This window comes from Buteo buteo, chromosome 6 (assembly GCF_964188355.1).
Source record: "Buteo buteo chromosome 6, bButBut1.hap1.1, whole genome shotgun sequence".
Taxonomy (NCBI): Eukaryota; Metazoa; Chordata; class Aves; order Accipitriformes; family Accipitridae; genus Buteo; species Buteo buteo.
The window spans coordinates 51321160-51465338 of NC_134176.1; positions in this window are offsets into that span (position 1 = coordinate 51321160).

Sequence of the window (144179 nt, forward strand, 5' to 3'; positions counted from 1 at the left end):
AAAAGAGGAGCATTTAGTTCCCAGTCAGTTGCTAACCAGCTGAAACAAGATATCTAAATTTATTGCCATGCTTTGCCATTTAATAAGTATCATTTTAAAAGAGCTCTGTCAGTTCCTTTATGAATATGGAATATAAACTGTAATATGAAACTACTGACCACAGTGATGCGCCATGTCAACAATACTAATTTCATGAAGAGAAATTATTTTTCATATACTCTATTGTAATCTACTGATTTAAGCACAAAAAGAAAGACAAGAGTTCCTGATCTAGCATTCTTTCTTTTCATTTCAGTCTTGGACAAACCACTTAATTGTATGGTCTCTACTTCTGTACTACTTGCAAAAGCTAAAATTATTTGGAGAGTAAAGCCCTATGGTGTTGAATTTCATCCATTTTGAACACCTGTAATAGAAATCTTAAAATACCTCCAAGAAAAAAAAAAAAAAAAGAAGAACATTTGCCCTCACTAGATACTCACAGTACTGATAATAAGGCAGGGACTATGACAGTAGTTAACTATCTGTCCATTGCCAGAGTAGAATTAATCTTTTTCAGGTTTTTCAGAATCTTTTTGCTACCTTACCTGTTACCAGTTCATATTCTGATGCCTCAATACATTCTCCTAATTAAGTAGCTTCACCTTTATTTCTTACTCAGGACACCTGAATCATATGTTACATTGTTGACTACAGATCATTTTTTATTCTATGATTTTTACAAGCTGCTACAGCTTTTTGCACTGCTGAGGCTCAAGAACTACCTTGCTTTCCTTACTGAGCCATTAAATGCCCTGCATTTCTGGACCGATGACACTGCAGTGCATTTGTGCCGCATCAGTTCTGACAGATTTACAAGTGCTTGAGCTTTTCAGTTGAGACAAAACCTTCCATTTCTGAACGCTTCTGCACACACGTTCATTTCAGATTCTGTTTCTTAACAGAATCTAAAATTACGCATGACAGAAACTAATGACATTAGCAATATTGGGTTGGTACCAGATGAAATCTAGACCCTAATTAACTGTACATATAGAGTATGATACATGAAAAAGAAAGTCAGAAAAAAGCACCGTCTCATGCTTTCTGGACAAAATTTTAAAAAGGCCCCTGAGTAAATGTGACTGGGAATTATACTGTGAATATATCTGAGAAACATGTCACTTTGTTTTTATGATGAATACACAAAACAGCCTTCACGATTGCAAATGCATTTGACATGTAAATATTCTCCAAAAGGCTTGGATAAGCAATTGTTGGTCTGTGAAACATTTACACACTGTTTAGTGCAACGATTTTCTGCTGGGTTTTTTTGGCATGAGTGTGCAGACATGTCAGAGGGTGTATGCTTATTCTCCCTCATCTGGATTTGTTTTAAAGGCAGAATTACAAATGACAAAATGATCTCAAAGGGATATTTTTTTGTTCCCAACTGCACACAAGGAATTCACACAATTTCTGCAGGAAGCTTTAGTATTTGGGCCCTGTATTTTGAGGTGTAGAATGTGCATGGAAGGTAAAATACATATCCCTGATTAAACTCAACACTGAACACAGCCTCTGGGTTGCTAGCAGTGTTACAGAGAGGGGCAAGCAGAAAGGGTGCTGAGGCAAAATGCTGGAAACCCTCAAACTGCTTCTGCTGCAGCCGCTGTTGTCATCCACAAAGAGGAGCTGGAGACCCATGACAGTGGGGTGCATAAGGCGGTGTCTACTGCAAGGAGCCCAAAGAAAAAGAGGGGGATAGTATTGTGGATATTAAAGTATCTTCTGCAGCTCTTTTTGTAACTGCGGTAACGTTAATAGCACATTATCAAAGTACAGATTGTCCTCTCATCCATAGGACCTAAAACCTTTCAAGGGATTCAGACCTGACTGCACTGGCAATACACCCACTCACTCTGGTAACCTGAGTGAGAGAGTGTTGACAGGAGCATGTTGGTATAGAAAGAACATTACAGCATGGCTGTGCTTCAAAACTGGAGTACAAAAAAAAGTGTTTCATATAGTTGCCCTGTCTTCCATCACAGCTAAATCAGCTCTAGGGGTGGGAGTAATTTTCTCTCTGTTCCTGCACTGGGGTCTGAATTTCTTATATGAAATAAAAATAATACTGTGAAAATGTTTTAGTGAAGAGATAGCTCCTTTTTCGGTAGGTGAATAGATTTTTTCCTATTCTCTTTCCTTTTTCTTTTTTTTTTTCTTTCCTGACAAAAGGTGAAGGAGGTCTCTCACATCATATGAGACCTAATAAAATGACATCAGGTTTACAGCTGCTTAGCTGGATCCTCTGATTTTTGTCCTGCTTTCATATTCCATGTGTATGTCTGTGTGGTAACCCCTGAGACACAGATTTTTGATGAGTAGGACAGTGGACTCTCATTAGTAAGAACACTTTTTCCCCCTTCAAAATCATCCCTTTTCCTTCTAATAAAAATTCATGTTATATTGACGTTCATATTATGATGATTTTATCTCCAATAATATCAGTTTCTAAATAGTTAGAGGTGACAAGTTTTTGAAAGTTTTGGACAGTTTGGGAAAGTGCTGTCACACACTCTTATTTCCTTTCATTTCAGTGTCATTGTTATTCCCAGCTTTTTGTTGTTAGGACCAGAAAACATTGAAAATAAGGAAATGTTCCTAAGCACAATCACACAGACTCCTATCTTAATAACAGTAATAACTTACTTTTAAGATAACTATATAGTTCATGAACCAAAATTGTTTAGTCAACAATATATTAATAATAAATACTGCAAAACTTGCAATTTATGAGACCTAAAAACTTTTCAGTAAAATCTACTAGTATGCTGAGCACTATTTGCTTTTCAGTATTGCTGTATGTTAAGCTTGTAAATAACTTGCAAACAATACTGAGTAATTCTATTCCAGAAATGTGAGCTAAAACAGCAGTTAAAATCAATTATAAATGATAAAATTCAGAAAAATTGTAGGCATTCTTAAAAACAGCTGTCAGAATATTCTTTGTGTCTTTTGGTTATCCATTTGTCGAAAAGAAAATCAGAAATTGGAGGTGGTCTATTTGTTTATATTAAATATGAAATTATTTCATATATGTATAAGAAATTAACTGCATCTGAAAAAAAAATTGTTTCTAGAAATGGATGGCAGATAATTCACACCAGTATCTCTGTGAATAATGTACCTATTTCCTATTGCCTCCAGAAGAAAAGAATATTTTAGTTTTATGACATAACATTCATGACTTGTCTTTCCTACATACCTTATCTGTGAGCTACTACCAGATGCTTAATCTTTCCATTCTGTTGCAACTATGTGAGAGTTTGTTTTGAATGAATTCCATTGCTGCAGATATTATAATGCTCTTTTCTTATAAAAAAAAGTCTTAATTAAGTTCTTTAGTTATAATTTTATCTCAGGCAGGTGCTTCCTTTATTAGAAAAAAAAAAAGGTTTGTTTCTTAAAGATTCCAAATGTATGGGAAAATTTACAGTGCCTATGTAATAGCTACAGAGGGAGAAGAAAGAGAAGAGAAGCAAAAAATGGAAGGGAGCAGACGGGAGGAGAAGAGACTGGAAGGATGAGAAGAGGAGAGGGGGATGCTGTGGAGAGGCAAGAGTGGAAGGTCAAGAGGAGGTGAGGACGGGAAGGTTAAGGAAAGGAGTGGAGAGAGGAATGATAAGGAGAAGAGAGGGGAAGGGGAAGGAAAAGAGATAGAGGGAAAAGGAAAAATAAAATGAAAAAGGAAAAGGCAACATTTAATTAGCAATCACATCTCTGGAAAAATAGATTTCATGCTCATAGGTATAGATGTAAAAGTCAATGATTGTGCAGACTACAACAATACTTCTCATTTTTTTTCTGTTCATGGGTCATTGCTGAATTTGAGTTGCATATAAGTCCAGATACTGACTTTTTAACAGCTCAGTGCTGGCTTTCTAAAAAGTTTGACACGCCCCTAGTTTGATTCTAGCAATCTAAAAGTATTAAAAATGATTGTGAAATTCAGGTAGTACACACTTGAGAAATAAGCATACTGGCATTTTAAAAGTTGCAAATAATCTTATTTTGGGGGACTTCTAGCTAGAATTTTACCTATCTAAAATACATATAGCATGAAGACCTATTTGTGAAACTTAACCTTGTCTGTCTGGGAGCTGGACATGCTACAAAACTGCTTGATTTAAGATACAAGGTGAAATATTTTATAATATTGGCTGAAAAAAAATTAAGATAACATTCATAGTCTGGAGTTTCTCAAAGGAATCATATGAGCAGCATCCACTCTCCAAACAGGCAAGACTCATCTACAGAAGCTGGAATGGACCATCACTTGCAAGGTAACACCTGCACAAGGCAGAACCTATGAAAAGGGGGACCAGACTGGTCTCAGTTCATGGAGTAGTTGCATATAAACACCAAGGATACGGAGTGGAGCCTGGGGGAGAAAGAAGAAAGCACTTTGGTTTCCTCCTTTGAAGATGAATTGGGCCATCACCATCACAGAGTCTAAAAACATCAACGACTGTGTGTATCGGAGCCTGTTGGTAGCAAAAAACTCATGGTATCATTTACTCAAGGCTCAGCTACTATGTTGGACTTACGTAGGCTTTGTAATTGCTGATAGAGTACCTAGTAGTTAAACATAAATAAAGACTTGCCTGAAGTTTTAAAATTTGCTTGGTGTTTCAGTCTCAAAATACTCCCATCACAGGAGTCCCCAATTCATGGCAGTACGATCTGGTTGTCTGCTGTGTTTCATTGCAGAGGCAGCTGCATTCACCAGTTGCTGCTCTACACAATTATATACTTTAAAAGTCATGTACAATACCGATTGGAAAACATCCAGGAAAAACTGATTCAATAATATGGAAAAAAATCACATAGCAAAGTTAACACCATATTTTTCTCTTTTATCCTTTTCTTCTCATTTCCCATAGCTATTAAAGCTTATGAGGAATTACTCACAAAACAAAGAAATGCTTCCTTCCTTTTATTAAAAACACATAAATTAATTTCATTAGAAGTACAAAGTTGCTATTCACAGACAATTTTACATTATGGGCTGCTTGGGAAAAAAAAAACAAACCAAACCAACAACCTTGCTGAGATAACACAGTAGATGATCTAGAAGCAATTAGGAAAAAAAAAAAAAAGTTAATTAAATCTGTCCTGAGACTCCCAACACAGATGAGCAGCTGTTGCCTGTTCAACCATTCTGGCTGACCAAACACAGGCCTGAATTCTTATTAATTGTTTGGACATTGTAAATTTTTACTATTCTTCTTTTATCCCCCACTAGTTCTCAGTTAAAAGACCCAAGCATAAGATGAGTCACTACAAAAAAATGCAAACAAAAATTATTTCCTCACCAACATTTAAAAATTCTATTAGGTTGTTTGGCTGACAGCCAAATGAGTAATTAATAAGGTAATCCAAACTAGTCTTTTAATCAGTAGTGAATATCAGCTGCACAGTAGTTTCTAGCTTTTATCTGCAAAACAAATCTGTTTGTCTCCTCTCCAGCCGTACTGGCACCTAATCATCTCTGTCAGTGAGCGCTGCAAAACTCAAAATACCTCTGCATACCCAATGCTGCCTCATTCTGTCCATTACAGAAACAATGGCAAGGTGGAAAGGCTCTCTGGGGACTCTACCAAATTTAGATCCAATTATCTGATCCCAGCAGTTCCAGATTACCATTAATTAGACTGAAGCAAAAACTGTATTGAGGGTCATGGCATATGTGTCTTATTTAACATACCTTCCCCAACAAAGCTGAAAAGGCTGGGAAAGGTGCAGAATGAAGAAAAAGGTTTTATCTTTAAGACAGGTAAGTTCAAAAAACAGTGCTACAGAGCTGGACATTTGTTGAATATTGACTGACAGGAGCCAAATTGCTTGAAAAGCAGAACACTGCAACAGCAAAATGGTCTCCAAATTGATTTAATATTGAGCTAACATTGGGAAAAAATTTTTATTCTCATATGGCTCGTATCCCAAATGCTCTCATCACTTAATAAGATAAAAGTTAATGGCAGTAGGTTGTAAAATGACAGATTTTAGACAAATTCATGGCTGGGTAGCAGTTGGCAGGAAATTGTGTCCTTTTTGTCTAGGCTTCAAATACAGCCCGCTTGGTTAAAACCTGAAGTTGCCATGGATGGTATTTCACACACTGGAGAGCAAAGTTGCCAAACTCACTCAGCTTCCCATCTGAGTTTGTATTGGAGACAAATAGTCCCAGTTGGTACTAACTGGCATCCTTACTGGCAGTGTAAGGAAAAACTAAAACTATGCTGGTGTTTTGGGTTTGTGTGGTGGGGTTTTGGTAGCAGGGTAGGGGCTGCAGGGCCGGCTCCTGTGAGAAGCTTCTAGAACTTTCCCCGGCCCCAAGCCGGACCCGCCGCTGGCCCAGGCTGAGCCCCTCAGCGACGGCGGTAGCGCCTCTGGGAGAAGAGATTTAAGGGGGGAAACCTGCAGTGAGGGAGGAGATTGGGATGGGAGGGGAACCCCTGTGCAGATACCGAGGTCGGTGAGGAAGGAGGAGGAGGAGGAGGGGATGCCCCTGCAGCCCGCGGGGAGGCGGCAGGCTGTCCCCCCCAGCCCGTGGAGGGGAGCGGGGGAGCAGATGCCCACCTGCAGCCCGGGGAGAGAGGAGCCCACGGCGGAGCAGGGGGATGGATGCCCCCCAAGATGGCCGCCGCTCTGTGGGGAAGCCCGCGCTGGAGCAGGCTGGGCCTGAAGGACTGCAGCCCAGGGAAGGACCCACGCTGGAGCAGTTCATGAAGAACTGCAGCCCGTGGGAAGGAGTCATGTTGGAGAAGTTCATGGAGGACTTTCTCCCACAGGAGACACCCCACGGCAGAGCAGGGGCCGAGCGCGGAGTCCTCCTCCCCCTGAGGAGGAAGGAGCGGCAGAGACAAGGGGTGAGGAACCGACCCCAACCCCCATTCCCCATCCCCCCGTGCCGCCGGGGGGGGAGGGAGAGAGAACCAGGAGTGGAGTTGAGCCAGGAAGGAAGGAGGCATGGGGGGAAGGTGTTCTAAGGTTTGTGTTTACTTCCCATTATCCTTGTTTTGATTTGATTGCTAGTAAATTAAATTGATTTTGTTTCTTCCCCAAGCTGAGCCTGTCTTTTGCCCGTGACCATAAGTGGGGTGGGATCCCTCCCTGTCCTTGTCTCGACCCACAAACTTTTCTTTATATTTTCTCCCCATCCCACCATGTCCGGGGGGGAGGAGTGAGCGAGCGGCTGCGTGGTACTTTGTTACTGGCTGGGCTGAAACCACCACAACTGGCTGCAGAGACAGCAAAACTACCTTGAAGATAGAATTCCACTGAACAAGCCTAGGACGAGGGTAGGAGTAGGTAACAGTGCAAAGGCTTATTCTGGAGTTGCTTAAGTAGATCCATGAGACCTAACTCGGTGTTGGACTAATATAGGGCAAAGATTATCCAAATAATATTTATGGTTAATTATTTTGTTTGAACTTCATGACACGTACCAGTGTCTACAACCCAAAAGACTAATCAAATGATACAGAGGGCTGAAAGTGCTATTTGACATTTATTCTGCCCTTCCAACAAAGTAAAACTAAAAGAAGAACTATAGGTTTCATGATCTGTAAAATGATCCATGTCTCAAAAATAGAGCAAAATGCAACAACTTGTAAAATATCTCTATTGATTTGATGAAGTAGTTTAATGCTTATTTTTGCCAATCCAGTGTGTTTTAGCAGCGGTGTGTTCACTTGATTGCTGGGAGGGTAATGAGTTAATCTGTATTAAACATTCCACTTGCAAATCCATTTCCTAGTTTGCACTCAATGAAAGATGCTTTCTTCTGTGGCAAATCTCAGAACAGACAGCTGAGCACACTAGAAGCTATTTCCTTTTAATACATGTGTATAACTGTATTAGTTTCAGATGGCTAAACAGGTAGTACAGTATTTTGAGCAGTCATTTGTGCATCTATGCATATGCTAAATTCTGTGTCCAACATAACATAAAATAGTGGGTACATTTTTGAGCTGTCAGACATCTTGCTTCCTGGTGCTTTACTATATCTTTTAAATAGGAACTGCTGATTAAGAAGAAAATGATGCTTGCTTTTTTCAAGTGGTTCTGAAGGAATTATAGTATATTCTGGCAGTGGCAAATGATGTAAGAAGAGAATCTAGTATAAATTACAGATAAATTTGACAAGTTCCACAGTTTGTTCATGGCAGAGCTACAAAATCTCTTTCTTCATGAAGGACTAGATGGATTTTTTTTTTTTAAAATGTGTTGTGAAAATTAATTCTATTTTGTATTTAACAAAGATTTTCATGTGGTAAAGGCTACGAGTCATTATGTAGCCAAATTTGTAATATGCTGCATAAATTTATATTTTATTAATAAAATATGCACATGAGGAAAAAAGCTACAGCTGGTGCAGATGAGCTCTTCTATATACTCTTTTTACTAGTCACTCATGCAGCAATGACTTACAATTGGGCTCAATGTGCTCAGTGATGTGTTGTTTTGCCACCAACACATGGTTGCAGGAATGCCAAATGTATTTTGTCCAAGAAGTACATTGAGCAAAGTTGTTGTTTTGCAGAAAACTAATAGAAAACACATCCATATGCTTGTGGTAGTCTGTATAGTAAGGATTTTTCAGCTTGTCCCAAAGATAAGGAAATGCATACAGTTCCTAAATTCTTAGCTTAGTGTATTATGTTGTTAGACTATACATGTTCATCTCTTCTTTTACAAGTGGCAGAACATTTTTTTTTTCTCAGAAAGCTAGTAGCTATGATACAACTTAAATCAGAAAAAATACTTACACCATTTAACACTTCCTAGAGCTTTAATGTCAAGCATAATTAGACACTTCCCACAAAACTAGCAAGCTTTTGTTTTCAGAGCTGCTGTTGTCCACTACAAGTGCAAGAAGAAGCTATTGCACGCATATCAGTGGTCCCCTTGCTCTAAATAATGATAAATGTTTGATTTTCCATGCAAAGAATCCCAGGAAGTCATATGTCAAAAAAAAAAAAAAAAGTGTACTGCTGTATACAAATGACAGAGTTGGTTCTTGGAGAGTGTCGTTTGTATGTATTTCTACTATTTCAAGGTTCCTGTCTGGAGCTTTCTCAACCATGACATATGGCTGTTGAGGAATTCTGTCACCACTCCCAAATCAAGGACTATAGCGCAGGAGCGTTGTACTTTCTTTTCTGCGGTTACAGTGCCTTGCTGCGCCAAAGTCTAATGCTTATTGCAAAGAAAATGACTCACTGGGTTTGGACTCATGTTCCCAGTGCAAGAGCTGCTCCGCGTATGGCCGTACCAGCCTGGGTCAGCACTTGCTCAGGGATCTTTGTACAGTGCAGTCATGTCCTAGTTATGATCCTGTTCTAATTTTAAGCAAGCAACATTAATGGCTAATGAGGATTGTTATAATGTAGATTGTTAAAATGTTAAAGCTTCAAGGCCAAGCTGTCACTCCCACTCAGCTTTCAATTTTTACTACATGAGATAGGTGATATAAAGGATTGGTTATGGACATATAATCCTTTAGATATAAAACATTGACCAAGTCTGGGGCTAGGAGCGGATCCAGCCACATCTAGACTCCTCTCTGAGAAGGAGTTCAGAAAGCAAAGGGGTCTGCTCTGAACCTCATGACTCGATGGGAGGGTCTCCCTGACAGTTCTGTCTGACCCCATCTTTTACACAGTAAATAATCAAGTGTGCCATGCCACTGAATCTTGTTAAACCACTGTCACATTTACCTTTGAACTTTGTCAACTCACTACTTTGCATCAATAAAGTACATTGTTGCTTCTCTCTTACAAGTGAAGTGCTTTATTCCACCCATGACAGAAGTTTGAAAACCTTTCAAACGAAAAAGAGTCACAATTTATAGTAATTTAGACATCTTGTGAATCAAGCAGAATGTCTTTCATTATAATTTACCAGGACAAATAAATTATGGGGTGTCAGAACACTATTATAAAAACCTGTTTTTCTGGGAAGAATGTACCCTGAGAGCAAAGTTTCAGATTCATCATGCTACTAGTTTTTGCTGTAAAGATATTGATTCTTAATGTCATGTGTATTCAATGCTATTTAACTTCAGTGAGGTGACGATGAAGTATAGCACTTCTAGGAAATTCCTTACCCAAGGACTACTTAATAATCTGTGTGTTGGGGTCCTAACCTTTTATTATAAAATCCTGTGGTGCTTTTATTACCTTTCTGAAAGTGCCGTTTTTGAGGCAACATCACTGGTAACATTAATACAAAGATATTTTCTTTATAAACTTCAGTTTGTCATGTTTAAGAGCAAGGAACAAGACCACAGGCAAGCACCTTAAAGCAGCATCATTTATCATAACAGCATGAACGCTAGGAAGGAGAAGAAAGATTTATTCCCCCAAACTGGAAGAATGTTTGGAAATGAGAATCAATTCTGTGTTTAATTATGAGTAGAATATATTAGTTCTATGAAACTGATGACTGTTTCTGACTAGCATGTGATTCTAACAAGCAATTTAAGCCTTTCATGGTTTGGTTCTTCACTTAGAAGCAGTTTTCTTGTTTAAGAACGATTTTTAAACTCTTCTTGAAAGTTATATTGGAATGGACTATATTCTGATCGTTACCCTAATAAGTGGATATCTATTCCGTATAACAGCATAGCTGAATATTACATTACTTAATCCTACTGTTATCCTCTTTCGTATGGATGTTTAGTTCTTCCAAGAGGCTGTTACTATTCACTACGAAAGTTCTAATTACTAAATCGGCCATCTTTGGTTAATAGAGGCTCTCCATGTTGAGAATTAAGTGCCTATGTAGTTTGTTCTATATGGATATTACCTTAATTTAAAATAGTGTTACTAAATTAGTTTATAAAATGTGTGTAATCTATAATAACAATTAGGATTTTCCAGAAGTAAAATCACTTCTTTTCAGAGATGAAAGAATCATTCCAGATTTACACATAGTCCACAGGACAACTATCAGGTTTGTAGCTTCTACAAATACTAAGTGCAGATCTGATAGTATTAATGCCTGTATTGATAGTAATTAATGAAAGTGGAAATTTGTGACCTAGCATTGAATCTATCAAATAGAGTTGGGACAGCAGACCCATGCTTTTGGGAAGGCCCTGAGCTCATCTCCCTCCCTCTTAGGGATTTGGTCACCTGCACCCAGAGCCAGATTTCGGTGCAGCTCTATGGAAAGAGCTATGTGAGAAGAAGCTGTGAGAAGTGAAGATGTGGGAGATTTCATGGAAAATGGGGACATTTCTTTGAGCCTGATTATTTAGAGTTAGCATAAGTAGGCTGCAGTTAGCATGAGTGGGCCGGAGTACGTGACAGCTGCAGTATGAACGGACTTTTGAACCACCAGAAAAACAACGGACATGAGGAACTTGGACAGTGGAGCAATTAATAAACAAGATAACAAAACTGCAGAGGCAAGAAGGAGCTGCAAGAGCTTTAACGCAATTGGGAAAGCTGTCATTTCGGCTTAGAGCATTTAGCTGCAGGATGGGGACTTAGGAGTTGGTTTGTATCTTTGTTAAAAATCAGGCTTTCTTTTATTCTTATGTATTTTATTAGATATAATGTTGCTTTTACTGTGTTTAATTGTGTTCATAGATCTTTGCAAAGGGCAATACAGCAGGTGTTAATTGATGAAAAAACAAAAAAACGGGGAATTGTGGACACATGTTTAGCTAACAGTCACAAAAGCATTCCAGACGCCTTTAGAAGACCTTGAACAGAATAAACAAGAAGACAAAAAAGGAAAGATGCCAATTGGAAGAATAGAGGCGCGCATTCCACGATAAAGTGAACTTGGCACAAAGAACCTCAATTTGGCAGTTTATCTTTACCAATTAGACTGAGACAAGTTTCGCATGTTTTAGTTGGTATCACCAATTATGTCCTATGCTTATGAGCATGTACAGAGTTGGTATAACCAATTATGTCTTATGTTTATGTGCGTGTACAGAGTTGATATAACCAATCGTATTTTATGTTTGTGGGCGCGTACAGTGACTTTGCAGAATATGTGATTATAAATATGTGTGTGTTTAGCAATAAACGTCATCTGCTTTCAACTTTACAGGCGTCTGCTTATTTCTACCTCCTGCATGCAAACCTGGCTTCCTGGCTTACCTTGAACCTGCCTTACTACTATAGATGTGTCTGGTGACCTAGATTGAAGCTGACCCTTGTTAAGGTGAGTCGCTGGACCTGCTCTTAGCTTGGGTGCTGTGGGACTGTGCCCTTGTCAGTGAGAGCACTGCCTTGATGCCACCCTTGGCACCCAGCTTGCTTTCCCTTGGGAAGCAGCCTGCTCCTCCTGCTCCCTAGTGCCCTTGGAGGCAGGCCTATGTATGTGCTATGAGGTCTTCTATACTATGACTGGAAACTTAATCAGAGGGTAGAGACCCAGTTTCAGGGGTTTGGTCCTTATAAAACTATTTCCTTATTTATCACGAGTCAGACAAAAGAATTCTTCTCAGCCAGAATAACTTTCAATATCAGATGCTAGCACTGAGGAATCTCAAAGTCATGAGGCACACATCAGGATACTACGCTTAAGATCATTAAGAAAGAGGTTGCTTGTTGTTAATTCTGAGTCCCTGCCTCAAAACTAGTATGGTATACCACAGACCTGTTATAAGATCCTGTTAACACTGAAGTTTTTGGGAGTTTTGTCATAGATTTCAGTGTCATTAAGTTTTAGTCCTGAAATGCTGAATTTATACTTGTCATATGGATTCCCTTCCTCTCAGGATAAATTCCACCAAATGACATCATTGATTTTTTGTTACAATGCAGCCCCTTTTCTGAATGCTAAATTACTTTTAAGGTTTAAGAACTGATGTGGGGAATACTGCATGAAAATTGTTAAACTTAGTTTCTGAATATCTGATAATCCATTCCCTGAAGGCAGGGAGTCACCTTCCGAACATTATTTATTAAAATTTGTGTTTATGCTAATCATTGATGAACAGACATACAGCAGACAAATAGTATGTTTAGACACAAAATTACACAAAATGAGAAAGAGCATTCTTTTTTAAAAATTAAAATATTTTGCAATTATTTTTAGATCAAAGGTCTACCTTACCTTATAATAGTGGTCATTAGTGGATTCTTGGGGAACACTTCTTTTGAACAGGATGTATTTAATGTGATCCTTCCTCTGATGTACTATCCCTGGTTGGAGTCATCATCTTGATCTGTAAATGAACTGATATTTTTAATAGTCAATAGAGAACCATAGAGAAAATTTATTCTGTGAATTTGCTAATCCCATTTTGAACTCTCTTATAGTTCTGGCCTGTATAACTTCCTGAAGCAATGAATTCTACAAATAATTATCTGTAGTATAAAACAAAATTCTTTGCTCTATAATGAATTGAGTTCAAATACATGCCAGGTCCATGGATTCAGCTAATTAACTTCAATTTAGATATGAAATCAAATATTCAAAAGCACAAAAAAGCAGAGTAATTCAGGAATGCAATTCATAGCCCTTCCAATACCTCCCCTCTGCCTGTTTGGAATCTGTATCTTGTCAAGTCTTCAGGAATAGTGGCTGCCTTTGAAAGATTTCCTGAGTCTTGCAGTCATGCTGATTTGTTTAATAGCCTTAGGGCCTGGCTCAATATTAAAGGTGAGACTCATCATCATCATACCCTCAGGCATAAGACCTTTATCATGCAAGGACTCAAGCAGATCAAAAATTATATGTACAGAAATAGGAATTGGCAGGAATGGAATCTAATTTTTTTGTAAATCATGAGAATGTTAGTTTATGTGAATATCATAGGTCGTGTTATTCACAAAGATAGTTAAACATTAAGTAAACTTGATGTGAAAAATTGGATCATGTTTAGATTGATTTTAGAAAATGCATTTTTGTCTGTAGTTTATGTGCAGTACACAATGTTGTTGATAGCAGTATTGCTGCATTACATGTTTTCTTCAACAAACATTTACTCAAACTTTAACAGCTCAGTTATTAGATACAGAGAAGCAGTATCCACGGCTGTTAAATCCTTTCTCTATAGGTGCTGTAGTTTTCCCTAAAGTCTTAAAAATTTGTCTATCTGGCAACATCCATAGAGGTTCTTCAAATCAGTGTCAAGAATGTCAGTAAGCTGCAAAATACAAGAAAGAATAATATATATCGTCTGAAATGATCTTTTCATCTAAGAAAACATAGCACTACAGCATTGGATAATGGAATTACATTTCAATGCAAGCAAATTAAGATACAGCTCTCAAACTCCTGTTAAAAAAGCTGAATGCTTTCTAAGTTCATCAGTTGTAACTGGAATCAGATGGAACTTTTTTTCTCACTTGTCATCATTTTGTTTTGTTGTTTCCATCATCTCCTTTGCCAACTGGCTACTTTATGAAACAAAATGTGCAGTCAAAGGATTGCTTTTTACTCAGAATATTATTGTAAGAGATTCAGAGTTTTGGCTTGTTCAAATAAGCATCTGTTACTCAAAATTCTAAAAAATTCAAAACAATGAAATTATTCACAAATCCAGGGTTAGATGCTTGGCCCTGATACAGTCATCTTGAGATACACCTTCTTAGAGATGTCTAAGCTGCTTTAATTGTGAAACCTTTCTTCTGGTTCTTATAAAGTCTTGAGAGCTATCGAGAGGTATATAGAACTATAGAGAGAACCACCGTAGCTCTGTATTACCTCCCCCATTAGACCCACCATCTGGAAAGTGGCTGGTGAAAGGTACTTATCAAGAACACTCCTTTGCTCGGAGAATAGCCGGTCACTAAACTGGTGCATAGGCGATATTATCGATATCATGCAGTAGACACGGCAGGCAGTAGTGCATGTCTACCATCTTAAATATATGCTGACCAAATGCACTGCAGCAAGGGGCATTCGTGATTAAGTGTAAAATTTTCAGAAGTGCCTAAATACAGCCTAATAATCATTTTCAGAAATGTGGTAAGACATTGGGTTTCCTCATTTTTAAGAAAGACCTAAGTTATTCTCACTCCTTATATTTTGTGCAGTGAAATATTGGTTGCACTCATGTTCTGAGCTACCAGGAAAGGACCTAAGCCAGCAGCACCAGCACAGTCCTCAACATAACCTGATATATTTGTCTGTCACTGGCCCTATTAGTACAGTTTCATTGACACACTTGTACACCTGATTTGTTCAGAGTGGTTTGAAAGAAATTTCATCTACTCATAAATATAGCAGGTAGATGCAGTCTCCCTTCTGAGAATGAGCTTTAGCTTCTTGAGCACATAAATGAGTTTGAGAGATTTAGACTAATCTCAAAAATACGGTTCTGTTTCAGACTTTTCCCATTTCTGATTAGACTGGAAATACTGTGAGATTATACTTTTGTTCAATGGTAATCTTTTGAGTGACAGTAAATGAAAATGCAGTCACATAACATTCATTATATGTATTCTAAAAAGACTTCCTCACCAAGTTCTCAGACCCTAAGAAACAGTAAAGGATGGTAACTTTTCAGTGAAGCCCTTGGGAAAACTGGGGTTTCCATGTGATTAATGTGCAACAATTTCTCTGGAGTTACAGTTCAACAAATAATCTTCTCTGCTTCCTTTATTATTTGATTTTGTTTTAAAAAGTAAACCACCAGTACTAACCTTATTAGCAGGATATCTGTAACAGTTTATTATGTCTCCAAGGAAGATCACTTTTGCGACCCACAAATCTTCTCACTATCTTTGATAACAATGTCATTCATTGTCAAGAATTCTTATCTTCTGCTTCATCCTGAATGCCAAAGAGCAGATTATTAGTCATGCAGTTCAAGAAATGAACAGAAAAGGGGAGAGGGAAGAGGAGGGGAGGAGAGGAAAGACCATTTAGTGTCTGGCTTTCCTAATTCTGCTTAAAACTTTTTCAGTTTCACAACCAGATATGCAAGCCATTATTCAGCTTTCTTTCACCTGCAGTCTGGCCATAGTACAGCTTTTAAAAAACAGTCTAAGCAGTTACTGACACGATTGATTTTAAATGTGATTTTTATCTGTGCACAGCTTGTTGAGATCTGTGCAATTAACCGTATTTTCTCGCTGTCACGCTGATGACATACACAAACTAGAAATTGCTATTTCTGCATGTTGTACTTTTGTACGCTTTTTTTCCTTGATTGTGAGAATGGAAACCCACCGGTTTATGTGCAACTGATGTGCACCTAAAAGTGTGAGGCTTCATGGGCAGAATTGTTGTAGTATACCTCTCCAAGCATGATCTGTGTATGACATACCCTTCATACGGAAAGCGGTCGCTGTGCAGAGTTTTTCAGAGAACATAGCAGAATTAAAAACACCAGGTTGAAAACACATAAAAATTGTTGAAATGATGAGAGAATTCCTGCTGGTGGAGCACAGATTTAATGCTTTTACTGTTACTCAGTTAAAACTTACAGTTTAAAATATATATTCATTTGAATAATGTGTCACTGAGCTCGTTTCCAGGGTATTGGATAGCAACATCTTATGGTCACTAATCGCATCTTGTGCCACTTTTACACTAAACAAGAAAGGGATAAAATAATCTTATATGTTCTCTTTTAGTTACAAAGCAAACACACACCTGCTTTTGATATTGCGCAAGTACAGCTGTTAAAAAAAAAAAAACAACAACAAAACATATTTGTGCAAAAATATTTGACTCTAATACTGCATTGATGGAATTAATGGACACTGGAGGTTTTATCAGGACAAATGGTATTTTTTAATGCAAAATGGAGACATTTTCCTGAATGTAGTATGACATGATAAACAGTAACTTCTAAAGAACATGACTCAGTGTTCAGTTCATCCTGACCAATAAAACATGTCAGATTTTAATAGTGTAGAATAGAAAGGCGTTGAAATTCATGAAACAACACTGTGGACTGTAAACATGATAGTTCTGCCAAAATGAAGGATCATATATTCTTCCTTTAGTGAAGAGAAAGCCTTTTTCAGTATGGTGTGGAAAATGAGGGAGATGCACAGTTTTTAAGAATATCCATTAAGCCACGGCATGCCCATTGGTGGATGAAAGTGGTGTTTTTCCTTCTTTATTTATATGAATATCCTAGTGCCTACGGTGAGAGTAATAAATCAACATTTACAATTTCATGCAGCCATATGGTGGCTTCTTTGTTTTCAGAATTCACAGCAATGATAAGATTTCAGATCATGTCCAAAGTGATAAAAATGAGCCATGATTCTGTGGTTGTTTCTAAGTACCCTTTTCAGTTTCAAGTCTTTTTTCTATCATCTGATTCATCCATGAACTTTTCTCTGACCCAAACGGTGGCAAACCCTGCAGAGTGACTTCACATATAGAAGCAACCATAAATTCCTTGACCAGCAGTAATAATAAAATGAAAATATTTGATCTGTTGTCTTACCTATGCTAAGCAACCCCAGACCAGTTTGTCCTACAGACCAGGGGCTGAGAAGAAGCAAAAATCTCTTTTCACAAGTAGTTAAAATCACACCAGAGAGGAAGCCTCAAATAAAGTCTACTTATAGATAAAAGTAGGAGTGAAGATATGTGTGATCTATGTGTAAGACTAATTTTCACTGATGATCTACAAAATGCTGAAAAGTATAGAACAAGAATTTTTTTTTTTTTACGTACATAGCTTCCATGTTTCTTTAATCCAATCCAAGATCATGAGCAATGGAAAGATGACTTAAAGAAATCTTTTCTTCCCATCATCAAGGATAATTTGTTAACCTGAAATCCTATATTTAAGAATTTAAGCTTCAATATATCCAAATATAATGAGTACTGTAAAAAAATATGAATCTGTATTGTTTTAATTGACCATACTTTTTCCAGTCTAAAAACCATTTCAGATATATTTTCTGATTGCTTTAATGCCATAACTGCCCATAGCCAACCGAACTTGTCATCATTCTAACTCTGTATCTAATTATATTTTATTCTTCTGTACAAGTGCAAGTATAAAGTGCATCATGTAGGGGGCTTTAAAATAAAAAATTATATAGAAAATAAGTATTTGATAAAAATGTATTAGATTACTAATATATATATAATATATCCGATAATATATTAGCTAACTATAATGCAATATACAAGAGATAAACAGCATCAAATACAGGATATTTGTAATTTGGATTAACAACCTTAATTTATTTTCTTTACTAAAATTCTCATGTGTTTAAAAGCCACCAGTGCATTTAGATGGAGCTGACTGAAATAAAAAAAAATAAAGAAAAAAACCCCCAGACATTTTAAAAAGATTGGTGTGTTAAAAACTGAGTTAAAATACACTGCATTACTGTATGTTCCTTGCTTTTCTGTATGTCAAATGCAGTTACTCAAAGTACCTGGCTTATCTGGGTGCTTGTAACATTTTAAGCTGTAAGAAACCTGTCAGGATGATTATGTTTCTTATAGAGTCTCTAATTTTTTTCGTTTGACATATAGGAATTACTATACTGATCACATAATAGTCCACTAATCCTAACCTGAACCACATCTTATCAAAGGTGGCAAATTGCCCCTGGAAGAAAAGTGATGGTTATGAAACAATCATGCAAACTACATAAAAGCCATTAAAGATTTTTGAACATGTTAATCTAACACAAATTGGATGCAAATGTAACTTTTAGGACAAGAGAAAAAAAGCACATAATCTTTTAATTCTTCCGGAGTACAGTTTCTGAAGTGCTGTATGCTAACTGCTTAGATTAATGTCAATTAGAATTAGTAAATTAGAGTATTTAATACTGTTTTAAAACATCCTATCTACAACAAAATATGATTATCAGGAATAGATCAGTAGGGTTGGGCTATCACTAATGGTTGACAACCCATGCTGTATCTTATCTGCACTGTGTTTTATTAGGTGCTGGTTTTAATATTAATATAGCCATTACGCTCTAGAACATCTGAGAGATTGGCCTCATATTGGTTTATGCATAAAAACTCCAATATACTGTGTGAATAAGATTAATAGTGTTTGTGACCTGCTCATGGACTGAGATCTTTTAACATATTAAGCGGGAATAGGAAATGGAAGTATTAGAATATGAGAATTAATCATTACAGATGGGATGAAAAGTCTGTCTGGATATCCTGTCTCAGACATTTATCAGTAGCAGATAAGCAAGGAATAAGGTAAGAAAAGGTGAAGAAGAGAGAGAGAGAGATGTGAGTGATCTTCTGTTGGAATACTCACCCAGTTTCCTGGAATTCATGGTGTACAAATTTTCTCATCTGGAAATTGCATCCACACTCTCATGTTTAATGGCCAACTATAGAGATATCCTTCAAACTCATTCCTATTATTAAGCTTTTGTAACAAAGTGCTCTGCAAATATTACTTGCCATAAAGTGTGAAGCACGAAAAAGTATTTTCTTTGAAGTCCTTCCTTTGAAACTGCTATCAGATCATTTCCTAGAACACTCTTCTTTTTTCATTATAAAATAAATAAGTGCTTATTTTCTTTCACCTTCTCCAAACTCTTTATTAATAGATTTTTATTTTATCATTTAAATAAACAGCAATAGTCTATTTTATTTATTTCTAGAGTTGTATACAACCATGATAATAAAGCAATGAGAATTTGCTCTTTCAGGCAATAACCATGCGATGCTCCATCTTGAGTCAACACTAAATTCCATAGGACACTTTCACTTTGGGTAGGCTTGGTGTAGGTCACGAAATGCATGTTCTGTGTTGAAGATGGCAACACTGTATTGTCAGGGAAAGAATTACATTTTTGTGGAGAGTTTTGGGAGCTTTCAGAATGAACATATGTATATAATTACCTGCATATTTTAGAGTAAATGCATACATACTTTTGCAGTGTAGCCCTCAATGGATGAAATCACCAGTAGCAGTTGCCCAATGTCCAAAAAAAAAGTACATTTATGGTTTCTAGAGCCATTTCTTGGTAAGCTCAGTGTTATATATTTCTAATGTACCCATGGCTATCACTTTCTCATTTTAATTCACATTATTATGGCTTGGTCCTACAAAGATGTATAACACATGTAAGCGTAGCGCTGAAGTCACTAATTTGATGGTGCTATTCACGTGTATAAAGGTGAACTTATATATAAATCTTTGCAAGGCTGGGCCAGAGAGAAGAGGCAACATCAGTAATTATGCAAAGTGGCTTCAAAAGGACACAAAGTTCTGAGCTGAATTTGAACGTTTACTTTCTTCCTTTCTGGATGTCTGCTGAGATTTAATGCAGCTGTGAAATTACCTTTGGCCATAAGCAAAAGTCACACATAGAAAGAAATGAAATGGCAGATTTTTCTCCTTTCCACAAAACTAAAAAGTTTAGCTTTCACTTTACTTAAGGTGGTTTTCACACACATGACTATAATTAGTGAGTTGATGCTGGTGTACAATACCCTCAGCCAACAAATCATCTAGATGTGGTTGTAGATGTCAGGAAGGAAAACGTACTAGTTTACATTTGAAAATAGAAAAGGTTTTAAGCGTTTCAGTGTTTAGTTTGTAAAGTCACAGGATCAGGGACACAAGTTTGGATACTGTGGGCTCAGGATACTAAGGTATGAAAGAAGCATCTATTCTCTGACAGGCTCTGTGGCTATTGAACTGACAGCTCAAAAGTTCCTTCTGGATCTATTTCTTGTTCAACTACTGACCCTCCTGAGCACTTTTTTTTTATTTTGCATACCTTGGTCTTAGAGGAATTTAGATTCTTCTGCTTGTTGAAGATTATGCTCCTAGTCAGGTCTTTAATGAAAGTTAAATCCAATCTCCCACTTTTCCCCCATTCAAAAGAAGGAAAATTCTTCTATTCTCAAGTATCATTCACTTTTATGTAAATAAATATTACATAGTCTTTCTTATAGTGAATAGGGTCTGATTTGGATATACAGAACTGTAAATTCAATGTATAGCTATAGTTATATACACATTCTTTATATAAATTAATATTGCATCTCACACAGTGTGACTTACAGCTTCATTGTCATCAGTCTGAAGTATATAAAGCATAAGAAATAAAATACACAAGTGATACTGTCTTTAAGTGATGTTTGTCTCTACTGCAGTGAAAGGACATTCCACTGCCCTCTTCAGTATTCTGACACTGATATTTCTCTTGGGCTGTAAAATATGAATTACTAAATGGTTTTTGATGAAGACTGGTTAAATAGCTGTTTAATTAGCTTGCTTTGCAGTTAAGAGGATTATAGTTGGTTACTAAGGAGAAACTTAGTAACTGCAAGAGTAGTTAAGCTAAAACATGCTGCCAAAGAGTAGAATATATTTCACTGGAAGTTGGTAAAGAAGAGATTGCACAGTTACCTCTCCATACATTATCTGACCTCAAGGACTGGAACCAGGTAGGGCTGGGAAGTCTTTAGGAAGCACAGAGTACTTTGGAAGAAGATATAGTTCAGTCTGTTAGTTACCAAGAAGTATGTCTGTCGCATGATCCATTGCTGGTATACCTCCTTACTAATTTGTTGAAGTCAGACTGACAGGGGTGCTTGGAAGGAAACTGAAAGCTGATACAGTTAATAGAAGTTTGCATTAAGCATTTATAATTTTCAGAGATAAAAGTAAGTTTGGTTCAACTTGTGGCAGAAGATGAGAATTTAAGGGCTCACTTCCTTGTAGTGAGTGACATGGTATATATTACATATATTCTATGCCAAATTGTTTGAGAAAGTTATATTTTCTAAAGCACAAAATTCTGCTCTTCTTAATATATTAAAAGTTATCAATTTACTTTTTGTGGAGACAAATGTCACCTGTTCTGCAATCAGAAATAGCTTAGACCATATAGTAGGATATACTTAACACATGATAAAAGCCCTATATAAATTTAAGAGACTAATGCAGTGACTCTAGCAAGTTCTAAATGGTATGCAAAAATAGTGGTTATGCACTAATCCCACGAACATGGGAACAGTTGCACACAGTAGCTGAATGGCATGCATAGTTTTGGCGGTCATTAATTGAATTTTCAGTTATATCAAAACCTGTGCAGTGAAATTGGAACTATTTTGCATACCTTGGCCCTAGATTCTTCTTAGTGGACGGTTTGCACAGTTTTAGGCTTGTGTAACACACCAGTTTTTCCTGATTTTCACCATAGGCAATGGATAGAAACAAAAATAGTTTTGTTTAGAATTCATTTTTTATATTTTCTCTTTGGTGTTTTTTATCACAGTGCTGTGTATTTTCCACATACATGCTCTAAAGCTTTTCTTCTGTCCATAAGAACAACCAAAACATACAAATATGCACAATGCTCTCTAATTCTGAAACTCTGTTACCTTAACATAGTTGGTGCTCATTCTGCCTTGATCCATAATCTAAATTTTCAGATAAGGCACAGTATACAGCCTAAGGAAGAATGAGAGAAGAGGCTGAGAAGAAAATAAATATCCTCCAGACCAAAAAAGATTGTTTCATCTTCAAACCTCCTCCAGACATCTTTTTAACCCACTTAGCTTTCTTGTAGCTTCTGGAAAAACTTAGAAAGAATTAGCAGATATGGCTAATTCAGCTGAAATGAAAACCAAAGAGAACTCCACCCCTTGGGAATGGCAGTGAGTCTGGCTTGGCAGGAGATGATTTTTCTTGGCAGTAGGATCTCAGAGAGACATATGTTGCATGGGAGGATGGGCTAGCTTTGCCATATTTTCTGTCTCAAAAATCTTCCTATGCAGATTTCCAAGGAAAAGAATTAAAAAAGGGATGTATTCATTATATTTGCAACTTTTTAAGCAAAGGATGGGAATGAAAAAGCAAGGTTTGAGAAAATGCAGGGTGGCCTAAATATCTGAAATCTTTTAACCTTAAATGGAACGGAAAAGGTACTTTCTTCAGGCCAAAAATTAAAATACAAGCCCTGGGAAATGTTTTGGCTGCTAACATTCATCTGAGGCTGAAGAAAGCGCCAAACTGTGGAGAACTGTGAATCTTTTATAAGGCCTGGAGCTGCATTAAGTTCTGGCAAAGTTTTTAACCATTAACATGTTGACCGGTTTGGTGGAGTGGTTCAGGTTACGTATAAACAATAGCACTGTTTTCATTGAAGGATCTCAAAGCACATTATGGATATTCACTATCTGAGACTGAAAATATTGGGAGTTCAAAAAGCAGTATTCACTATCCTGAGGAATAAGCTTTTACTTCTGTATATAAAGACTTCCTTCAGTTCCCATGTCTGTGTACTTCACCTGCACAACTGGATCATACATCTCTAAATTCATCCCCGTAAACCTTTTTGCTTCCCATTGTTTTATAATTATACAATGCAGAAGTCCTATTTTGGCAGCAGGGGAGATTAATGAAGGGGTCTGGAGGATGGCTCTTATCTGTAGTCCTTTTAAATTTCCTAAGTTGTGTTGGTTTTATCTCATCAGGTGTGAATTTTATCCACAGAACCATATTGCTCATAATACAAAATCAGGATAGTGATAAAGGATTATATGGTAAAATGAAAAATGTCATCATATTAGAGGAAAAGAAAATCAAATAGGAATCTCCCTGCATTCCGTACTATATATATACATAGAGCTGACACAGGTTAATTCATGCTTATTTATATATTTGGATGAGTTTTCTTCAGAGACTGTCTGAAGCTCTAATTGAACAATGGAATTTTGATTTTGACAAAGCAGCATAATAAAACAAAACAATGTCCTTCAGAGAGTCTTGATAGTCTTCACATGATGTTATAACAATGTCTTGAAGATACTTGCCCTCTTGCCTTGATTCTTGGCATATTCTTCTCTTGCTAAGTTTTGATATATTATTTATATTGGTGGCCCCAAGTCTTTGTCTATGCAAGAGAGAGTGATGAGCTTTCAGAGAAGCCTCTGGAGACTAAAGTGCTTAAGAGGTTTGACAGTGACAGAGCACCCCAGGATCCCTACAATTCTGCCACAATAAAAAGCCTGCTTTTGAAATCAGTGAGTGGTTCCATAGTTATCTGTTCATTACACAGAAAAGAAAGATAGTATATGTGTGTACTCATTTCTTCTTTGCTTGAGCCTAAGAAACTACTCAAATATGTGGGAGTGATTTTTTCTGACTTTACTCTCTTGAGATTTGAAAGGCATGAACAGAGGCTTTTTTTTTTTCCCTGTCCTCCATTTTTCCACTCTTCCCTCATCTTTCCTGTTAAAATGCTTTTATAAATGAGATTCTGAATATTTTTAAAAGAGAAAAATACATTCTTTCAGTGCTCCTCTATGGACATGTGTTGTGACTGGGATGCTAATTACTATGCAGCATTTATTGTGAAAGACCTTAAATAACACTAAAGTTCAGAGATAGCAACAGTTGGTAGGGGAAAGAAAGACACAGAGACAGTCTTTTTAAGCCTCTAGATCCATGAAGGCGTCTCATGAGGTATGGTCAATCCTCTGGGAGATGAAGAAAATAAGCTCTGAAATGAGAGAAATGTCCTATAAATAGCAGCAGCACTGAACCTGCTAAGGATGGGGGGGGGAGGAAAATTCTCTTTAGTACCGGTAGTAGGACCCAGCGTCAATAAATCTGTAAAGGACAGGACTCAATTTGTACAAAAAAAATGGCAGAGAAATCGTAAAATACACATGAAGAACAATTCAGTAGTAAGGTCAGTAGTCTGCTTAAAAAGAAGAAAGAGAGATATAGCATGTAGCACACAAAGATATAGCTTCCAGATTCAAGCTATGAAAGTATTTACTAGATTGAAGTCTACTACCTGTGCGGCATCTGTGTTGCAAGGCTGTGTGGATTTTTGTTTCTGCAAGAAAAAGGAAATAAAACATTTTTGAAAATTTGATGATTTGTGACTCAGTTTTGTTCCTTTCTATAACCTATGAAGCCCTAGATTGCTAAATTTGTCCTGTACCAGAATTTCCTAAATACAAACAGAAAAGCTTCCAGATTAAGACTCATGACTTATGTTTCAAATTTTGATCCTGCTTATAGCAATACTACTTAACACCAGCTCATGTGTCTGAAGCTGCTGCTCTAGCTCACGGAGGAAATCCTTTGCATCTCGAAGGCTTGGTATGAAAAGTGCAATAGTGTTAAAAACCTATTAAGTGACTGTGATACTCATTAGGAAGCCACAAAAATGCTTTAATTTTAGAGAATTAGGTAGACTTTTCAGAATTCAGTTGTGCATTCATACCTGTGCTTTGTCAAAAGCCAGACATTAATATTGTTAAAACAGTGAACATCAGCAAGATAAAGTGCAAGTACAACCTGAGAAAACTCCTCCCTAAGTCTGTACATTGGGTGGACAAAACATATGGAGCACGAAATTAGTAAAAACCTGATAGTTCTTGACCACGTACAAACAGCAGACCCACAAGTAAGTCTCATGGTACCCACACAAAACATCTTTAATCAAACTGTTTTGGTTTATATTTCAGCTTCTAAGTAATTTTCTTCTTTTTCCTCCCTCCACCCTCTGTTTTACTCTTCATTCTTATGGTAATTGAATATTCAGTGGAAATGTGTAATTTGGTAATAACTATTAGATGAAGAAATGGCTATAATTTCTGGTAAGGCCTTGTACTGTAGATGCCTTAAATCAAGTGAAAAGGGAAACAAATCAGCGTGTCTAACTGTTCTCCATCTCTTTTCAGTTGGCAATGTTAAGTGTTTCGCAAATCAAAATAGATATTCACACATACTTTGAAAGACAGTAACAACTTTACTGTCTGTACTTTATTGAAATTTGTATATCAAATGTCTATTCATGATGAAGTACTATGCTGTGAAGATTACTTAACAGATGGAATTCATGAACATTTTTCTTTAAAGAAAAACAAGTGGAAACTTGTCCTACCAATTGTATCTGACCAATTTTATATGCATTTATATAAGTAGATGTTACAGAGTGTATCTCATTAATTATTCTGATATGACCATCTAGCTCATTTCTGCAAGCTGCTTGCAATCTTTCATGATAGTAATATAATACTTAAGCATTGCTATTTAAATCCTTAGTCAGTCCAGGGTACTTCAGGAAAAGGTTTGCTGCTAAATTTCTTTTCCCATAAACACAATGTGCTGACTGTCTGTCTGTCTGTGTGTGTCTGTTATATTGGTTTTTCATTAATCAGCAGAGTAGAGTTGAAGAAACTCTCATGTAAACAGATTTTAGTATGCAAAAGCAACAAGAAGCATACAACTTTGGAGAACACTGAACATTCAAATATAAGAAATCATCCTTAGAGCACTTGAAAAAAAATTGCAAATTTAAAATATTCTTTATAGAACAAGTGCTGCTTGTACAGTTTTTTGCAATATATTTGGCAAACTAAACAATGATTTCAAAACATAAGATCCTCAAGTACATGCCCAAATATCAGTACATTCTTTACAGGGAATAAGAAGCTCAAAATTGAAATACATCTCCACATCAGCAAAATTTCTCTATATAGAGGTTTCACTTCCACGGCATTCTCCACTGAGTGGTGAATAATTCAGTGTGGAAACAAGATTTTTCTTTGCAGCTGGTAAGAAATTAATACAGTGTCTCCAAACAGCCTCCACCCTTTATAGGTGATATATATTAAATGCACTTTGACCTAGAACCGTGGCGGCAAGGATAAAAGCCTTCTCTGTATTTCATGTAGCATCTCTACACTATAGCGTTTCGCTACCAAATTCAAGCTCTTTGTAAATGGGGAAAAGAATGATGATTACCCTTCAATTCATATAAAAGTATACATGCTGACTAAACTCACTGCTGGCAATTAATCCAATTAATGACAGGATGAGGGGTCAAACTAGTCAAGATCAAAACAAGACAGACCACCAGGACTTATCACTAGTTGACTGTTCTGTTTCTTGTTGCCCAATGCTATCAATGCTTTCCTCTACTTGCTCCATTTGACTTTGTTGTCCACCTCCTGAATAGAATATTTAACAGAGCTCAGTAAGTGGAACTTAAATGTGATAAGGCATTCCAATTTGTTGATCAAAGTTGATGTGAGAAACACAGTCTTTGATTATGTTTACCTTTGTATTTATCCATTCTTTTCCTCTATGGCAATTATGTCTACAATAACTGCACATCCCTAGACATATCTATCTTTAGGTTTTAAAATGTCCTAATAAAAAATTGTTTTGTATCTGAAATACAGGAAGTCTCATTAAAAGAACATACTGTAGTAGTCCCAGTTAAGACAAAAAGACAATTATCTCCAGATCATAAACAAGGCTTTTCTGGAAACAAACTGCCAAAAGAAAGGGAGAGCTTGCTGAACGTAAACTGCACATCTAAAATTGTACTTGAGTCTTCTGTCAACATTTTTAGATCTGCGAGTGTTTTCTACACTTCCAGGAATACTTCTGGGCTTGTTGTGCCCCATGTCCTTTTAAAAGATACACATATGTATTTTGTCTGTTTCTCTTGTTTTACCCTTTCAAGGTTCTTGTGGCAATTAGTGATTCTCTCTTTCTGGCATTATTTCATCCAAAATAAGAGATTTTTGTGCCCTTTGATTTGGCTTCTCTAAGACTTTAAGTGTTGATAGCATTTTCTGGTGAAACATAACTGAATTGGATGCTTCTCTGTTCACAAATAGGATTTTTTTTTTCTTCAAATTGTTTATGTTTACAATTTCAATGTGATTGACATAGTTTTAAAATAAAGTGAAAAACATACTGCTATGGAATTAATAAGACATTTTCTGCTTTAAACTCTGAATATAGCTTACAGGAAGAACAGGAGTGGGTAAATTACTGTGGAATGGTTTGGTTTATGATCACTTACAGAAAAAGGTACCTGGAAATGACAGATGGGTTTCTGATTGGATTTTGCAAATGAAATGCTGCAAGAGAAGAATGCCTTACATAAGGGACAAGATGAATTTTCACCTTCCACACAATCACAGCTGAGAGAAGATACATAAGTATTTTTTTAATCAAGCAGGACGTGATCTAATGGTTAGAGCAGAAGGCCCACTTAGTGAAGGCTCCCAGAGAAGTCCTGTTCAACTGCAATCTGTGGAAATTTTGCCATCCAGTTCAGTAAGATAAAGATTTCATTCTAGGAACCAGAAGTCCTACAATACCTTCTGTTTTATGTGATTTCTTGTGGCTGCGTAGACCCCAAAGTCACAGGCACATATCCTATCACAAGAATATTTTCTTGGCTTAAAAATTATAGTTATGAACCCTTTACATTCTCCCACTGCAGAAGCAGAAATAACAGCAATTTTATTTGGAAACTGCAATCATCAAGAACCTGAACCCCAAGTGGTTGCATGTTCACCTATGGAAACCGGGGCACTGAACTCAAAGAAAAAGTTTGTACAGTTCTCTCTCAACAGGAAATCCAAATATGACAAGGCATGTGGGACCTTTTCCAGGTCTCACATATGCATAAACAAGGGACATACACGTCCTCTGTTTGCTTCCATCACTGACATTGAAAAATGAAAGTCCATAACCTGTCCAGAGATATTTAAAAGATGCACTCACAAGAAATGCAGGATTATTTTCAATATTCAGTTACCCATAATGAGCTAAGAGTTCTAGGATTGGCTTTTTAGAAAATCTGAAAACCAAGAAAAATTATGAATAAACTGATTAGCACTTACCTAAGAATATAATAATCTAGAAAAATTACATAATTCAGTCTTTTTGCAAGTTATAAACATCTGTTGTACTCATAATTCCTATGAATTTCTGAATGTAGGAATATGCAACTGTCCTGGTTTCAGCTGGGATAGAATTAATTGTCTTCCTAGTAGCTGGTACAGTGCTGTGTTTTTGAGTTAGGTATGGGAAGAATGTTGATAACACTGATGTTTTCAGTTGTTGCTAAGTCACGTTTAGTCTAAAGTCAAGGATTTTTCAGCTTCTGATGCCCAACCAACAAGAAGGCTGGAGGGGCACAAGAAGTTGGGAGGGGACACAGCCAGGGCAGCTGACCCCAGCTGACCAAAGGGCTATGCCATACCATGTGATGTCATGTCCAGTATATAAACTGGGAGGGAGTGGGGGTGGGGGGATCACCACTTGGGGACTAACTAGGCATCAGTCGGCAGGTGGTGAGTAATTGCACTGTGCATCATTTGTACATTCCAATCCTTTTATTACTACTATTGTCATTTTATTAGTGTTATCATTATCATTACTAATTTCTTCTTTTCTGTTCTATTAAACCATTCTTATCTCAACCCCTGCGTTTTACTTCTTTTCACAATTTTCTCCCCCATCCCACTGGGTATTGGGGGGGAGTGAGTGAGCGGCTGCGTGGTGCTTAGTTGCTGGCTGGGGTTAAACCACAACAGCAACGCTGAGCAACACTATCAGAATGGGTTTATATTTCAAATGATGGTAAATTTGGGTGTAAACTGTTTACCAGACTAGAGTTATAATGAGATATATTTTGGAAAGATGCATACAGTCCTAGCACTAATAAATTCTATTTTCAGGCTTCCTATGCCAAAGAACAAACAAAACAACTGCTGTCCTGCAGTGATGGAAATAAGAAGCTTTCTGCTCTATATGAGGCCATTTTCCAAAGTCACGATGTTCTTTAGCTTATGATACAGAAAATATTTATCAGTTATATGCACATACATAAGCCTGCCATGAAAAATGGAAGGTAAAAAAACCCCTACATTAGTTACCCATACAGTCTAGACAGTGAAGAACTGCAAGCACTTCACCCTAGGTAAGTAAAATATAGAAATTTGCTGAGCAGGAGGAAAACTGACAACTGTGAAAAAGATGGAAACAAAGACGTCAAGTCATCAAGATAGATAGATAACTGATAGCATGAGCAGCAAACAAGCAAACAAACTGTACATATTATTATTATTCAATAAGAAGTACTATTACCCTCAAGAACAACCAAGATATAGAAGCCAGACACTATATCACAATAAGAAAGTAAGGGATTCACTTACATGGTTTAAAGTGAGTTATTACCAACTGCATGTCAGGTTACTACGCCTGTTCACTGTAAAGCACTGCTAAGCAAGAAAGGAAGCTTGAAGGTTTTGTGGAGGGTAGATTTGTGACTTGATTAAGGCTGTAGCTGACTGAAAATCTACTAGAATCAGAACTGCAATACAGTAGTCTGCCTCATCATAAGGAGGAAGACCTGGCCCTTTGGTGAAATGAGGAAAGGGGGCCTTCAGAAAGGCAAGTTTTGTACATGGAAATGGAGTATGACAAAAAAGTTTTGTTGAGTTTCAGGGTTTCTGTGGTGTAAATCTATACAGGTGAATGGTTTTCTGTCTCTCTGGGAGTCCGCAGTGATCTATTTATATCTCAGGGAGAGAAAAGCTCTTTGAAGTCAAAGAGGAGGATTGGGAGCTTAGTCTCGGAAAAAAGTCTCTGAGGGGGAAATGCTGCCCAGTAGGTGAAATAGTTAAAGGCCCTTGCTTCTTATGGTTATACTTTTAGTTAAAACTTTTATGCAGAAGTGTTTGAATTTCCTCACAGGCTTTACTAACTTGGCAACTGGAGTAAGAAGGAAGGTGAGAATTCCCTTCCATTAGAGGTAATTGAGGCAGATTGATTCACACATCCTGGGGTAGCATGTTCTGGAAGGCATTCTTCTAAGGCTCCTGTGGAAATTTAGTTAATTTAGGAGCAGCAGAAGCAAGCAGGTTATTATTTTTTTAAAAGTTCTTTAGAAGTAAACATTTCCAGATAGAGCTAAGGGCAAAGAAGAAAATATGTATTTTGACTGGTCACTTCCAAACTGCACATTGCCACCAGATCTTGTGGTAGTTGCTTGCATTTTGATTGCTTCTCTGAGCTGTGTGATAGCGATGTGCTAACTCAAAGATGACCAATTCCTACAAATAGTTAAAACCAATCATACACTGTGATAATTAAAATCCACATCTTCAGTACCTGCATGTTATTGTAAACATCTAACAACAATTCTTGCTTTCTCTTTGCTAAAATTTCATCTATGAAATAAAGGATGAGGAAAGAAAAGTAACTGATGGCTATTAACTGAATAGTGGCTGATGCTCCTAAGCTGTCTCAGCTACTTTCATAGAATTTAGCTGGCTCTTTAAGGAAAACCTGATTACTGTTTTCCTGTCACAGATGAATAACGTGGCTGGCCAAATGCACATAGCTGAAAACAGAAGATTCACGATTCTCAAATCTGTTGTCCAGGTAGTAAATTAAAACAAAAACGCTCTTTTTATTTTTTCATTTGCCCTATAACCATATAGCATAGTGACTACAGGAAACAAATGTGTTACTTTTGAGCTGGTAAGTTTTCTAAAGCAGAGCTGGACCCTAAAGTTCACTACAATGCAACAATACTAATCACAGATAAATTATACAGCACAAGCAGAAAAACGGTAAACTGACTGAAGGGGCAGTGAGCCATGCTGGGATCCAGGGATGAGTTACTAGAACATCAGCTCATCTCTGTTGATGATGTGTGGATAAAATTGTGGAATAATGCTAAATCTAACACACCTACTGTTGTAAAGTTTGCACTCAGTAGAATAGAAAAAAATCTATTTTCACTGACTCTATACAAACACTCCTTTCATGCTAAGTAAATGGCAAAAGGATTAGTTGTGTTATTAAAAAGTTATTCATCTTGTAGTAACTACTGCTCATTTTTTTTTATTTTCTTTGTTAATTTCCAGTGGTCAAACAATAAGAGATACTTTCTCCAGCACATTATTAAGCATATTTCTTGTAGATTTTAGAGTATGTGCCTGATTTAAAAGAAAAAGTGCATATTTGTTTACCTAAACCATATGTGGTCTAAAGACTTCTCATGGGAATGTGTCTAGGAGAGTGAATAAGACTAATTACACATGCAACTACTTTTGCAATGCTAAGGGAAGGGTTTTCTCCTGCACCCCTACCTGCAGAATAGCCAGAGACCTTCAGAATACAGTATGTGAGCTACTGTGACTTGTAGTGATGAGCCAAGGTACTCTGGTGACTCCCATTCTCTCATTCAAGCACTTAAAGAGACCCAAGCTAACAATGGAGAAACTTATATTCACACAAGTACCATTCAGTTAACAGACCAGTGTAAAAGCTTATTCTTTTATTTTCAGGACCTATAGGCCAAGATTCAAATTTGACAATGGTACTGTATTTGAAGTCACTGAAACAGTGAACCTGTGTTAAAGACAGACTTTACAAAGACCAAACAGTGTGAAAACAGAAGGACAACAGCGTGGCTAGTAGCAGAAAGGCAAGAAGAAATGGTGGAAGAAAGTAGTAAGCAGTATTTGAAGTATTGTAATATATAACTATGTACTGTATAATAAGAACCAAAGGAAAACAAAGTGGTATAATGATAAGAAGAAAGTAAGACTTTAAGAACACTAATGTGAAAGAAGTTTGAATAAGGAAAGTCTCAGAACTAATTGCTATTGCAGGCTCAAAATAAGCAGATGAACTTTTCATCCGCAAGAGGATGTAATTGGAAAAAGTATTTTGAAAGGGCAAGAACTTTCTCTTTACCTGAAAAATTTTAAACCTTCTTATCTACAGTATTGTATGAGTGTCAGCACCTACAATAAAAAATCTTGAATACCCTATTACATAGTGCAATACTTAAAATATTGCAATCAATACAAGTTTTCATTATTGGGTGGCTATTTGCTATCACTGCAGACTTCTGTGGATTTTCTTAGGAAAAGTCACTCACCAAATTTTTACAAAATTATTTCATTTTATTTATAAATTTGAGAAGCACTCAATGCACAGACTAGCTACTTTGACTTGGAGAAATACCAGTGGGTCCTGAATTACTAGTTTAAATAGTATAGAAAAAAGTCCATGTGTTCATAGTTATTTGAGTAATTTGGCTTAAAAGAAAAATATGATTAAAAATACTTGATCAGATACTACATTAAGATTAATTTTTTTAATAACAGAAAATTATTCTTTTTAAGCTCTTTGCAGGCTGTTTTTTACTCATTAAGTCTAACCTTTAGATTTTTTTAGCTGGGTGGCAATACAAAGCTGATTAAGAAACTCTACTAGAGAGCCCCCATCAACATAGCACTTTACAAAGAATAATTAACCTTGTGACTATCATGCCTAAATCACATACATTTGGAGGTCTTCAGAGTTTAAGAAGCTGTCTTTGACAGAATTGGGGAGTAAAACCCTAATATCTGAAGCACTATACTAGTAATGGAAGGGGATCCTTCCTTAGTCAACAAGAGAATGTTTTTGCTAAGTGTGGATTGACTGGCATTTTTAACAGTGAAAAGGAAAGATTTGTCACAGCCCAAAGGCTCTCTTTTTTTAGTTATGCCCAGACAGCATGTTCATTTTCTAAGCTACTTTTTCTCATTCCATTGTCATCCTCTTCTAAATCAGGATATCTAATCAGATGTACCAGGACCCCTACTTTCTAAGATAAATTTTACTAATGGTAGATTTTTAAGGGCTGAATTAAGAATAGTAAGGCCTTAGTGATATTTTTTTTCCCTAGTACATTGCTGAAACAAAGAAACCACTAAGCTCATGAGTGTGCTGAACAGTAAACTGGTTACTTATCTTTGGGGAATCCATTGTTTACCTGGGGAATCACCAGAATGGACATAATGGTTCTGCGTAAGAATTGAAAATAACTGTTGATTTCCTTATGTTTGTTCACTTTTATTATCATTGTTGTGATTTTTGACTGGCATCAGCATGACATGAAGAGAAATCAAAGACACACTACTATCTGCAATAGTGTATTAAACTGAAGATGTTGGAGCATGAAGACTCAGATTACTTATATGCTTTCTACCTTATAATTTGTCTTGCAATGTCCACCTTCTGTACAGAACAGCGCCCAAGTTTCAGTCCTACATCTTCTTTTTCAACTAGTTAAGCCTTTGAAACTAGTTTGTGTCATTAAACTGGATCAGGAATATGCCCACTCAGTTAAGCGTATGCTGAGTTACACCGTCTGAATGGGAAACACAGTAGCTGAGCTGTTAGGAAGCTGTTCATACTCATCTTTCAGTTACTAATTGCTCTAGTTTAGCTGATACAGGAATGTTTTCCCCAATAATAGAATAAAGGAGGAGAGTAAGTTTGAAATAAGCTCCAGCCTCAGCTAAAGCTTGCACTTGCCTGTAAACAGACTGGCAAAGCTTGAGACTTCTTGGGTTAAAATTCAAGCTGCAAGTTATTCTTCTACAATTCATTTGAAACTCCATGAAGATGAAGGACGTGATTCTTTAAGTTCCACCATCTAGCCACAGGCTCTTTGTTTTTTGAAGGTCCAGAGAAATAAGCCATCTGAAAAAGAATTGACTTGCTTGTTTCCAAAGCCCAGCGAAATGAAATATCGGTTGCTAGGTCATGTAAGTTGTGGGATCAAAACTGGAAGCTGAATACTTAACTGTTGGGGTTTTTTAATGGAATAAGGTGGTGGGAGGCAGAGAGATTAAGCATGCTGAAAATGGGTTTTTAAAAATCTTCCTGCCTGGTTTAGAGAGGACTTGCTCAATATAAAGGTCCTAGAACAACAGATGTGTTTCTAATTGCATTCTTAAAATGAAATGCTTTTACTCAGAGTCTGCAGCAAAGGAAATATCCTTGAGCAAAGGGCACCAGCTGCAAAACAATAAGAGGAGCTTTAAACATTTATCCAGCGACTGGCAGGGTTTTTTTACCTCCTTAGACCTTATAAAGTTTGTATTTATTCATGTAAAATGTAAAAGAGGAATTTTAGCTGGTTCAAATCCTAAAATAGAGTAAACTAAACCATTTTGACCATTCATATAGTAAGTGGCCTAAAATTAAAGACTGTGGATACCTGTAGTACAAGCTGCTGTGATTTAAATGAGTAGTGTAGTCCCAGTAATTAATGTTTCAATCACCTAAATACTACTGAAAACAGTGGTATGCTGACATTACTTACCTGAACAGAATAATTGTTTACAGTGTTGGAAAATTCTACACTCAGACTGGCATTTCACTACAAATTATCTATTTATTTGAAATTTCTTAGTAGGAGCATTTTTTAAAAAGCTCGCTAAATAAAGATGGGGTTCCACTGACTAGTCTAACACAAGTCTTGAGAAACAAGTACAGAAGGGATTATACGGCTGATATTTATAATGCTTAATTTTAATCATGCTAGTGGTCAGCATGTTGACTTCAGAGTCAGAGTATCTGTTATAAACTATTTTCTTCCACTGACCAGCTTGAACATATCACTTCACTTATTAGTGCCTCAGTTTCTCTTTTCTCACTCACCTGTCTCACCTATTTAAATCCTCAGCTGCAAATTTAAAATGAAACGTCTAAACATTGTTGCATTTAACAGAAAGATGCCTGTTCATTAACTGAAAATCACTCTCATTTAGACAAAAGGAATGAAAAAGAATCTTCTGCTGGCACAAAAAAACCAACCCAACCCAACCCAACCCAAACCAAACCACCAAAGAAAAAAGAGAGAGAATGTGATATGATGACAATATGGTCCTGAAGATAATATTTAACTGGTAGAATAGGACTAAAGGGAAGCTACTGAGTCTGGAGGAGAAAGAAATCATAGGACAATTAAAAAAAGGAAGTTATATCTGATCTGAGATAATTCTTGGAAGAGAATTTCAGTTCAAAAATTCAAATAATTCTATGCTAACAGCCTTATATATCCTGTGCCCACTTTCTATGGCCACCAGACACCATGTTAATTAATTTTGGGTTAGTTTGAGCAAAAAAACCACAGAAAGATGGGTTTCCTTCCCTTTTTTAGTATGAAAAGGAAAGACATTGTTTTGAAAAAAAAACATTGGTAGAGGATCTTTAGAAAAAGAAAAAATAAGGCCTCAACAATTTAAAAAAAAACACTAGATGGCTGAAACACAGAGAGCCAAAAGAGCTATCATGAGTGGGGAAATTCACTTTTTATTGGAAGACAACAGCCACCTTCTGTATTTTTTTTCCTTTGAGAGAAAAAAAAAATTGAAAACATGAGAAACATTGAAATACATACTATGACTCAAATAATTTTTTCTTTTGTTAAGGTGGGAGTTTGTGTGGATAGAACAGGGACTGAGAGTCAATATTCCTGCTTGCTGTTCCCAGTTCTACAGCTGATTAACTGTGTAACACAGGTAAACAAAACCCCAGACATTAGCTGGATGTAATCTTGCTCAAGATCCTAAGGGAAGTCATAGGCAGAGCAAGTAATTAAATTTAGCATGATACTGTGACACTTGACTGATTATTTAAACTAGTCTACATGTCTCCCTATTTAGACAGTGGTCAGAGTCTAACTTTTTAAATACATCCATAGTTCTTACTGACTTTGAACAAAAGTGGCAAAAATATTAGTAGAACTAGAGATTCTAGAAAAAAATTTAGGCCCAGCAAATTTACTTTTGTGACCAGTTATGTAACTGAGAGAATATCTTTCACGCAGGTTCTCGGTCTTGGTCGTTGTAATAAATACTCCCCTCCAGTTTGAGAAAAGAAAGGATTCTCTGTAGCAGACAAAACACAAGTTTTCCATTTGGCCAGGATTTCTGCTCCACAGCTTCATGCTCTTTGTTTTACTTTTAGCTTTTTCTGTGTTTTATGAATCTGAAAAACCGTATGTGTTTGAAGCAAACATTCTTTTTTCCTATTGCTATTACTGTTTGTACTAGATGCTGAATTAATTCCCACAAGAAGCAGCTTCTCACTTGTGTTTTGTGGAATGCCGTACAAGATTCGTTAAGTGACTATTTGTTCTTACTTGGGAAAGTTAAGTATTATGAACCCAGGCCATGGTTATAATCTAGTCTGTTGAAACACAGATAATGTAACATCCAATATAATTTCTAATATTATTTCAGTGAAGTTCTGTGGCAGAAAACGTACTGGCATTATAAGAGCTTTCATTCATTTTATTGAAGCAGATTACTTCTTTTTATGGCATCATAAACTCTTCTCTCGCCCAGCCTTGTTGTCACAGAACTCAGAAGAAAGGAAGTTTTATGAGGCTGTGGTAAGCCAGAAAGTGCTAAGGCACAGAAGCTGTATTTTCATTATTTGCAAAACTGATATTCTGCCAAAAAGTTAGGATGAAATTTAGTTACATATATGTTTTATAGACACAAATTGAATAGCAGAAATTACATAATAGCAGTATCTAGTCTTAAAATATTTCCATATGAACGGCTTATTAAGTTTCTTATACACACATGTGTAACATATACTTCCTAGATTTTCTCTAAATACATACCCATAGAGGATTCAATGGTTAGGAGGGACAGAGATATCACATAGTTCTTCTCACACATTTGTTCCAACAGGAATGGGCTACCTTAATATCCTCTGAAAATTTGCCATTTCTTCACCTGTACAGAATTCCTACCCCTTGCAACTTTTTTTTTGTGTTTTCTGTCATCAGGGGATTAGAAACTTTGGATTCATTCAAAAAATTAGATAAGAGATTTGTGATTTCTGACTCACTGACCTAAAATGATGCATTACAAAATCCGTTTTTTGTGAAGCAGATAAAGAATATCAACTCAATCTTATTGTTGGGAAAAAAATAGAGAGAGATCAAGTGACATACAGAAACGATTAATTCCTTTTTAAAAGTTAGAATACTGTATCCGAATATCAAAAAAAACAAAACAAAACAAAACAAAGAAAACCCCACTTTTTAAAAGAAACCTGAGGAATAGATATTATCACAGAAATCAGAAGAATCATAAGAAAAAGGAAGAGACTCGGTCAAAAATAGTGCTGAGCACCACATCAACTGAGTATAAGATTCCAGGTCAAATAATACAAAATCTTTGTACTGCTGGAGCAGCAAGGTTGAATATTTCCCCCAAACCAGGCACGAACACTCAATTACAGAGCAAACAGTGAGCAGTTTTGTGACACATACACAGTCCCAATAGTCAGAGGAATCAAGTATGCATGCTCCTCTGTAAATCTCAGAACAAAAAAAAAAACTTTCTCAGTAGCTAATTTCAACATTTCATTTTCTGACTGTATATGATTATCTTGGCACTAAATTATGGAAGAGCATGGCAGACAAATGCATGAGACTGAGGAAAGAACGAATAAAATCTACTATGTCCAAAGAAAATCTTGATGCCAGTGACATCTTGCACGATATGTTCAGGATAGTCACTGGTGAATAACTAGACTGTACACAAACTATAACCCAAAGTAATGGTCTCCTCCTGTGACTAGTTTAAAAAAATCAACACAATATTGAATTTTCTAGAAAATATAACCACATTTTATTAATTTAAATTACTTTCTGCATGGGATTTTGTTATTCTCAAGGGTGAAGCTGGTCTCGTTCAGATACTTCATGGAACCTAATTCACAAGTGTGAAAGAAACTGCACACACATCCCTGCAGGCACAAAGTTGGTACTGTACTTCAGACTATGTTCTGTCTAACAAAAGATGACATTTTTCTTTCAATAAATAGAATCCTGTGAACAGCATAGGATAACTTATATCTGCCATCAGAAATTGCTGTTGATTGATAAAAATACTAATATTGTTTTTATAGTTGCTACAGTACTTGCTTTCATGAAGCAGCAGTCTACAATCCTGCCTAACTTAGGTAGGAGTCTGCTATGCTGGAGTTGTTAATTAATGCAACAAGATCCTACCTAGATTTTGAAATATTATTTTTCCTCCACAGTTTCATGTAATTCTAAGTGGAATTTCATTTTCTTTAGTGTTATGCACTGAAAGCAAGTGGAGCTTTCAAATTACTGTAAAAGAAGATTCTATTGGTACTGTCTTCTGTGTAATGAATGCACTGTCTAGCCAAAACCACAGTTCCTTGGTATAGGCGACATACCAAGTATGAGAATGAAGTGGAAATGGAAAAGGTGGATGAAAAAGTGTATGGAAATACAGAAAAAAAGAAGAGCAATTATTGAAAAATAAACACAAAGAAATACATATTCAGATTCTGTATCCATGGGCAAAATGCTCCACTCAAACTGAAGTCAGGCTAATCAGACTCTGTGTGATGGCAGAAAATTGTGCGTGTTTGGGGCTTAGAGGTGAAAGGGAAAAAAATCAGTTATACTTACGATTCGGTGTCGACAAAAGCGAACGTATTCTTCTTGTTATTTGTAAGACACTGCCATCATTTTTGTACTCCCTCAAAATTGGTGTACTTACACTTGGAGGAATAGAGAGCTCATGTCTTTAGCTAGAAGTCATCACTCAGGAGGCCCCAGGCACAGGAGATTTCTGCTTTGCCATACAGACCAAGAGACGACCTAAAAGAGGGAGGCAGCTTGGGCACAACTGTCAAGCACATGGTTGCAAAACAATAACTGTCATGTAGGACTCTGGCGTAAGGCCGTTTAAACTACAGTGCAAAAATGTCTGCTAACTCAAATTCACTTTCCAAATCTTGTGCGCTTAGAGCAAAGATTATAGGATTTGATGAAGCTTTCTTAGCATTAGAAATTACAAGGATATTGTCTAATACATTCTGCATTATTACTTTTCAGTTACCATGTTAGCTTTAAATCAATGGTGCTTACACCAGTTTAGAATTGGTTCTTGGTTTATTTCCAGCAGCTGTACTTATAATAATTCATATTTATAGTTGCAATATTTAATTTCCAGTTTTTATGAGTGAAGGGAAAATTAGATTTGCTTTTAGCTTTCACAGTCCTTTACAGGAATCTATACTTCTATGATTTCCTACAGGAGTATTTCTGAGTATTTTATGAACAAGAAAAAGTTCAAATAATGTTTATTCTGTAGCTACATTTAGTTACTTTTGTGATCTGGATCAGGTTTCATTTCAGCACTTGTCAATTCTCTTTTTCAGTAATGTTTCTTTGTGTCTTCCCCCACCCCGCCATAAGTTTCAGTCTTCTATTGTGACTTTTGCAGTTGTTATTTTTCCTTCACTGTCCCAACTCTTTTTGCCTCACTACATCCTCTTGTTCTTTCTTTGCTTCAACTATCTCTTTTTTTTTGTTGAGCTTTTAGTTCCCCTTTAATTTTTTTAGTTGCCTTTTAGTTTAAATGTGTTTTATTTGCAGAATAATCAAATGGATTACATTCCACATGCTATATCATATATTCTAGGATAGATAGTTTTGCTCTGCTAATTATTTCTACTGTCAGATGAAATGGACTTATTTAGTATTAACATATAAAATGATTTGAATCACTGCCTTAAGAAAAGCATGTAAAGGCAAGATTAAAAAGACCTTTATTATTTGGGAGTTGGAATTTGAGCATTTATTTGTGTCTGCTAACACACTGTATTTCGCTTTCACTAAAATGAAAAATAAAATTTAGGAAGTCAGGTTCTACTCACTCCAATAAAGTACAGCAATAGAAAAGCAACCCCCAGAAATGAATTTGTTTCGACCAAATTCTATGTGGTTTGCAGTGGTACAAGCAGGAGCTCAGTGTTACCCATCAGATGTCCAGAACAATTCTTAAATCTCATTTGCAGCATTTTCAGCCTAATTCTTTTCCCATTGTTTTTTGTCTCTTGTTCTCCCATTCTTTGTACGTTATCTAATTACTAGGCAAAAGAAACCTTTAATGTAAGCCTTTTGAAAAGTTTCCAGAATACAGTATTTTTACATGGTCCATAAAAATCTAAAATGTTCATTGAAAGTTTCAGATAAATAAAGTTTTGTGGGTTTTTTTTTAATATTTCTTGACATTTTCATTATTTTTCCAATAGTAATTTGCCTAGTTTGGGGACCACCTATATACCGAATCCTTGGCAGTAGTACCTAAACACATCCTGGGTTTCTTAGTTCTTTAAAAAGCACTTTGTCTTCATTCATCACCCAATTTGCTGTACTGCAACATTTTCTTACGTACCTTTCTTTCATCTGTCAATAATTATAAAGAATTTAGAGAGTTATACAAAAAGCCTGCAAATTAACATCAAATGCATGTTAGCATTACCTTATTTATGTGTGTTCATGTTGGAGAAGATACCTTCATTATTATGTTCTCAGTGCAAAGCAAGAGCCTTCTGTTTAAATTCAATTTCAGAACAAAATAGATTTCTGGTTTTAATATTACAGTCAGGGATGTGGTTGAAACAATTGAGAAAGGGAGGATGCAGGGAATCAGAATATCTTAAATCTAACCAAAGACATAGGTAGAATGGCCTTTTGGTTTTAATTGTTATAGTGTGGAAATGTCCATAATTTAGGCCACAGTAATAATAGTATTTTTATTAATCTTGTTGCATACACAGAAAATAGAGGGAGTGCTGGGGAAATTCCTGATAATGACGTGCAGAAAGAGGACTCTAGAACAAAAGGTAGAAGCTGGCCTTGTGGTGTTTCGTTATCAAAAAGAACTGCTTAGCATGCAGCTTAATTAAACTTCTCACTTGGTAATGGAGGTCCTAGTTGAAACCAGAGTAGGAATCAGAATTTGTTGTCTAAATGGAATGAAAACCATTCTCAGCTTCACTGATTTTTACAGTATTTATGATTAGTCTCAGCTGCAAGTAAAGCTGAAAAGGTCTTAAAAACACATCTGAGATATGTGATCCAAAATTACATGTATATATCTGTTATAATTTTACTGAGTGTTCCTAAATACATTTATGCCTGTCTTGCATCTTCTGTACCAGTATATAAACCATTTGTCCATCCACTCTATACTGGTCTGCATGCACCATAGGAAGTGCAGGGGAGTACATTTGTTTGTATGTTGTATTATGCAACAAGGCTTTCAAACATAATACTTGGTTGAAAAAATTGTAGCTTTTCGTAAGAGCTCTAGTAGGGTAAAGGCTATCAAAATGCAAATTGGGTTTCTTAGGCCTGAGAGACACTGAAATTTTTTATCTTGTTGTCCAACTAAAAATATTCTTTAGAATGACCTGAGCATTCCTGGGATATCTTCATTTATTATCGTACCTGTGCTGGCTGATACTCTTGTGGACTAGCAGTTAGCACCAACTTGAAAAACTAAGTGATTCCTTTCCCTCAGAGCTACTTTCAGCTTCCCAGAAATGTAATTTTCTTCACTAAGGTAATCACCTCAGTTGTGAGTTCTGTATCTAAACCATGCTTAACACAAGACTACAAAGCTGTTCTGGCTACGTACCTTTTCTTAGGTAGCAATGACACTTGTTCCTGTTTCCGCGTGTCGACTTCAACTACGCAAGCATAACCTGCATGCCCTATGTTGGGCACATAGTCAAGCAAATTAGTGAAGTGCCAGATTTAAAATAACACTTTGTTTTTTTAAAACACCAACGTTTCACTGATGTGCACTGTCACGGAACTACAAACTCCTGTGCTGACTCATCTTTAAGGTCAACATAGGCCTAGAAATAAATAGCTGTAGGCAGGCAAAAGGGAAGGCTTTAAAACAGCACTATCACCAAGAAAACAGTTTGTAGAATTGCACCCTTGGTTCCCTCACAAGGCTTCAGACTTTTATGGATCAATGTATCATAGGTGAAAATTAGTACCTAGCTTTGAAGGTAGTGACACACAATACTTGTTTGGGAATATCTCCCCTCTTTTCAACATATGTAATATTATTAAGTATATAAAATCAGAGCCACTATAAGCTGCATATAGTCTTCCCATGCTATTGACTCTTTCTTTAAAAGTCACTTTAAAATATAAGGATCAGTATTAAATTAAGTCTGGTGTTTCCTTATTAAATGCCACAACTTCCTGTAATGTTTTGCAGGGATGATTTATAGGTATTAAATCAAACAAAATGCTCTTTTCAGCCTAGGAATCTGGTAGTTTGGTTTGACAGTTTACATCCCACCAAAAATAAAACTCTCTCACAGTTATTATAGGACCAGATCTGTCCAAAGACTTTCACATCATGTTGATGTAGAGGAACTGTTGCTTTAGAGAAGATTCTGACTGTGGACTTATTTATACCAGGGAGAATGATAGGTGCATCAAATATTTTCACATAGGAATGAAAAAGACCTATCTGTTTGCTAAGCTAAAGGACACTTTGTGATATAGTCTGTTTGGTCAATGCCCATAAATGTTTGTTTTGTTACACTCACCAGAAGCTCATACTTTTTCCAGATGTCACCAACTGCCATTTATACTCAAGACCTTTTTTTCCACCTATTTCTTTGTCCTCAAAGAGAAGTGCTAGTGCAAAGAAATCATCAGTGAATATCATTGTTGTATGTGTTGTCTTGTGAAAATTCAGCTCAGATCTCCTCCGATCAGCTGAAATATCGACAGTCATCTCAATAGCACATTCCATACAAGCAGCCAGCCAGGGTCCTGTCTGTCCTGGAATTCTTGCAATAATAATTCATCATGTAGCAGATGAATTATTTTGGTGAGAAAGGGCAAAACTATTGGGTGCAACTACCCTCATTTGGGGCTATTTTAAAGGGGTAACTACAAATAATTTTGCAAATTGTGTTTGTTTTCTTAAAGAAAAAGATTCTTTAGAAGATCTGAGCTAAGACGCTTTTAAAGCTTTTGTTCACATGTTTGTCCAAAAAGGGAGTTTTATGAAAATTTGTGCCTTTATACACTGTAGAACAAAAATATTTCCCAGTTGTACTGCAAATCCAAATAAAAAAATCATGCCTTTGTGTAAAGAATGAGAAACTGATGATAAACAAAAAGATAAACCAAATAATAAACAAAAGGAAGAGGCATGTCCTCTTCCATTGTCTCATCCATGTGAATTCTGAAGTGGGGGGGTGGGGGTGGAGGAAGAGAAGAACAGAAGGAGAGTATTAAACATCAGTATTAAAAGTGTGATGAGACTGTAAGTATTGCCTCAGTCAACACTGTTAGAGTATCATTAGTTAAAATACATACAGGTATACGTAATGTGACATTGAATCTTGAGATATTAATGTAAGCAAAATTGCCAGAGTAATGATGATCTCACACGTGATTTATAAAGCATGTTTCATCCCCATACTTCCTGTATTGTTTGTTTTTATGAGGAAAAGAACAAATATATAATCTGCAAATGACATATTGCAAAAGGATACAAAACAGTAGTAGCAAAAAATAGTAGCTATAGATCTTACAGTCCATGAGCATACTTTTTTCTTTAAAAGAGAAAATTAGAAGTTGCAAAAAGAAACTTATATTAAACTTGTGATAAGTACTGGTCCTATATTTCCCCAGACTTTTCTGAAGTGCATCTACATTTTCTTTACTTGTCTTTATTCTGCAAGTATTTAGGAGTCAATGTTTCTTCCACTTGCTTTTTTAATGAAGTTATGCTTACTGTGCCAATATATATTCTTAGGTCTTGCACCAGCTCTAATTGAACTTGGTGGAAATAAATCCCATAAGTTTAAACAGGCTCATGACCTTTTCAGCCAATATGGCAATCAGTGCAATTGCGAATGTAGTATAACAGAACTGACCTATCATATTTTCCTTAGATTCAATGGCTCAGAAAATCTTCTAATTCATGGATGGCTGGGACATCGAAATTATGGAGAAAATAAAAAGTGGTCCCTAGTTGCAGACAAAGGCAAAAAAACCCTCTTTTTTTCCAAGGTGGGACGTGCGCTTCCCACCTTACACTTTGGAATTAATACCTATTCAGTCTCCATTTTATCTCATTCAATTGCACATAGAATCCAGATAGGTGTCCATTATTATAGCTATATTCTAGTAGCCTGGAAGAGTACAGTCTTTATTTTTTCTATTTTTTCTTAAAGTTTTTATAGTATAATTCAACATAATTTATTTGGGGTCTCCATGCCATTAATCAGTCTGTGTGGGAAAAGTAGAGAATTCCAAGGCTTAGTAATCTCTTTGTACTGTCCTCTATAGTTAAGGTTCCCTTAACAAGCCCAAGTCACTAATTGCTATTTTGTCCTACATTTTCAAAAAAGTAATTAGCTGGTTTGGAGTCCTAAATTTTTGATGCCAAACTTGACATGCCTTCTATAGATATGACATTCATAAAATGATTAAGAGTTGGATCTTTTAAAATGGCTTCCCTACCAGCACCTTGATACTGAACAGTGTTAATCATTTTTATTCACTTGGCATTCCAGATCTACTTTTCTTGTGTTCCTATATTTTAGTTTTTTATTTTCAAGCTCAATGTAGTTATATATTAGAAATCCTAGGTAAAATCCTCTCTTCCTTTAACTTCCTTTAGCTTCCAGTGTATCTACAAGGGATCTGTACATTAAATATTTAGAGTAGGAACTTCTTTCAATGTGAAATAAGAAATTTGAAGTGTTTACACAGTATCTATGGTTCAAGGGTGTGCATTTTAACTAACGATTCTTTCAAATCTCTTGGGACGGTGATAACATTCTAGAAATGTCTCAGAAGCAACCTCTTTCACCATCTACTCTAATTTGTCCTATTATGCTTCTCAGTGGTTAAGATTTATTTGGACAATGCCCTTAATAATATGCTTTAGCTTTTATTCAGCCCTGATGTGGTCAGGCAGTTAGAATTAGAATTAGAATATTTCAGTTGGACAGGCAATTGAACTAGATGATTGTTGTAGGTCTCTTCCGACTGAACTGTTCTATTCTTCTATATAAAAAATAAACAAAACAGAAATCACCATTAATTATTTTAAAACATAAACTGAATCCTTTTCAGCAAGTGAAAATCATTCAGATTTGGTTTGATTTAGCTTTTATGTAAAAATAGGCTTTTCTTTGGGTTTTTGTGAAGAACTATACCTATCCTTATCAGAAGCTTAAAAGGATATATATGAGGCAGCTGGTAAATTCTGCATATAGATCTGTATACACTTCTATGAATATGCCTGCATATGTCTATTGTTGTCATTTTCCTGAAGGAGAGTCAATCATCTGTTAATATTTGATATTAACTAATTATTACAGCATTCAGTGAAAACTGAATCTGTGAGAAATCTCATTCCTATTGCCTCGTTGTCCTGTCTTGAAGTTTTTATGAGTAGGATGGAAAAGAGAAGATGGTCATAGTTAATATTAATTATAAGTAGCCCACAATTAATTCAAATACTATTGTGTGTCTGCATGCACAGAGATTTTTAAAGACACTTTCTTACTTTTGGAGATTATAACCCATGGGAAAACGTGTTACCTAACTAGAAGCAGTATGCCTGATTTTTCATTATAGCCTTTGATCCTACAAATAATGTCTCAGCTCTCTCCAGTCATGGGAGATAATCTTTAGTTTGTTGCTGAGCTTTGTGGAACTGAGGTGTGAGGGTTCTAGCCTACAGTCTCTGAGCATTTGCCCAATTTAAATGATAACTAAATCTGTTTTCTGAAAGGTATAGATTCATTGCAATATTTTCACATCTCCACTGTTCTTGTTGATGTCGATGCTTGTACTAGTCATTAAGATGAAACCTCTAGGAACAGAAAAAAATCAGACATACTTAAACTCACCTAGTGTGTATTCCCAAGTGTGAGGTAGTGTCAAATTGCTAGAGCAGTTCATTTACTTAAAATGAAATGCTTTGGCTATTGATACTTTAATGGCACATATGTCCTAGGGAAAAAAAAAAAATCTGCTATCATTCAAAGTTTAGGTGAATACAAGCAAACACCAGTATTCAATGGTTTATATGGAAAAACACTAGACAAATGTCTACCTTGTATAAATTTAAAATAAACTCCACTACATTATGTTAAATAACCAAGACAGTACACGAAGGTTCATACTAAAGACTTACATTAAGGTCTCTCAATGTAAATTTCTTCTACAGAGACCTTAATGTCAGACACAATTTTATTTCCCACTTTGAGAGAATTCTAGATGAGTTTTGAATTGGTTTTGGGCAACAACAGTCAGTGTTTTGTTGCTGCTGGTGCTGCAAAACAGACTGAAAGCCTGGATTTAGTCTGCTATTTCTGCATGTGTCTCATCTCATTAAATCCTCAAGGGCTTTCTGCATATCTGATTTTAAAATACCCAGCATTTATAAAATATATGAAATATAATGCAAAAGGAATAATAATATTTAAGATAAAGCTTCATAGCTAAATTCAAGAGATGAAATTTCACAACAGGGGTTTGGAGGAGTAGCCTAACATATGGTAATTATATAGAATCATAGAATCATTTAGGTTGGAAAAGACCTTCAACAGCATTGAGTCCAACCATCAACCGTGCCCACTAAACCATGTCCTGAAGTGCCTGTCTACGCTCTTTTTGAATACCTCCAGGGGTGGTGACTCCACCACTTCCCTGGACAGCCTGTTCCAATGCCTGACAACCCTTTCAGTAAAGAAATTTTTCCTCATATCCAATCTAAACCACCCCTGCCACAACTTGAGGCCATTTTCTCTCATCCTATCACTTGTTACTTGGGAAAAGAGACCAGCACCCACCTCGCTACAACCCCCTTTCAGGTAGTTGTAGAGAGCGATCAGGTCTCCCCTCAGCTTCCTCTTCTCCAGACTGAACAACCGCAGTTCCCTCAGCTGCTCCTCACAAGACTTGTGCTCCAGGCCCCTCACTTTACCTTTGGGTCATTAGAAGAGTTTTTAAATATTTTACCTCATAAATCAGAAACTATACTTGAATTTCTACACATACTGAACATATCCATTATCATATTATTCTGCTTTTCACGTAAATCTTCTGTATAATGTGCAGAGTTGATGGAAACAAACTGATGATGATTGCCTTTTCTATATAATCACTTTCTCAATCCTTCTTTTCCTACTACTCTATTTTGTCTGTTTTTCAGACTTGAGTCTTATAGTTGCTATACCAATACACCTGCCTCAGTTTTTACAACACTTCTAAAATCTTTAAGAAAACAATATTATTTCAGTTTCCTCTGTACAAAGGGCACAGGACAAATAATCTGTTCCTCTCAAAATGGTAAATTCGCTCTTACTCAAATTAGGTGTGAGCAGAGATATATAGCAGAGGTATAATTGAGAATTATGCTTTTGCATTTTGCTTTTGTAAGCATTTAAATATCTTTTCATAGGCAATGTAACAATCTAAATGAATGAACACATATGAGATGATGCCAAGTATAAGACAGTTGTACTTGTCTCTGAATTACAAAGTTCTGTTTAGTGATGAATGAAGACCCATACTTTCTGAATCATTGTTTTTATTTGAAGTATATATTTTGAGTTCAGTTGCTAAGCAATTTAATACACGGATTCAAACTTTGGCTGGTAGGATTGATTATTTTTATGTAACTTCTGTTTAGACTTTTTTTTCTGGTCTGTGAAAAAAATGCAAGTGCTCTGAATAGAGAAAGAAAACTTCATAAAATTCCTTAATGAATGTAGTGTGTATTTCATTGAAATGTACTGCTGTACTTATTAAGTGCTCTAGTAAGTGAGTGAAATATTACACTGATGGCACTCACACTTTAATTTTAGTTACTTGGGTTTATAAAACCTGTGGAAACAAATTACTATGTGCAAAAACATGATGCGGTTTATTTAAGTGCTTTCTGAATTTCTGACTTTTAGGTTTTTATGGACTCATGATTGATACTGCTGCATTGTGACTGATTCTAAAGCCCCAATAGCACCTTGGCAAGAAATAAACTATGTTCCCTGTGCCCGAGATACTAACAGCTAGAAGCTCTTTCCTCCTCTTAGTAAAGCTGGGCTAATATTAAAGCAGCTCTAAGTGTATAATATTGAAGGAAAGCTGTTATACCTAAATCTTAAATTGTTAATATGTTTTCTTAGGATGCAAGTGCTCTCACACACTCTTTGCTGTCAGGCCTTGTGTTAGGCTCTGTCCTGAGGCAGAACACCTATCATGGTCAGTAGGTCACAGTAGGGCTCGAGAAATGAGAACAGAAATGAAAATAAGGAACTTTTCTAAATATCAATTCAGAGCAGAGGAAGGTCATTATATTGCCACTTTTGGTTTTATTACTCGATTATACTTTCAGCAGTGAAATTAATTTTTTTTTCTCTTGTTAAGATTAAGGACAGTTTGTGGCTTAGTCTGTCTGAAAACAAATTTTCCTTTCTATCCTGAATGCACACTGTCCAGTACATTTCCTGTGACACTTACATTTAGAGGTATGATTTATTGACTGTGAATAACTCAAATTTTCTGGCTATGAAGTAATTCAAGAATGGTACTCTCATGTGATTAGTATGTATAATAAAAACATAGCTGGACAAGTAACATTATTACTGGTGTTGCAAAGGGACCTGTACAAATGGAAAACAGACAAATCTCTCTTTAAAGCTGGGGATTTATATATCATTCATGTGCCCTTACTGTCTGAATTAAAATCCTATGGATCTTGGTTTTCTGAATGGATTCCACACAGTTAGTTCTGCCCAGTCAGCAGCCACGCTGTGGCATGAGAGAGTGGCGAGTGCAATGAACAGAGCCAAAACTGCTCATCTCTGCAGGGTGTCTCTCCTTTCCATGTGGCTTTTTGAGACAAAAAAAAAAAAAAAAAAGCCCATTGAAGTTCTGTCTCTGTTCATATGTAACATACTTTCACATGTTCTAAGTCAGCTCCCAGACAGGGCAATTACCTCGAACAAAGCCTGCTGTTTCCAGCCATCAGTAGGAGGAAGAACAAGTTACATTTAAAATCAATGCTCTCTTTGGAAAACCTGATAAATATATTTGAAACAGATTAGAAGAAAATAATAAAACTCTCTGGTTGTCAGGAAAAGTAAGCAGTTTGACAGTGAGGTTTTTATGGCCAGGTGGGTAGCCGACTTTCAAACCCTACTGCCATAAATTATGAATTATTTGAATACTTAACCATAATGCCTCAAGAGAAAGATTGCAACTGTGAATATGTTTTTATAAACATTGAAGAATTGCCTTTTGTTAGCTCAGTAGCTCCACTAAACTGGTGATTGTGAAACTGGAGTTACTTGCTTACTCATTTACTAACAAATGTATCAATTTAATAGTTATGATGTTTTTCCATAAGTAAAAGGCTGCTCACTTAAATAACTCATTTACATACTTTTCAAATCTTGATTCTGCTAAACCCATAATCAGTCTGTTATAAAAACTGTTGTGAGGCCCAAATTACATTAAGGAGTTTGTCATAGGAGAGACATATGTCATGAGCTGTATACGTGGTAGCATTTCTAATGAACCTTCAGTGATGAACATGTAGACATCATCAGCACACTGCTGAAAAAAAATAAAATCTAGAGCAGCATTTATGATTACTCAATAATTTAAAGACTGAGGGTTTGGGGTTTTTTTCTTCTTCTTTGCTTTTGGAAAATGGGGGGTTGGTGCATTTTAGTGTGATTCTTTTTAAAGGAAATGAGTTTTTATGACTAAGTGAAAGAGGCAAAAAGCATGGTCTTCTTTTCTCCCCCTATACTGCAGTGATGAAAGAGGCTTTTGGGGTGACGACGAGTTGGTTTCGAAGCAACGGCAAAAAGACGTCTTTATTATCTCTTACAGCATATTTATACGTTACTAAAACAGAAGCGCATATCTGGCTCAGCTGGGATGTTTGCCAGTCCACAGAACACTTAAAGATAAACACACACTCCACATGCATATTCCTGACTGTCTTCAGCCACCTCCTCCCAGGCACACACCAAGCAGTCCTCCGACCTGACCTTGTAAAACGAATTCTTCAAAGGCTTGGCAAACATGCAGCACACCAACTTCTAACGTTCACTCTTGATTCAAATGCCAGGTGTTCCGAGTTGCTGCCACACTTCACCACTGTGGCACCCACAAAAAAATTATTGAATCTGTTGGTGAGTGTTGACCATGTTTGTCAAAGAAACAGGAGTCAAAAGTTTTTGTGCCTTCAGGTATGGTTAAGCTGATAGCTAGATATAAGACGGATATGATGGCCAGTTCATAAGTTCATATATAACTCTTAAGTTAGCTAAAGAATATAGTTCATACTTGCTTATCAAGATGATTATGTCTGGTACAGGAAGAGATGAGGAAAAACTTGGCAAGTGTATATATAGAAGTGAACTGGGAGGAAAATGCTTAGAAGAATATGGGGACACAAACCTACTGTAAGACCAAGTTTTGTTCATTCTGCTAATGCAGAAGAATAACTTCCGTGTCTTTTTTTGGCAATGAAGAAGTATGAATAGCCTTTCAAAATATGTATTCAGAAATGCCAGAGATGAGCCAAGTATGCATGATGCTGCTTCTAGAAGAAGGTATTATGGGCAAGATTTATTTAATTTTGAGTCCAAGGTTCTTTCAACAAAATGTTACTGTGCATACAATGTTTTAATATCAATGTCAATAAATGGATCAAATTTGAGCATTTTTCTTAATATGCAGGTATTTTGAGACAGTTTTTAATAGTGCACCTTAGATGCATAAGTCTATCACTTAATCGAAAAAAACTCTTGTCTCATTACATACACTCACAGATCTATGGGACCCAATGGGATCCATCCAAGAGTACTGAGGGAGCTGGCGGAGGAGCTTGCCAAGTCACTCTCCATCATTTATCAGCAATCCTGGTCAATGGGAGAGGTCCCAGAAGACTGAAGGCTTGCCAGTGTGATGCCCATTTACAAGAAGGGTCAGAGGTATGATCCGGGGAACTACAGGCCTGTCTGCCTGACCTCGGTACCGGGGAAGATTATGGAACGGTTTGTCTTGAGAGCACTCACATGGCATGTGCAGGACAAGCAGGGGATCAGGCCCAGCCAGCGTGGGTTCATGAAAGGCATGTCCTGCTTGACCAACCTGATCTCCTTCTATGACTGGGTGACCCACCTAGTGGATGAGGGGAAGGTTGTAGGTGTTGTCTACCTGGATTTCAGCAAGGCCTTTGACACTCTTTCATGGCATACTTCTTGAGAAGCTGGTGGCTCATGGCTTAGACAAGTGTACTCTTCGCTGGGTAAAAAACTGGCTGGATGGATGAGCCCAGAGGGTTGTGGTGAATGGAGGTAAATCCACTTGGCAGCTGGTCACAAGTGGTGTTCCCCAGGGCTTGGTGTTGGGCCGCATTCTGTTTAATATCTTTATCGATGATCTGGATGAGGGGATCGAGTGCACCCTCAGTAAGTTTGCGGATGACACCAAGTTGGGAGGGAGGGTTGATCTGCTTGTGGGAAAGCTCTACAGAGAGATCCGAACAGGCTGGATCGATGGGCCGAGGTCAATCATATGAGGTTCGACAAGGCTGACTGCCGGGTCCTACATTTGGGTCACAACAACCCCACGCAGCGCTACAGGCTTGGGGAAGAGTGGCTGGAAAGCTGCCTGGCAGAGAAAGACCTGGGGGTGCTGGTCGACAGCCGGCTGAATATGAGCCAGCAGTGTGCCCAGGCGGCCAAGGAGGCCAACGGCATCCTGGTCTGTGTCAGAACTAGTGTGGCCAGCAGGAGCAGGGAGGTGATCGTCCCCCTGTACTGGGCACTGGTGAGGCCGCACCTCGAGTCCTGTGTTCAGTTTTGGGCCCCTCACTGCAGGAAAGACATGGAGGTGCTGGAGCGTGTCCAGAGAAGGGCAACCGAGTTGGTGAGGGGCCTGGAGCACAAGTCTTGTGAGGAGCGGCTGAGGGAACTGGGGTTGTTTAGTCTGGAGAAGAGGAGGCTGAGGGGAGACCTGATCGCTCTCTACAACTACCTGAAAGGAGGGTGTAGTGAGGTGGGTGCTGGTCTCTTCTGTCAGGTGGCTGGAGATAGGACGAGAGGAAATGGCCTCAAGTTGCACCAGGGGAGGTTTAGGTTGGATATTAGGAAAAATTTCTTTACTGAGAGGGTTGTCAAACATTGGAACAGGCTGCCCAGGGAAGTGGTGGAGTCACCATGCCTGGAGGTATTCAAAAAGCGCATTGACAAGGCACTTCAGGACATTTTTTAGTGGGCATGGTTGACAGTTGACTCGATGATCTTAAAGGTCTTTTCCAACCTAAATGATTCTATGATGCTATGATTCTATGACATTTCCTCTGGTTTCTGAGTTGTTTTAAGTCTGTCTTGTGCATTCAGAAAGATTTTAAAGAGCCTCTTGTTGCAAAAGAGAATAGTGACAAGGGTATACATATCCAACATCTTATTACAAATCCTAGACTTTGTGGGTATTACCTGTGGGATGCGAGTGCCTTTCCATTTTATTTTTTTAAAATATGTACCCATGTTACTACACAAAGGCATTCCTCCATCTTTAACAACCTAATAAATCAAGGAAGTCTGGTTGTGTTTGTTCCAAGTATAAAGTGAATTTGACCTCATGGTAAGGTAGCTTATAAATTAGTCTGCATTAATCTGTGTTAATTTTCACTTTCCTGTTTTTTCTATGTAAGGTAAGTGAATCTCAGGCAAGTGAATATAGTAGGGTATAAATCATAGAGTGTTTGCTTCCCATGTACACTTATCTTGGTAGAGCTATAATGGTATTGGAAAAAGAGATTGTGACAGGCGAAATACCAATGGAGCTGGCAGAAGAGAAGAATTTAATATGGCGTGAAACAAGTACCTCCTCCTCCATTCTCTATCCTTTAGAAGCCTTTCCTTCTTCAGTATTACTGTCAGTTCCTTTTTCTATTTGAGCAAGTAGGAGTATCTTGCCCTTTACATAGAATGACTCTAAACAGGACCATCTATTTTGTCAGATAGTACAGTACAGGCTTTATGTGGAAAAGAATAGCTCAAGCACCTTTAAATGTAGTGAGGCTCTTTGTTGCTTGTCTAGAATTTTTGAGCCATTGGCAGAAGCCTCATACTGGCCCTTGTTTCAACAATAAGTCACGTTCTAGTCTATCTTTCCCTCAGGCAGTACGAGAGCCTTTTCGTCTGATACAGGAGTATGGCTCATGGATGGGTATCCTTATATCTGTGCCACCACCCCCTGGTTCACTGAGAATCAGGATAAGATTTGGCATTAGGTTTTTAGCTCTCATGAGAGGAAGGTAAATATTTCTTTAGACAAATGTTACAGGCACCAAGAAGTCTGATTTACTATGGGAGATGAGAATTTAGCCAATGGCTATTTAAAAGTGGAGGTGGGAGGAAAGAGGATTGCTTTCCTGTCATCAGTGATAAAGAAAAATGTAGCACCAAAAGACTAGGAAAAGTGAAGCATAAAACTCAGAAGATTACAGTCTAAACTCAAGCCCCTTTTATTTCTAAGTTCTCTGTAAGAAAAAGGAAAACCTTTTGGAAATGGAGAGCTATGATGAAACAACAAATCCTTGATTATTTTTCTGCTAGTAATAACCCAGTTGTTTTAAGAAATAATGGAAATATGCTCACTAGGTCTATTGGGCTAATCCATGGCTTAATCCATACATGAATTTTTAGATGGATGTGTAGTCATGGATTTAAAAAATCGTTTGAAACAATATGTCTTTATAAACATAATTATTTACAGAACTATCATAATATTTACCATTATTAATCTCGATTTTTAAAGTGGATTTTTTCTTTTTGGTAATGCAGAAAAAGTGAGTGAGAAAATAGTTAAGAAACATAATCAAGCTTATTTTGGTTTCTTTGTGCTTAGGCGGGCACAAGATCCCCTTTAAAAAAATGCATAGAGACCTATTGACTCCTGAAGACAAATTTGTTTGAGATAACCTTTCATGTCGTGGGGGCTAAAACAAACAGTACTAAGACTTCAGTCATAAGAAAAGCTTTAAAAATATTAGCTTTTGGCTCAATGCCACATCTACTATGAAAAGGTGAAATCTCTCCCAGTGCAGAGCCACCATCACTTGCTGTAGTATACCATATATATAGGCCAAAATGACCGTTAAATCACATAGTCTCAATGGACTTTGTATAGCTCTAGCCAGTTCTTTCTATATTACTGTGTTCAATTAGAACATCTTTGGAGGACATCTGTCATCAACTTGAAATTTCAAGAACAGATAACTTACCTTAGAAGTTAGTTTCGATGGTAATTTCATATCTATTTATTCTTATAGCATGAGGTCATGACAGAACTACCTTCATCTTTACAGAGTTTTAAGATGTTTATTACCTTGGGTTTCAGACAATGCAGCGACAGATACTTGGGTTTGCTTTCTTATTGTATTACAGGGTTCAGGGTGAATTGGAAATAAAAATAATCCAGAATATTTCTGGGTTTTGTCAGTCAGGGACAAAGTGAAAGCACATTTACCTATAGAATATACAACTATATTTATACAATATCTGAAAGTCTTATAACATATTAGAAAAAGTAAGCCTTCCATTTTGCCTTAACTAATTTTTTAAGCTTAATGTTAAAAATGTATCTTTGTCTCAGCTATTTATATTTGTCTTAGTTTTGGGGATTTAACTGTCTTAATGGGTTCCTTTTGCAAGGAAAGCTTAGAAAGCTAAGAACAATTTGCTCTGAGCTCAAAATAACCAGCAAGAACTCTCTTTAAAAACAAATTCTAATCAGTAAGATAACCACACATTTAAAGACTTAATATTTAATATGAAAATGAGCTGAATGACAGTTGGATGGTGTCACATTTGGAAAGTGCAGTTCTTTAGACCTTTTTAAAGCAGATATTAATTTTCTGTTAAACTCTCATGAATCTAGAAAATACTGTTTCAGAAAACAGGGGTTTTTTTAGTTGGTTTTGTTTTTTTAATCCACTCACAGTTTTAAAGATATATTAAATAAATGGTCATTACTATGCCAGAGTATAGTAACATGCCTACAACATTACTGAACCAAAAAAGTGGGCACATTCAATAATTTCAAAACACAGAGCAGTCTGAAAGACACAGTTTTTCTTCATTTAGAAACTTTTGAGAAGGGAGGGAGCTGTGAGTGACCCTTAACTAAATGTTTCATACTTTCTAACTATTCTTGTTGTCACCTTTGCAACATTTAGTGCAGCTTGTATTTCTACAAGCAAGGTACTGGAGAAGAAAATTGATACTTAGGAGCATCAAGCAAAAAATAATTTTCTTATTGAGAAACAATATCACAATATGGGAACTTCAAGATAAGGATTGTTGGCAAGAAAAATTTGTCAAGCAGTAACAAGAATTTGGAGTCTTTTTCTTTCTCGTAATGATTTAAAAAGCTATTGTGGCTCAAGGAGCAGTCATGTTAAATACAGTGTTGTTTGCCCTTCCAGCCCCATCTTGAGTCTAGATGGCATAACAAGAACATGCAGAAGGAAGGTATGTTGAAGGAAGTACTTTGCTTGTCATTTGTGTTTTGTGATTTCTAGAAAAGCTGACAACCTTTCAAAAATCCTAATTTTAATGGGCCAAATCTTGAGAGTATACTGTGACAGTATAAAACAAAGACCCACATCTCTAATTGAGTTTAAGAGAAAAGAGTGAATTGCTAAAGAGTATCCAAATGTTGTTAAACACTGAAATTTTACAGTGTTGTTGCTGTCCTGCTGTACATTCTTTTTTTTTATTTGTTTGAACTCAATATTTTCATTGGAAGTCCTGTTTAATCACATATTTTGTGTTCCATCATTAAGATTATTTCTTGCATTTGCAGTGGAATTGTCAGCCCTCTATAGTCCAAGGTAATAAATTATAATACCTAGGAAAGATTGACTTCTGTGAAGAAAAAAAAAAGATAATCTTTTTCAAAACTAAAATTAGTTTTAATTCTGAAAAATAAGTGAGATTTTAGTACAAGTGGCATTTTTATCAAAACTCTCTTTTTCTATCCTTCTGTATTTCTTATCCTTACTCCTCTGTTAGCCATTTCCACAAGAAGAAATTGAAAGCTGTTATATGCAGAGCATGCCATCTGTGTCAGTAACTTCTGTTTATATGGGGTGAGAAAATTAAAATGTCATGCATAAAATTATTAAGAATCATCTTGATTATTAATACAATGTATAAGGTATATAAATTAGATTAATAATAAGGGGAAAAAAGTTACACAAGGAATCAAACACACCAATCCTCTAAAATAACTTTTTCCTACTTTCTGAGATCTTACCTCCTGTCACAAAGCTTTATGGTATTTTGTTGGTCCTGATCCTTTAAAGTTGCATAGTAGGCAAAAAAAAAAAAAAAAAGCAAGCATAAAAGTTTTATCTTGCACTTTTGATGACAGCATTTTGAAAAACATAGATTCTGTTTCAAATAACTGTAAACTCTCTGGCTAGGAATAAATTAGCTTAATATAGGTATATGTACAAATTACTGAGAGAAATTAACATGGACATTACATTTCAGATTATAAAGCAGAAAAAAGAATATGATAAATAATAACTGCAGTGCCTTTTCCCTTTTAGTGTTTTAGTGATTGCAGTTCTTCTTAATGCTCAAGTGTCAAAGCTTTAAATTAATGCTTAAAATTAAATCCAGTAAAACAAAGTTTAGCAAACTGGGTGAAATTACATCTCTGTTCTTTTGGTAGAGATTTTTTTTTTGTTTCATTATACTGTACACAAGTTGGCAGAAAAATCAAAGAGTCAAGGCTTGAATTTAGTTGTTCTAGTTTATTTAGTTTAACCCTAAAGTGAAAAAAACCATAGTTTATTTGTCTCCAACTTTTTTTCCGAAATAGAATTCTAATAAATTTTGATTAGATAATTCTGACCAATAGTGTTTCCAGTGCAGAATATGCTTCCAAAACTCTCCAGCAATATGAAATGATACTGACGGTCCTCCCGTCAGAGCTATTACTCACCACCCCTGAATAATAGTCAAGAAATTGAGAAGTGATTCCTCAAGCCACCGAACTGAAAAACTCACAGATTCAACCACCCAAAAGTCTGGGTTTCTTAGAAGGACATAAATTTTTTGTATAAAAAATATCTCTTTTAACAGGAAGATGCAGTTTTAGGTCAGCCAAATCACAATCATTATGTAGTTTTCTCTGAAAACCTGAGGAAACATGATTTGAAATTTTCCTACATTATTTTATTGATGCACTATTTCAAATGGAGGTATTAACTGAACTAGATTTATTTATATCCTTTTCAAAGAGGTAGAGAAATGCCCAAAAATGAAAAAAAAAGTGTAAAATTTTATAAGAAGGACTTTTCTTCATAGTTTCTTAATTTAAGCCACCAAATGGCGAATTAACCAGCCTTCCCTCTGTCTTACCCTTGAATGCTTTGTAGTTTTCAGCACATTATTTTTCCAAGGCCTATGCAAATCCAGAAGTTACCTGTAATAGAAGTTGCCCAGATCTGTATTGTAGAGCAGGGAGCAGGGAGATCAAAAGGATGATCATTGTAAATTCAGGAAATAAACGTAATTATCTATAGAATTCTGTTTACTACTAGGACATGTTAGTTCACACTTCCACTTTGACAAATTTTTTCTGAGACCTGTTTGTATTTTCCTTTCTCAACACAAAACACAGCCTGCTTTCAGAGCACTGGGGTTTTTTTCCCTTGTTCACTTTTTTACCTTCCTGTTGACAGGTTAATCAGGTTACTTACATTAGCCGTGTAAGCATCCCTTTCTATTTGACTATGTTCAGGCTTCTGCAAATACCTAAACTGGATTTTTCAAAAGTATTAAGCATTAACCTCAATCATCTTCTGAAAATAAAAGCTAAATTGCAGTAGTGTCCAATGGAGCAGATTTAGGCCAAACTGCCCAGAGTTTCAGAATAAAGGATTCTTGATATTGAGTGTGTTTAGAAGCCTAATGCCACATTAGAATCTCTCCATTGAATAGCATTTGATTTACGTAGCTTTTGCACGCCAGTAGCACAAAGTTGATTCTTATTCTACTTGCTTAAAAGCTCTTCCTCTCAGGGTCTTGCTGATGTTTTTCCTTTTTTTTTCCCTCTTATCTCTTCTGATACTTCCAGGAGCTTTTCCAGAAGAGCACACCATGCTGTGACTGCAGCACAGCAGTGAGCCTCGGAGAGACTGACTGTTTTTGGCAATTTTCACTTTGCTGCACACCTAGCTTGTCTGTTTCCTTAAACATACAGCAAAGTGAATCTTCCCAAACCAAGTCAGTTTTACTTGGAATATTAGTATCTTGAAGGAGAAAGTAGTAAAAAACTGCCCAGGTAACGAACTGAAACAACTTTGGGCAGTAGAAGTAGGTTTGTAGAGATGTAAGAGAAAAAAGCTGTCTTTCATCTAGCTTGGCAAGTGTGTTTGCAAGTTCTAATGTGGGGGTTACAAAAGTACCCTGCCTCTCATTTTTCTTCCTTCTAACCTTTAAACATTACTACTAGTAAATGAATCTTAAAAATAGACTGTAAAAATGGCATTAGAGGAAAATATCCCAGTCAATGAAACTCGATCTTTTTATCACTTGAGTTCCAAAAGTGTGCAAACTGCCTAAATTCATAACTCACAGGTATCATTCCAAGTAACACTTAGCAATGCACTGGAAAATTTCTGCAAGTATCTAGAAGTTAGGTGTAAGCTATCATACAGGTATTTGTTGTGACAAAAAGCCTGTGTGACCTGCAGCATGAAATTTTCATGCTACTCTTGCCTACTCAGAGAAACCTCTTTAAAATGTATACATTTTATTTTACAATCCCTACAGCATTTTTGTTTCTGTAAAAGCTCAGAAGTGTTGGGTCATACTTAGTCCCTATTTTGCTCTCAGATTTTTTAAATTGTGAATAAATTAACCTAAAACTAAATTTATGTAAAGGAACAGTAGCCAAAGTGTTAGGATATCTTGAGATATTTTAAGAAAAAAAATCACCCCAGAAGGCAGATGTTACATGTAAAGCTGAAAAAGCAAGGTGTGCAGAAGGGAAAGATTCAAGTAATTAAAAATATGACATGGTATTGAATGCTGTCATATTGCATTAGTATTACACAAGCATTACTGATGTATTTTCATAATGATGATTTAATTTACTTTATTTCTAATAGATCCTGATAGAGTATAACTTTTTTAAAATTAACATTCTTTACACAAAATTACCTAGGAAATGCCCCAAACTGTCAACACTTTTTTTTTTTCCCCCCCCAAAGGTGGGAAGAGAGGCTGTTTTCTAGAACACAGTTAACACACTTTCTAAACTGGAGAGTTAGGGTTACAATCAGTTTGTTAGTGAGCATTTTGTGACAGTCTAATTATAGACCAGAACTAAGAAAAAAATTATACTCATTCTTGTCTGATTTACATTTTCATAATGCATACGCATATATAATACCTGGAGAGTCTGAGCACTTTTGTCATAATAGCGGAATGCTGTAGGTATGATTTATGATAATTTATTCACATTCAGTAATTTCTTAGGAAATTTGTTTTGTTTATAAATTTGTAGGTTTGCAAGCCAAGCAATGATTTTTCTAATATCCAGCACTGAAAATTCATATGGAAACAGAAAATAAGATTGTATTTTTTCTTATGTAACCAAGGACTTCATAATCTGAACGTATCTGACAAGTTGGTCAGATATGGTAATATCTGATGCAGCTGGTAATATCTGATGCAGGACAGAATCCAGTTCACTCTTCCAGGGAGTCTACATCTCCTGTTCTGTCATTAATGAAGTTCAGAGTAATTTGGAACTGAATATTTCTGAGCTCATTTCAGGTCAGCAGTTGGCATGGATGGCATGGGAATTACTAGTGCATTACTTGTGGGGATTGGTGATCTTTTCTTCAGCAATGTTTTTTTCTTCCCCACTTTCATAGCAGAGGCTGAAATCTGGAGGGCAGCTGTTAGTCAAAAGCAATTGTAATGTGACAGAAGTTATTTAAGAGAGGAAACATATCTCTGGTTTATGGTTGGAGTACTGAACTATGCTTGTCTTCTAGTACTGAAGGGATTAAACTTTATGGTTGAAAGTTTTCAGAGTTCAAGGTGCTCTTGAATTCCCAGGTAAGCTGGTAGTTCAACTTTCTCATCATGCTATGGCTTGACCTTCAAGAAAATTCCATTTGATCCAATTTTATTCACTGGAACTGTCTACTGTGACAATTTCTGTATGTTCTATATTTTCCAACTATGGAATCCCCCAAGAGAGAAGGAAGATCCCAAAGCTTGACCCTTGGTGAATCCAATTAATGCAGCTCATTCCAGAAGTGATTTGTATTCATTCAGTCATGGTAATGATACCACATTTATATCCTCTTTGGCATCATGAAGGGCAGTAACATCCCTTCTGAGTGATCCAGGACTAGAAAGCTATATTTTTAGTACAGTAGAAGTGAAGTGTTTCTTAAAATAGATGCCAAAGATAAAGGTTCCACATCCCATTTATTTCATGCCACTTACCATACTGTTCAATTCCTTTGTTAGTTTAATCTATTAAATTTGAGGGATACTAAAGGGTGGCTTTTCATTCCACAACTTTAGCTTCTACTGTCTTTAATTTTTGTCCTGAGTTTAAATAGTTTCAGCTATGTCCTGTACCTAGAAAGGTCTTGCTTCCTTCCTTTTTCCTACCTCACAGGGACAGTGTCATGACTGAAAACATGGCCAGATCCTGGGATTAACCATCCCTCTCTTTCCTTACCAGTACTCCCTCTGTATTCTCCCTCTCCCTCTATTTTCTTGACCATTTTGAATTCCATATAACTCCAAAAGAAAATGACATTAAGTAAAATAGCAACAAGCTTTGCATATGCTCTTTAATTTATGAAAATGGAGATCTGGTGGTTGCTAAGGAAACAAAAAAACACCACTTTCTCTGCGCACCTAAGGAACTGTCAAATCACTATAGACCGAAAAGGAGATGAATATAAGTATTTCAGTAATTTGATATGAATTTTCCACCCATTTTGTCTGGAATGCTTTGAATGTATCACTGCTGGGATTGTTAATACTGAGATCCACTTTGCCACGAAAGCACGTGATATATGTTGACTAGCCTTCTGATAAATATCCATACAGATATATAAGTGCATTTTTTTAATGTTAATGCCAGCATGAAGTGCATTATGTTTCACTGTCAATTATAGAATGAAAGCCCATGAACCTCTCATGAAGCAGTGGGACGTCTATCAGAAATGCTATGATGTACAATTAGGGTAAAACCTTTAGGACTGTTTTTTTTTTTTCTTCTGTTCTGTCAGTACACAGGGAAATGGGCTATTTGGCAAGTATTAATCATAGAATCATACAATGGTTTGGGCTGGAAAGGACCTTAATGATCATCTAGTTCCAACCCCCCTGCCATGGGCAGGGACACCTTCCACTAGACCAGGTTGCTCCAAGCCCCATCCAACCTGGCCTTGAACGCTGCCAGGGATGGGGTAGCCACAACTTCTCTGGGCAACCTGTTCCAGTGCCTCACCACCCTCATGGTGAAGAACTTCTTTCTTACATCTAATCTAAATCTACCCTCTTTTAGTTTAAAAACATTACCCCGTGTCCTCTCACTACATGTCCTTGTAAAAAGTCCCTCTCTGGCTTTCCTGTAGGCCCCCTTCAGGTACTGGCAGGCTGCTATAAGGTCTCCCTGGAGCCTTCTCTTCTCCAGGCTGAACAACTCCAACTCTCTCAGCCTGTCTTCATAGGAGAGGTGCTCCAGCCCCCAGATGATCTTTGTGGCCCTCCTCTGGACCCACTTGAGCAGGTCCATGTCTTTCTTATGTTGGGGACCCCAGAGCTGAATGCTGTACTCCAGGTGGTGTCTCATGAGAGCAGAGCAGAGGGGGAGAATCGTCTCCCTCGACCTGCTGGTCACGCTTCTCTTGATCTGATCCCAGGATACGGTTGCCTTTCTGAGCTGCCCACACACACTGCTGGGTCATGTTGAGCTTCTCGTCAACCAACACCCCCAAGTCCTTCTCCATGGGGCTGCTCTTAATCCACTCATCACCCAGCTTGTAGCTCATTAAGAATAATTCTAATCTGTAACTTTGTTTCAAAGGAAATTACAGGCATGCATGGCATGCTGGCTTTGGTGTTTTGTTTGTTTTGGTTTTTTTTTTCATCTCCTAACATATTCCATTCTTGCCTGCTTCAGAAAATCCGTATTAAGAATCTGGTGATACTGAATTTGGCCTCTTAAGGGTGTTTTGGATACTATTAAACCCACTTAGCAAGGGAAAGGACTGACTGCTAGCAGTGACATACAATCCTCATTTCTTAGATAATCATATATAAGGGACCTATTTAAGAGCTATCAAGATTATAAAAGTGCACCTCTTTAAATAAACATTTATGTCAAATGAGTGAGAGACTCAGAGAAGATGTCTACCTTATCAATTTTGAACACAAATTAACTGTTAATATGTTCCACTAAGTTACCATAACAAGTAATAGACTTCATGTTCAAAATTTTACCTTCCCCCCTCCCCCCCCCCCTCAGTTCTTTGCTGGTATCTAACTAATTCTACAAACCATAATTTCCAAATCATTTAATGAATTTTGTACCAAATTGAAACACTTAATATTTCCTTTCTGATACGTAATGAAAAAGAAACAGGTCTGTTAAAACATGCTAAACACGTATCCAGCATGCAAAACATGCCAAACAAATAAGCTTATTGCTTTTACTATACATCTGAAGGACCATCTCCTTATTATGGTAAAAAATCAACAATTTATCTTAAGTATATGCATTGAACTAGAAAACTGTGTTTTGAACACTTTAGAGTGTAAATGCAATAAATACTTGTCAATCACTGAAGCAGATTTTAAGACTAGACCACAACAATTACTCTAAAGCACAAAGGCCTGATTAAAACACAGAAGGGGAAACTGTTCCTCACAATGGGCCAAAGTTTTCTTTTTAACCAGTGACAACTGATTAAGCTTAATTTTTCAAAGATTGAAAACTTAGTTTTGGCATTTTGTTACATTTTGTTACTTCATTTTCATTGCATGCAAATGCTTCTCGTATTTTTCTCAGCAATGAAACAAATAAAAGCTAAGCAAAAGAAGGACCTTTAAGATGTTGCAGAGTTAATAAGTAGATATACATCTTCTGTATATGACACAATCATATAAATCTTATAGATTTCATTTTAATATATATGAGGGGCCAAATTCTATTATCCATATTAAGAACAACATCCTGTTCATGACAGCTGAAACCCTTGTTCCTGAACCCTGTTTTGGATCTACATCAGAAAAAATGTGACCTAAAAGGTCATTGGCTTTATCAGATAAATTACAAATTCTGATAGAAATAATTTCTGAAAAAAGGAACAATTAATTTCTGATTTTAACAGGAAGTTAAAACCTTGAAATGCATAATCTCAATTTTGCCATTCTGTACCTTTTTTTTTGTGTAGAAATAATCTAAAATTCATTCCAAAGTCATAACAATCTTTATCACTTTGTCACCTCAATCTATATTAAATAAAGATACAGGTGAATGCTAGAACTGATTTCCTAATATATTCTTCTGAGCTCCATAAACCTGAATACATTGAAATTCTGGGCTCAGATAGTATAATCTTATCCAGAGAAATTCTACAAGTTACTCACAGAGTGTTACACTTTTTAGATAAAGGAATTGAAATATTTGCATTTCATTTTCTTTCTATTTATTAATTTGAGGGAATCTTTAAGCTTGCAGTATAAACACTGAATAATGGTCTTAAATTAACAGTGCATATCACATTAATTCAAAGAATCACAGTTTAGTATTTTAAAATCCATTATAGTCAATGCATAGATTTCACAATTTATCAGTTTATGAGAATCATGTAAACTGCTTCATAATTCCCCTCCACTGTTGAAAAACACCAAAGTCTACATGTGTCCACTTTGTTGGTCTCTATGCTATGGGTGTTGGAGACCAGCTCCATTGCTTTTGAATCTATAGTTCAAGATTATTGACTGTGGCAAGATAAAAGAAATCAGCTTTCCAAATCACAGCAGTAACTGAGAATGAGAATATTCAGAAGGAACTTAACAGTTAAATGTCTTAGAATACTATCATGTCTAAAGACTTTCTGGAAAAGATTCTGCTGACTCTGTGGAAATATAGCTGAAACAATATCTCTCTTTGGAATTACTTTAACAATTTCACTTGGTTATTTCAAATTTATACAGAAAGTGCTGAAAATCTAACATCAACGTATCTGTCCTCCTCTAAATTTCTGAGTTTTGATCAAAGTCAAATAGAAAATGCAACTTATCGAAACACAGGATAAGGCCAATTTCTGCCTCTGCAACTAGCCAAAAAGTACTTATCACACTGGCTATACAAATCACAGGGGTTTTATTAGAATGCCAGATTTGTCTCTAGAGGGGCCATAATTTGAAAGGATTAATAATGTACATTAATGTAACCAATATTCTTCTTTTTTTTTGTTCATTGGCTCAAAGATATGTGGTCCAAATCAAGCTCCTAGTCCTAACCTAAAAGGCAGCAGGGGACCACATCAAATTTATTTGAAAAGGGCTTATCTTGGAGATACTCTTACTGGGTCTTGCAGCTGGCATAGCCAAAGTGAACTAGAGATGAGCTAGATTTTCATCAGAGAGGTGTATCAGAATGTGCTCTAGTCTCAGTAGTTTTATAGACCATTGCAAAGACCCACTATTAAAAAGTAATTATAAGGAGTCATTAATTAATGGAATATACCACATCTGCTCACTATTTTGTGAGTCACATACCCATGACCTAAAGGACAGTGCAAAATCATACGGGCAAAATGATTAGAAGCCTTAATATTTTTGTAGAAGTGACTGAGAAGATTGAAGATTATTTATCTCAAAAAGCAGATGAATAAGAATGAGCAGGGTAAGTGCACAATGACAAATAGTATAGAGAAGGTAGATAAAAAAATTTATAACATAAAAACCCAGGAAGACATAAAAAATTGAGGTGGCAACTATAAATCCTGGTAAGATATACTCTGGTCCCAAGTCACGTGAGAGTCTGTGGAACTCTTTGGTACATGCCGATTACTGAAAATGAAATACAGCATGATTTAAATAAGCACTTGACATTTTGAAAGAATATTTGGTACTATGGGGAATTAACAGGCAGAAAGGAAGTGTGCATTCTTCTATTTTTTAAATTCTTCTATGTTGTCTAAAAGCATCTGTCTAGTGGCCAACACAATAGATGGGCAATGGGTATAATTACTACATGGACAACAGAAGCCTTCCAATCCAACATGCTGTCTCCAGCAATGACTACCAACAGATGATTCAGAGGAGATGCAAGAAACCTTATCTACCTTATGAGTAAAAAAGTTTTAATACAATAGTTATGTGTATATATAATATTTGAACATGTATTTGTGAAACAAATTATAAATGTATTTAAAAATAACCCACCTCCCTGTGACTGAATCCCAAAATTCTAATTATTTTTTAAACTTGTGAACAGAAGTAGCTTTAAACAAAACAAAACAAAAAATACTGTGTTTCACATATTTCAGCACTTGATTTAACTCATTTTGGAACAAATAAGGAACATGCCAAAATGTATCTAAGAAGAGAAAGAAAATCGTGATCTGAGACAGCCTGCCTGCTGGGATGGTTGGGGTAGGGGAGTGCGGGCCAGTACTCTGCAGACTGCAAGCCCTACCTTCTCTATTCCCAAATTGCCTAGTGATTGGCTGTTGTGCCAAAAAGACAGTAGGATTTGGAACACACTCCCCTGCCCAGCACATCATTGAGCTGGGAAAGACTGCTTAAAATCAGCATATTACACACAAACACACAAAACTTTATTTCAGGTACCGGTATTTATGAGTCCATGTTCAGTACCTCCATATTAATGTGACTGATAGTCTTTAAGTATCAGCAGAATGGCTTTTTCTCGTTGTTCTTTCAATGAGAAAAAATAGCATTTCAGGAGCAAATACAGCCATGGTAAACCAATAAAAAGTGCTACTGTTGTAATAAATTGGTATCCAATAGGGATTAGTACAGATAAGCAGTGTTTTTTCTGGTGCATGGGGACATCTATCGCCACTGCTATCCTCACTAGCATGTAGATTTCTGCTTTCATTTGATTGAGCCAACTGAAAGACAAACAACTACTTCCTTTGGCCCTTAAAATTACAGATGATTTGATCTGAGGAACAAAAATAATTGCTTTCAGAGAGAAAATGTTGTCTGTCATCTATGCTATTCCACAGTTTTATGACAGTCTGTTTACTTTAATTTATAATCAAGATGTTCTTATTACCTTCATGCTTGCTGTCTGTCACTTCTGCTCCAGCTTGGGTTAAGACCAAGAGTGAAAGGGAATGATACAATGAAAGGCTAAAGGCTGGGGTAGATTGAATTACTTAGTTTCCGTGGATGGAAAAAAAAATGAATGTGCTGATAAAATGAGTGGTGTTATAAAGGGCAAATGCACTGGTTATTTTATTTATGTTTTCATTTATGTATTTATTTTGGTCAGTCCTAAGTTAGTAGCAATTACAGAGTAAGTCTAAAGCCAATGAAAAATAATGATAGATATTGAAAAGGATAAAGTGTAATTACCAGCAGAACCTAAAATGGTATAAATGAAAAGTCATAGTGAAATTTCTTGGTGCTGTAATGCAGAGTAATGCAGGTGAGAAAGCCATGCCATTTAGCTGTATTTGGTTTGTTACAGTAGGCTTAGGAGCCTCAATAACTGTCAGGAAGGTTTGAGATCAGATATAAAAGCGTGCCATATGATGACTAAGGAGAAGTTATGTTTCTTACAGGGGTTTAGAGAATAAGCTGCTATTAACTTACTCCTCCTCATGCAGCACTGGTGAGCTGACTGTTAACATTGCTCTTATTCTATATGTTGCAAGGCTAGTAACGCTGGGGTGCACTGCAAATAATGTAAGCCATGCGCTACAATGTACAGTGTCAAAGAAATGTCACAGAGTTGGGTTTTTCTGAACAGAATTTATAACAACCTGCAGCACAGTGATGATCGGTGACAATCAAATATTTTCAGTCCTTTGGAAAATAGCTCTGTGTTTTAAATGTATGAGGCAACATACAAGTATAAATCCCACTGTGTTCTCTTTACACTGTCTTATTTTGGTAATAGGAAAATGTACACAGGGGTATGGAAAAAAGATAGAAAGAAAACCACTATCTGTTGTAGGTCTGTATTCCCTTGCATGAATTTAAGCTTAAGCAAGATTTATATATCCAAGCATCATAAGTCAAAGAGGTACAAGAAGCTCATGATTATGTTGACAAAGTTGTACGCACCTAGAGCAGATGTAACAAAATACAAATCTTCATATAGATTACAGTGATTTGGTTTTTGCCGGTTTGTGGAAAGAAGGGGGTATTGATACTCTTACAGAAATACTGTAACTCTGGATCGAAACCACAGACTGTACTTTGTAGTGTTTATCCCCAATAGGGTGGATTTCCATTTCTCGTGGGCAGCATGTGTTGACTTTCTTATACTGATACCTCGTACTGATTAAGTCAGGAAAGGCAAGTGGTTGACATTCAGGTTGGCTTTGGAATCAGAGATTCCTAGACTTCCACCGATTAGCCATTGAGATATATTTTTTTCCACTGTTTTTTTGTTATGAAGATTCATGAGGATTTTTACTTTCGGATTTTAAATCTGGATGCCTATTAGTAAGCCTCTTAAAAGAATAGGCCGATTTTGAGGTGAACTAAATATTCGCAAATACAGCAAAATGAAGCAAATTGGCATTTCTGAGTTGTGCTACTCTTTTACTTGTGTTCTTAAATAAGTATTCAAATATGATGATGCTTTACCTATGCTTTTATGAGGTAATGTCTCTTATAGCAAGTTTGATCTTAAGTATGGGATTCTAAAAGAACACTCTCGAAATATAATAGAGCAAGAAAGTCTAGCTTGTGTCTATAAACTGAATTAGTTACATGACTTGTATTGGAGTATGGTAAGAAATATAGCAAACACCGTACGTCACCAATATTGCCATTGGAAGAAGGTGCAGGATCAAAAGGGGGGAAAAAGCAACATGTGAAATTTATTAAATGAAAAAATAAAGCATGAATGCATCTCCTTTTCAATTTTGATAATCTGAAAGACACAAATTCAGCAAAACAAACTGAAGGGAGTTCAGAGCGATAGGCCAAATCATGTGCCTAAAGACAAGGAATATTGTTCCATCAGGAAGAAGGATGAATAGAAAGAAGTAAAGTTGCGGTAAGCTTAATGACACAAGCCAGCTAACCACTATGGCTAAAATATGCCACCTACTTCAAAGCGTTCACTCTGCCGTGCATGGAGGCATCACGAGACCAGAGAACAAGCAAGTCAAGGTCTAAAAAAAGCTTTTTCCAAGAATTATAATGAGATGAGTGCCTGATGGTCTTCTAGTGGACCACATGTCTCCTCAAGAGTCTTCAGTATCTGGAATGATGGGAAATAGTAATGTAGTAGTGCTCAGGTCCAACTTATGCCAGTTAGCTGAAAAGGTATCTAGAACCTTTTCTCTAGTTCACAAAAATGAAGCATAGTTGCATGTAGAAACACAAAATTCTAGATAGTTTCAGTAATAAGAGCTTGTATTGATTTGTCAGTAACTCAGAAGGCAGATGTAGCTCTTCTTACACATGAAGTGTTTCCTGAGAAAAGATTACATCTGTGTACAGGCAGTAATAATTGTCCATAGAATCAAAAGCAAAAAGAAGATTGTTTTTAATTGAAAAGACACTGATCAAGAAAATTCAAATGTAAAGCAAAAGTGGATAATTTACAAATCTCAGAACTTTGTTCATGTTGTCTTTTAATCTAATTTGCAAATTCATATGGACATTGAGGAAAATGTGATGGTTTTTGGTCTCACTAGATGAAGATAGGAAAGACAGGCCATTTTTGAATTTTTGTTTGTTTGGGGGGGGGGTTTGTTTTTCTGGTTGTTTGGGGGTTTTTTTTTGGCTTGGGAAATATTGCAGCATTCTGAAAGGATTCTAATAGAAGATGGCTGTGGTAGTTACATACATATCAAGACCACTGTTCAATGAATGAGACTGTCAGCTTGCCCCACAGTTCAGCTGCTTGTCAACTGCACACGTGGTATTTTCTTTAAAATCTGGAAAGTCTAAAGGCACCAATTAATGCTTTCTGTATTAATGTATGTGCTGTGTGGTTAGAGGGGGAAGACTATACCTCAGATTTATTTATTGTTTCAGGTTTAATGTGAAAATTTAACTTTGAATGGAAGCTATAATATTTGCATTTTCAAATTTATGTCTAGTTTGACACCCTCTGGGCCATGACAAGTAACAGATGCTGTCAATACAAATTACGGCACTTACATAATATTGTGACATACTTGAGTGAATTCAAGCATTCATCTCAACCGACTGCCTCTTACAAGGGCAAACACTTTTCACATCTGTCCTTCCCCTTTCTTATATTGTCAACCCCATTGTTTAGAAAAAAATAATTAATACACTACCTATGAATATCCCTTTTCTGGAATGTAGTATGAGTATCTTTGCTTTCTCTTGGAAATTTTGTGCATGAAAACCCTTTATCCAGAATATTATGGCTGTTGATACTACAGGCAAACATGCAGTGAGAGGGGTATGTTTCAATCTTGCCTTTAAAACCCACTTATTTCACTGAGAACTTTTCCCTTTCTTTGCTTTTTCAACCATTTACCTTAGTGCTGCACTCTGATCATACTTGTTTGCCAGAAATAATATGATCTTATTTTGCTGGGCTTGGAATGATATACAAGAAGCTAGATACCTTTCCTTACTATTTGATTTGAAACAAGATGCAAAAGAGACTAACAGAACAAAAAGGAAAATATAAAGGTAATAAACATCAGGTGATGTAACTTTTTGCACAGTACATTTATATTCAATTACAGTTCATGAGAAGAAGAGTACCATTAAACTATCAGCAATAATCAGGATGATGACTACAGTGGGGATTTTTTTTTGCTCCCTATTGGAAGTTGTACTGAGCTCACGCTGAATTAAATATGAGAGAGGGATAAAAAATGGACTAACTTTTATGACAGGGCCTGGAAATTATATGGATTCACCAGCTATTGCTTATCTTAAATAGTTAATATCAGTCTCTGCAAATGGCTTACCGTAATCAATGCAAGGCTATCTCAAGACACTTGTTCCAACTTTTTGAAATCATTGGCCAATAAAAGGAAAACTCACTTAAGACAGATGGTTAAATGTGCCTGAGGAATCTAAGTAGAATTGAATACCATTATTATAAAATTCATTAATCTAAATGGCTTGGTTACCTGAATTTTAAACTGCTCTTGTCTCTGCTGCTTCTGATGCCATTGCTGCTGCAGGAATTTGGTGTTGGTTTATAAAGTGAAAAATTGTTTCTTTTTTTAAAAAAAAAAGTTTGTTGGCTTTGGGGTTTATTTTCTTAATTAAAAGAAAATGTTAATAGTATATCTGAAAAAATATATATTCACCCTAGCAGCCCCAGCAGTACTCTATGACAGACTTTCTCTAATTCCATTGGGAATGTTTAGAGCTAATAGCAGAAGCATTTTTCAGATTTTTTTTTTGATTATTCACTTTTCCTAAAACTGTATGGGCATAAGACATAAACAAATAATTACTCACATGGATGCACACTACATGCAGGCCTTGTCAGCCAGGTGTTCATCTGAAGTTTTTGGAAGCAGCTGCTAGAACTTATCTACAACATCAGGTCCATGATAATAATTCAAATTGTCTAGGGGAAGTAGTTAGAAATTAGGATATCAAGGGTTCTCAAAAAAAGGAATAAAAGTAAGGAATACAACTGCTGCTGAAGGGCAACTTTGTTCCAATATTCCTACTCTTTTGCATAAAGAACGGCTGAAATTTCTTACAAATCATTCCAGGAGTGTTAAGCCCAGGTGATAAAAGAATTCTGTTCTTAAAAAATACCATTAATTATGGGAAAATGAAAAAAGATAAATAGTTGCTTATTTTGTGAACTTTTACCTGAAATTCTTTTTCAGTGAATATTCTTCGAAGCGCAACATACACAAAATTTTTTGGCTTGTTTTGTTTATTATATTTTGAATTTTTCATGTCTGTCAAAGATCCTCTCAGGACCACTGGAGGGCAGGCAAACTTGTTGCAGTCTACTGAGCTTTCCTGCTTATCTAAGGATACAGAAGTAGAATCACCAGTCACTCGGAATATCCCTGTTGAGAACAACCTGGACATCTATAGAAGCATTGTATGTTATCCTTTCGATAGCCAGGAATATTACATTTGGGAACTCCTCCTCAGATTTTTTTTTTCCCTCATTAACTTCTTTTGTCTTTTTCAATATACCTTTGTTTTGATCACAGGTTTCTCTGCCTCTTTTTCTGTATTGCCCTTCCAGAGACCAGTTTTACTCTTTTCCCATCTTGTTGCAGATTTTTCTCCTTACCAGAGAATATAGTGAGCAGAGCACTCAGGGCCACAGATATGTTGGGACAAAGTTTTGAGAAAATGTAAGGAATCAGAAAGAAAACATTTGATACAAAGTCTGAACAGGTTATAGAAATTAACACTTTTTTAAAAAACTGTGGGCAGTTATCCAACCATGAGACCTCAGTTTTACATCTATTCACTTTTAAGTTTTCCAGAAGCACACATTGGTGCAGCATTGTGGTTCAGTAATAACTTACTGTAGGAACCTTCTATTTACTAAATTCTTGCAGTACATAGCTTCCTCCTTCCTTATACTACAAGACCCTCTATTGTAAAACACAAGTAAGTAATTACAGTCCAAATTCTTATATCAAGTGTTCCCAAACAAAGTAAATATTCATTAGTAATGGCTTCTTATCTGCAAAATAAAATAGTATACATAATCAAATTCATATGGCCTTATAATTTAGGCGGTGGGACCTAAAATTAGTATGGTCAATTTTCATACAAGAACTGTAGGCACTAAAAGTCCTCCTAAAATACAACCTGGCAAAGACATCACACAACTAGCCATTAAATGGCACGCTGTACGGCTTGTACAGGATGGTGGGAGACAAGTCATCCTGAAACAGCATTCAGTGTCAGTGACTCCCATCTCACTCACATGGAGGACCAAATTTAGGAAATGTACCAGGGTACATTTCCTTTCAGAGAGACAAACTAACACATAAGATTACCAGCAGCAACTTGTCTGTTTGAGAGGCAGCATTTCTTGGATCTGATTGAGTTTCTGCTGGCAGACACAAAACCTGTAATTTGGAAAAGACAAAAGACAATCTGCCAAGCTCTCTATGAACGGTTTTCAACCTCTATATTAAGTTGCATGCACACAGAAGGCCTGACACAAAAAAATTTTAGCTACCTAACTTATTTTTTGCTAAACATGTTGTAATATGTATTTTAACAACAAGAACTAGCATCATTTCATGCTTATCTCTCATGCAGAAAGTTTTCTGCAGTACTATCTCCCAATTTTCCTTAACTGAGACATAGAAAAGTAAAAGTAAGTGAATTATAGCCAACTAACTACTGACAGTATTAAACTTCTAGTGTGTTTTCAATATATTAGAGTGCTGTTTTAACTTTTACTGTATTCCCATCTCCAGGTTACACACACCTACATATGTATTTTAAAGGCAGAAAATAAATTTGGTTGTTACCATCCTAAATAGTAGAAAGGGGGTATGTTAGGCTAATGAAAGTATTTGCTTTGCATCAGTGTTTCTTTTCTATCAGCATTGGTGTTCACAGAAGATACTTCTCCACTGCTACCTATATTCTTTTCCCTTATTGAAAATTTTTATCACATCTTCATATTGCTATTCACCTTCTTCTGTTTCATCCACTTCACTGAAATCTTCTGTGGTGTTCCCTATTACAGAAATTCCTCTTATTTAATGTATTAAAGGTTTGGTCGTGGAAACCTTCCAAATGCTTACCTGGTCTTATGAGGATGCCTGTTACTGTGACCTTTATATGTGAAATCTAACTTATTCTATGATGTATGACATAAAGAACCCCATTTAATGTTTCTCTCGGAAGCATAGTTTTAGCCTTCCAGTAAAAATTTTCCTAAAGCAAGAATTTATTTGTTTGGCATCTGTCACCTGTGATACAGCATTGTGTAACAGATAGGTGAGATGCAAAATTTGGATTATGTTCTAGATTTCAGCCCTACCACCTGTCCCAAAATTGTTGGCTAAGGGTATCGGCCTATTTCATATTAAGAACAGAGAACAGTTAGATTCAAGACAGATCTAAATATTGCTGAAATTCAAGACTGTTTATAATAAGGCACAATAAACAATGCTATTTCTTCACATTTTAATTAATATCATCACCATGAGCTGTATCGGTATATTGATTAATGTATCAGCATTTAGCAGCAAGGAAATCTCACTGGGAAAATCAAAATCTGAAAGAAGGTCAAATTCTTCAGACAAAAAAAGTCCCTTTCTTTACTGGATTTTACATGCCATATCATCCGTTATCTTTCAAGAAAAAAAGTGTGAAGACTTGCTATTCTAAGGATCCCGTCTCTGTAAAAAAAAAGAGGTGTTTGTTAAAACACTAAAACTTTGAGGGTCAGGGAAATGTAGTCCTGAATGACTACACACTTTTTTCAAGAGTAAGCCTGTTATGTAAAAGAAGACCAAGGAGATAAATAAATGAAAAGCTTTGATGATTTGAGTAAGCCATCTGCAGAAGCGGCGTACATCCCCATTCCCGTTACAACCTTGCTGTTGTTCTGTCGCAGGGCAGGCAATTCCTTGTCAGCAGGGCAGCTCTGAGGTCAAGGTGGGAACACGGGTTAACGACTCAGGGCCAGGATCAGGCGTGGAGACCATGAACAGGGTCGGGTACGGTCCCATCACCAGGTCACCGCAGGTCTGCGGCGAGGAGGCAGGTGGGGGTCAGGCCAGGAGGTCAACCTGCGGTTTGGGGTCCCCACCGCGAGGCGGTGGGGCTGTGCTGCCTCACCCCAAGGCCACCACCAGTGGAAACTGGGCAGCTCTGGGCTGCGCTGGCCCTGGGCCCCGCTGCCAGACCCCCGGGAGGGGGGACGTGCTTGGGGCGCCGGCACCAGCTTCTCCGTTCAGCCGGGTTCGTCCTCACGCCTTACACAGCTCCGGAGGCACTTGGTTGTGGAACACGGTGGTCATAGCGGAGACCTACACAAGGTCAGCTGGATCGAGCCACCACCCAAGAGTTTGCAAGGCCGAGCAGAGGGTCCAGCCTTCCCCTGAGAGACCTCCCAGGGCAGAGGAATTCAGGTCACTGCCGAGGTGCCATCCCAAGCCGTGCGAGCGGAGCAGGTTGCTGACAGCAGCAGGTCCTACTGACGGTCCGGTGATCAGCAGGTTAACAGAAGGTCACAAGGCAGGTCAACGGTTAATCTGGGAAATCCAGGCAATCCACGAAGAGGGCTGGAGACTGGCACTGCAATAACCAGCTTGACAGCAACTGATGGCTGAGCTGAAATGGGCCCGGTAGCAGGGCTAGGTGGGGGCCCCAGGGGAGAAGGCTGCTCAGGGCTGTTGAGACCTGTCAGGGCACCCAGGCCCCGACAGCTGTATCAAGCCATTACACCAGCGAATACCTCTGTTTGTTCACAGGAGGTGTGTCAGACGTCCATCTTTCATAGGCCAGGCACTAGAGTGGACAACAGTACTGAAATACCAGGCAGTTGGAGTAGAAACGTCTGGCCCAATGAATGTCTCCTCATCTCAACACAGGAAGCGAGGCTAGGGAACAGTATATGATCGAATTCAGAAGACAGAAAGGAAGGTGCAGGGATTCAACCATGAAAATTACAGAAATGTCGGAGGACCGGTGAAACTCACAGAACACCAAAGGAGTTGTGCCAATAGACAAAAGAGGAGATGAATGCATCAGTAGCAGGCAGAAACTCCATTTACCTGAAAAAGCAGCTAAAATCATTTGCTATAGAGCAGAAAGAAGAGATTTTCCCTTCATCTTTGGACAATTCCTGAGCTACAAGAGAAAGTTCTTGTGTCTGTGACCTGTGCCCATTGAATGCTTGAGAAAAATAATGACGCTGAAGCAGGACCATTATTGTGAAGCTTGTTATTTTGACAATACTAGTACATATATCATAAAAAATATATCATTTCAGAATCTGACACAATAACTGGTTTTGGTTGGAATATTTCGTGGAGGTTGGGTTTTTTTCATATTTTTTCAACCATGTGCTCCTAAATAGACAAACTGAAAAGTTAAAACCCCAAGAAAAATAGTTGGAAAATCATGTATTTAGGATTCTGGACAGTCTACGCACATGCTGCTAGTCCTTGTGGAAGAAGGAGAAGTAGACGAGTTTAGAATGAGAGACAGATATTCTTTGCCAAATGTGCCATGAAAATAAACTGTGGAGCAGTTCGTTAAGGACAAAGATTGCATGAGTACACTGGTATCCAGTAGAATGACCTGGCACAAGTCTACACTATTATCCTTTAAATACTGAAAAAATATTTTTCCTATTTAACAGTCTGTTTCATAAGCGGATCTTGTTTTCTATGCTATCCTACTCAACTAATAAAAAATCAAAATATATCTCATATGAACTGGACATTTTTTCCTCAGGCCAAAATTTCCCAAAATAAAGACTACAGCTTTTGTTTCGTCTCTTTCTATTAAAAAAGCATTTACATTGCACCCTTCCTACATTTGGAACATAGCTGATAAATAAAGAGGAATGTTTAGACTGAAAGGTTGATTAAAATATGTCATCAATATGCAAAATCTCCTTTCAACTATTCAAGTCACTTGGTCATGACAGATGTGTGTTGCAAATTTGGTGTTGTCTAGTAATTACGAAAGATTTGCTAATATTGAAGTTTACCACCCTGAAATAGAAGCTGGCATCTATTACTAATGAAGACAATCTTTAAAGTGATTGTTAACCCTCTTTCAGAATATTTTTAAGGACCATACATTTCAGAAATGTCTGTGAACTTTTAGAAACAATGTAGACAGCATTTGAAATTGTCATCACAACTTGCTTGTCTTTATATGTCTGTCTGCTCTCATTCATTGTTACCAAGTCCACCTTTTGCTGCTGTCCATAACGATAACTACTTTCACTGATGATCCCAGCTAAAGCACATCGCTGGACTGACCTGTGATTTTCACCTTTTCATACAAGTCCCTCTTCATAGCATAGTTATCACTAATTTTTCTTCTACCAGTTTGTCTGTCATCACATTCCATGAAGGCATTTTCAGAAAGATCTGGCATATGTTAGAAGAAATGGGACAGTGCAGAAACATTGTCTTTTCTATTTTCTGAGTTGTCAAATCTGGTCTTCATTTACCGCCATCAGTTCTGTTGTGTAATTCTTTCTGTACACCTAGCATGTTCCATACTGATCTGTATGACCACATGTATCCAGATGTAAATAGTCTCATTTATATACCTTTCTGGGAGTTCTAAGACAGCTCTGAAAGGAGTCAAAGCCTGAGAAAGTCTTTGTTCCTTAGTGTGGTGGAGCAAAATGAAGCTTTCCTTTCCCATTTTTCACCTCCTACCTCACCTTTCCTTAGTCCCAACATAGCAGGAGCACACCTCCAACAGACCCTCAGTATTAATACATTTTTAAAATATGAATCGAGAGAGAGCTATTTTGATTTTATGCCATGGCCATTTCTGTGTATTTGGGGGTAATCATTAAATCTGGGGGCAAGTCAGAATCACAGTTCATTCTGACAAAGCAGAGGCAAACTTTGGTATCTGAGTAAAATGTGTCAAATCTAAATTTCCTCCTATGCCTGTGTTTTTCCAGCAGATGTTTCACCATAGTACAATTGTTTACCAGGAACCTATAAGGCACAGAACTGTGTTATCACAGTTGTGGCACTACTTCCTTCTACTGACTGTTAGAACCTGAAAGGATCCAAATTTAAACCCATACCATGCTGCTGTAATTTGATAGCTATTAACAATATGTGGTGAAGAACATACTATATATAAATATGCATCTAAGAACCCATTGCTCTGTAGCATGAATTATCAGCTTGACACATGCATGAGAGAGACAGTAGCTCTGGGACTTCTTCTGTGGCATAGACACACAGTTTCTACACAACATAATATCCTTTCTCAGAGAAATGAAAGATTAAGAAATACATTTCTCTGAGAAAGGAAATTTTAAGAGTAAGATATAGTACTAGTCTTAAAAAACCTCAAATCTGTGATAGGTCTTGTGGGTTTTGTACAGATAGCCAGCAACCGAAAAGTTTAAAACCTTTTATTACAGCAACCAGTAATATCCATCAAAGTTATATTTTATTTCTTTCATACTTTTGTTTTCAGTTTTGTTTACTTAGTAATTCTGACTCCTCCCCCCCCCCCCTTTTTTTTTCCCAATGATAAAATCAAGGAATTAAAGGGGGGTGGGTATGTGTAATTTTTTTGTAAGATACTCCACTAAAGACACCTACTCTTTTATGATCCAAACATACTTCCAGGCACTCTTTCTCCTCACCTTCTTATTTATATTGGAAACAGAACAATCAATTGGTGCAGTAGCAAATATTTTCCTGAGAAAATCATCCTCTAATGGTTACCTTTGGCCAAATTAATGGACTAAAGTGGCCTCAGCAAGAAAAAATTAAGTCTCCAAACAGAGGTTTTTAATCCTACTTCTGAATATGTAATTCTTACTGATTTAAAAAGTTTTCCTTACAAGTAATTCCTCTTACCCTTTTACTGTTTTTCTCTCCTCCATGTGTACTCTCCACTATTTTATCCTACTTATTTATTTTCTGTAAGAAAACCACTGGAGAAAATGCACAGATTCCCAAATATCATACAAATCCCTATTAAAAAAAAAAGTCTGTATTTTAGTTTTAGTGCCTTTTTCCCTTCATTTTTAGTTGTATGCTCAGTGGTCAAAATAAATACAAAAGTGTCTTCCTCCTCCAAAGTTTAGCCCTATTTGCATAAGGTCTAATATCCTCTTTTTGCTGAATTTCTGAAAAAATTGAACCTAAAATATGGGTTAATAGTGGAAGCAAATTTATTTATATATCTACGAAGAATCTAGTATTGAACACTTTATAATGTATTTTGCAAAATAACTCAGTTGAAAATGTAATTAAATGTTTCAAAATCCAAATACTTACAAAAATTATGTTGTTTGCCTTGATTCACAATTTATTTGTTTTACCAACTTCAAAACAAATGATAAATACATATTTGTCTGGCATCCATTAATAAAGATGCAGATATGACAGGCCATGGGAAACTAACAGGACAAATGCAGTTTTGTGGTGCTCTGCTACTTCTGTGGCACAGGACTTTCTGGATAGACTTCTTACAGATTATGGAGACTAAGCTCATGATTCTGCAATAGCTCCAGGAAAGATGAACTGAATGTGCCACATGTCCTACCTCTTTAGAAATTTTAATATTTATGAAGAAGTGGTTTTAGAAATTGGAAATAAATTTCAGCTTGGGTAATGACAGAGAAAATACTTATTTAAAAGATATATATGAATTGCTTGTTAATTTTGGTGGAACAGATTAAAAATGAAATTAGATTAACTTTTCTCCATTTAATACAGGTGAAACAGCTGTGTGGTTCCAAAGAGCTTAGAAATGAAATTAGGTTAACTTTTCTCATTTTAATATATGTGAAATAGCTATGTGGTTCCAGACCATTTCACAAAGCATGATCACAGCAGACTTTTTCACCTCTTTTGCTGACAGTAACAAAAAAGATATGAAAACCTAAGATGGCAATGAAAACTGAGACTCTTCCTTGAGTCATGGGCTCCCAGTTAAGGTTCACGGTGTATTGTCAGGATGCTTCATGAAGAAACTGATGTCAGATCATATTCTAAGAACGAGAAAAAACTTCAGAGCAGGCTCTTGTCATCTCTTTTATTCTCCATAAGGTTTGTTGATCAAGTAACTTTAATCCATGAGTCTGAAATATGCTGTACATAGGAAAAAAAATAAAAGTAAGTATCAGGTCCCAATGCCTGTTCCACTTAATAATTTTCGAAGCACAAAATTGGCAACAGCCACAGATACATCTTACACATAAGAGGGGAGTGAAGTCTCTATTTTGCCTTCCTTATTCTGTCCCACTTTCACTTTTCTCTAAGTCCCAAACCTTCCCCTGCAGGTCTCCCTAGTATTCCGTGCTTGCTTCTTATGTGACAGTTGTTATTGGCATTCTTGTTACTCCAAGAACTCTTGTTCTTCAAGGGTAGTTCTTATTTGTGTACCCGTATTTTATTATTCTTGTCAAATCAATGCTTATAGTTTCTTTAAAAAAGATAATCATGGGGAAGATGTCATCTTGTGCTGACTTTGCATTACACAGTATCTGTTATTTTACATTGAATGAATGGACAAAGGAAAATAAAATGAAAATATGACAGGAAGCTAAGCTTCTTGGAGACTGAGTTGCCAGACCCAGAAGTTCAGCAGCAGAGTCAGGGTTATATATATTTACAGCTAATGAACATTCTGATTTCTTCTCTAGTGTTTTCACTACTACTCTTCTATTTATCTTTCAGATTAATTTCCTGTGAGTTTATGGAAGTAACCAATCAAAAAGCATAAGGAATCCTTTGAAAGTTCTTTGGAAACAGGATGTTGGTGCTGTACGCAGCTTATAATAAATGGCAAAAAAAAAAGAAATCAAATTGAAACAACAGAAAGCTAAAAAGGATCAGTTGCCATATAAATTCATTACTTTTATGATTTGTATTTCTTAGATTAAACTACTCAAATATGACAACTCAAGAAAGAACATACTATTCCAGCTCAAACATTGAATGAAGTCTGTAGACTAAATACTAATTTGCACAGAACAAAGAGATATTCAAAGTAATTAATTAAATCAGTGGCCAGTCTATGAAAACATAGAGCAGGATTTGTTATCCCAGTATAACTGAGAAGAAAATTATAGATTAAAATCTCATTTAAAGTACTTCATTTATTACCTCAAATAATGCAGTTTAAAAATATCTTTCTGTGTAAATGTAAGTCATTCTCAAGTTCCTTATTATATGCAATTCCATGTTTTTAGGCATTGTAGACATGCAAGAGAGGGTTAATGTTCTGAACTGGAACTACTTAAAACAGGGCTTATTGAGGTAAAGCAAAATTTTTCTTCCTATGGAATGACAGATACCACAGATTTTCTTAAGCTTGACATACTCAGGAGTTCTCTTTCTTTGCTTCTTTTAGAACAAAAATCACAATCTGGCTGTAATCATATCCCACATAGTTCCAACTGCCAAATGCTGCTGTAGGGCCTCACACTGACTACCGGTTTGATGAAGCTTCCTTGAAAGTGTTATTCATAAGAAGGTGGGCTCTTATAAAAATTTGAAATTAATTTAAGAATCTATATATGTCTAGTCAATGTAGCTTCATAGTTCTGCGTGTTACTACTTTTCACATGCTCTTGATCAAGTGTGTCTACTTCTAAACTTGAACAGGAATATAAAACAAAAAATAAAACTAAAAAGTTAGCCTGCTGCTATGTTTTGCCTCTGCCAATGGAAAATGAAACATATCTGAATATGGCAGATAGTTAGATGAGCTCAAAAAGCAATGAGAATACATACAAAAGTGCTTCAAAGGATCAAAATGCCACTGAAGGACTGATTTTGAGTAGAATAAATAAAAGGACAAAAAAAATGGCTGCAGTCTGCTTGATGGTATCTTTTCATTTTCCAAAACACACCTGCTCAGCTCTGTTGTTCTTTTGAGATTATAAAATCCAGTATGTTTGGTGGGGTTTTTTTTTGGAGAGTCTGGGAACACTGATATTCTTAAATCAAGGGTTTAAGAATCTACAGTTATTTGCTGTCCAAGCCTCTGTTTTAATGTGTATAAGTTGACATCATCACTTGCATTGTACAAGAAGTTTCACCACAGAGGGCTATTTTTTTAAATATGCAGCCTAGAATTCAGTGATCACTCAACTCAATGATAACTTCAATTATAACAGGGTTAATAATTTTAAAAGCACACCCTACATTTCTGTGTGTGTCTTAGTAATAACATATACACTTGTGTTACTGAAGCACAACTGTAAACGCAATTGGATATCAGTTAAAAATAATGGCAAATGAAATGGATATTTGATTTGAATTATTAGTGTGTTACCTTGTGGTTTTGTGTGATAGCTCTATATCTCTAATACAGCTGCAATTTTAGTATGATACTTTAGTACAAGATACTATGGTATTTGCAAACACGTGCACATACCTGACACGCTTTGAAAACATTTAATATTAAAATCATTTGAGGTGCTAAAATAAAAGCTAAATGTAGATCTCTCACTTCACTGTAGAAATTTTTATGCACTTGACTAAGACTACTTTCATCCTCCTCCAGGTGAATATTTCTAGGTGTTAAACAACTTACATACCTTAAGTAATAGCACCTTTAATTTAAATGGATGTATTCTGTGGAGATCAATGTCTCCTACAACCCGATAACTTCTGCATGTAACCCTCTGTTTGTGCAAATAAAGGATGAAGTCCTATTCACCACTATGATAAATAACTCATAAATAGTATCTTGAAGAGAAAGCCCACAGATTACACATTTTCCCCACTCTTTAGTGGATTGTTCATTCTGTTTCAGGGCAAGACATAACTATTCTGACCAAACATTTGCAGGTTTTGGCTCTATGCTGACAAGCTTTCCCAAGCTTCATTAAAGTGTAGCTAAAAGTTTATTAAGACACATGAATAACAACAATTAATTTAAGTGTGCGTTCAGGAAACGTTCAAACTGGTTTTCAATTGTAATGCCATCAAAGAAGTTGAACTGGGAGTTACCTATAATACACATCAGAAACTTAAATGTGCTTCACAGTGTTCTATGAAATAACTACATTATTTATCACATTTAATGCATTTCAAGGTCATAGAAAAATATAGCAGCAATAAAAAGTCATAAACTGGTGAGATACAGTGCACTCTATATTGTGCAGTATATTTTTCAGAATGATTCCAAGAGGCTAACAATAAGTCATGAGAAGGAATAGGCTAAATGATCCAGAAAAATTAAGTTAGTGGTGCCCATCGGCTCAAGTACTTCATTCTCAGAAAGAAATGTTAAATCTTTTCAGAAGTCAGTCTAAACCTAACTTTTTATAGTTCAGAAAGATTAAATACTAAGTTAATTTATCATTTTTTTCTCCCTATACTCTGAGGCATAATCTTAATTCTATGCTATGATACAAAGGGTATGCCATACTCTGAGCAGGCAAACTTGAGAATTTTTTCACCTGCTCCCTATTCAGATGCATGTCTTATTGCATTTAATATTCAGAAGATGGATCCTGAAAGCACAGCTGCTGCAGTGCACTAGAGTGCGTTCATATTTGTTCAGGAGCCTTTAAATTGCATCACTTCCGAAAGAATGAAAGAGGTTGACCTATGTGGTAAATTTAAAAATATAAAACTTTTGCTAAAGGAAAAAATTGAAATAAAACTAAAGAACCAAGGACAATTAAGTAAAAATACCAATCCATGTCATATTTTGCAATACCTTCAGAAGTAAAGTCATTATGATGTAACCACTGTATTAACTCCTAAAAATGAACAGTCCAGCACACCTTGTTCACCCCTTTATATCAACCTTAATGTACAGTAGCAAATTAGTATTATTAATGGAGGGTGGGAATTATGTAGATTAAATTCTGGCCATATTTAAGTCACCGGCAATTCCTTGTGTGGTAATTTGATGTTAAAAACAGTTATCCAATAGTGTCATTCATGATATAATCTAATACACATGCAGATTTTTTTCTACAAACCAAAAAAACCTTAATATTTGGAGAATTTAACACTTCCTTGATGTAACTCTGCCACAAAATAAACATGGAAACTTAAATAATTTCTTTATCTTTATGAATTTGTAGTATGATCTTACCATGAGTTTTATTAAACTGTAAAAAGTTGCTGAAAATTCATTTAGAGATCTGTTAGCTTGGCTCTTGTAAAATAAGGCAAGATAAAGCGCTAGCAAATATGTGCAGAAGATTAGCATGCACTGACAAGGGGACAGATTGAATGACCTACTGAAATGTAATCATCTCTAAATTTCAAGACTTTGTTACATGTATAAGAAAGTGTTGTGACCATAGACCTTCATTTCATATTTGGAGGGAATTATAACATGATATTGTTCTGAAAACCAAATGATAAGCAGGTATTTATGGGAATTTGTAAAGTAGTCATAACTTAGTGAACTATTCAGAAGAATTGATTCACTGAACCAGACTGTAAAGAACAAGGAAAAACTAAATAAGTAAAACCATGCCTAGGTCAGCTGGGTTTTTTTCCTTTCAACTTTGATCTATTCTAGTGTCTGTGATTAGTGAAAACAGAAACCTCTTGGGTTTTGTTATGCATTCTTCTCATCTTCTCCTGACATGAAACTTTATTGTTGTTTTAATTGCAGGTAAAAGGTGCTCTATTTACTATGTTAACATCTCTGTTAACTACATTTGATATTAGCCCTCAGAAAGCACACCAGGAAAACAACAATTTTCCTTGCATTGATCAGTGCTCAGGTTTACAGGACACCTAAGGAGTGTCACTGAGGGTAGATGCACATCTGGCTCCACACATCTGATCATGCTAGAATAGATTTAATATCAGATCCATGGCTAACATGTTTCTTTAATGTTGCTAATCTTGATTAAACCAATCTAACACAGAAATACAAATCAAGTGAATTCAAGGTTTATTCTTGGACAACTCAAAAAAAGCTAGTAAAAATTAGAGGAATAGAAAGAAAGAAACTTTATCAGTGAAAACAAATTCCACAGAGATCTAGGTTGAATTCACCTCACTGAAAAAAAGTCAATGTGATACCTTTGAAAGAAACAACACTTTTAAACTGGGCCTATTGTATACCGGTGCTCACTATCAGGTTCACTAACAATATTTCCATTTTGCTTTATTCCACAAATTCCAAAAACTTTGGCAGCCAGTTATCCATATCATGTTTAATTTTTTTCTATCCATGCTCATTCAGCTAACGAACAGCAGACAGGAACACTGTTCCTCACCGTTGGGTTACTCTGTGCTGTGTCTAAAATAGGGTCAGGGTGCAGTGAGGCTGGAGACCCTCTGGGTGCTGGGAGCGGTGGGGGGGTCCCCAGTGCAGGAGGACAGGGCCCATCCTACTGTCACAATACAGAGAACAAGACTAACCTAGCGTAAGTATTCCAACATGGATGTCCCTAATGAGAGTTCAGTATAGATGACTTGTTGTTAATATTTTAGTATACTAACAATCAATTTATTAAACTGTTTAAATTGCACGTGATGTTACTTGCAGTCTATGGCAGAATTCTCTCTTGCTATGAGCATGTGAGTACTCCTTGTATTAGGTGTGGTCACAAGAATTATTAAAAAACTTCATATTAAAAATACTATGATGAGAATGGATTGCTAATAGTTTATAGTCCTAAAAAGACTTTTTCATGGAGCTTTGGAAACCTCCATGTTTTCCAAAACCAAGAGATTTTTCATGGGGGAATGGAAACTATCTAAAACAGATTGTTCTACAAATTTTCAATATTTCTAGCAGCCTCTTACAGCAGTAGTCTTAATTTTGGTGATTTAGAACTGAGCTATATGAATAAACAGTTCTCAGAACAGGTTTATTCATGGGTATTGACACCTTGATTTCAAAGTATAGATCATTGTTACTTCCTGACACAGTGCTAAAGCCATCCTCCTTTCTTTCATTCAGTGACACTTATTCTCCTACTTCCCGATGATTTGAAAACTAGTAAATTCAGGGATTTTTGACTTTGGTGTGAGGTGATTTTTCTGTTTCTGTACCTAGGTGTTTTGATGGGGCCTTTATTTTCAGGAAGGGGGAGGAAAGGGAATTAAGCGAGAGCTTAGTTATATATTTAGCAAACACAGATAAAGACTGGTGGATTAAGCATCCTCACTGAAGAAAACAGAAAGCTTGTTTTGATGAAATGCCTAATAGATATTTGCTAGTTGCTGAGCCCTTATGAAAATGCAATTCAAATGACTAATATTGTGCTGCAACTTTAAGGAGAGCATTAGGCAGCATCTCAGTTTTAGTAGTTATTCAATTAGTTTTTTAATTCCTGACGAATTAAAGCATGTGACACTCACATGCTTACATGTGGTTACATTTAGTGAATGCACATTCTCATTGACGTCTTGTGTAAACAAAACCATTCATATTGCATTTAAGTTGACGCAAAATAATCTTTTCTTACCTCTCCCTTTGTTTGGTTCCATTCTCATCACATTGTGAGACCCGGTGTCACAAAGTACAGTTACTACCTAAGTAATATCAGAGTTCATCAAATGGAATGTGTTAGGTGCATTGCACCCCATACATTAGCTACCAGAGAAAAAATGTTGCATGTGTGAGGCAGAAGTAAATATAGCAACAGCCAGAAGTAAAAGCTTTGAACATCTTCCTGCTCATGTTTTCCTTTGGCACAGAATCTTGCCAGAACTGGATACAAGTGGTGTGAATTTATGCTCATACTATTTTCTTTCCTTCCACCCCAGCAGTATTTATAAAAATAAGGGGGTTTGGCTTATATAGAGGTATTGCAGAGTATTAGTGAATGCTGGAAGTATCATTCCAGTAGGCAAATATTTGTCGAGATGAAGGCAAAGTGTGCTTCCCTACTGTTTTGGGTTTGTGTGGTGGGGTTTTGGTGGGGTGGGGGGGAGCTGCAGGGCCAGCTCCCGTGAGAAGCTGCTGGAAGCTCCCCCAGCCCCAAGCCAGACCTGCCGCTGGCCCAGGCCGAGCCCCTCAGCGATGGCGGTAGCACCTCTGGGAGAAGAGATTTAAGGGGGGAAACCTGCGGTGAGTCGGGGGATTGGGATGGGAGGGGAACCCCTCTGTGGGTACCGAGGTCAGGGAAAGAGGAGGGGGAGGAGGAGGAGGGGAGGAGGGGATGCCCCCGCAGCCCGCGGGGAGGCGGCAGGCTGTCCCCCCCAGCCCGTGGAGGGGAGCGGGGGAGCGGATGCCCACCTGCAGCCCGGGGAGAGAGGAGCCCACGCCGGAGCAGGGGGATGGATGCCCCCCAAGATGGCCGCCGCTCTGTGGGGAAGCCTGTGCTGGAGCAGGCTGGGCCTGAAGGACTGCAGCCCAGGGAAGGACCCACGCTGGAGCAGTTGGTAAGGAGCTGAGACACCCCCCGGCGGAGCAGGGGCCGAGCGCGGAGTCCTCCTCCCCCTGAGGAGGAAGGAGCGGCAGAGACAAGGGGTGAGGGACCGACCCCAGCCCCCGTCCCCTGTTCCCCGGGGAGAGAGAACCGGGAGTGGGGCTGAGGTGGGAAGGAGGGAGGGCGGGGGGGAAGCTGCTCTCGGGTCGGGGGTTACTTCCCAATAGCCTTGGTTTGATTGGATTGGTATTCAATTAAACTAATTTTGTTTCTTCCCCAAGTTGAGCCTGTCTTTTGCCCGTGACCATAAGTGGGGAGTGATCCCTCCCTGTCCTTGTCTCGACCCATGAGTGTTTCTTTCTATTTTCCTCTCCTCATCCACCAGGACCAGGAAGGGAGAGGAGTGAGCGAGCAGCTGTGTGGTGCTTTGTTACCAGCTGGGCTGAAACCACGACACCGAATCACTGTACTTTTGTTTCTCTAAAATCCACTCTCCATAACTGCTTACGCTAAATTCAAATATAAGAAGATGTGACAGTCAAGACATCTGAAATTCATCTTGTATTTATTATTTATATAAATAATGAAATAATAAGAACTGACTCAAAATGATGAACAGTGGAAGCTGATAGCCTACCCAAATGGAAAATACTCTTATTATCCTCATTTTCTCTTCTTTTCTATATATCATGCTGTCTTGGATCTGTCTGACTGCACTTAGGGAGAGGTACAAAACTGTTCTCCACAGCTTCATGTACTGAAACACAAATATTAAATTGAAATCATAGGGGCTACTCTAAATCAGATAGTAAAGGATAGAAAGCCATGTCTAATTCCAGTCAACAAACACCAATTTCTTAAACTTTGTTGAAATGAAATATAGTTCTGCAGTAAATTTAATGACACTTTATTTCATTCTATTTTCAGGTACATTTCAGAATCAGAAACCAAAAAGCAGAGTATGTCCTGTGATATTGTGCAGTTCGTCGCTGACAGAACTAAATGGCAAGTTACTGAAAATAGCCATCATAGTACTCCCTTTACAGCAAGCTTTTGCTTTGAATGTCATCTAGCATTCTTCGCAATAATATCCTGTATGTGTTTTGATGTAAGATAGCAGAGCTCAATCGTGCTGAATGACCTTTTGAAAATAATGATTTGCTGCTTATTCATGGTGCCTGTTGCTCTTAAAATTACTGGCAATCTTTGCATTGCTATCTCTGAACCTTCAATATTGCATTGATAAGTGTTTAAAGGTGTACTGAAAATAATTTTTCCTGAACTGTGGGACACCCCAAACTGATAGCAGATAATATAGGTAGACTTGCAAATAATAGAGAGAAGGTGGAAAATCACCTTCCTCTTTTCACTTACCTGCCAGGACCAGATTTTACATTCCTCTTTTTCCTGAACCAGCTACTGTTACACTTAGTTAGGGCATAATTTTCAAAAGGAAGAAAACTTTCAATCTCTTTAGAGAAAGCAAAGCAAGAGAGTAATAATATCCATCAACTGAGGGAACTCAGTGTTTTGGGAAAAAATAAAACAGAACAAGGATTTCCATAGGCCACTATCAGTGCATGCAAGTCTGTATTCAGGAGAAATTCAGTCATTGTAACTGAAAACAAAGACTCCTGACTTTTATCTCACATGGCAGCATTTTTCAACAATGCAATTTTCTTGATAATGCAATAATTTTAAAATATAATATTGGTTGTTTCTTGTTTTTATGTCCATTCTTATTTGTGGCATTTTTCTGTTCTTCCTTTTTTTTTCCGTATGAAGAGCTATGTGATTCATTATACAGACAGTAGGGTGAATTAGACGTGTTTGGGATAGAAATGATTCTATTCATTCCTGTTTGCAGAAAAGATTTATTCCTGAATACAGACATTTTCTTTGGTGGTCAACATCAAAGAGATATCTTCTCTTTAAATATGATTATATGCACAAGGAAGAAAAAATGGTTATGTAATGCACATGACTTTGGCTCCATTTAAAATTAACACATCATATGTCTTTCTGTTTTTAAAGAATAATATTCTACTATTCTACATAATACTATTTCTATATTACCCCAAGGGATTATATTCTTTATGCTTTTGAATTGCTTTTTGTACAGCATTTCCTCATCTTACTGCCACTTGTTAAGACTGCACATAAGACAACATCTAGTAGATACTTCTTGACATGGTGAGTACAGAAAGCAGCAGTAAATTCACCCCAAATACATATTCAGTTAATGGGTGAAAGACCCTATCCTAAACCCCCTGAAACTAATTATTTCAGCTGAGTTAGAATTTCATTTTGAGTCTGCCCAAATGAGGAAAGTGATATAGAAAGAAAGAAATATATTCCAAAAAAGTGTTGCAATTGGGGTAAATTCTGTGGCCTAATCTCATTGTTATTTACCTAATTTCACTGTTATTCATCTGGTGGTGAGTGTCTCTTTGCTTAAACCCTCTTTAAGACTTTAGACTAAATTTAAATTGCCGTATGAAAATGCTCCTCTTCACTTTCTATGAATGTGTAATATAAATCATAATTTTTAAACCTTGATCCAGAAGTGTGCTTAAGCACTCTGTGTTGAAAGGGACAATTCACATATATAAACGTAGGAGCAATCTTTAATATGCATTTAGAAATACACAAGAAAACAAATCCAAATTAGATATGTTGCCTTAACCAAGCAATGTTGCTCTGCTGCCTACCATAATGCTTTAATGTTTTGGCTAAAGGAAGAAAATACACTAGGAACCAAATTTAGGCTGTTATGGTAGGTAACAGCACAGCTCCCAGAGGCAACCAACAGATGCAGCAGTTTGCACAGCGGTTTCTGGGCTCTGCTGCTTTGAGATTTTCTTGAGATCTTGTCAAGCTTTCTGGGCACTTTCCCTGGGATCTGGGAACCCTCTGAGGGTTTCTGCTGCTACCATGTAATGCTAAGAATAAAGTAAGGGTAGCGCTAACAGCTCCTAACAAACTCTGTCAGCTGTCCTTGTTCAGGGCTGCCTCTAGTCCTTGTTCCAGCTAACCTGTGATCGGGGAGAGTCAAGCGCTCTTAGCCTGTATAAAAGCCAGGCAGTTTATGCAGCAGGGTGCTGTCATGGTTTAACCCCAGCAGGTAGCTCAGTCCCCACTCTGGTGGGATGGGGGAGAGAATCAGAAGGGTAATAGTGAGAAAACTCATGGGTTATGATAAAGACAGTTTAATAGGTAAAGAAAAAGCCACACATGCAAGCAAAGCAAACCGAGGAATCCATTCCCCACTCCCCACGGGCAGGCAGGTGTTCAGCCATCTCCAGGACAGCAGGGCTCCAGCACACTAAGTAGCAGTTACTTGGGAAGACAAAAGCCATCACTCCGAACATCCGAACATCGTCAGTCGGGGTCAGCTGTCCCGGCTGTGTCCCCTCCAACCCCTTGTGCCCCCCCAGCCTGCTCCTGGTGGGGTGGGGGGAGAAGCAGAAAAGCCCTTGGCTCTGGGTGAGCACTGCTCAGCAGGGACGAAAACATCCCTGTGTCACCAGCACTGTTTGCAGCACAAATCCAAAACACAGCCCCATCCTAGCTACTGTGAAGACAATTAACTCTATCCGAGCCCAAACCAGCACAGGTGCAAATGAGAGACTAGCAAGCTTTTTCTGTGCTGCATATACATTCTTAGGTATGGTGATCACGCATCACAGGTTTTTCCTCAAGTGCTGCTAGAGTAACTGTCCATTTCCTATGGGACTCTTGGAATCATACAGAACTTTGGAAGGAGGCTGCAGCTCTGCAAGTTTCTGGCTGCAAGGAGTGCTTGGGACCTCTTGCTGAGTCTTGGGCATATGGTCTTTTAGCCTGCAGGAGATAAGCAGTTGCTGAGGAGCTGTGCTGCCAAGTAAAAGAGCTTTGGGTGGAGGTCAGCAGGCTGTGCAGCATCAGAAATGATAAGAAGGAGATCAACTAGATCTTCTCTGAGTCCCTACAGCTTCAAGAGTCTGAACTTCCAGCTACAGGGGAGGGGCAAGAAGAGCCTGTCCCTGTGAAATCAGCAATTGCTGTCATGATGGAGGCTGGAAGCTGATGATTCCTCCTACCAGGAGGAAGGCTCCTGCCCTACCTGCTGACCTGCAGAATAGGTTAACTGCCCTTGTAGCTGATGATGATCTCTGGGTGCTGTCTTGTGGAGCTTCTCAGGCGGCTGAGCCTGAGCCACACATGACCACTAGAAGGAAGCAGTGAGTGACAGTGGAAGGAGACTCCCTACTGCAGAGGACAGAGAAACCCATCAGTTGACTTGACTTGTCACCTTGAGAGGTTTGTTGATTGCCAGGGGTTTGCACTCGGGATGTTGTGGAGAGACTAAAGAGGATCTTCTGGCCTTTTGTTCGCTACTGTGTTGCTTTCCCCTGTAAGCCCCAGTGATACTACTGGGGTGACCTGGGAAGTACCAAGGGTGACTGCAGGATTCTGGGGGCAGTGTTCAAGGGAATGGGAGCCCAAGTGAGTTTTTGACCCCGCTGGTGAAGTGGAAAGGTTTGAGGAGTGGATCCTGTGGGTTGTGCAGCTTGTGGTAGCAGCAGGGCTTTGGTTTCTATGACCATGGGACCCTTTTTGAGACTCAACAGCTCTTTGGAAGAGACAGGATCCACGTGACTGCATGGGGCAAAAGTATCTTCACCAGCAGGCTGGCCAACTGAAGCCGAAGTGGATCCTTTTGAGGGTAGACATGTAAACAACTAAATGCCTGCAAAGCATCTTCAAGGGGAAATCACTCAAACATGTACTAGGCAATTAGCACACTTTACTGCCTCTCGGAAGTGCCCCTGCACCAGTGTGAGCAGAATGGGGAGCAAACAGGAGGGGTTGGAAGTCTCTGTGTCGTTACAGGGCTAAGACCTTATTGGGATAATGGAGATGTGGTGGGTCTTTATATAGGAATGGTCTCTGTGCTGGGCCTTTCTGGTGTGATTTCGACTACGGTATAGTTTGTGCTTGCTAATATTTCTCTAATTTTAATGAGGGCCTTTGATCTTCTGACAGACTGGTAACTATACTGGATGGAAAACCTGATTGTTTTCTCCCTGCAAACAATTAAATGGAGCACCTGTCACAATAATACAGACTATTCTGCAACACAGCTCCTAGGGTGTTTGAATGGACTTATTACAGACTCCCACCCTGATGTGATACAGAATATATAGTAAATGACATGTTTTTCAAGTAAAACTTTTGCAAACTAATGTTCTTAGATACTTCTAGATGGATCAGTAAATGAACCAGAAAATAGTCCAAAATTACCTGTAAGTAAAGAATCTGTACGTATAAACAGTGATATAGCATATCTTTACTTGCAATTCCATTTCCAGTGTTATTTATGTCAGTGTCACTTTGTAGACATGATCTGCATAGTATAGACACTTTGCTACTGTACAGAATCAACAGGGTGTATTATATTATTGCAAATCAAGATGTTCAGGATGGTTCTGGATTTTGCTTGTGACCATATATCAAAACATGGAGTGAATGGCATGATAAACTTTGGTTCTTTGCCTGTTGCACCTTTCTTCTCCCTCCCCATTTGGCTGCTACTTGAGACTATCATGTCTCCTAATATCTGACAATAGCAATGTCTAGGAAAAAGAATGTAAGTAAAGAATGACTTCTGTACGCATTTTATCCTAGCTTTATAGCTAACATGGAGGTAGTTTTGGATAAAATGGAAGTGTGTTAAAGAAAATGAGGCTTGTGGCATAAGAGGCAACTGATATAGTAGAAAGGAGATATAAAAATAAGCATTTTTCCTTATTCTTTGGCCAAAGGGAAGTACGGCATACTAACCATTTAATTAAAGAGTCTTAAAGTAGATAATTGTTAAATTTCTAAACCAATTTGTTTGATATAATTTATCCCTGTTAATATTTAATTGCTAGAGGCCAAATTTAGACTATTATTAGAGTAACTCATGTAAATTTGAAGCCATTTTAACAACATGCTCTGTGTGTAAATCTGTGTGACATATTCATGAAGAAAATCCATCTTAATGAACACTCACCTTATTGTCAACATGTCTGTGCCCCTAATTTCAAGATGATGTTGTAGATACTGCTTCCAGGAATCCAAACCCGATTTTTAACAAGTGCAGTGAATGACTTCATGTTTACTGAGTTGAAATTTGGCAAGAAACCCCATGTCCCTAAAATACTGCTTCAACTTATAGTAAATCCATTGTACTATGAAATGTTAAACTCGTGTCCTCCATCTTCTCAGTTCTCAGTGGGCCAGCTGAGTTAGAAAACGACTACAGAATTGCTTTCAAGGCTTCTGTTAGATGTCACCCTGCCATTTCACATGCCATTCTTCCTGCTTGTTCGAAACAAACAAGTAGGTTTTCAAGCAGCCGGGAAAAATCTATATCTCAATTCATTTCAGAATAAACTATACTCTCTTCTATGAAAACAAACTTTTTAGTTTATTTCTATAAGCTCATATTGCTCCACAACTATTCTCAGGAAGCCTAATTACAATGACAGTTTCTTGCTGTGGTAGGTTTGTATATTTATTCCTTCTCTCCTTCTTTGACCTTTTTCACTTCTTATGCCTGAAAAAGAACACTGAAAAAGAACTCTAAGGTAAAGTTTCAAACAATTCACAGGGTATAAAATGCTTTATGGTAAAGATATAAATATAATTGTTTTGAACATATTTATCCAATATAATGATTAAAATAACTTCTTGAGACTTATAAAAATTAGTATAGCATTCAAGAAATCAGTCCTATATAGGGAGGGTATGTACATGTCATTATTTAATCTTCTTTAACCCAAAGAGATTAAAATATTTATAACCTGAAGTATATACTCTAAGAATGATTTAACACATGTATTAGGATAGTTTCCAGGCTTGGGAAATTACACTCTATTCCAAAACATGCTTTTAACGAAAATGTCAAATACCAAGCATGAATAAAAGGTACGAGCAAGATTATTTTTTTGGTTTTATTTTCCCATTTAACAAAGTATCAACAGCTTAAAAAAAACCTCAAAGGCCAAATTTCTGTCTTAAGCTGTGTTCGACACAAACCATCAAAATCGATACGAGTTCCTAAGATACCTTGGTGCAGGGAGGGGAGAGAGTTAGGCTTAGATGTGTCCGTTTATCACATTTAGTGTAGGGAGGAAGAAGCATTCTATGATTAAGATGCAGGGTTGGGAGTTAAGCAATCCAAGGTAAAGGTTTTGCTATAGATTTCCCATGTCATCTTCTGCAAATCATTTGAATGTTCTGGGCCTTCTCTTTCTCAGGAATGCAGGTTTTGCAGGGTGTATTTCTAGTTGATACTGTTGCAGGGAATTGAGTTCCTAGAGTTTTCATTTTCCAACTGTTAAGTAATTGAGATAGTGACGTTTCTTATCTTCTTATCCTTGGTTTATGGGCCCTCATTAATTCATGTCCATGCATTCTTCTCCGGGGACAAGTTGTAAATGTAGCACTACAGAATGTTGATATGTTGATTAATTGAATACAAGAGGCAACATAGTTCCAGGAAGAAGGCAAAGTGCACAGGAGGGTAGGAAATATAGGCTTCATTGCTCGCTTACGGTAGTGTGCTGTGTAACCCCGGCAATCATTTTACCATTCTGTGCCTCTTCTTTTCTGACTCCATCTCTTCTATTTAGAGAACAGACTTTTTAGTACAGATATTGGATCTTAATATTCCTCTCCTTAGCATGATCATACTTTTCTTTGTTATGTTTTCTAGGTGTTTCCTTAATACAAATAACACAGAAGAAAACCATTTTACTTAGATTCTCTTTTCTCCAAATATAGAGTTTTAACTGCAATCAGGCATGTATTATAAAAATAAAATTAAAACAGGCCCATAATTACCCACTCTACTAAAATAATAACCATTGTTCCTGCTTGTAACTATTTTTTAAGAAATGGTCAAAAATGTTTAAAATATGAAATCTTGAGTTCCAAGAAATACTAATGAATTCAGGAAAGCTTGAAGAACAAAATATATCACTTTTAAAGTATATTAATAAGAAATTCAACCAAAATATTAGAAAGCTGTATTTGTACTGTAGTATTCAGTGAACAGTTAAAAAAAACCAAAACCAAAACCAAACCAAAACCAAAAAAAACCCAAAAAACCAAACAAAGAAACAAACCCAAACCTTTGGATAAAGTATTCACTACCAGATTGCTGTGTCAGCTCTGGTTTGAGCTAAAGAGATAGTGTCACTTTAAAGAAGTATAAGAATAATTTAAATGTTTTATTTTAATTGAAAATATAGTGCAAAATATTTCCTACAGAAATGCTCTTGTTACAATTCATTGCAGACTTCCTCGCCTTTGGATTTGCTGATGGGAACTTAGCTGTGTGGTTAAGTTACATGAATTGAGTACTCACAACAAAAATGTTACTCTTGTTTAACTGAAACATTTTATAAAGTACTAAGGATAATTGGAAACTTACAAAATCAAATCTTGGAACCCTTATTCTGACAAAAATCTCTGACAAAATTCAAGGCAATGTGGGTTTTGCCTGGAGAAGGCATTCTTTTTGCCTGACTGCATTCAAGGCAAGTTCTCAAGTGTTTAATGGAATAAATACTAAAGAACTTGATCCATGCAGTGCTATTGACTCCATTCAAAAATCATGTAGGGACTGTAATGGCTTTTAATTCATTAAACTTTTCAGTTAATGTATTTATGCTTCTTTTAATTTGCTGCTTTAAAAAGCATCTTTAGAAACTAGATTTTCAAGCTCCTTTCTTCAGCATTACAGACAGAAACTTCCATTTTCAAGGTAGTGCTGTATTATGATCTGCTGCAGTGCTGAGTACCACATAGCATGAGACAAACTAGTGTTTGATAATAGCATCGATGATTTGGACTGAACAAATATACTTCTGAAATGGTGCGCTAATGAAGATTTCTTGTAATGCCTTTGATGAGGGAGTTATATTTACACAGAACATCCCACAAGACAATTTCATGTCTGACACCATTACAGGACATTTTGCCTGAAGATTCCACATCCAGATTGAGTGTGTCAAGGACAGTACTTATTACTAAATATTAGACTAAGAAAGAACATTTTTGCGTTTAAGGCAGTAACACAGAGGAACAAATGCATTTGGTAAAGCCTTCCTCTTGACTTTAAAGAGGCCAAAAGGTCCATTGTTATAAAAAAAAACCCATAGAAATAGGAGATGATATGTTATTTTTGTTTCTTTTAGTTTTAATATACATGTGGACCCACAGTATTTTATCTAGCAACTGTTTTTTTGATTCAGTGTCTGTAAGCATGATTCACCAAAGTGCACTAGAGGAATTATTGCCAAGGTTTAATTTTTCTTAACTGAGGCATAAGTACATGAAGGCAAAATTTAAGTCAAGGATACATAAAAGTTAATTCTAGAGAATTTGCCATATTTTTTTGACTTTTAGTCATAGTATGTCACTAAGATGTTTTATACTGAAGTTTGAGAATACTGTCGAGACTTTGATGGTGCTAGATATTGTGCGAACAACAATAAAATTATCTGACACCAAAAAATATGCACACTGATGGTGGATGAATTTTTCAAATTTTTAATTCTGTCTATTTTTATAGAGTTGGATTGGACACTTGCCTGCTTAGCTCCTAAAAAATATATTTTTGGGGACCAATCGTTGTCTTCAGTTTTGCACAATCAGTTATCAAAGCTTGATTTCATGTGAAATGTAAGGTAAACTTCACATATTTCAAGAAAGCATCTGGCTGTTTCTTGAAGTGTTAAGTTGTGCCAATAAAAAATATAGCTAAGGCTTTCATATTAAGATTCAGCTTCCCAGTTAAAATAAGTGCAGTTTAACAGAAGTTTTTATTGACGTTACATCATAAATGAGATGCGCCAACATAGAACATATTCGCTCAAGCGCTACAAATAATTTATTCATGACTCTACAGGTTATTGTATGGCATAATTTACTGTGCTTATTGGTAACCTAATTATGATTGTGTTTCTTTTTAAATGGCTGGACTGTTGGTTTGCAATACAACTGAAAACATTACAATTAGCTTTCTAAAACTTTGTTGCCTTATCTAAGGTATCTGCTCAGACTTCTGCTAAAATAGGCAGCAATTTGAATGCAGGAATTTATTGCAGAAATGGTTTTCACTGTTATCATTGATCAGACAGCTGATTTATAATTGTGTGAAATACGGGAAGGCTACTGAAAGTAGTCCAGAGCAATTAAAAACCCTAAAGTGAACTTCTGCTCAGAATCATCCTCTAGCAGGAGACATCCGTCTGCAGAGACAATATGACTAGTCTCCTAATTCAAGTCAGGTGCCTAAATGTAGTATGTATAAGTATCCTCCACCAAGTCTAGAACAGAATTTTGTGGATCATATGCTCTTTTACATTTTAAAATTATTTCAGGAATAACAAGTCCACACTAAGCTCTGTAAGTGACAATGCTTCAACTTCCATGTTGAAGTGAAATGTTTCCTCCAGCCATCTCTCTAGGTTGCACCCAATGATTTGCTGAAAGGTGCCATTAGAAGTTATCAGAACCCTGAAAGTAGGAAGGGAAAATCAGATGGTAGAGCAGGAAGGAAAATAGTAATTGAAAATGCTTTTCTTCAAAGATAGTTGACAGACAACTTTGATCTAGTTTATACATAAATGGAGCTTTGAAGAGCTTAGATATTCCCTACCTAATTGGGTGACAAAGTTCATTATCATACAGTCCCTGACTATTCAAAAATTTGGTTTGGTTTTTTTTTTCCTAACATTGATTTTTATCTAAAAAGTGCTACAATGACTTTCCCAGAGGCAAGTTCCACCTTTTGGAGTACAAAGCATTATTTTTGATTTCTAAAAGAATTAGGCTAAAGAAGCTTTTTACTCTTTGTCATTGTAAGCTTTGGGTTTGGTTTTTTTTTCCCTCTAGTGAGATATCGTATGAATTATCTTTTAATTCTGAAGTGCCATGGGGAACTACTGGGAAGTGATTGTGTTTGTCATGTATTTTCCAGCTGAAAAAGTGAAGTGGGGTGGCAAGTTTAAGCTTACAGTGTCTGGTGTAGAAAAGGACTTTAGTTCTGCTATAATAGTATTAAACTGAAATTAAAAAAACAGCTTGCAGCTTTAGGTGTCATATAAACTGCAAAATTTACATTAGCATGTTTGATATATTAAGGAAGAAAAACACCTTTAAGTATCTGAAGCCCATCTGATACTTACAATATATGGAAATGTGCTACATATCTCACCATAAATACTTAGATAAAGAGAAATGCAGTAAAATAATTTTATGCACAATAGTTTCCTACAGATGCCTATTATTGCTGTGAGTACCAGACAAATTAATCATTATTTACGGTCCTATTCTTTTAGATATAGAACTGGTTGATAGTACGGACTGACAATAAAAATAATCCTGAAGAAGTTATTATATGAGTCTTCTGGAATTAGTTTAGTTATTTCATTAGACTAAATTTTCAAAACATTACAGAACTAGACATTTTTGTGTGATCACTACTAGTAGTAGGAACTTAACATGGTTTTAGTAATCATCTGGTTGCATGCAGACCTTTACTTAAGAAAACATTTAGGTGTGCTGAAATCACACTTTCAAATACTTTGTGCATGTCAAGTAACTGTTATCAGTGACTTGCTCCAATATTGGGTTGAGAACCCATCGCACAAACACTTGTTGCATGTTGCATTTCTGAAGATTGCAAATGACCAGTTGGTAATCAAATTAACTGCTTATCTAGACGTAATGATAAACCCCAAATTTAATTTTTGCATGCCAATACGCAAAGAGAAGAGTAGAAGCAAAAATACATATCAAGCAAATTGGGTTTTTTTTAATCTTGTTTTAAGAGAACAGATTGAGTTAGAACAATGTGTTACGCTTCCACATGTATCTTCTCCTTCTGGTTTTGTTCACTAGGGCAGAACTATCATTGAGATCAGCTATGTCGATGTATCCTCAGATTCTGAAAGTATTTAATGATGATGTATGTCAACTTTTTAAAGGTATTTTGAAGAGAAAGAGTTATTTTTATATTGCAAACTAGTGACTCCATTTTCTCATTAGCACACCTACATTTAAAAACAATTTTTAAAAATGATCTTAGGGAATTTAACAGCAATGACAATGGATGCAGATCTGTCACTTTAGGTCTAGCTTAGACACTTTCAAAATAGCTCTGTTTTTAATTGGAAAACGATACAGAAAACCTTTTTTTTATACTTTTTTCTTTATGTTTTGAAGTGTAGCTCTAATATAGCCTAATATATTTTTTCTATTTGGATTTTCTTTTTCCTTCATTTATTTGGCAGGGAAGTGAGTATAGTGTGAAAATAATAGAAGCTTCTTGAGCACTTTAAAGGAAGTCCTTTCCCTTAAAATATTGGGTTTTATTAACAGTGATCATCAAATGTGTGGTAGTTATACAAGAGAAGGGTGCTAATTTTAGTTTGTTGGCAGAGTCTTATGGTTGTCCATTGTGTTCTGCCTTCATAAACTGTAGTTGCAGGCAGTTGTTTTATGCACTATTTTTCCTCAGCAAATGTGTTCTTTTGTGAGTGAAGACATCATAGTTTGTGTCTGCTTATCAATTGGAAAGATGTTTGTCAGATATACACAGCTCTCCAAAGTTCCTAAGCATTTTGTTGAAAGTGACTTCTGGATAGAAATGATCCTCGTAGTATAGCGTCTTCTATTGGGAAAGCAGGGGGATGAATTCAGCACTTATTAAAGAATCCAAAGGGAAAGAAAGGTATTAAGAATACCCTAATCATCATATAACCTGTTACTGGCATTGGCACCTGACTAGGTATCACAACTTCTACTGTAAGGCATAAAGCCTGAGGAAAAGAGCTTTTGTTACTTCTATTTCTTACAGGGTATATTTTTGTCCTTAATAAAAGAAAATGTATTTTTAAGTCCTTAAGTAACATTTCACTAAGCAAAAGTAATTTTAATGAATAAGTTTTAATAACTATTTTCACTTTTTAATGAAAGTTGAAACCATCAGAGCCTTCAAATTAGTATTTTGAAGTGAAAAAATGTGGTATTTCTATCACTACAAATTAAACTAACATCATCATTACTTTTTTTAAAACTGGATTATCCACAGAAGAAAGTAGAATGAGTCCAGTCAAGAAATGACAGTATCAATATACTCTGCTCTTTCTGTTGGTAAATGTGTGCTGGGCTGACCCACCCAGCCCTTCCCTCATTCCCCTCCTCAACCGGACACAGGGAAAAAATGAAATGAAAAAGCATGTGGGTTGAGATAAAGACAGGGAGATCATTTACCAGTTCCTGCAATGGGGAAAACAGACTTGGCTTGGGGAAAATTAATTTCATCTACTGCCAGTTAAAATGGATTTGGGTGATGACAAAGACAAAATTAAAACACCCTCTCCCCATCCTTTTTCCCAGGCTCAACTTCACTCCCGATTCCTCTACCTCCCTCCACTCCTCCCCTGAGCAGCTCCTTTCTGCAGCTCCTTCCTCCCCACACTTTTCCCTTGCTCCAGCATGGGCTCTCCACCAGCCAGAGTTCCTTCAGGAAATACCCAACTGCTCCAGCCTGGGTCCTCCCAGGGCGGCAGGGTGGCTATCTGCTCCAGCGTGGACTCATCTGCGGGCTGCAGGGAAATACCATCCCCACCGTGGTCTCTTCCACAGGCTGGAGGAGAACCTCTGCTCTGCCTGGAGCACCTCCTTCCCCTCCTTCTCTGACCACGGTGTTCACACTGTTGTTTCTCACACTGTTTTTTTCTTCTCTCCTCTCTGCTCTCTGGCGGTTTTGCCTTTTCTTAAAGATGTTCTTACAGAGAGTCTTTTTCTCAGCATCTTAGGGAGTTGCTTTTTATCTTGCTATGTGTACAACTAAAATTATTATCCTTGTCTTTGCTATTTCCCTTTTTCATTTTCTGGCATCATTCTCTTCATTCCTTATTCTCTGACCTCCACAATCTTGTCCCATTCTTGTCTGTCAGAAATAGTCCATAGGCTTTATTATTTTTCCTAACCAGTCTGGTTTTATCCCCCTTCCTTTGGTCTCCTCAGTTAAAAACCAAATGTGTTTCTTGTATTTACTTTTGAAATTAGCGTATCTTCAAGTTCTTCTATACATGGTATTGCATCGGAAATAACATCTTCCTTTTCAAATGTGTTTTCTCTTACATCTCTATGAGGAAGGATAGTCTTTGTAATACCTTATTTGCTAGACTCTCACGTTCGTATGTTTTCTCTACATGACACCATAAAAAATGGAATGTCCTTCCAGATTGAATGTATACAGACACAAGAGGAAGATAACCTCCGAAAGCTTATATGGTTGTTCAGTAAAGACCTCTGCATAGCCCTATGTTTATATACAGTATTTGTTAATCCTCCATTTTGCTGTGCACTGATCCTTGCTGACTAACAACATATTTAAGAACACAAAGATAAGTCACTTGCCCAAAATCAGTACTGGAATAAAAAATAAAAATCATGAGCTCTATTCTCCTATAATCTAAGTCTATAACTGTAGACAATGCTGTAAATGAAATGTAAGTCACTTATGAAAGTCTTTTAAATTTCTTATTTTGAACCAAGAAAGCTGCTGTTACCTTACAGACTCACATCTTTTCTTGAAAAAATATGAAAAAATTAATTTATAAAACTTGCTTTGTTTCTGTAAAATAAATATCAATGGTTATTTAAGGAACTTTCTATTCAGGGTAAGTGAGTAAAGACTCCCTTTTTAAAACTACTCATTAGTGGTTGTGATTAATTAGTGTGAAGAATAATAAGGTATCTGAAATGAGAGTACCAATAATTAAATTGATTGCATGAATTCTTGGATTAATAAAGTCTAATTATTCTCATATGTAATTGGCACAAATTTTATTTGTATCTCCTTTTTAATAAGTTTGCTAATGCTATCAGAAAGTAAACAAAACAAACTAATTGTAAATGAATACAAAGTTCAATTAAACCTCAAAAGCCTGCCAAGCCAGCTTTGTGTACAGATTAGTTCAAAGTCCTTATTTATCCATTGAATGCATACAAAGCTAATGGACACAATACCCATTTGTGAGTGGATGATACGGAGAAATTAGAACAGCATCCTTCATGCCTGCGGAGACAACTAGAGGTTTCTGGGTTTTCTAATGAGTCAGATTTTTCTGATTGTGAGATCATAGAATTTTTACTTGTTATATGAGGAATTATACTTGCTTTTACAGAATAGGTAAGATTAGTGCCCAGGAGCTAAAGCCAGTTTACAATGTTCCAAGAAAGCAGAGGGAACTTTTCATTTTGATGTCAAGAAGACTAATTAATTGATTGCCTTTTGTTTCTGCCAACAGGTTCTGTTTTGTTAATCATCACTGGAGAATAAGATGAGAATGGTCAAGAAAGAACTGTTTACAACAAGAACAGTCTGAACTAGAAAGAAAAAATGTCTCGAGAAATGTAGATATGTAAGACCAAAAAAAATATAGTCAGATGCTCAGTGGGACTTACTGAATACATTACTAAAAGTGTAACACCTGTTTAGGGATAAGAAGATGGGTAAAAAAAAAAAAAAAGGTAATTTTCTTTATATTTTAAGGTTATTTCTATTTGTTAACATACCAGCTCGCTCTGAAGGTAATGAAGGATAAGGAGGAGGATATCATGGTAAGGTCTGTTATAGAAGCATCTATTCAGGAAAGAGGTGAATGATGTGTTTGGCTTTTTTCTAAACAGCTACAAGCATTATTCACAAAGTAGGACTTTGTGATGATAGGAACCTTTCATTATTGACTATCTGTTAGAAAAGCAAGGCTGAGATAACTTGAGATGTTAGAAAAATCTTCGGATCAGCATTATCATAAACGGTAGGAAATTATCAAAAGATGAGGTACTTTAGATTGAATTTTGACCGAAAGTGGTAGAATAACAATAGAAATTAATTTCAATAGTGTTTCTGATTTTAAGAAAGGAGTGAAATGAAGGCAAGGGGCTTCAGAAAAAGGAGACTTCAATGACCTGAGGAACCTGGTTGTTAGGGACTTGGAAGACCATTCTAAGGGATAAAGGGTTGTAACAGAGCCGACAGGTACTGAAAGAAACCATATTAATTCACCAATGGCAAACTGTCCGTACCAGGAGAAAGACAAGAATCCTAGTAAAAGATCAATAGGGGTGTATCAGGAAATCTTGAGTTTTCTAAAATTAAAAATTCAGAAAAGTCACACACAAAGAAGGGAAAACAGGATTTGAAGAAGTAACTCAGGCTTATAGGAAATAAATAATAATTTAAAAAAACCCAAACAAACAAAAACCAAACACTTAAGACATGAATTTATATCCAAGAAATGACTTAAAAGAAAACAATAAAATGTATAGAGAATAAAGAAAATATGTCTATTCCTAAATGGGAGGATATAATTGCTGATAAGAGAACGCTTAAAACTTAAGCCTACAACTTAACTTCAGTCTTTGCAAAATAGGTTAATTGTAACCACATAATTAATGGAATTAATTTTAGCAGTGAAATAGATTACTACAGGATGAAAATGCTTCTTGTTCTTACCACATTTTAAACTCAGGTTTTACTAACCAATGCCAGGAAAAAATGCAACAGTCTGATCACAGCAAGAAAGGCTCTTCCATTGTGCAGTTTTATGGTATATTTTATTTTATTTGTAAAAAAAACCCCTATGTATTTGCTTTCTGACAGACTACTCTCTTTGTCTTATTTGAGGGTCTCCAAACTCACAATACCACCATGAGTCACAGTAGATACTATTATAAACTGAATTAGGAGTTACCTTTTTGTTTCATGCCAGATAAAATGGCTATTATTACTTGATTTTTTTGTTGGTCTTATTCAGCATTTGTGTAGGCGTGGCAAACCGTAAGGGCCCCTGTGTTACCTGTGCTATTTAGGAATATCTAAACACAGTCCATTCTCTGAAGATTTTTACTTGTACATATTTGAGAATTTCATTGCACTCCTATAAATAAATACATATAAGTATTTATAAAACTTAGTTTTGGGTAAAAGGCAAATTAAGAGTGAAGGAAAGAAGACATCACCTTTTTTGAGAGGAAGAATACAAAGACTAAGTATACATAGGTGGATTTGCAGGTGTTAGATAGTAATGCCTCTTCAGGCTCTTTTGTCTTTTTAATGTATTCTAAGTTTGCATGTAAATATCTGTGATTAAAAATACAAATATCTGCTCTAAAAACCTGTCTGTTCACACTGTATGAGACTGTTCTCAATGTAGGGTGATGAACAATAACAACCATAGACGTTTTGCTATGTTCTTGCTTTCCCTACTGCTTTATTAATCCATAGATATTATATCATGATTTTGTTGTTTTGCCAGTGCTGCCGTTCAAATTCACTTCTTTTTTAGATTTACTTTCTTATATAGAAAAACAGTGAGTTTCTAAAGTTGTCACAAATACACAAGCCTAATGCCTTACTGATCACTCAGAGTCCATGGCAAAAAATACATAATCCTAAATAGAGATGGTCTGATACCATGCTAGAAGATATTACTGCTGCTAAGTTTAATAAAATAAGATTGACTTGCTGTCTTTATCATGACCAAGATCACATTCTTATAACAATCCAAAATGACACACTGAAAACTGCTACTGAAACACAGATCTTGAAGTCTCGATCCTCAGTTCAGTAAAATCTCTTACCTGCTGAAAGCTGCTTGCTCCCCTTTTGCACTCAGATGACATGCTCTCTTTTCTGTGTAGTCAGGTTGAAGGCACATTTCCAACTCCTTGGAAGAGGCCCCAGCATGACTTCAGTGTTGGAGAAAGCCCCCTTGGCTTCCTCCTGTCTGAGACTGTACCTTCGGTAGCTGTGGTTTTGATGGAATTCTCCAAAGAGTCCATAGAAACAACCGTGCTAAAGCTCCTAGTTTGTGAAGAAATAATGTGACCAGAAGTAATTACACTGGTTCATGAAACCTTTTCAAAACAAAGCAGTGTTTATTAGTTAACTGGAATATACTATATAAAGTCCTGCTCTTTCCATGACCACGTCAAGCCTTGACTTAGACTGGCTTAGCAAAGTTGTCTGCCTTGCTTGCCCAAAGAATCTTCATTTCTCTGTTCTGATCTGCTGCAAAAGTTAATAACCAAGCTGTTCACACTTGCTTCCCTGGCTCCCAGTTGTTAAAAGCATGTTGTCCAGTCCTCGTCCCCCAAGATGGGTGGATAGCTCTTCAGCTGCGTTCAGAGCAACAGAGACACCTACGTGCTATTGCTCTGTTTTTCCCTTTTCTCAGTCCTCTTAAAAATGAATGTTCTCCAGGAAAAATTTAAAGTCATTCAGCTCTGGTGAGTAATTTTACAGACAGATGAGTACATTCAGTCAATTATGTTGTTCAGAAAAACATTACAAAACATCTCTATATTGTAAATAAGAATTTCCATTTTCCCTACAGAACGGAAGAAGTAAATGACATTTGTTGCAGAGAAAACTTAAAAATGAGAGTTCTAGAAGGTCGATCATTAAAAGAGCTTATAAAAGTTTAAAGGCCAGACTATATGTCGGGATTTAAGCCCAGCCAGCAACAAAGCACCACGAAGCCACTCATTCCTCTCCCCCCACCCCCGACCCCGGTAGGATGAGGAAGAGAAAATAGAAAGAAACACTCATGGGTCGAGACAAGGACGGGGAGGGATCACTCCCCACTTATGGTCACGGGCAAAAGACAGGCTCAGCTTGGGGAAGAAACAAAATCAATTTAATTTACTACCAATCAAATCAAACCAAGGATACTGAGAAGTAAACCCAAACCTTAGAACACCCCACCCCCCCCCCTTCTTCCCAGGCTTAATTTTACTCCTGATTTTCTCTCCCTCCTTCCCCCCAGCAGTGCAGGGGGATGGAGAATGGGGGACAGGATTAGTTCACTACACGTCTCTGCCGCTCCTTCCTCCTCAGGGGGAGGAGGACTCCGTGCTCGGCCCCTGCTCCGCCGGGGGGTGTCTCCCGCGGGAGGCAGCCCTCCACCAACTGCTCCAGCGTGGGTCCTTCCCTGGGCTGCAGTCCTTCAGGCACAGCCTGCTCCAGCGCGGGCAGCCCCTCCTTCCTCACTGACCTCAGTAACCACAGAGGGGTTCCTCTCACATCCCAATCCCCCGACTTACGGGGGGTTCCCCCTGCTCTTAACTCCGCTCTCCCAGAGGCTCTACCTCCATCGCTGAGGGGCTCGGCCTTGCCCAGCGGCGGGTCCGGCTTGGGGCCAGGGGAGCCGGCCCTGCGGCCCCATTCCCCGCAACACAAAAACCCCGGCACACAAACCCAAAACACCATATTAAAATGTGATAATCTGTACCTTCTTGTTAATTCCTGGAACCTGAATAATGGCTTGGGGAAGTAGGCAGATTGATTTTTATTTTGTATAATTTTCAGTTAAAGCTGAATTTGTCATATTAAACGTGAGCACAACTTTTAAACTCATAGAAAGGAAAAAATATGTTAAAGTCAAATTATGTGTTGATTACATTCAGCCATTATTCCTCTCTGTTCTTTTAGAGCTTACTCAGATGAGTGACACAGATGCATTCATATTAGGGTTTATTTTCTTCATGATGTATTTTTGTGAATGCACAAAAATGTCTATGCAGCTATCTATAAGCAGAACAGTATTAATGGGACATTTGGAATACTGTACATCTGAAATACCAGTGCAGAGGTTATCACAAGTTGCCATGAATTTGGCAAATTCTTGGTCTTTTATTTGAGTGAGTTACGAATCACTCATAAGTGTTTCCGACAAGTAATTAGTCAAAAGGCCAAAACAATTCTTATTTTTTCTCTATTCTCTGCACTTACTAAACGGAAGCTGCCATAGGAATTTATCACTTACTAGTTTTAAAAACTGTACAGTTCTTCTGGTTTACTCTCAGTTTGAACACATATGCGCGAATTCTGCCTCCTCACTCTGCAACTGCCAAACTTCCAATAGTTCTTTGAAGGGGTCATATGAGCTACAAATTGTGAAGTCTGTTTTAGAGTGCTATGTTAAGGATGCAGAGTGTCCATTAGCCAAGTCTAAAGAAAACACAGTTTGAGAACAGTGTGCTTTTTCTACTAAAGGATACCAAAGATAAACTACCAAGGATATTCTTTTTCTGCTAAAATCCTGTCCTTACACTTCTCTTGTCACTCTTCTGTTGCCAATACACGCAGCCTTTCAGTGGGCATTTGGTTAGCCTAGAACATTGAAAATAACATGGTAATTGCAGCATGCCAGCTATCAGTTGGAGCAGTGCTCCTCTTTAATTCTAAAATCAGGATGCAGGCTCTTATCTTCCAGATTCGATTAGGACCAGCTTCACTGTGAAGAGCAGGTGGTGTTTTAAGCATTATAATAAACCTGCTTTGTAGTTAGGATTTAACCAAAGAGCTGACCTAAGTAGGCTCAATTGTATCCTGGTTTCAGTTTATTTTCAGAACAATAAAACATAACATCACACACATATATTAGTATAAGTTCATGATTTAGGCTGAATTTTCCACCATTACCCGGGAATAGGAATAGAGGACCGATAGTATGGTACCTTATGACAGAGCCCTTAAATAATCACATTCTGCACTGTTCATTGTATGATCATCTGCAGTGAAATGTGACTGTGAACTAAAGCTAGTCCATGGCTTAGATCACCCTTTTTCACCAACCTCTGTGCAGCTGAGCCATTTGGCATTTTTATTCAAGGCATATAAAATAATAGGATCTTATATCCTCTAGCCAATATACTTTAAAATAAAGGGTCAGGAATAACCCCTCTCCCCGACCGCCACCTGCCCAAGCCTGCTGCTTATTTTGTTTATTTATTTATTTATACACACACACAGCCTTGATGTTCCACAGAGAAGGGCAGCTGCAGATCTTCCATTTGGATTTGTGTTGCAGTAAAATGTCTGATAATTGAATGTTTTACTTTCTTTATTGATTCAAGCAGATCACAAATCTAATAAAGAATACAAAAATTTACTGTGATGTTTTGATGTTAGACCAAATAACAGGAGAGGAAAAACATCAGTTTCCAATTAGAACAGTGCAAACATATTGATTTCTTTCTGGTTTTGCTACTGAACAGGTTAAATGGACATGAAATATTTTTCTGTATGTGTTTTTAAAGTGCATTTGCAAATGTTTGAGTTGTGGAATGCTGGTGCCTCTAAATTTCTTCAACAACCAGTGGTGAGATGATAGTTTCTTTCAGGGTCTGAATAACCCTTGGAGGAGTTTTTCATTGTTTAAGGAACATAGAAGGAGCCTAGAAAAACTGGTGTTCACAGGATAAAATCAGCTTTTGTGAACAGCCCTTTCTTGTTGAAACAAGATCCACCAGCTATCAATTCTTTTTTTTTTTTTTAAATTTGGGCCAAGCCAGAATGCCTTATTTTTAAGTGATTACAGTAAAGTCGGGGATCAAAAGGATAAATGCTCATGGCTAGATTCTCTAGTCCACTGAGTGACAAATTGCTTATTAGCAAACCTAGGTTGTATTCACTTGTCTGCACAGGAGTCTCACAGCTCCTGACACACAAGACAGAGTGGATTCAGTTATCCACTTTCAAAGCTGTATAGTGAAAGTGGAAATGAGCATTTCTGGGGAATCTGGTAACTAGAGTTCAGTTTTTATTTCTGATTTTTATTTTACCTACCTCTCAGGGTTTGTTTTTTTTATCAACCTAAATCTTAAATGCTTTGAAAGTGTTAAAATGAAATTAACTGATCCAACACAAAATAATAATTTTTTTGTTTCAGTTGAAGCTCTTCAGTTAATTAGACACAAACTATTTCAGTCACCCTGCAATTAACTTTTTAGGCTACTAACCAACTGATCAAAAAGTCTTCAAACAAACAAAAAAAGACAAGTAGCCATCTAATGCAGCTGTAATCCTCATGTCTAAATGAAACCACAGAAGTTCAGAGTTTGGGAAAACTGTTGTGTGCAATGTCTGGCTACTGTTAAAAGAGGCTAGTACTAGAATTTAGGTGAGTGTTATCTTCTTTTTTGATAACAGCAGAACATACAAGACATTTGTCAAGTCATAAACTAGATCCTGATTCTCTTAATAGAGGTTGTTGACATACATAGAATAGCTCTCAATTAATACGAGTGGGAGGATAATGAGTCAGTTTTGTTTTCATTTAGGATAAATTGCTAAAAGATTAAAAAAAAAAAAAGTTTGTCTATATTTGGGATGAGATCCAATATACCCTTGTACCTGAAAGTTTCCCTCTGAAGAAAGATATGCACTTTTTTTCCTACCTAAGGTTTTATAATAAGCTGTAGTTGCCCAGAGGTATAGAGTCACTGATGAGAAATTTCTCTGTAAATATTCTGGGTTTGGAACATTTTCCTAGGAACTGTCAGACACGAGTTCTAAACTTTCCTCAGTAGGTGAATATGCAGTGCTTTGCCACAAGATCACTTTTCACTTTTCTTCCTGAAAGGGATGGTCAGTTAAAATGTAGGCATGTACGACTAAGGTATGTTCACAGGATCCTACCTTACATTTACAACTTTCAAGTTCACAAGGTTGTGTAAAGACCTAACGCCATAAAGCAATGAACATCTTCCTCAAGGACCGAGAACTCTCAGCTCATATTCAAAAATGGCATTCCATCACCATGAAAATAAACATGATATCAATGTTTTAATATGTAGAGTGAGTATAGAGGAAGTTTGCTGTAGCTATATTAACACACCTTCAGAATGTATTTCATACCTTTATGTTTATGATGGTGCAACACACTTGACACCAAAGTGAGTATTTCAAACAAAACTGTTAACAGGGTTTATGAAAGGACTCTTCACAAAACATAGTTAGTAATAAGTTACTAAAAATATAGCAATGAAAAGATGAAGACTTTCACTAGATGATCTGTATAACACTAAATCTGCAATCCCCAACTCCTCTGTCTGAGATAACAGATTCCTTTAAATCAACAAGACAGGGAAATGTGCAAACACAATGTGCATTACAGCAAAGACACATCCTCTCTGCTAGCTTTCCATCCTATATAAAAGGAAAAAAAAAAATTGGGTCAAACACAATACCTGCCATGTTCTCCTTTAATTCTACTTCCAGCCCTTGAAGCACACATTAAAATTAAAGCCCTGATGAAACATTGATGTGTTAACTCTACTATAAACTGTTCCTTATTAGCAGCATGGTCCTTTGTTACATTTCCATAAGCCTTCAAAATCAATAGCTGTCAGTTGTACCAGTGGAAGTTATATTAAAATTTATCTGGTGTGTTTCTTTTGCATACTGTGAAAGAACTCTGTAGAGTTTCAACAAAATCCTTTGCTTGTTTTCTTTTGAACAGATCTTGGTGACCTCTACAGAAGGAAAATCTAATTCAGGGTCCAGTGACTTCCATCACTTTGCCACAGTGAATTATTGTGGGTTAGTTCACAGCTGAGTATTTCAGCGGAACTGAAACCTGTCATTTTACCCTGAGTTACCCCAATATGCTCGTCTTAAATAGATGCAGACTCACAGAGGAGTACTAGGTAGAAAAGAAGCATTTTTCCTCATTTAGTCCAGTCACAATTTCCATAACAGCAAGGGCAAAAAGACAAGATGACACATAATCTAGCATTAAAAAGTATACACAAGGTGCTCTCACCCATGGTTCTCAAAGGCGACAGACTTTGCATTCAGTTTTCAGAGCCCATGAACACATCATTTAGAAGAACAGCAAAGATCATCTTGATGACTCTTTTACACCTATCCACAGGAGATTTCATTGCTCCCTGGAGACGATGAAGCTGAAGTGTTTCATGGTGCTTCAGAGACGTAGGGTAAGGGTAAGTCATGCTAAATACTGATATATTACTTAAAGAGAGTATACTAAAGTGACATTACTAATGACACTGTGCCAGCACTCTACTTGTGGTCAAAAAACCCCTTAGATCAGAACAGTTTCAGGGCTAACTTGTGCCCAACTCATAAGTTACCTGTACACAAGTTTAAACTAGCCACTAAATATGACAAGCCTGAAAAATAGCTGGGTGTAATTAAAAAAATCAGAAACATGAAGAGACTTGAATCTCTCATTACTTGTGTTTGTAAAGTTCTGTTAAATTCATATAGGTCCCTCTGAAAGGTTTTCGTAAGATTTCTTCATGATCTTCAGTTGAAAGAAATCAGGACCTCCTTCCTGTCCTTAATATCTTACATTTTTTATATTATACCATATAGAAATGTAGCCTGAATTGATTATAGAATATCCCTTTCCTTATTATCAAATTCTTCTTGGTATTCTGCTGTCTATTCACTTACCAGTGAAGAAGTTTCCTTTCTGGTCAATATTTGGAAGTTAAAAGATGCAGCTTATTGCTCGTAGAAATCACCAATATGAAGAATGTTAGCTGATTTTGGATACTTAAGGACAAAGAAATTGCTTTTGTCCAGCCTCTTCAGATGCAAAGTGGAAAACTTTGTCTTGACTAAACAAGACTTCATCAAATAAAAAGCAGAGACTGACAGTTGTTTTATAGCCACTGTTGGCTTTTGTGTAGAAAAGATTGAAATAGACTCATTTTGTTTCAAGAGACTATCAGCACCCATCCCACACACCAAAAAAACCCTCCTAGAAAACCAAAAACCTTTCATGGGGAAAGTACAGTATGGATATAAGCCAGCAGAAAATTTACTGACTACCCTGCTTCTGTCCTCTGCCTTAAATTCCTATTAGTTGTAGCAAGGTAAAGCTTCTCATTAAATGTAATGAGGAACATTCACAGAACATTCATTTCTGAAGTGTAAACAAATACAAACGTATTTATTACAACATTTGGGTTTGTAAGTCTCTCTTCTGGTTTTTTCAGTCTCAAGCAGATGGAGATTCCTAACATACATCTTGTAATTCTCCTTTAAACAAAGATAATTTTAAAAATATTTACTTTAAATCACTTTATTCTGCTTTTTAGTACAGCATATTTGTTGACTTTAATATCCTAAACACTACACTTTAATTTGCTTTAGCATTACTTTCAAATGAATTTCTTGCTGACTTTTTATCTACTTAATGACAGTGCTCTACCTTTTGGAGCCAAAAAATCTCTTTTTTTTTTTTTTTTTTTAATTGATAAATTTGAATAATAAAATGGGATTAGCTCTTAGGTAGGAAATCAGGAAGAAAGTGTATGACTGTGGGTTTTGTGTTGCTGTTGTAAGTACATACAGTTGCAGTTAAAATATCTAAAGTATTTTCGTTGGTATGTCCTTGTCATAGTATGCAGACCAGGGAGTAAAATTTTACCTGAGTTAAAGAGTCCATGTTTTCAGAGATTATGAGACTCTTCACTGCTTGTGACAATGATTGAAATTGTGACTACTCAGTAGTCTCTGAAAAACAGAGATTAAGCACAAGAGGAATAATTAATCTTTTACGGATATCTCTAATAAAACTTCTAACTCCAGTAGGAGCAGAATCTGGCCTTCTATCAGCAGGTTTGGTCCAACTGTAAATAGTCCAATTCCTGCTGTTTGCTACTTCCAAATAAAAGGTTAGTCATGCTCCAAAAATAACGCAAATGCAGCTAAAGTAAGGTTAATCTTCCTCTCAGGATTACATTGTCTCAAGGTTACACATGCAATTTCTTTAAAGCACATAATGTTCAAGCACACATAACCTGGCAGTGCTTGAAAGAACATCTGGAAATACTGGTCTACACTGGGTAATGCATTATTAATTCCAGAGAATAAAATAGAATAATCAAGGTAGCTTCCTGACAAATTAAGCTGAGGCATGATTTATCTTCTGTAATTTGTTCAAAGGACAGAAAGCCAGCTTAAGTGTATTGGCCAGTGTTGTGTAGCTCTAGCAATTATATAGAGAAAACTACCATTAAACTAGATTGTGTCCCTTGGAAACTACTGTTAGTAAAGAATAAAATGTTTCTGTCCAGCTCCCAATTTGCTACTGGAGAATTATTTACTGTTGTCACATGTCCCTTTACTCCTTTGAAATGGCAGTTTAACTGAACTGGAAGAGATTTTAAATCAGTCTCCGCTTATTCCTTCTTATAATGCCTCTCCATTCACTACTGTATGATCAGAGTTGCCTTGTATGCCAAGACAAGGACTTTGCAAGAGATTTTAGAATGGCTTGGGTTTTCTAACTCCCTCCATAGCTTGCAGGCAACTTAAGGGCACTAACCATATTTAGTAATGTTAAATACAGGCCTCTTCCTTTCTTTTCTGACAGTATTTCAGAGTCCTGATATTTTGCGCTTTGTACTTCTAGCTTTCTGGACACTGGTGCAGGAATTCAACATGAAAAGAAGTGGCTTTCTCACTCTCTTTGAAGTTTGCCTGTTTTCCTCAATTACTAAACCAAAGAAAGATTTTTCTTTTAAACATTCTTTTTCTCCTTATTCTGCTCACCTCACCAAAAATACATAAGTTAACAAATCTCTCCTTGTGTTTAGTGTCATAGTGGTCTGTGCTTTGAAGTTGCCAACTGAAACAAGTCTGTCAATTCTCTGACTCTGAGTTGCTTATGATCCATATCACAATAAAATAAGAAAATAGTAAGGACACTGTGTCATTTGGGAAGTGGACAGTATGTCTAGTTATAAGTTAAAGTGGTCAAAACTAGGTAGATGTTATCTCATTGAACATTTTACATAATAAAATACCAGCTGGTAAACAGAAAGCAAAATCCCATTCTTGGGAAGCAATTAACTGTTGGCTGACTTCCAAAATATGATTCAATAATCAAAATAATAAAATATAATCACAAATATAAAATAGAGTCCTGACTATTCTAACACTAACTGAAGAATGGAAACAGGCAACATAAAACAAAGTAAACAGCTGAACGGAGAATCCATGTATCCTTATATTTCTTGTTCTGTAAGAATTGTCAGTAGAAACTTGGAAATATAAGTTTTCTGGCCACTTGAGAAGACCAGCTGGGGAGGTACATCATATGGAAGAAATATACTGAAGGTCTACCACTGGATGTAAAGACTCTTCGTTAAATATTTACTAAGTTCTTGATTACTGAATCCAATCCAAGGAGCAATTGTGTACTCTAATGAGTGGGAGACACAGCTCAGTTACAAAGCTAAACTAAGAATTTGTCTCAGAAAGAGCATAAATGTACAGCTCATACAATAATCCCTGCATAGATCTAATAACAGAGGAATATCAGCAGCACAATTACATTAGTGTAGAAGGTTGGATAACACAATAAGAAATGGATTGATACCAAAAATCTTATTCCATTTATTCCAAAATCTCTAGTTTTAGAATATGAACTAAAGATTTTTTATATCAGTACATTTCTTACTGTGTCATTTACTAATTTACTGATTTATTCTTTACTGTGTTATGTCTTAATAATTGGGGCATATTTTATTTTCTGAGAGAAAGAAGTAGGTGGAGAATCAGAATTTGAGTATCCCTGAGTTTTTTGAAACAGTAGTATGACAAATAAATCATATATTCAGCAAAACTTTATCCTCTGAAGAACACTGACAAAACATACTAGTGATTGGAAGGCAAAGTCTACATATTCATCCATTTATATGCTTTTTAAATTTTCCTCAAAGCTTAATGTCACTGAAAAGAAAAAAAAAAAAGCAAAAGGAGAAAAGAAACACTTCAAAATAAAAGTTAGTTCAAAGCAGAGGGCAAAAAGTTGAAAAGGAGTTTCCCTGTAAAATATTAACTCTCTGTGAAGTCTTTGTTTGCTACAATGTTTGGATATTAAAACTAACTTAACATGATGCATATTATAATAAACTAAGAAAAAAAAATAAAAAATTATTTTGGCTAAAAGAAAACAAAACAATGCAGACTGAAAAACATGCAAATAACTGAGTCTATACTTTGTATCTCATTGAAGAAGTGAGGCTACAGTTTCATAAGCCACTTGTACAGGTGTACAATATGTCAAGAAAAACGAAGCTATGATAATTACTGTCCTTACAGTAATTTTATCTCCCATATTGCTTGCTGGGAGTCAAAAGCCTGCTAAATCATGCACTGCTCAAGCAGAAGTCCAACAAAATGTCCATTGCTCCTGGAGGAATTTGCTCACAAGTGCCATTGTTTGTTGCTTTTCTGACTTCTGAAAGACACTCTAGGCTCTTGAAGTAATTGACATTTAGCACTTAAGAACTACTGAGGCAAATTCCTTCAGTAACCCACAGCCAAAGTTAGGGATGCATCGAATAACAATTATCATGAATCATATCTTTAGTATTATGGATGGCACATTGAACTAATTCAAGTGTAGAATCATCTTTAACAAAATCCTACAAATTCACAAACTGGAGTTTAAGTTTAAAAGTTAAAATCACATAGGAAAAAAATACAGGCTTTCCATATGTCTTGTTAGCCCTTTAGATTCCACAAACCAAAAATGCAGTTTTATGGCATTGAAATTACTTTTGTATTGTGTTATCACTGTTTTTTGCAATGTCAGATTGTTTGGGTTTTTGTTTTGTTTTGTTTTGTTTTGTTGTTTTGTTTTATTTTTGTTTTTTGATTGTTTGGCTTTTTTTTATCCCTAAGTTCATGGTGCAGATTTCAAGTTCTCTGCTTCCCACCATAACAAAGAAAATAAAAGAAAGCAGCTTAAAACCCCAACCAACACCAAATCTAACATGTGATCAGTAATGATTCTATAAAGTATTTTTAGGAACTGCAGCAAAATCTCACTTTTCTTCTGTTGTTGCATTAGGAGAGAAAATTTTCCTTAATATTCTACCCTATAAAATTATTGATGTGCATTGTTAAACAGGTCTTCACCCAGGAGAAGTCTTTTTCTCAACAGCAGTGTCCTGGTTTCTTTTTTTCTCTTCAACAAGCAGGAAAAGTGACTGCAATATACCCTGTCACTTTCTCACAGGATTTTCTGAAAGTTAAATATGTTTCAAAACATTTTGAGAATCTTGATTTACAGTTTCTTCGGAACTACGGCATTCTCAGTGTCACATTAAAGCCTTCATCACCTTCCCCCCCCCCCCCCCCCCGTGATTTCTTTATTGTTATTTAAAATGGGGGGGGTGTGTGTGTATGAGCATTATATAAAATAACATCTATCCGTCAGCCTCTGGAACTTAATAGTAATGTTGTTACCAGCTCAACAGAAACCATTTTGCTGTGTGAAATCCTACAGTACGAAACGGACTTCTTGTGTTCTTGCACAGCTGACTTCATTTACAACATTTGAGCAAGACTTCAACATCAGACCACATGTTTGATAACCGGAACATTTGCAGTAGGGCAAAGCCTGGGTGGATATTGATCACTTGGCTGCTGGGTCCTACAGCTGCTGTAACAAAGAAAATACATGTCTAATACTGCACCTCATCTAAAAGGAAAATTAGTACTTCTGAAATGGTACCAGTCCAACAGATTGCCAGATATTTCAGGGGGTACTGCCAAAGTCTGATCAGCAGAGAATCTGGAGCAAGGATCAGCTTTAATGAGGTTGAAGATCCTTGTGTAATTTTGAAGAGAAAAAGGGTTCTGCCATGTATCTCTTTCAGTATACAAAACTACTAGTATATTCTTTAGTACAAAAAGTAACTGCAAAGTACATTATGAAAAAATAACAATGCTTTACCTTTTATAGCACCTTCCTTCTAAAGTTTGAAGTATATTTTAACGCTGAATAATGAAATTTCACAATACACTTCCTAGATTCAGTTATATGAGGAACTAAGGGACAGGAAAGTAAACATACTTGCAAAACTGCATCAGGGACAAAGCAAAGATACTGGGAAACCTGAGTCAGTGCTTTCTGGGTGTCGGGGTTTTGTTGTTGGTTTGGGGGTTTGGGTTTTTTAATTAAAAAAAAACCAACACAACTTTGTCACTTAGGGGTTTTACATTTTTCATTATTAAAACAAATAAAATAATAAAGTAAAAGTGAGATTTCTTTTCATGCCTGTTTTTATCTCTTTTGTTCTTTTCAGAACACAAACTTTTAATAGCTTTAAGTGTCTCCTTTTTTCCTTTTTTTTTTTCTTTTTTAAATAGTTGGGATTTTGTTAATCAAGTAAATGAATCTACACTGCATAGCTATGTCTCTGTCTTCTCTGATTTATAACAGACACAATTGTCATGTGGGTTTAAATTTTTATGATGTTCCAGAGATTCCAGAAAACAAGTTCAAGCCTATTTCAGTGTACTTCATTTTACTTAAATTCACTGACATAGTAAAAGAAAACTGACCAGAGGATGATACTCTGTACTAGTGCTGAAAAGAGCTAACAAATACTTGTTCAAAATGTAAAAAATACCAAATCATGCCAAGGAAAACAGTCTGAAATCACTAGTCCACTTTACATACGGAATAATGTAAACACAAGTGTAGAAGTGTTATAGATGAAGCATTATGTTGTGTTAGGGAGTGTTTTGATTGTACAGAGCTACACAATTGCGATGACAAGGTTGAGTGCTTATGGCTAAGGATGAGAGGGAAGGCCAACAAGGCAGATATTGTGCTGGGAGGAAGGGTTGATCTGCTCGTGGGTGGGAAGGTTCTACAAAGAGATCTGGACAGGCTGGATTGATGGGCCAAGGTCAATCATATGAGGTTCGACAAGGCTGACTGCTGGGTCCTACATTTGGGTCACAACAACCCCATGCAGTGCTACAGGCTTGGGGAAGAGTGGCTGGAAAGCTGCCCGGCAGAGAAAGACCTGGGGGTGCTGGTTGACAGCCGGCTGAATATGAGCCGGCAGTGTGCCCAGGTGGCCAAGAAGGCCAACGGCATCCTGGCCTGCATCAGAAATAGTGTGGCCAGCAGGAGCAGGGAGGTGATCGTCCCCCTGTACTGGGCACTGGTGAGGCTGCACCTCGAGTCCTGTGTTCAGTTTTGGGCCCCTCACTGCAGGAAAGACATGGAGGTGCTGGAGCGTGTCCAGAGAAGGGCAACCGAGCTGGTGAGGGGCCTGGAGCACAAGTCTTGTGAGGAGTGGCTGAGGGAGCTGGGGCTGTTTAGTCTGGAGAAGAGGAGGCTGAGGGGAGACCTGATCGCTCTCTACAACTACCTGAAAGGGGGTTGTAGTGAGGTGGGTGCTGGTCTCTTCTGTCAGGTGGCTGGAGATAGGACGAGAGGAAATGGCCTCAAGTTGCGGCAAGGGAGATTTAGGTTGGATATTAGGAAAAATTTCTTTACTGAGAGGGTTGTCAAACATTGGAATGGGCTGCCTAGGGAAGTGGTTGAGTCACCATCCCTGGAGGTATTAAAAAAGCGCGTAGACAGGCACTTCAGGACATGGTTTAGTGGGCATGGATGATGGTTGGACTCGATGATCTTGAAGGTCTTTTCCAACCTAAATGATTCTATGATTCTACGATTCTACGATTATATTCTTGTCCAACATGAATATACCCATAGCCCTTAAAAAGGTTAAGAATATTAAGCACTTGGTATTTTTGAATGTCAGTATTAAATTTTTTCTGCAAGTGACTGTAAGGAAATTGTTAACTTAAATATTGGTTGTGAGAGAGGAAAGAAATGCCTCTCCTTTTTCAGTCATAAATATTTAGAGCACTAGGCTGGAGCACAGCTTAGAAGCCTAGCTCATTTTTCTGCCAAAGGCATATTAATTCTATTGTTCCCATTAGATATTTGTCTACCAACTCTTCAAATACTCCAATCACATAGAGTTTGCAATTTTTCCAGAAATTTGATTCTATATTAAAAAAACCCTCCTGTTAAAAACCCTGACTTGTTCTGCATGTAAGTCTTATCATATTTACTGCGAGCCACAGTTTGCTCCCCTCTTGGCCCACTCAGAGCACTTACTACATTTGTGTCCAGTCTTCCCACCTTTACGCTTAGCAGGTCCCGCTCTTCTGATCACTCCCTGAGCATCGTACTTACTAGACTTCTGCTCACACTCAGTCTATTCCTCTCTCCTCAATCACCCTTCTTGAAGTGCTAGCCCAAAAACAGGACTCCAGCTGAGGTTTTGTGAATATTTATAGAAACTGTACTTTGTTTCAAATCTGCCACATGCTTTTTCTTTCCACAAAAAGCATAACCCTGTGGTCAGCCTGTGGACAACTAAATCTCCTGAATCTCTTTCTGCAAAGCAGCTGCCTAGCCAGCTGTTCGTGTTTACTGCTTTCCCTCTACACATGTGGCCTTTCACTTTGTCATAGGAGGAAATGAGATGAGATTGATAGGATTTGGTCTTGGCTAATCGGTATTTGCTGTCGATCATTTCCTTGTTTGCTTTTAGGAATTGTTTTTCTTTTAAAAATGTTTGCTAATGTAATTGTAACAAGTGTAGCAATGTAGTAGCAAGAAGGAGTTATTTTTGATGAAAATTTGGCTTATGTCTACATACGAAGTTCTGTAGTACATAAACAAGTACACTACTGGTGAGCTTGAGTCAGCTTCCCTCTTGGAGGATCAAAGATCAAAATGACACACTAAGGCACCAGATAGATGCTGCACTTGCAATACGGGCACAAGGTCCTTCAATAGTTAACTCTCTATACATGCACATTGCTTACCCGGGACCAGCGAATTTTCAAAATGTTTCCTAGATAAAACACAATATTCTAGAAGCACAAAAGACCCCTTCACTGCACATTGAAACTCAATCCTTCCCTCTTTGTGCTGTTCTAGTAAGTAACATAGATATACTCAGCAACAACACTGATGGAAATTGAGGCAATTACAGCTTTTTTTCTGAGTAGCCTCAGTGAGGGAGGTTATCAGATTCAGCAGACTTGAAAACAGCCAAAATATTTAAATACCTTTTAATCTTTTCTTATGAAAGTTTTATTTCTTTGTGTCTGACATTAATTGTGCATCCCACCCGTGTTGCTGTTTTTGTGGGTGTGGCTGATTTAGGAAAATAATAAAAGTATTAGCCTGCTGGACTTCATTTTGTTAGAGTTTGTCTGGGGAATGGATATTTTCCTTGGGCTTTCTTTTGTTGCTAGTGTTCTGATTGATGGATTTCTATTGATTTTTATTATTTGATTCTTTTTCTTTTTGCTTGCTGGCTGTATCCTAATTATTTGCATATGTTTTTAAAAAGAGAATTAAACTGAAAGTGGATTTTAGATTAGCTCAAAATACTTGAAATATGTAATAAATCTAGAAGAAAATCTAGAACCTAAATCTTAAGAAAACCTAAGTAGCAATTCAAAACTTGAAATTGAATAGGAAACAGGTAAAATTTCTGTAACTGCAGTGTTGAATCACTTCATTGTTTTAAACTACTCTGTTTTAGGAGAAAGTTAGAAAGAAAGAAGACCTACTGAAGGTAAGCAAAAACTATACTACTGCGCTAGTCAGGTGGAATATATGTGACAAAAAGAAAATGTGATTAAAAAGAGTGTTACAGAACACTTAATTCCTTTCTTGAGTAATACAGTAAAAGCAAGCTTATAGTGAATACATTTTAGAATTTCCCTGAAAACAAGAATTTTCCTGAAACTTGATGCAAAATATTAAGTCATAAATATAGTTAAGTTTTGATTCTGTTCTGCCAGATTAATAGTGTAACTTCTCAAGTGTTCTATATCATACTGTACATATATAAATGAGTTTGTCTACTCTATGCACAGCTCAGCATAATACATTCCAAATTCTTTATTTCTAATCTACAAAAGGGGAAAAGGCACCAGGAAATAGTGTTTTACTACGGACACAATCCTTTATGATCTAGATATGACATACTGTTTTACCAAAACCAGTCCATTTTGATCTCAAGTATTTTCAATGTAAACATTGGAAACTTCGAAATAAAATCTATGTTCTATGAGAACAGAGGCATTATATACAAAAGCAAGAAGGAAATACATAGTGCCAAAAGACAGGTGTTTGGGAAGTTATTCTATGGAGTGAGAACAGAGTAGGATTTAAATTGCTTCCTCTCCAGGTTTGGTGATCATACAGTTTTCCAACTTTTACAAGCCCTACTCATCAGTTCTGATGACTATATAGGGAGTTTTGGAATCACTTTATTGCAGAACACCAAGAGAAGGGGCAGTTTCTGATGACATGGTTGACTCAAACTGAAGTTTGTTCTCTGAGATAAATTACCAGTGGAATACTACTGGGATCTGTGCTGGAATATATGTTACTCAGTATATTCAGATATGTTCTGGTAAAAGGGGTTAATAGGGAGTTGAGTAAGTTTCCTGATGATATAAAATGATTCAGACTAACCAAAACTAAAACTGACTGTCATGAGTTAGTCTTTTACTGACTGACTTGGCAATGAAATGGCAAATGAAATTCAGTGTCAATATATGCAAAATAAGGCACACAGGTGAAAACAATCCTGTACAAACGTGAAGCTCTAAAATAGACTTTTTAAAAAAATTGCTTAAGAAAGTGATTTGATGAGTCACTATCAGCAGCAAATTCAGAAATGGTCAAAAAAACCCCCAACCAAATAGAACTTTAGCAATTATTAACAAAGGAATTGAGAACTAAATAGCATAACTGTACCTCTGAATGAAGCAAAATTGAGAGTATCGCATGCATTTCTTTCAAAATAGATACAATAGAGTTAGAAAGATATGGAAAAGAGCAGGAAAATGCTGAACTTGCGGAAAGGCTGGTGTATGAAATAAGAGCTATTTAACTTTGAAAAAAAAGGTGATGGGAGAAAGAGACTAGTCATGAAATACCTTGGAAAAAGAATAAATGCTTCTCCCAACACAGAAACTGCAAGGAGGAGGGTGCAGGCATAGAAGTTTAATATTTCTTTAAGAGGTTTAAAGGAGATTTGTTTTTTTCCCTACAATATGCAATAGTGATTACTGCAATTCACTGACACAAATATATTGTTTATAATTATGTTAATGGGTTAAAAAAAAAAAAAACAAAATAGAAAATTTCCTTGGAGAAAAGTGAGTAGGGATTATTACAAGCAAAGATGCATTGATAGGGATATGAGCCCCCTTCAGGAAAATCCATGTGATCCATATTTCTGGGAGCTAGCAAGATATAGAAAAACAGCTGCACTCTTCATGCATCTTTTCCTGAACCATCAGCTTCTGGTTACTGCCAATGACAGCAGACCAGGTTAGATGGACCATCTTTCTCACAGCACAGTTTATTCTTGACTATTTTTAACTGAAATATACTCACAATATTAACATTTTTTCTGATTTAAATTAATTGACTTGCTTTTTTAATGGACAGTTTGCTCTTGATATACAAAGAGATGATGATATTCATGCTTCTTCAGAATATTTAACTTATTAATCTTAGTTGTTTGGAGGGAATTTTAATATAGGCATGGGAAAAGAAAGTTTAATGGGTGATGTTGCCTATTTTTGTGGGAATGCTAGGTGTTCGTAGTGAATGATAACAAGAGACAGATGAAAATACTCCTTTCTCTAGGTTCTTTCTACCAAATGTAACATTTATTTATTTTATAGTGTCCAAATCTGAATCAGGTACCCTGTATTAAGAATGTATGGCCAGATTACATGCATGTAGCAATATGTTAAGAAGAAAACAGAAGGAGAATTAGAGGGAAAATATATAGTATCACGTCATAGTTACCTAAGTGGGGGGAAGTGAAGGAATTCAGATCATAACTTGGATTTTTGAGATCTCCAGGTATACTGCCATTGGTACTACTGCTAATAAAATTCAACCAAACTCAATTTAAGATGGGGAGTTTAACGCATATAGTAAATTCTTAGGCTATTACTAACAAGTAAAACTTATACCAATTGCAGAAGATCCCATATTCATGCACAAAAAAAAAAAAAAAATTGCTTTGGCCTGTCTATAGCTAACTTTTTTCTCTGTTCTAATCACCTTCATATTACACAGGAAATATTGGATTCATTCTGTCAGTGCAAGTGAAATATTCCCCAATTACTGCATGTGTCACAAGGGCTAAGAACAACGGTACAACATCTGTGGTGGAGCTGAAAGTTTTGCAAAAACTTGCTTGGCCAGCAAGTTCTCTTTCTCTCTTTATAGCTTACTAAGCTCATTATGTAAATGCACGCGATGATATTAAGCAAGGAAATTTAAGACTGAACACTAAGAAAAACTTTCCATGATGACGATTCTGGTAACTTCCTGAGAGAAATGTGAAATATATAAAACTGGACTAGATAAAAGATTGGTAATTGTGTCCCAGGAACATCTATTCAGCAATCTGGTATTGAAAGATGATTAGATACTCTGAAGGATCTCCTTTACCTCTGATTTCTATGATCACAGAAAACCAATAACATAATGCTCCTGAACCATTTTTCATACAATCTGCACTACTGCAAAGTGCTATTTCGTTATGTGAACCCTCAGTGGCTGTGCTACCACAGTTGTCCATTGTTGTCGTAAATGCCAAAGGATATCAAGGCCAAGGGAAAACAAGACAGGCAGCAAAAAAAGGTTTTGGCAAGGAAACTAAAAAGGAGAAGGGGCAAAAAACAGGATTATGGGCTCCTCTTGTGTGAGAGCCACTTGGCCTGGAGTGACAAGTGGGTGCTACTGTCACCCCAGCTGCCAGCTGCAGCAGGCATTACTGTTCCTTCTGTGACAGTGGAATTCTCATCGTGGTTGTGTAACCAAGCAAGCTAAGGTCGCTGTCATCTTGTACTAGAATCTCATAATTTATGAGATGCAAAATTTCTAGATAGCATTTTAGTTTCAGGCTTAATTACAAAGTCAGGACTGTTATTTAATTTTATCCTTGCAACAGGCCTTGTCCATGCTTAGAATTGGGAAGCAATGAAATCCCTTTTAGCACTTTTTTTTGTACCTTCTGTTTCTGAGGACTGGATAGAGTTCTGTGTATCACTCTTTCCCTCATACCTATTTGCACATCCTGGGAAATAACTGTCCCATAAAGCCTGTTCTCCCCATCCTGCTCTTCCGTTTCCCTAGTGTAGTAGTTTACCCTTTTATTCCCATGAGTAGTGTCTGAAAGGAAGTCATGGGCTGTTATAATTATTTTTTATTTTCTGTGCCATGTATCTAATCAGATCATAGATATCTTATTCAGTATTGCACAGTTTTCTAATGGGTTACAGTTATGTAAATGAGAACACACAACTTCTTTAATCTTGCTTGATTCCTTTTTCCCAGATCAGTTTGGAATAACAGAAGTGAGCTGCTCATTTTGCATCCACTAGATGCCTCATGGTAAGCTAACACCAGGACTTTTTTAATTTGAAATTCATTGCTGTGTCAAGCAGAAAGATGTTTTTATTTAACACAGGAAAACAATTGGATGCCTGAGGCACCTGCGTTCTATTCTCATCTGTCATTAATTTACTATGTGTCTTAAGCAATTCATTGAGACCAAGCTGTTTACATTCAATCAGCTAAATGTATCTGAATAAACAGAGTGATCTGTCAGTTTTTTAAATGAATCTGTAGATGTTTAGTGTATCAGAAAATCATACTTCACTATTAAGTGCTTTCACATGAATTTAAATTCCTAACTTTTCTAAATTTGAAAAGTTCAGACTGAAGATTTTTATTTTTCCCTTGGTTTCAGCATTTGTTTCATGGATATAGAATATCCACATTGCAGGCTGCTTTAAGAAATGCTTGGCCTTTTAAAGGGTGTTAATACCTTCAGATAAAAATATGCTATAAAATCAAAATATAATAATATTCACGGAGAGGGAAAAATTATAGAGTGTAGGAAATAAGGAAATAGTCACTGAGTTCTCTTTCTACCTCCTTCCTACAAAATCAGGGAGGAACTCACATCCTGTTTCCTAATCCCTGTGATTCTCATCAGCAATCAAGCTCACTGATGATTTTCTGCTCAGCAATGTTGCACATTGCATCAGAGCCACATGATCTGGATCATTTTCAGCCAATTCAGTCCCCTGTTATGCATTTCTCCTTTCTTTGCTTTTGACCAATGCTATAAGCCTACAAATCAGCTCAAGTTACTGAATTTTTATTGAAGTCTAAAAATATCTAAACTACATTTTTGGATCAGACACTAGGCTTTGGACTGGGCTCTGACACACTGGGTAGTACACTCAGATACTGCCTACAACCTTAAAGACTGCATGCATTTGAAAATATTTTCTAGGCTAAGCTATATTTTAAATGAGGATAGTAAAAGTCAAGAATATCTTTAAAGCTTGGACTCATTCTGCTGATGTTACAAAAATATGAAATAAAAACACCAAACTTGAATTACACTTGTGTCAAGAGAAGCCAGTTACTAAGTGCTGATCATACAACCTCTGCTCTGGCTACCACAAACAGATGGGATTAAAAAGCCTCTCTCTATATATATACCCCAAGGAACAGATGGATATGAGTACTCAGATCCTGTTTTCCCTGACCCATCAGCAATTTCTCATCTTCTACCATGAAATTAAACTGACATGACCTTTTGGGTTTGACCCATTCATCTGCAAGTCACTATTTGTACACTGTGTCTTGAAAATGTTTTCTGGCATAGCAACTAGTGTTGCAAAGAAAGAAAAGTGTTTCCACAGACAGGAAACTTCAAAGTACATTCCTCTACACTTATGTAAACATTTTTATATAGTTATTTCTAAGTAAATGGTAAGTCAAAATAGTCTACCAAAACCTGCAAATGCAAAACCCATTTTTTTTCTTTTATTTCATTTTTGCATTTACTCTAAGTTAAATTTTGTAAATGCTTCTTACTTCTTTGAACTAGTTTATCAAGTCCCCTAGTCCATATAATTTATTTACAAGATTAGATTGTCCAAGACTGATACAGATTTCAATTTTGAGGCTGTAAATCAGATGTACCTCCAGTGAAATGACTGTGAGAATCAAATCTGTTATATAAAATATATATTTCCTTCTTAATTGAACCTTGTCCAAAATCCTAATTAGGGAATATTCTTTTTATTTTGTACCTATTTCTATTGTATCTGCCACTCCAGAGGTCTGAATTCTTTTATAATGAGAAAAGAAAAGTTAATCTTAGCCTGCCTGTGGACTTCTTTACAATAGGTGTCTCAAAACCTCTTCTAAAAAGTGCTGTTTCTCAAGCTGTCTCCTGCCCACTGCCCAATATATTGCTTATTGTATCAGATGCACGCGTTTCTGTTGGTTTTTTCTTAAGTCAATATTTCTGTACTTCTTGGTTTCTGTTTTCCTAAAATCTGTTTAGTCTGAATTTGGTAATGACTCTGGTCCCATAGTGTTTGAAATAGCATTACTCGGTGAGGCAGTTCCAAATTCTTAATGAAATGGTATTTTCTACATCTTTATTCATTGCTTCATGTTTCTGAAAGCTAAGACTCCTAAAATTCCAGGTATCATAAAGCTTACCTCACACATCCAAGCCTATTCATTCCTTTGAAAATCAGAATGGATCAATTAAATAACAGCAATGTTAACAAAGATGAAAGAAAATTAAAATGTTCAGCCTTTGAGTACTTAATTATGTGAAGGCTTGTCTGTGGTTTCTGTTAATTTTAGTGTAGACTGAAACAGGACTTCATGTACTTCTTACACAAATCATTTCTCTTTGAATTGGAGGATAAGTCTAATAGTCTGCTTCATTATGCAGTCTGAAGAGCATGAAAAAGAAACATCTGAAAAACCATAAACAAAGAGTCATGGTTATATAATTACGAGCTGTTCCGATCTTTTATGTCAGACAAAAGGGACTTAAGTCCTGAATTTATGTATATGTAAACTGGTGAAGTCTTATAGCTGAGCACAGGCCATCCCCATTTAGGATTTCAGAACTTGCATAATGCCTTTCCAGGGTCAGAGGTGCGTTATCAAGATAAGCTTTAATGGCTCTCCTTACTTTTGAAATTATCTGCTTCAAAACTAGTTTTCTGTAAGTACATTCTGCCTTTGAGAGCAAAGGGCCACTTTTGTTGTGACTTTTTCCCTTCTTCTGACTTCTAAGCTAGATGCTTACTTCTGATTTAACCTTGACTGATTTTTAGTGTTACCTGTACTCACCTGCCAACTCACAAGTTAATTAGTCAAGGACTAAAGAACTAAAGCTTCTTTAGAGTTGTGAATTAAACATTAGCATACAACAAAGAGTTAGTATAGATATATCTGTTTCTGCCTCTTGGTGGGTAAAAATAAAGCCTTAACTCTTCTTTTGTTCCTGAGAAACTTAGACAAAAAGTTGGGGGGATTTTTCCTCCATGGAAGTACCCCAGGCTACAGTCCACCTAAAGTCAGTTATCAGTCTCTTAAGAAGTAAAACAAGATATTTCATAGCAACATGCTGACAACATTTATCAGCTAATTCTAAATGTTTACACAACTCTGCAGTGATTTGCTGTATTTCTGTAATACACTGTTGAAATTGAGACAATTTCAGCTAAAAACATTGTGTATAGAAAATGTATGTTGCCTTCTAAATTATCAAGTTAAAGCCCAGAGCTCTAACTGGGTCAGACATGCAATCTGGAGAAGGTGTGGGAAACCCAACCTAACAGAAAAACTCAAGGCATCACTACTGACTGACTTCTTTCCCTCCTATATTCCTAGTGTCTTCATATTTGAAGTGAATCTGAAATAAAAGTGCTGTTTCTCAGTGTTGCTGTCTTGGGTTGGTTAAGACCATCTGGTTCATTTTCTAGTTGATAACAAACTTGAAGGAGGCATTCTGGCTGATGAGAAAGACAGCACAGAATCAGATAAGAACAAGATTGGTGTCCCTATGGAAGAAGCAACCAAGAAACATGAAGGTTCTCTAGGAATCTTCAGGAAATTTGTATCAATTATTTCTGACTTAAACTTCCTTAACCAGAAAGATTCACATCTTTATACTAGCCTAGTGATATCAAGTAAAAAAAGAATTGTTGCATGTGTTAATAAGGCTGTGGAATGATCTCACATGAGTTTGTGAAAGGCATGACATACACGTGGGAGGCCTAGTAAGTGCCAGACTATTTCCGTCCACTTAATAATTTTATTTAACACACAATTATCAGCTAGTGTTTTTGCTTTATAGACTTGGTTTGTTGTTCTTCTGCACTGATTATGTACCTTATAAACTGCAGGAGGAAATGATCTTTGGTAGATGATTGCAATCAGGATGATAATATATAATTTTGATTAATCAAGGGAGTTTGATTACTTTTGATGTTGAACTTAGAATAATCCTATGCTGGAAGAAAGAGCTGTTTGCTGTCATTCAAGATGGGTAATAACATAGAGTTAGGGGAATACTTATTTATGAGTCCTCCAAACACTGAGCTGTAGCTTTCCTAAATTTTGTCTGGAAAAGGTAAACAAGACACAATACTCTATAGTGAACTCCACATCAGTGATACATTTATGAGTCCATACATTGTATGAAATGCCTGTCTATTGCCTGAGATCTCTGGAATAACCCTCATTGATTTATGTGTACCATCTCCTAAAAGACTTTTGTGATTATTATCTTCAGTACCTTTTTTTCTCTTTTTTTCCCTGTGCTACCTATCTTGCCATTCCCACAAAACTCACACTAAGTGCACCTCTGTGCAGTCCACAGTTACGTCCTCTTGACAGTCTGTTAGATACTGTATGCATAAGTTTTAACTGGAAGTCAGTTCTGTCTATTAATTTGTGTAGATTTTCCTAAATTTCCTTAGAATTGTCAAGGGTCATGCTGCATATTTACTTAGTTAATCTTTGTGGCACAATTCTGTATTAGTTAACATGATCTTTCTACCTCTTTAACAGATAGGACAACCACATGTCGCATGAGAGACCAGGAGACAGTATTGGGTGATGCACACTGCATGTGATCAAAAGGGTGTATTAAGAAGATTAAAGAAAGGAAACTATAAAGTTACGGTGGGCTACTGACTATCTTTAAAATCAAATGAGCTAAGCCTGCCATTCATATTAATTTGAGGACAACTACTAGAATTAATGGTTATTCACATCAGACAGCAGAGGTACCCAGCTTTGGAGCTGACACAGATTGTGATGGAGTCAAGAAATACAATTTTAATTACAGCATGTGTTAAACTCACATTACAGATTGCATTTGTTTCTCCTGTATTCTCCTGAATTACTTCTGTGGCAATAATTAACTTCACGTAAAAGTTATGTATTCCACTGCCAAGCAGAATCACACCTACTGTGACAGAAAGACATTTATAATGCATTTCATTCTGTTTTATTGATCTAGTTGGTGTTTTCTACTGTAAATTTAAGCAGAACTGCCAGGGTTACAGAGACTAGGAGAAGTGATAAAGATACCTTTCAATCACTTTCTGTGCATGCCTGGATGAATGCAGGGCACCGAGCATCTGTTCTAAACCAGAGAGACATGAAGGCTATTATAAAAGCACAACCTAACGCTCCCTTCTGGCCTCAGTGTTTGGTCTGGCATATAGACATTCTCATCTCTATTACACATAGCTAGGAAAAGCACACTGAAAACCTGTTGTGGTAATATCACCATTTGCAATTATGGCTTAGTGGAAAACTGCTATATGTTATGCATGAAGGTTAGCATACAGTGACAAATAGAAGCATGTCTGCAATGCCACTGCTCCATGCACAGCCAAAGAACACTGAAGGTTAAATGTCAGTTGAGCCACAGACATGAGATATGAAATGCATTCCAAGATTTATTACTATTGTAACAGCAAGGAACATTCCAGCTATAATGGAGAAGAAACACTTCGACCAGTTGAGAAGATATTCCTAGGGATAAATACTAACTTAATTTGCTCATAGCTTTTGGCTGCAGCACCTGCATGTAAACACAGAGTCCCGCAACAAAAAAATGAGAAGCCTCATCTGTGTTTCCTGGTGTTAGAAAAATTTTAAACCTAAGTAGTGAATTGTTATCCCTAGTTCTTAAATGTTCTTTTGAATGCCTCTTTGTGGCTCTCTCTGAGGCTGCCTGGCCTCAGGTGCGTGATGCGATGCTGGCTATAACCAGTATTCCCCTCAGAAATAAGCAGCTTCAGATTCCAAGGTCTCCAGCAATGCATCCACTCCTCAGAGTTACGTGGACTCTCAGAGGTGCTTTTCAGTACAAGCGAACAATGCAGAACTCTTGACTGATGAATACAGTATACAGATGAACAGGAGAACAGTTTTCTAACTTAGATGTAAGCACAAATGTCACGTTTTTGTTCTGGTTTCAAAAAAGTTCTACAGATCATTTTTTATGGTTTGCAAAAATTAAAGGATGTTTTGGATCAGGCTACATTAATTTAAAACACTAAAATCAGGAGCTTAGAGTCTGTGTCTAGCTTTCTTAAAAGCAAACTAGAATAGTTTTAACACTTCACAACTCAGTATACCTATACATATTCTGAAACAGAAAAGTCTCAATCTTAGCTCCTTTAAAATCAAATCAGTAAAGTTTATGAGGGAGTTAAAAGCGAACCGATTTAAGAATATATCACTAGACAAACAAATATTGCCCAATAGGAACGGAAAAATGAAGTTGAACATGTCTCTAAAATTTGATCTGTAATAGCATGGGTTTGAAAGACAGAAAAAAGAAACAAACCAGGCTTTTTCTGTTTTGTTTTTTTTAAACCAGGGAATACCAATATTGCTATAACTTAAAATAGGAGTATAATTTTTTGATGACTTAACTCTCAGTACTGTGTTCCAGATTTAAACCTGGTTTAGGTATGAAATTTAAAAGCATTGAGACTATTCTCTCTCTCAACAGCTGCTGATTCATATAAAATACAAACCACCACAAACCACCACGTTGCCAGCATTTTCTACACATTCTGTTATAGCAGGAACAGAAGGCTGCTTTGGCAAGAAAAATTTCTACTGTTTGAAGAAGTTTGCACATTTGAGTTTCTTTTATCTAAAAGCTATCAGCATATCATGTCTCTGACTAGCCAAATAACCTCATACAAAAAACATTAAAAGAAAAGGATGGGTTGGGTTTTTTTTTTAAACCAGCATGCCTAATCAGATTCAGGTTACTGAATTTCATGGCAAGAGTATGTTCATTTATACTTTCTTGCACGTTCAACAAAGTTCTAAGCTTACATTTTTACATTATGGATTTGAATATTTTAAAGGAAAGAAAATAAGTTTTTTTATGATTCTTTTGGGTTTGTGTGGCAGGGTTTTGGTAGCGGGTTAGGGGCCGCAGGGCCAGCTCCTGTGAGAAGCTTCTAGAAGCTTCCCCGGCCCCAAGCCGGACCCGCCGCTGGCCCAGGCCGAGCCTGTCAGTGACAGCGGTAGCGCCTCTGGGAGAGCGGAGTTAAGGGGGGAAACCTGCGGTGAGTCGGGGGATTGGGATGGAGGGGAACCCCTCTGTGGGTACCGAGGTCGGGGAGGAAGGAGGGGAGGAGGAGCGGGGGAGGAGGATGATGCCCCCGCAGCCTGCGGGGAGGCGGCAGGCTGTCCCCCCCAGCCCGTGGAGGGGAGCGGGGGAGCAGATGCCCACCTGCAGCCCGGGGAGAGAGGAGCCCACGCCGGAGCAGGGGGATGGATGCCCCCCAAGATGGCCGCCGCTCTGTGGGAAAGCCCGCGCTGGAGCAGGCTGTGCCTGAAGGACTGCAGCCCGCAGAAAGGACCTGCACTGGAGCAGTTGGTGAGGAGCTGTGGCCCATGGGAAGGACCCACCTTGGAGAAGTTCATGGAGGGCTGCCTCCCGCGGGAGACACCCCCCGGCGGAGCAGGGGCCGAGCGCGGAGTCCTCCTCCCCCTGAGGAGGAAGGAGCGGCAGAGACAAGGGGTGAGGAACCGACCCCAGCCCCTGTCCCCTGTTCCCAGGGACAGAGAACCGGGAGTGGGGCTGAGGCGGGAAGGTGGGGGGAAGGTGTTCTCAGGTTGGGGTTTACTTCCCAATATCCCAGTTTTGATTGGATTGGTAGCAAATTAAATTGATTTTGTTTCTTCCCCAAGTTGAGCCTGACTTTTGCCCGCAACTGTAATTGGGGAGTGATCCCTCCTTGTCCTTGTCTTGACCCATGAGCATTTTCTTTATATTTTCTCCTCATCCCAGCAGGGCCAGGGAGGAGGAGTGAGTGAGCACCTGTATGGTGCTTTGTTACCAGCTGGGCTTAAACCATGACAATGATATGTCACCAAAAAGGGTCCAAGATCCCTTTGCTAATGTAATGGGCTGCCTTGAAAAGTACGGAAGTCAACACAAACATTTACAGAGGCCTTCTAGACCTATAAACTACCCACAGAGCATGGAAAGCTTTTCTTCTAAGAATGCCCAAATGAGTTATAAAAAAATACTTTACTTTTATGTCCTCATGGCCCATTAAATCTTTTTTAATGCAGTGTTATTTTGAATCAATAGTTTTGAATGTACCAAAGTACAATAAGCTGCAGTTTTCACCAAAAAAAGAGCTTGTTATTCAAATATGTCTATTTTCATCATCCATTCACTAAACAGTATTAACCTCAGTCTTAAAAATGTGGACTAGGATTCTGCAATTTATTCAGGCAAATAGACCTTTCAGGTTCTGGATGCAGTGTTAAACACAATTTATCCATGTAAGCATTCCTATTAGATTCTTGTCATTTAATACAGTGTTTGTGAATTTTTCTTCCTTTCTGCTCCAGTTTTTTTATCACAGATTCTGAAAATGACTATATTGTTTTAATTCAATGTCTGTGTAGCACTATTCTCAGTGAGAGACTACAAATGCAAACTCTGTTTTGGGACTAAACATTGCAGAAGATCATGCAGAGGAAATCATTTCAATACAAATCTACTTTTTTGAGAAAATCATTGCATTTCTAAATCTATTACCCTTGGAAGATAATGAGGAGGTGCTCCTGATTTCCAGATCCTGCAGCACTGAGAAATCAGCATCATGTAGTTCCCACCTATTTTTGAAGTCCAAATCAGTAGTAAATGCTTCTTTGTACAAAGGCATTATTTTGCCACTACGAGAGGTTGCTACGCTGGCTAAATTTAGAACTAAATATGAGCTGTAGTGACCAAAATTTTCTTCCTCATATATAGGCAAGATACCTGCGACTACCTGAGAGAGCTTCTTATAGCAGAGGCTAAAAGGTGTTATAGTAGTGGCTAAAATGCTATGACAGGAGACTGGCAAGAGAGCTTAGACTCTAAAAAGATTTATTTGAGAAAGCACAGAAGAAATAAGTACTGTCATTTCTTACAAGTGCTGAACCGAAGGAAAGAGTTTTAGTTAGAATTTTGCTCAGAATGACACTTTATGCTGTAACCTAACAGTTGTGCCAGAACTAGGATGTGCAACCAGCACTCTCAAGGTTTCCTTTTGACATTTAAGCCTCAAGGATAACCTTTGTTTTATCCTATAGTATGCTGAAAGTATTTTATTTACTGGAAGCAAAACCTTAGTCTCCAGTTAAGGCCTGGGGCAGCCAGTGTGGTTTCACATCACAGCAAGGGAGAGCAACAGGATTTTTACAGCTGTACAAAGATACACACATTTTTCTTTGTATCCCAGAAACACAATTCAGCAAGATTCTTCATGGTATTAGACTTCAGTTATAGCTGAGGTGATCTGGAAAGGAACCATGAGCATAGTTTTTGGCTTTGTCTTGGTTGTCAGTTGACCACAGCCAACAACTAAGCATCCACCAGCCACTTGCTCATTGCCTACCCCCGCCCCTCCTGCTTTCCCCCTAGCAGTATGGGGGATAGAACTGGAAGAGCAAAAGTGAGAAAAAAATTGCGGGTCAAGATAAGGACTGTTTAATAAGTGAAGGAAAAAGAAAAAAAGCAAGTGATACAAAGGCATCACTCAGAACCTCCCATAAGCAGATTGATGTCCAGCCAGCCTCGAAGCAATGGCTACTTTAAAAAGATTACCCCCCAGTTTTATTGCTCTAAAGATGCAAGATGGAGATCAACTACCACTAACAAGCTCTGACATCTTCCTTTGTTTTAAAAAAAATTTTTTCTTTTTTTTTCCTTTTTTATTATTTTCATCTGCCTCTTTAATTCTTCTCAACAGGGACTTATATTAACAAAATAAAAATCTGACCTTACAAATTTCTTACTTGGTTTTAGATGTCATGAGGTTTGAGCTATTCAGATAATGTCAGCAGCTGTCCTTGATGTTCACCCATCCTGAACTGACCCTGAACTGAATGTTTGTCACTAACAAAAAGTTCTGGTGAGTTTATTATTGATTTTCAAAGTTTTTCTTTTGGGGAATTTTTTTTCATGTACACACATGAGAATGCTTTGCAATGTAATAACTTGGGATGTACTGGAGGGGTCTGTTTCTGTTCTAATAACCACTGTCATGCAAAATACCTGATTCCAGGTCCCTTTTAAGTGCGGGAAAAGTTGTATCTGAAAGAGAGACCTTGATTTTTGCCATCTAGGGCTGCTTGTCCTTGTTAGATTAGGCACTGACACAGAAGGCCTGCCCTGAGCATATTTACAGAGATCATAATAAATTAAATAACCTTTATTGAGGATGAAAAATATGACCTTGTCTTTAGTGTTCTAGATTACTGGCAACTAACTTAACCTGAGAGTTTAAACAAGTCACGTTTGCGTTGTTCATTTTCTAAAAGGCGGTAAAAAACCCTCACTCCCATTAAAATCAGATACAGCTGAACGTGTTGACAGATGTCTACCTCAGGCATGTAGGTTTTTCTGTTCCTATGCAAATGTTGTTAATTCATTTCCTAAAGCAGTTAGGCACATTAGAATTTTCTTGGCCTAAAACTCATAAATGTGACAATTTCACGTCCAGAAGGTAGACAGGCGTTGGCTTTAAGTCCTAATAATGGCAGCTGTCTGTATAGATTGGATTTTAATATATTATTTTGTACTTACGATCCAAAAACTAAGGCACCGAAAATTATTATTTTCCTAGCTTCACCTTGCAGCTTTCTGTAGGTCTCCTCCTTGTCTCTCTAAATTGTGAGACAAGAGGCTATTGCCAGGGAGCAGCAGGAGCAGCTGCTCTGCAAAGCCAGTTGAGCTGGGAGCCAAGGGTGACGGCCGGAGAGGCTGGGGCCAGGAGAGGGCTGCCATCCCAGCGTCCCTGACGAGAAGGGCAGAGCGGATCTGGGGATGGTAAGTGGGCTCAGCCAGCGGTTCCGTGGTGGGTGGACAGGTCTGCAGTGACAGAGCGGGTCCGGGCTCAGGTGCGAGGTACAAGATTGAGCACAGACGCAGCTGAAACGGGTCAAGTAAGGCTGGAGGGCAAAGGGCTGAATTAAATGCAGCTCCCAAACAGAAGGGCAGGATGCAGACAAGACTTCTCATAGATCTTCCGATGGAACTCTTTTCCAAGGTCTCACAGCTGCACCAGATCAGGATTTAGCCCAGGCTAAGGGCCTGGGGAGGGGAAAAGAGGTTGCAGGATCTGCCGATGGAGGGAGAGCCCTGACAGCTGGGCAGGTACAGCGAGCCTGAGAAACTATAGGACTGGTGAAGGCTTCTCATCTATTTAGGCAAAATTCAGCTTTGTTACAGTGCTAGAGTAGATTTACGTGGGAGAAGATGGATGACTGAAAGTCTGAGAGAAGGTAACGTAGCTTAGGGGAGCTAGCAGTAAGTAGCTCTTTATTTTTTTCCACTCTCTTCAGCTATTCTGCTGTATTGTTTGGTCGGGGCTGTTTGCTTTCAACCTGGATTCAAGTATGCAAGTCTGAAGAAATCAAGATTTTGTGCATTAAAGATAGGCAGTACCTGGTTATGTTGCATCCTTTAGCAAAGCCATTTCTACTAAAAAATTACTTTGAATAGCAAACACATGAGGGATTTGTGAAGGAACAATGACAAAAAAAAAAAAAAAAATGTTTCTTCATAAAGATGTTATTCAGATAAGGCTCTATAAGAAATATCCAGTCCTTAATTGCTTAAATATAAATTGTATGTCCAAAAGAGAGAAGTTCAATGGATTTGGGAGTTGTTTGTTTGCTTTTAGACTTATAAGAATCAAGGTACTACTTTCTAAACAAGACATTGCAGTATCAAATAAAATGTGAACTATATTTGTTTTAACGCTCCATTTTTAATACCCTTTTATTTTTTTCCAATCTACTGAAAAAGAGTAACACTACTGCCTTTTCAATTGCACAGTAAGTTTAAAGCTGTTGCCTGGACCACAGGTGGCAGTACATGTTTAAGTATGAATATATCTAAGCAGCTTGTGTCAGTATAGGAAGAAACTTGATCCTTGCTTGTTCTAGTTCAGCTAATCAAGATCAAATATTATATTTCTTAGACTATGTGAAGACAAACCCGAGTTTAAAAGGTTGCAGTATGTGTGGTAAAGTAATATTAGAGAACATGAGAATGAGACATGTTTATGTCCTGAAGTAACTGTGATTACAGTAAGTAATGGTGTGGAATAGGAAAAGGTTCTGTATATTGTCTGTTCTGAGTTCTGATTGCTTTTTTTAGGCAGATGAATTGGCTTATCAAAGCTAGACATGGATGGATTTGTTAATGGCCCCATTTCTACCCAGGCATGTATAAGCTCCAGCATTTTTCTAATCTGCTTTGGATTTGTTTACTTTTTAGTAAAGTGGGCAGTGGTTACTGACAGGTTTTAATATAACTACCAGAGGCTGACTCAAACTTTCAAGAGACTATTATTCTGAACAAAAGTATGTTAGAAAAATGCTAGGAAGCTATTCACATCCAATAACAAAATACTATTTTTGCCATCTGTAGTAGCTAAATAATATATCTGCAATAGTTAAATATTTTCATTTTTGTAGCAATATGGAAGAGAGAGTGTTTGAAAAATGAATTAGCTACTAGACCGTTTTCCTAGATTCTTCTGGATATTATTTACTATTTCTTTTTATAGTGTCAGAAAACAAACAAAAAAGTAATGATTACACATATGAAAATAGTTGTAGTAGAATTTCTTGTCTTTAGACGGAAATGACCTTGAATTCAATTTCTGCAAAATACGTAAGTAGCATTTTTTTTGCTACAATGCTGTGTCTTTTGAGTTACTTTTCCAACGTAAAGCACCTAGCTCGGAGAACTGTTCTAAAAACACAGTCATATTACTATTCTCAGACTCTAATGACTAGACAACTGTATTTATATAGAGTTTATAGTAAAGAGGTTTTGTACTATTGTTACCCACATGTGAAAGATTCCCCCCCCCCGCCCACATATTATATGACCCCTGGACACTGATATAGAAAAGTCTGCCTTTATTTTACAAGGTTAATGTAACATGAGCGAAGCCATGAATGAGCAGCTCTCCAAGGACCATATTAGGAATCTTTTCTAAGCATTGCCTCAATTAATTCCTTTTTCTCAAATATATGCATATATTATACATGTATATAGATTAAAAAAATATTTAGAAGTTGAATACAGTATTACATTAAAACTCCTATCAATGCTCTGTACAATGTAATTATTAACTTCCTTTGGTGGAAATACCTTACTAGATAATGCATGATACATCCTAGGGTTACCTTTACCTTCTCCATCATGCCTGACATTCAGACACTGATTATCTGGTATCCTCAGTTTTATTCTGGCTCTTTCACTTCCAGTTCATCATCTCAGAACAATACTTCAGCTTTGTTGTCTTCAAGTGCTGGACTTCACATGCAATATCATTACCCTTTTATCCTTTTTCTCTGTAGTATCGAGTTATCTCAAAGTTAACTAGGTTTTTGCAGTGACAGTGCTCCTCCAGTTTTTAATCTCAGCATATTTCATTAGTACTCCTGGCCTTTGTGCAAACACCATTAATGAAAATGTGATAAAATCCAGCACTTAAAAAAGGATGTTTCTAGATATAAAGTAAAGATCTTGTGGTGTAGATGGGATGGTGAGATGATGTAGATGCTTTGACACACCAAGTAGAAGAGTTATATGAATTTGTATATAGCCACGCTGCTTCAGAAGAGACTTTGCATGAGTTTTGTTTCAGCAAATAAGATAAATAGTTCACTTCAGACATTACCTTGGAAGGTTGTAATAAATTATACTTTCTCATGATGAATTTTTCGTATTAATTTACTTCATTGAAATATGGAAGAGAATATACTCTCTTCACCACATTTCTCCTGTTCCATTAGGGGTTTTTTTGAGTTCAGGACAGGAGATCAACCTGCAGGTTATTTCTATTGTTTTCTTACATAAACTTTAACTGATGTTCCACCTGAGTTAGAGTGGGGAAAAAAGTGCATTTGTCTTCTAGGGGAGAAAAAAACCAAAAAACCAACATATGGTTGGCATGATGAGTCCTAAAAACCTACTATATTACTACATTTAGAAATGGAGGAAATACTTTTAAACTTCTATTATTATTATTTTATCATTAAAAGGGGAATTTTCTGAAATTACATATTTTTGGTGTTTCAGAAAGAAATATAATCTCTTAATTCTATGAGAGATAAATAATTGAAAAATGAAATGCCTTATCCTGAGGTTTTGTGATTCAAAAAGAGTCATTTAAGGCATTACAGATTTTTGCTGGAATGTGATCTTCCTCTGTAATGCTTAGGGGTCTAATACATTAGTTGGATATATAAAACAGAAAATAGCACATAGTAGACTCCTGTTACCTCTTTTCTTAGCTCTACTGTAACTGTTTCTCAAATGCTATATACAATTTTACTATCAAGCATTTAAAGAGGAAATGGATAAGTCATACTCAGAAAGAGGTCAGTCCAGTAGGCAGACCCTGTTTAGCTTTTCAGTGAGAAGTTTTGCCCCCCCCCACTCCCCCCCCCCCCACTGATAAACCAATCTAAACATGAAAACATTTATATCATTCAGTGACCCAACAGATGCAAACTGTGATCCTGAATTATAGCATCACCTTGGCCACGTCTAAGAATGGGAGTATAGCATCAGGAGCTCCAAAACTGCCAACTTGTGTGCCTTTAAAAAAAACAAACAAACAAAAAAACACCCTAACCCAAACAACAAAAACCCAAACCAAAGCCCACCTTTTTTTATTTTCAGATAAATCTGGGATAGTGCTCTTGTATACCTTCAGATTAGAAGTCATGTTTCTATACATATTTTTAACAGATGTTCCTTATTTATAAGCTACACGCGTTCTAATCAGAGTTCTCAACAGATACAGAAAGGAAATGATAAAGTTGTGTTAACTTGTCAGGCCAAAAACTTGTCTTATCCTTGAGTTGTTTGATGGCCCCTTATGTATTTAAGAAATAAACAGAGCTTCCTGCCCCCCTTTTTTTTTTCTGATTTAAAATCTCCCAGAAATTTATCACAACACTCAGTGCATTTGGGGCTTCTAAAGGAAGTATGGTGCTCAGGAGTTCAAGGACAGGACAGGTGGAAACTGATTCATGTGCCACTATATTGAATGATTCACCACTGTTTCTTTCATTGTAAAGTGTGTGGGTGGTGGTGCATGGTTGTTCTTAGTGGAGCAATTTGTCTGGTTAATTCCAATAACAAACAAGACTGGCGTGCTAACTAGTTATGTGACCCGTGAACACTCAGCATCCAACTTCTTAGAGGGACAATTCCAAATTATTATATTTTATTATTTTTATTGTTAGAATTACTTTTTTTTTTTAGTTATTAAATCATTCTTATCTCACAAGTCAATTTGCAGAGATGAAAGCCTGCTAGCTAGCTTTAGACATTGCTGAACAAGAAAAATGGCCAAAAAGTACTGTTGTGGTTTAACCCCAGCCAGCTGCTTGCTCACTCTTCCCTGGTGGGATGGGAAAGAGAATCGGAAGAGTAAAAGTGAGAAAACTCATGGGTTGAGATAAAGAGTTTAATAGGGAAAGCAAAAGCCATCCATGCAAGCAAAGCAAAAGAAAGAAATCCATTCCCCACTTCCCATTGGCAGACAATTGATAGAGGTGGCTCATAGACTAAGGGAGCGATATCTGTGTATTACATCAAAGGATGGGAAAGGGGGTGTTGAGTAATGAGATTGTATTGGATAGTGTGGGGCCTGAGCATGACATTAATGATGTGGAATAAGGGATGACGAATGTGCTGGTTTTGGCTGGGATAGAGTCAATTTTCTTCACAGTAGCTATTATGGGCTGATGTTTTGGATCTGTGCTGAAAACAGTGTTGATAATACAAGGTTGTTACATATGGAAGGTGTCTAACTGAAGCAAATTCTTGATTTAACCTTATTCAAAACAGTGGTTGGCTCAATAGATGTTCATGTTAGCCTCAAGATACAGCAATATCACCTCAGTGCCCAGCTGGAGTGGTGGGGTTTGGTGTATGGTTTTTTGTTTGGCTTGGTTTGTGGGTTTTTTAGTGTGGTTGGGTGGGATTTCTTGTTTCTGAAGCAGTTCTAGAGGTAGAATACAGCAGTCTTTCCAATATCTTGTACAAGGAAAAAAGTAAGGCTAAATGCTGCACTGATATGTTATAACAAATTCTGTTACATATACTTCAAATAGTGTAGGACTAACAAACAGTAGGGTTGTTTTGATACTGGGGAGAGTTTAAGGATGTTTGAACTAACCAGTCCTACTGTTTCATCTGCAAATACCTGTGTGCAAGTTTAAGTGCTTCTGACCACTGCTTACCATTTTCCTAATTTCCTCAACAGAATATAACTTCTGACAAGGTAGTATACGAACTCTTCCATACATATGATAAGAGATTCTATTACTACTCTTGCAGCATATGATCATCTCTTCTTTTGAACACTATACACCCATGAAATTAGTTTCTTTATTTCAATGTTCTCTTATTGTTATGGGTTTCTGTGGTGCAGGGTTTTTTTTGGTAGCGGGTTAGGGGCTGCAGGGCCGGCTCCTGTGAGAAGCTGCTGGAAGCTCCCCCAGCCCCAAGCCGGACCCACCACTGGCCCGGGCCGAGCCCCTCAGCGACGGCGGTAGCGCCTCTGGGAGAGCGGAGTTAAGGGGGGAAACCTGTGGTGAGTCAGGGGATTGGGATGGGAGGGGAACCCCTCTGTGGGTACCGAGGTCAGGGAAGGAGGAGGGGAGGAGGTTGATGCCCCCGCAGCCCACGGTGAGGCAGCAGGCTGTCCCCCCCCGGCCCGTGGAGGGGAGCGGGGGAGCGGAGGCCGCCCAAGATGGCCGGGACTCCGTGGGGAAGCCAGCGCTGGAGCAGGCTGTGACTGAAGGACTGCAGCCCGCGGGAAGGTCCCACACTGGAGGAGTCTGTGAGGAGCTGCAGCCCGCGGGAAGGGCCCACCTTGGAGCAGTTGGTGGAGGGCTGCCTCCCGTGGGAGACACCCCCCGGCGGAGCAGGGGCCGAGCGCGGAGTCCTCCTCCCCCTGAGGAGGAAGGAGCGGCAGAGACAAGGGGTGAGGGACCGACCCCAGCCCCCGTCCCCTGTTCCCCTGGGAGAGAGAACCGGGAGTGGGGCTGAGGGGGGAAGGATGGAAGGGTGGGGGAAGGTGTTCTCAGGTTGGGGTTTACTTCCCATTATCCCTGTTTTGATTGGATTGGTAGTAAGTTAAATTGATTTGTTTCTTCCCCAAGTTGAGCCTGTCTTTTGCCTGTGACCATAAGTGGGGAGTGATCCCTCCCTGTCCTTGTCTCGACCCATGAGGTTTCCTTTATATTTTCTCCTCATCCCACCATGGCTGGGGAGGAGTGAGCGAGTAGCTGTGGTGCTTTGTTACTGGCTGGGCTGAAACCACAACACTTCAGAACTGAGGAAACATTCCACATCTCCACAAATCACAGACCTTTCATAGACTTTATTCATTTAACATTCCATAAATTTTTCAAAATCTGTCATTAAGCTAACAAAAAATGTAAGTTCAATTTATTAATAGAAAAGATGCAATAGCATTTCCACGGTAAAGCATTTGATATTACAGTTTGGTTGGCAAAAGAATGGAACAGTCTGGCAATTCAAAAATGCGTCTTTAGGGATAGATGTAATTCTAGTGAGTGTAGTTTACAGGATTGGAATTTTAGAATTTCATTAATGGTGTGCCCTACTTCAGGCAGTATGGGGAAGCAAGCAGTACAGTGATGAGCATTATGAAGGGCTTAGATACTTGGACCCAGGTCTATAAACTACTTATACTTTAAAAGAAAAAAAAATCAGCATTCCCTTATAAAAAAAATTAAAATGGTATATTTACTTGATATCCATTAATAACTCTAAAGAAGACACTTTAAATAAGTAGTAGTACATCTTGTAGGAAGGTCTGATATGAAAATTCATAATAAAGGCCCAGTAAAAGAAAGTTTTATAATTGAAAAGTAACTGTTATACAAGCCAATATTGAATTACTTTCCAGAATTCAATTTAAACCTTATCAATAGAGAGAGAGAATTAAGGTTGGTTTAGATTTACTTGTACATTTTGAAACTTTTGGATGTTCACTCAGTAGTATTACTACGTTGTATCGCATGACTATTATTTCAGATTCCTAATTCTGAATTATCTTCCTTTGGAAAACTAAAGCAAACTTTTTCTTTAATTAATTTCACAACTAAAATATTACATACATGCAGCACACTGTAATGATGCTCCACAAAATCCTCTGATCATAGGTTTCTAGTTGTGTGCTATAAAGGTTCCTTTAGGCATATACAGGTCCACTGATGTGGATACCTAAAAGTGTCAGCATCCTGCAGGCTGTGCAGGTGCCTAAAACCTTAGTCTGTTGGAGTCAGAAACTCTCCATTCCTCTACTTTATTAACCCGAGAGGACTCTCAGCAACACATAAAGGTGCTTTGAGCACCACTGATTATATTCCTGTGGGATTCAGCTTAGCACAAAAAATTGCCATCTAATCAATATGTTTGATGACCTGTGTTGCAGTTAAAGGAGCTGGTTGTGGCGGTTGCGTAGATGCTGGGTTTTGACTGGTGTCAGTCTGCCTGCCTAATGCCTCCGACTGGCGGGCTGCTGCAGGGAGGCATAAACAGTACTAGTGGCTTGAGTAAACAGCAAAGGGGTTTGAATTGATCTTTTAGATGAAACACACCACTGAAATGTTTAAAACCTGAAATTGTAATCGGTTCTATTAATAATGAAATAATAATAACATGCACACTTTATTCTAGAAAGAATTTCTTAATGAAGCTCCTTTGGTTTAGCTAAGTGCCTACATATACAGTTTAAGGGCCTAAATCATTAAAATACATTAATTCTTTCTCTCCATTCAGAGACATCATGTGTATACTGCATAGGTCTGTTTCACTGATTCAAAAAAATAAAAACATTAGGCCAATTCATATACATTTTTTGCTCTGTGTGCATGTGTTTTGCACTGACATCCCAACTGTAAGCAAAGCCATTAAATTAATGTCTGATTTCTTAAGCACAAGCTTGCAGACAAATAATTGTAGGTACTGAACAAGGAATACAATTTACTGTATTGTTATTTTTTTTAACCACTTGTAAAGAGGTTATTGGTGACTGAGCCCAAACATCTTTTGCACTTGTAGAAACAAAGAAATACAAACAGATAACCAATGTTGGGCAAAATACTTCAGGGGCCAATGAGTCAGAACTCTTTTCCTGCATGTTTTATAGTACACTTAATTATTCAATACAAGAGTGAAAAAGATCAGCACAGGGGAAAAATGGAAGACTAAAAAAATAAAGCATATCCCATTTTTCTGCCCCAAGTTAATTTTTTGGCCTACTCGTGCTTTTGCTGATAGAAGACACAGTTTCTCCATGGCATCCTATTTTATTTAAAAGGTAGTGCATCTTAATTGTTTCCTCTCCTTGACCTTATTAAACCCTCTAAACCCTTCAGGCGAGAGGCAGTAATCCATTACACATAGCTGTGATACCCTGTCATGCAAAGTAGGATGGCTTACCAGTGAAATTGCCTTCCCTAGAGGTGCTTCAAGGGTAACTTACTTGGGGGTGTCGGGCGAGGAAGGGTATTCTAACAAATTAGGAAAACGTAGTTAGGTACTGTAACTTAACATGCATATTTAGTCTGGTAACAGCTTGCAGAAGGAGTGTTATTTTCTAAAATGAGCTAATTTTATCACTGATTAGGATCTAATTGTGCTTTCCTACCTGATAAGGTTCAGATGTGGTAAACACATCCCCACTGCACCCTATTACCTATTTCATGTTATTTTTGTTCTCAACTTAAGGGCATGGGGAATTTTATGACATTTAAAGTCATGCCTTTCTGAAAATGCTAATTCGGGCAACTGCTATGTCCTTTTGCTTCTCTTTCCTGGGCTGGAAGTTGATACTGAGTAACCGCTAGATGAAGCTGATGAAGCTGCTTAACTTCCAATTACAAAAAGTAAGTCTGGTCTCCCAAAAACTACTTTTCATCAATTTTACCCTCAAGTGTCCTGAAAACAGCAGGTCTCTATTTAGAAAGCCAGCAACCTCCAGGGTCAGTGGACAGTGTGACAGTGAGGTGTGGATTACTCTTAACAAAGACACGTGACTGAGTGACAGAAAATGAAAAATGCAATCAGTTCCCAGCATCCTAACGTCATGTAACACAGAAATATGGGGTGTCTAACAGTGAATTTGTAACTTGACATTTCAGCATGCTGAATTTAGTGTAGTGAATTCTGCGTACCTCTAAAACATAATTCTAAAATGAGGAAGAAAGCAAGCTGCTTCTTTCCTAAATCTTCATGTACCTGCTACTGCCTCTGAAAAGA